General features: G+C 43.9%; 3 protein-coding genes and 4 pseudogenes across 4 annotated transcripts; 3 read left to right on the top strand and 4 right to left on the bottom strand.

The window, feature by feature from the left end:
* The first annotated feature begins 19,465 nt into the window (after window positions 1-19,465).
* On the top strand, window positions 19,466-50,349 carry LOC147988602 (protein neprosin-like; annotated as a pseudogene).
* A 1,436-nt stretch (window positions 50,350-51,785) lies between these two features.
* On the bottom strand, window positions 51,786-52,806 carry LOC125543450 (uncharacterized). The gene is made up of 2 exons (XM_048706811.2): window positions 52,436-52,806; window positions 51,786-52,343 (listed from the first exon to the last, which is right to left on the bottom strand). The coding sequence occupies exons 1-2, from the start codon at window positions 52,696-52,698 to the stop codon at window positions 52,205-52,207; spliced, it is 402 nt and encodes a 133-aa protein (XP_048562768.2). The 5' UTR covers window positions 52,699-52,806; the 3' UTR covers window positions 51,786-52,204.
* Window positions 52,807-55,371: 2,565 nt separating this feature from the next.
* On the bottom strand, window positions 55,372-60,436 carry LOC125541623 (protein DETOXIFICATION 40). 2 transcript variants are annotated; one of them, XM_048705003.2, is made up of 8 exons: window positions 59,853-60,436; window positions 58,211-58,842; window positions 58,054-58,110; window positions 57,597-57,835; window positions 57,401-57,519; window positions 57,224-57,310; window positions 56,746-56,863; window positions 55,372-55,655 (listed from the first exon to the last, which is right to left on the bottom strand). In XM_048705003.2, exons 1-7 carry the CDS (start codon window positions 60,189-60,191, stop codon window positions 56,795-56,797), a joined length of 1,542 nt encoding a protein of 513 aa, XP_048560960.2. In that variant the 5' UTR covers window positions 60,192-60,436; the 3' UTR covers window positions 55,372-55,655; window positions 56,746-56,794. The 2 variants fall into 2 exon arrangements, with proteins under 2 accessions (XP_048560960.2, XP_048561015.2); XM_048705058.2 differs by having other exon boundaries at window positions 55,372-55,652.
* Window positions 60,437-85,822: 25,386 nt separating this feature from the next.
* Window positions 85,823-86,644, bottom strand: LOC147988601 (sodium/hydrogen exchanger 8 pseudogene; annotated as a pseudogene).
* An 11,619-nt stretch (window positions 86,645-98,263) lies between these two features.
* Window positions 98,264-99,213, bottom strand: LOC147988600 (sodium/hydrogen exchanger 8 pseudogene; annotated as a pseudogene).
* Window positions 99,214-110,134: 10,921 nt separating this feature from the next.
* Window positions 110,135-111,588, top strand: LOC147988599 (uncharacterized; annotated as a pseudogene).
* Window positions 111,589-111,743: 155 nt separating this feature from the next.
* On the top strand, window positions 111,744-112,280 carry LOC147988598 (uncharacterized). The gene has a single exon (XM_087535250.1). The coding sequence runs from the start codon at window positions 111,744-111,746 to the stop codon at window positions 112,278-112,280; it is 537 nt and encodes a 178-aa protein (XP_087391376.1).
* The last annotated feature ends 31,899 nt before the right edge of the window (window positions 112,281-144,179 follow it).

Here is a 144,179-nt window from a genome sequence, read left to right as displayed (position 1 = left end):
CCGGTTATAGCAATCTTGCAGATTACCTGCCCGACGAAGTACATTATGAACCCATGGAGATGCAGATACAAAGATACGAGTACGGGAAGCCTCTCGTCAAAGATGAAAGATCTCTATCAACGATGATGCGAAGATTGCATGATTGGTACTTGAAAATCTGCAGAGACTCTGGGGGGAGGAGTACCTTGTATGTGAAAGTTAAAAAGGAGCATGACCTCGTTGGAATTGATCTGTTGCCTGTTCCATTTGAGGAGTTCTATCAGTTTTTCAATCAATTGGCCCTCGATAAAACAACGGTCACCTGCTACTGTCTGTAAGTAGTACTACTTCTGTCATTAAGTTTCTCTATATAGCTTAGCTCTTTCATTGCATGTATTTATAATCATCCTCACTATATTATGCAGATTGAAGATCGCCGAATTGAAGAAAAGACAAGTCGGTGATATTGGGTTCATTAACACACATCTCATAGATGCAACTCAGGTTAAACTTCATGCCGCAGCTACCGAGGCCAGCTTGCTACGATCGTTCGTAATAAATCAAAACAAAGATATAATACTCTTTCCTTACAACTTCAGGTGAGTGTTACTGTCTTGTGCGTATTCGGTTTCCCTTATATATTAGTCAAGGTTATAGTAATGTAATTCATGAGTTATGCATGTGTGTGCAGTTACCACTATATTCTCCTAGAGATTAAGCTTGAGCAGGGAGTAGTAACCGTCTTGGACTCTAAACGAAAAGATCCCAAGGAGTATGCGGACATGACTGAAATCCTCAAGAAGTAAGTTAAATCGATCATTATCCACCATATCAGCAACTTTGTTCATTTCCTGATATCAAGTAATTGTTTTCTTTGTCCGGCAGGGTTTGGAGAAAATTCACCAAAACAGTTCCGGGACTGCCGAAGGAGCTGGAATTTAGACACCCGAAAGTAAGTACTATAGTAGCATGTTCCACGCATCTCCTAGTGATTCAAGCGCTAGTTTCATCAATACCATTTAGCATTCTTGCTTATCAGTTTGATTGACCTCTATTTCTTGTAAAGTGGTTGTGGCAGGAACAAGGGAATGATTTCTGTGGATACTACATCTGCGAGTCCATCCGCCACACGACCTGTGAGCGGGGCGGGTACTCTAACAAACAATATGAAGTACGTAAATAACAACATTCACAATTTTATTTTATTACCATCATTTGTGTTGAGTTTCATTTATATATATATATATATATATATATGTATTGACCCCCTTCTTCAAATTAGATGTTTCGGAAGCGGGATGAACTCCTAGCACCAGCTCGCATGCGAGCAATTCAAGAGGAATTGGCGGCATTCTTTCTTGACCACGTGATCCCTGAAGACGGAGAATTCTATGTGGACCCTGAGTCCATATGATTATATTTGTAAGAGATAATTATTGTATATATGTAGCCGGTAGTGTCAGATAGATATACGAGAACTTGTTGTTCGACCAATCTCTCGGAGAAGGAGAGGTGGTCGATATCACTTCTCTCTGTATATATGCATATATGTTCATGACGATCTTCTCTTTCCTTCGTTTGCTTACTAGCTAGCTAGCGTGTCTAGTCCTCTCTATATACGTATGTATAGTACGTAGCGTCGACCAAGCACGGACATAACAGAGGACACTTCTCTCTATTAATTATAACTAGCTAACACAATATATGAAACACCTAAATTAACCCCCCAAAACCCCCAACCCCCCCTTTCAAAAAAAAAACAAAAACCCCAGCCACAGAAGTGCTGACGCATGGATGCCTATTGGTCCCGGTTGGTGCCACCAACCGGGACCAAAGGGTCTCCTGGCTGGGCTCTGCGCACTGCCCACGTGGAGGGCCTTTAGTCCCGGTTCTGGATTGAACCGGAACTAAAGGGGGGAGGTATTAGTACCGACACTTTAGTCCCGGTTCCGGAACCGGGACTAAAGGCCCTTACGAACCGGGACTATAGGCCCTTTTTCTACCAGTGGTAGTAACACACATATTCATAGTGTTGAAGCCAAAAGATGCAGAGTTGATAATGATAGTGCAACTTATTTGTGGCACTGTCGTTTAGGTCATATTGGTGTAAAGCGCATGAAGAAACTCCATACTGATGGACTTTTGGAACCACTTGATTATGAATCACTTGGTACTTGCGAACCGTGCCTCATGGGCAAGATGACTAAAACACCGTTCTCCGGTACTATGGAGAGAGCAACGGATTTGTTGGAAATCATACATACAGATGTATGTGGCCCGATGAATATTGAGGCTCGTGGCGGATATCATTATTTTCTCACCTTCACAGATGACTTAAGCAGATATGGGTATATCTACTTAATGAAACATAAGTCTGAAACGTTTGAAAAGTTCAAAGAATTTCAGAGTGAAGTTGAAAATCATCGTAACAAGAAAATAAAATTTCTACGATCTGATCGTGGAGGAGAATATTTGAGTTACGAGTTTGGTGTACATTTGAAACAATGCGGAATAGTTTCGCAACTCACGCCACCCGGAACACCACAGCGTAATGGTGTGTCTGAACGTCGTAATCGTACTTTACTAGATATGGTGCGATCTATGATGTCTCTTACTGATTTACCGCTGTCGTTTTGGGGATACGCTCTAGAGACAGCCGCGTTCACGTTAAATAGGGCACCATCAAAATCCATTGAGACGACGCCTTATGAACTGTGGTTTGGCAAGAAACCAAAGTTGTCGTTTCTGAAAGTTTGGGGCTGTGATACTTATGTGAAAAACCTTCAACCTGATAAGCTCGAACCCAAATCGGAGAAATGTGTCTTCATAGGATATCCAAAGGAGACTATTGGATACACCTTCTATCACAGATCCGAAGGCAAGACTTTTGTTGCTAAATTCGGGAACTTTCTGGAGAAGGAGTTTCTCTCGAAAGAAGTGAGTGGGAGGAAAGTAGAACTTGACGAGGTAACTGTACCTGCTCCCTTAGTGGAAAGTAGTACATCACAGAAAACTGTTTCTGTGACACCTACACCAGTTAGTGAGGAAGCTAATGATGATGATCATGAAACTTCAGAACAAGATACTACTGAACCTCGTAGATCAACCAGAGTAAGATCCGTGCCAGAGTGGTACGGTAATCCTGTTCTAGAAGTCATGCTACTAGATCATGATGAACCTACGAACTATGAAGAAGCGATGGTGAGCCCAGATTCCGCAAAGTGGCTTGAAGCCATGAAATCTGAGATGGGATCCATGTATGAGAACAAAGTATGGACTTTGGTTGACTTGCCCGATGATCGGCAAGCAATTGAGAATAAATGGATCTTCAAGAAGAAGACTGAAGCTGACGGTAATATTACTGTCTACAAAGCTTGACTTGTCGCAAAAGGGTTTCGGCAAGTTCAAGGGATTGACTACGATGAGACCTTCTCACCCGTAGCGATGCTTAAGTCTGTCCGAATCATGTTAGCAATTGCCGCATTTTATGATTATGAAATTTGGCAGATGGATGTCAAAACTGCATTCCTGAATGGATTTCTGGAAGAAGAGTTGTATATGATGCAACCAGAAGGTTTTGTTGATCCAAAGGGAGCTAACAAAGTGTGCAAGCTCCAGCGATCCATTTATGGACTGGTGCAAGCCTCTCGGAGTTGGAATAAACGCTTTGATAGTGTGATCAAAGCATTTGGTTTTATACAGACTTTTGGAGAAGCCTGTATTTACAAGAAAGTGAGTGGGAGCTCTATAGCATTTCTGATATTATATGTAGATGACATATTACTAATTGGAAATGATATAGAATTTCTGGATAGCATAAAGGGATACTTGAATAAGAGTTTTTCAATGAAAGACCTCGGTGAAGCTGCTTACATATTAGGTATTAAGATCTATAGAGATAGATCAAGACGCTTAATTGGACTTTCACAAAGCACATACCTTGACAAAGTTTTGAAGAAGTTCAAAATGGATCAAGCAAAGAAAGGGTTCTTGCCTGTGTTACAAGGTATGAAGTTGAGTAAAACTCAATGCCCGACCACTGCAGAAGATAGAGAGAATATGAAAGATGTTCCCTATGCTTCAGCCATAGGCTCTATCATGTATGCAATGCTGTGTACCAGAACTGATGTGTGCCTTGCTATAAGTCTAGCAGGGAGGTACCAAAGTAATCCAGGAGTGGATCACTGGACAGCGGTCAAGAACATCCTGAAATACCTGAAAAGGACTAAGGATATGTTTCTCATATATGGAGGTGACAAAGAGCTCATCGTAAAAGGTTACATTGATGCAAGCTTTGACACTGATCCGGACGATTCTAAATCGCAAACCGGATACGTGTTTACATTAAACGGTGGAGCTGTCAGTTGGTGCAGTTCTAAACAAAGCGTTGTAGCGGGATCTACATGTGAAGCGGAGTACATAGCTGCTTCGGAAGCAGCAAATGAAGGAGTCTGGATGAAGGAGTTCATATCCGATCTAGGTGTCATACCTAGTGCATCGGGTCCAATGAAAATCTTTTGTGACAATACTGGTGCAATTGCCTTGGCAAAGGAATCCAGATTTCACAAGAGAACCAAGCACATCAAGAGACGCTTCAATTCCATCCGGGATCTAGTCCAGGTGGGAGACATAGAGATTTGCAAGATACATACGGATCTGAATGTTGCAGACCCGTTGACTAAGCCTCTTCCACGAGCAAAACATGATCAGCACCAAGGCTCCATGGGTGTTAGAATCATTACTGTGTAATCTAGATTATTGACTCTAGTGCAAGTGGGAGATTGAAGGAAATATGCCCTAGAGGCAATAATAAAGTTATTATTTATTTCCTTATATCATGATAAATGTTTATTATTCATGCTAGAATTGTATTAACCGGAAACATAATACATGTGTGAATACATAGACAAACAAAGTGTCACTAGTATGCCTCTACTTGACTAGCTCGTTAATCAAAGATGGTTATGTTTCCTAACCATGAACAATGAGTTGTTATTTGATTAACGGGATCACATCATTAAGTGAATGATCTGATTGACATGACCCATTCCATTATCTTAGCACCCGATCATTTAGTATGTTGCTATTGCTTTCTTCATGACTTATACATGTTCCTATGACTATGAGATTATGCAACTCCCGTTTGCCGGAGGAACACTTTGTGTGCTACCAAACATCACAATGTAACTGGGTGATTATAAAGGAGCTCTACAGGTGTCTCCAAAGGTAAATGTTGGGTTGGCGTATTTCGAGATTAGGATTTGTCACTCCGATTGTCGGAGAGGTATCTCTGGGCCCTCTCGGTAATGCACATCACTTAAGCCTTGCAAGCATTGCAACTAATGAGTTAGTTGCGGGATGATGTATTACAGAACGAGTAAAGAGACTTGCCGGTAACGAGATTGAACTAGGTATTGGAATACCGACGATCGAATCTCGGGATGGTAACATACCGATGACAAAGGGAACAACGTATGTTGTTATGCGGTCTGACCGATAAAGATCTTCGTAGAATATGTAGGAGCCAATATGAGCATCCAGGTTCCGCTATTGGTTATTGACCGGAGACGTGTCTCAGTCATGTCTACATTGTTCTCGAACCCGTAGGGTCCGCACGCTTAAGGTTACGATGACAGTTTTATTATGAGTTTATGCATTTTGATGTACCGAAGTTTGTTCGGAGTCCCGGATGTGATCATGGACATGACGAGGAGTCTCGAAATGGTCGAGACATAAAGATTGATATATTGGAAGCCTATGTTTGGATATCGGAAGTGTTCCGGGTGAAATCGGGATTTTACCGGAGTACCGGGAGGTTACCGGAACCCCCCGGGAGCTATATGGGCCATAGTGGGCCTTAGTGGAAAAGAGAAGGGGCAGCCCAAAGTGGGCCGCGCGCCCCTCCCCTCCCTTGGTCCGAATAGGACAAGGAGAGGGGGCCGGCCACCCTCTCTCTTTCCCCCCTCCACGAATCCTATTCCAACTAGGATTGGGGGGGGGGGGGAATCCTACTCCCAGAGGGAGTAGGACTCTCCTGGCGCGCCTCTCCTAGGCCGGCCGCACCCCCCCTTTATTCCTTTATATACGGAGGCAGGGGCACCCCAGAAATACACAAGTTGATCCACGTGATCTTATTCTTAGCCGTGTGCGGCGCCCCCTGCCACCATAGTCCTCGATAATATTGTAGCGGTGCTTAGGCGAAGCCCTGCGACAGTAGTACATCAAGATCATCACCACGCCGTCGTGCTGACGGAACTCTTCCCTGACACTTTGCTGGATCGGAGTCCGGGGATCGTCATCGAGCTGAACGTGTGCTAAAACTCGGAGGTGCCGTAGTTTCGGTGCTTGATCGGTTGGGCCGTGAAGACGTACGACTACATCAACCAAACGCTTCCGTTGTCGATCTACAAGGTACGTAGATCACACTCTCCCCTCGTTGCTATGCATCACCATGATCTTGCGTGTGCGTAGGAATTTTTTTGAAATTACTACGTTCCCCAACAATTAACGGCTAGCGTACCGACCGTTGGTATAAGTCGATTATATAACCCCCCGGCCCCTTTGGTTCACATCTAGCCTGCGCCTCCCTCCACCTCGAAAGCTCGCCGCTGGTGGCTCTCCCACTACCCGCCAGCCGACGCTGCCCTCTTCACCTCTCCCACTTTGCCGGCGGCCTTCACCTCCCCTCCGCGCCGGCGGTCTTCGCCGCCATCTCTCGTCGTCGTCGCGCACTGAGGTGAGCTCCATCTCTACAACTTTGATAAATGCATGCATGTATGTGGATTATGATAGTTAAATTGCATATGTGTATGTGTGGAGGCAAAATATTTGGATCCATATAGCTAGATTGAAATTTGATATGGATATATAGATCGATTGCATGAAAATGTTTCTGGCAGTAAAAAGATTGAATATATATTATAAATGTGATGATATGGATGTGAACGAATAGTATGGATGATATATGTTTTTGTTTATATTTTCTTCATGTATGATTGCACATGTTATAATTTGTATAGATATATTATATATAGGTCATGTCAATGTGCGTGATTTGAGCAATAATTTTGATAGCAAATTATTGGATCGATGATCGACATAGTATATAGATTGAAATTTGATATGGATGTGATGGATTATATGCATGGATGGTCGTTTAATATATGTGGATGATGAAATCATTATATGGAAATGATTGTGATTATAACCGAACTAATTAATGATGAAAGGTTTTTTGAGCAAACACTAAGATAGTTTGTATACCTATTAATTAATTTGTTTCTCTTTGTACAGGCCTCCCCACCTTCATATATGTTGCACCGTCACGATCGATGGCGCCCGCCGATCGACACCGGCCGCACACATCGCCGCGACACCGCACCTCCAGCTCCGATGAAACTCCTGATTGCGTCGAGTTTAAGGTGGAACCAAGGGGGAGAGGGGGGGACGAGAGGAGATTGAGAGCATGGATGGGGCCCTTGGAGGACAACAAAGACATGCTAGAACAAATCTCAACAGTAAAGAAAATTGAGGAACTCCGGCGCAAAAGGGCGTGGGAGGACGAGCAAGAGCAGATCTCGCTCGCGTCGCGCCTGGCTCGGATTCGTTGTGCCAAGGAGTAGGAGGCAAGGATGGAGTTCCTCGGTAATGAGAAATTGGCACTGGCGGTCATCTCTCAGACTCTGTCCGAGGAGATGCAACAATTGTGCCCGCAGGACCGATCTCTCTTGGCCGAGGAGATACTACGTTCGGCGACGATGCAGGCGAGATCGGAGAACTAGGAGCAAAGGGAGAGATGGCTGGATTTATATCACGGTCGGGCGCCTTGATCTGTGTGGCTTCATTCTACATTAAAATGTCTTTCTACTTTATTACATAGTATGCTATTAGAATCTTAATTTGAGGGTCCGGCTTGTGGATGCCATTTATATCATGAACTATTTTTTCGTTGTAAGACTATTGTTATATGTAGCGATGCAATGCTTTCTACACATACAATGCTTACTTGTTCACATGTATATACCCTACTATCCAAGACACACCCGACAATCCGGCGAGAAGGTTAAGGATTTCCATAGATTTCTCCACTTATCCTAAAAATTTAAACAAAATGATAGATTGTATTACTAGCTGACATAGGGCAAACAATTTGTTAAATGGAAACAAGTAGCAACAACAGGAGACTAATCCACCAAACATAAACCTTAAATTTCTCCACAATTCAAAATGCCGTCATAAAATATTTCTTCTTTATCGGTGACCATTGATACGTCTCCAACGTATCTATAATTTTTGATTACTCCACTACTAGAATCAGCTACTTTGCCATCTGCCAGCTCTTTGACGTCTGCTAGCAGACGACAAAGAAGCTCTTTGCCATCAGCTACCCAAAAGAATACGGCAAAGAAACGGCAGACGGCAAAACATGCCTTTGCTATCTGCTGGCTCTTTGCCATCAGCTAGCTGACGGCAAAGAATCTTTCCCGTCAGCTGGCTGACGGCAAAGAGAGAGGTGGCCCCTACCCCCCCGCCCGTTTAGAAAAAACTTAACGCCCCACCTCTTTGCCGTCTGCTAGCAGACGGCAAAGAGAGATAAAGGCGGACGACAAAGAGCGGCGGACGACAAAGAGCAGACTAACTAACGGCCCCCACCCCAGGCCCGTTACTCTCTCTTCTCTCCCTCTCTCCTCCCCGACACCCCGCCATCAGATCCCCACCCACCGCCGCCCCCGCCGCCCTCCGCCCCGCCCCGCCACCCGGAGCCGCCCCCGCACCCGCTTGGCCCGTCGCCCCACCACCCCTCCGCCCCCACCCCACCCGCCGACGCCCCGTCGCCCCGCCACCCGCCGCCCGGCGCCGCCCCCGCCACCGCCCCCGCTTGCCCCGTTGCCCCACCACCCTCTCCGCCCCCACCCCACCCGCCGACGCCCCGTCACCCCGCCACTCGCCGCCCGGCGCCGCCCCCGCCATCGCCCCCGCCGCCCGGCACCCCCCGCCACCGCTCCCGCCAACCGTCCCATTGCTCCGGTGAGGGACTACTTCTTTTTTTCCTGTTTTTTCATTTTTTTGCTGTTTAATTGTTAGTGCTAGATTGTGTTAGTGTTAGAGTTAGAAAAGAATTAGAAGAAGTAGAAGTAGTAGAAGAAGAAGAAAAGAAAAGAAGTAGAAAAAAGATGAAAAAAGAAAAAGAAGAAAAGAAGTAGAAGAAGAAGAAAGGAAGAAAAGAAGTAGAAAAAAGATGAAAAAAGAAGAAGAAGAAAAGAAGTAGAAGAAGAAGAAAAGAAGAAACGAAAAGAAGTAAAAAAGTAGAAAAAAGATGAAAGAAGAAGAAGAAGAAAGGAAAGAAGAAGAAGAAGAAGAAGAGAAAGAAAGAAGAAGAAGGATAGAAGGAAACACCCCGACCCCCTGACCCCGACACCACACCCCGACCCCCTGACCCCCCTGGCCCCGACACCCCGACCCCGACATCACACCCCGACCCCGACACCACACCCAGACACCCGACCCCTCGACCCCGACACCACACCCCGACACCCCGACCCCGACACCACACCCCGACACCCGACCCCCTGACCCCGACACCCCGACCCCGACACGACACCCCGACCCCACGACCCCGAAACAGCACCCCAACCCCGACACGGCACCCCGACACCGACACGACACCCCGACCCCCGACACCTCCCAAAAAGGTGTTCTTTGGCCTTCCAGAGGCCGATGGGGTCATATATTTGTGAATTATTAGTTAGGTCATATATTTTTCAATTTTGTTATGAAAAACATCATATATAATTGTGTTGATCGGGTAGATTTAAATGTGCAGTTGTTTCATCACTGCGAGTTTTGGTGTTCGACGACCTCGCCGTGCGTTTGACGAGCTCTGCCCCTTCGTTCGTGGGTGAGCACAAATGACATGTCCTCCTCCCCCATTAATTATTTGCTCTGTTCCGGTTTTCGTGCCGATGAAACTTGATAGCTAGCTATATATGTGTCTTGAATCATCAGTATGCGTAACCAATATGTGTCTCCCGTTCGAAAGCGTCATAGTTATAAATATGCATGCATTTGCATATTTATAACCTTGATTCTTTCGAATTGTCCAACGCTATCCATGGACAGCCCGAGTATGTGTAGATTGGGTTCGTTTTCCCATATGCTTTGCTCCGGATCCGACGCATAAATTTCATCAGTGCCTCCCCTGTTGTTCTCCGGGTACACATCCTCTCTGTTTATTGCAGAGACGTGTATCAGGAGAACAGCGGGGAGGTGCTGCCGAAATTTTGCGTCAGATCCGGAGCATAGCATGGGAAAATGAACCCAATCTACACATACTCAGGTGGGATTAGGACCTATCATTACCTATTAGAGTGTAGGTTGCATGTACGTAATAAAATTGACAAAGTAGATCAACTTATGAATATATACATGGTGAATTATATATATATAATTGTTGTGTGTCCAGTAGCTCTGAAAGTCAAGATGAGTGATCGTGCGTGGATGTATACCGGTCACACTGGTCATAACAAATGGAGCGCTGAATGGTTCACAAAAACCAAGGGGTTTGTGCAAGCCGCATTTGCAAATGGCTAGAGGAAAACCTGGTGCCCCTGTTTCCGGTGCGGCAATTGGGAAAAGAGGACAGAGGCTGAAATGGGCAAACACCTACAGAAGAGTGGTTTTACGCCCGATTATACGGTGTGGACATTTCATGGTGAGTCTGCCCAACGTGACCGAGCTGAGGTGGATCGTCGTCGCACCGACGAGCATGGTACCGGGATGGAAAACATGGTGCAAGACTATGATGATGCTCGGGATTCGGACGAGGAGATGGAGGAATCTGCAAAGGCCTTCAATGAAATGTTGGAGTCTTCAAAATGTCCGCTCCACGAGCACACTGAGCTTTGTCAGTTGGATGCCATCTCACAAGTAATGGCTCTGAAGGCTCAGTTCAACTTGGGCAGAGAATGCTACGACGCAATTATGACAGTATTTGGACGCTTTCTACCCAAAGGCCATGTAATGTCTGCAAACCTGTACCAGTCGGACAAAATCCTCCATGCACTGAAGATACCCTATGAGAAGATACATGCCTGTGAGAAAGGATGTGCCTTATTTAGGCTTGACTATGCGGACTTGAACTATTGTCCCATTTGCAAGTCTTCCAGGTATATTGTGGTAGACAACGGTATGGGTGAGAAGACACAGACCAAAATCCCCGTTAGTGTTCTTCGGTATATGCCAATCGTACCAAGACTTCAACATCTTTTCATGGTTGAAGAGACGGCCAGACAGATGACATGGCACAAAACAGGCAAAAGAACCGAACTAGATGGAGATGGGAATCTGATGATGGTACACACATCAGATGGTGTTGCGTGGAAAAAGTTTGATGAATTACATGCTGAGAAAGCGGCAGATCCGAGGCATCCTCGAGTCGGCATCAACACGGATGGGTTCAGTGTGTTTGGTATGACGGCAACCCAATATGTTGGCCCGTTGGCCCGTATTTGTCTTTCCACTCAATCCCCCCCCCCCCCCCGCGGACAGATTATGCAAAGAAAGAACATTTTCCTGACGTTGATAATTCTAGGGCCCAACTATCCGGGGAAAAATATGAATGTGTACATGCAACCGCTTAAGGACGAATTGCAAGAAGCCTGGGATAATTGGTTCAAGACATACGACGCCTATAGCAAACGGAACTTCATAATGCGTGTCTGGTACATGTACTCGACGCATGACTTGCCGGCGTATGCACTATTCGTTGGCTGGTGTGTGCATGGAAGGTTCCCGTGCCCCACATGCAAGGGAGCTCTTGAGTTTCGTTGGCTTCAGGCCGGTCGCAAGTTTTCTTGCTTCGACATGCATAGACAGTTCCTGGATCCTCGCCATAAGTTCAGGAAAGACAAGAAGAACTTCATCAGAGGTATAGTTGTCAAAAACTCTGCACCACCTACGTTGATAGGCCAACAGACCCTAGATCAGTTAAACGCTCTCGAGCCAGATCCAGTGCGTCTAGGGTACTTCAAGGGGTATAATTCTAAGCACGCCTGGACTCACAAAACATGCTTATGGGACCTGCCTTACTTCAAAGACCTCCTTTGCCCACACAACATCGACGTGATGCACACTAAGAAGAATATCGCCGAGGCACTTTTTGGTACATTGTTCGGCATAGATGGGAAGTCAAAGGATAATACTAAGGCTAGAGTCGATCTGGAGGCGCTATGTGATAGGCCATTACAAAACATGAAAGAATCAAAAGGAAAGCAGAACTGGACGAAGCCAAAGGCATGGTTCAATCTTGGAAGGCCAGCTATGAGGGAAATTATCTTGTGGGTGAAAATGCAGTTGATGTTCCCCGATGGGTATGCAACGATTCTAAAGAGGGGAGCGAGTCTTGATAAATTGAAGATATTTGGTCTCAAGAGTCATGATTGGCACATATGGATTGAGCGGGTAATGCTGGTGATGCTGCGTGGCTTCATCCCTAAGGATGAATTGCTAGTACTGGCAGAACTCAGCTATTTCTTCTGTGTTCTTTGTGCGAAAGAACTATCGCCTGGCGTGCTAGAAGAAATGGAAGAGTTGGCGCCGGAGTTGATCTGCAAGTCAGAGAAGATCTTTCCACCGGGCTTCTTTAATCCAATGCAGCATTTGATTTTGCATCTCCTGACCGAGGCAAGTTTTGGGGGGCCTGTGCAAAATCGTTGGTGCTACCCAACTGAGAGGATGCAGAAGACGCTTCGAGAAAAATGTAAAAATAAACGTAGAATTGAAGCATCAATGGCTGAGGCATTCATCATTGAGGATGCGGCAAACATCGTGACAGCACACTACGAAGCCAAAAATCGTCATTTGCATAATCCGAAGCCTCGATACAATGCTGACGACCCTAAAAAGGGTGGATCCAACCTCAACCTGTACAAAGGGAATCTCGCACCAGCCAGTGTTTCAAATCCAGTATCTTTGGATAACGAAGAATGGCAGACCATTTCATTGTATAGTGTCCGCCGGCCCAACTCCGTCCTTGGAGTTCTTAGTCGGCAAAACTTCCCGGGGATTGTCATGTTGCCTGGTGAGGGTCGGCTTCCAGAGCTTGGATTGAGTTGGGAGCACTACTTGGCTGCCTCGGCCCCGCCGGGTGAGATTATCGATGGTGTCTTGTGCAAGACGAGGGCATACGTGGTGATCAGAAAGTTCTGGGTAATTTCTCCTTTACACAATTAAAAATCTTCAACTAGCTAGTTATTAATTGTACTAATCAATATTGTCTCATTTGATTGCAGACATTCTACAGGTGTGAGGAGGGATACGAGGAGGAAGCGGCAAATGTTATCGATAACGTCTGCAAGCGCCTACTACAGAACTTACGACACGAGGCTCGGGTGCAGGCTGTTTGAGACTACTACACCTCGCGTGGTATCAAGAAGACCAAGTCGGCATGCCGCAAGAAGTTCTTGAGTAAGGAGCAGTACATGAAGGTAACTCTTAAGGCCTTGTACTTACTTCCTTCATTTAGTAATTCATAGCCGTAGCGCTCAAGTTTCTATTTGCTAACTTAGGCCCCTCCAAGATGGTGTGCGGATCGGATGGATTGTTGGGAGGTGTTGGTCAATGAGTGGTGCTCAAATGAATGGCTAGCCCTCCGCAACGGGGCCAAGGACAAACGTGCCCAAATGGAAGGTGTGCCACACCATCAAGGTAGCTCCAACTTATTTCAGTTCGGGCAGAACTGGGTATGTGGTTTGCTTCATGATTCATGCAATTCATTCATCATGCTAGCTTTAGCCCTTTAATTACTAATTAACTTTGTTTCCCTCTTTCAGGCATGCTACAATAAGGCGGATAAGGTGCCAGAGGTGTACGACCTGTATGCCCTGGCCCACACTGGCCCTTACAAGAAAGTCAAGGCATTCTCTGCATCTGACCTCGATGATCCAAAGAACTTCACCAACATCTCCTCCCATGACAAGCTCGTGCAATATAGAGATCAGGGGAAGGCGAGGAAAGGGGAGGACTTTAACCCGAGCCAGGGTCCCATTGATACAGAGCTGCTGATGATATTTGGTGGCGGGAGGTCCCATGGCTCCATAGCCATGGGAGATGGACTTATCCGTTGTCCTAGCACTCTCCCGGAGATCAAGGCACGCCAGTCGAGCTCCGCTCCTGAGATAAGGCCTCGTGAACGGCCAGTCCAACTCGCCTTCAAGGTTAGTTATACGTACTCAGCTATCTTTCTCCATTACATTGTGTGCGCTTCCATCAATGATTACAAATGGTCATGTGAGTGGTGTTGCAGGCTGCTATACAGAGTGAGAGATATAGAACGGAGAAACTTCTGGCGGAGGCGGCGGAGAGGCAGTGGGAGTTGGAGGAGAGGACGACAAAGGTGTTGGAGGAGGAGAGGGTACAGAATGACATGCATGCAATGGCCATGTACGAGCTCCTTGTGGTAAGTTTCTTCTGCAGATTAGCCAAAACATTCATGTAGTGTTTGTCTCTTTACTAACTACTATGAATGTGTTTGTCAAAACCAAATGTGCAGTCTGTGTGTGAGAAGTCCGGTCAGACCGCTCCGCCGATGCCAGTGATTGCTCTTGGGACCACGGTGAGTTTAATTTGAATGGACATTACTTGCTAGTCTTAACATTTGAGTGTCATCATGGTAACGAGACATTGGTAATGATCATTGGTGCTGCATAACTCCAGACAAGCATCGCACGATCCTTCTCCAGCTACCGGCACGAGCCAGCCCGCTCCTACACCTCAATGATCACGGTAAGTTTCTCTAGTGTTTTGCTTAACAAATGCATAAAGACCTAGACTTAGCTTTATTTCCTCCAATATGCTTACCATAATGACCTAGAGTTAGCTTCTTTTCCTCCAAAATGACTTAATAAGCTTACTGACCTCCAAAACCATCCATTTTACCTAAGTTAGCTCTAAAACGATTTGTACTTAGCTTACTTATGTCAAAAATTGGATAATTAGCTTAGTTAGCTCATAAACGATCCATTTTACCTAAGTTAGCTCTAAAATGACCCATTTTACCTTAGTTAGCTTATAAATGATCCAGCTTATCCAAGTTAGCTCTAAAATGACCCATTTTACCCAGATTAGCTCCCTAATGATCCATTTTACCTACCTTAGCTTTAAAATGACCCATTTCACCTAGGTTAGCTCCAAAATGACCCATCTTACCTAGGTTAGCTCCAAAATGACCCATCACACCTAGGTTAGCTCTAAAATGATGCTTTTTACTAAGTTAGCTCATAAACGATCCATTTCAACTAAGTTAGCTCATAAACGATCCATTTCACCTAAGTTAGCTAAAAACAATCCATTTCACCTAAATTAGCTCTTAAATGATCCATTTCACCTAAGTTAGCTCAAAAATGATCCATTTCACCTTAGTTAGCTCAAAAATGATCTATTTCACCTTAGTTAGCTCATAAACGACCCATTTCAACTAAGTTAGCTCATAAATGATCCATTTCACCTAAGTTAGAACGATCCATTTCACCTTAGGTAGCTCAAAAACGATCCATTTCACCTTAGTTAGCTCATAAACGACCCATTTCAACTAAGTTAGCTCATAAATGATCCATTTCACCTAAGTTAGCTAAAAAAAGATCCATTTCAACTTAGTTAGCTCAAAAACGATCCATTTCACCTTAGTTAGCTCATAAACGACCCATTTCAACTAAGTTAGCTCATAAATGATCCATTTCACCTTAGTTAGCTCATAAACGACCCATTTCAACTTAGTTAGCTCATATATGATCCATTTCTCCTAAGTTAGCTCATAAATGACATATACTTCTTGTTCTAGTCTTCTTCTAGTCACCTATATATTTCTAACTTTCTTATTTGCCATTTTGCAGATTTCATTCACTTCATGGAAGCTAGCTTGCTATGATGGAGTGCTTGTTTTTTCTTTGATGAAACTTTGCATTGTATCTAGCTTGCTATGATGGAACTTGCTATCTTGATGAAACTTGCTATCTTGATGAAACTTTGCATTGTAATATGTATATGGATGGAACAATGTGTATGGATGGAACTTGATGGAACTTGCTTATGTATGAATGGATGAAACTTAATTATGTGCTGGATATGTGATATGTTTGCTGTTAAATAGCCCTGTGAAATATATCTATATATGTCATATATATTTGTTGTGAAAATTGTTGGATTAAAAAAAACAGAAAAAGAGCCAATATGCCGGCTCTTTACCGTCTGCCACCGACGGCAACGGGCTCTTTGCCGTCAGCCGCGGACGGCAAAGAAGCCACGTGGCAGCCAACTGTGCTTCCTGGGAGCTGACCCATTTGGTCAGTTTGCCTACAGTGGCAGACGACAAAGAGTAAACAATTTTGCTGTCAGCGGCGGACGGCAAAGGCCTGCCGTGTAGTGACGTCTAGCTGACATCATACGGCGGACGACAAAGGCAGGACAAATTTTGCCGTCAGCGGCGGACGGCAAAGGCCTGTCGTTAGCCACCTAACGGACTAATAGCGCAATTTTTGCCGTCTGCTTTCTTTGCTGTCTGCTGCTGATGGCAAAGGCCCCTTTGCCGTCAGCCACGTAAAGCAGATGGCAAAGTAGCTCTTTGCCAGACCTTACTTTGCTGGAGCCTTTTGCCGTCCGCGGCAGACGACAAAGACCTTTGCCGTCCGCCGTTCATGCCTTTGCCGTCCGCCGTGGCAGACGTCAAAGTAGCTGATTCCTGTAGTGCTCCATGCTATATTATCTACTGTTTTGGACATATTGGGATTTATTATCCACTTTTATATTATTTTTGGGACTAACCTATTAACCGGAGGCCCAACCCAGAATTGTTGTTTTTTTCCTGTTTTAGGGTTTCGAAGAAAAGGAATATCAAACGGAGTCCAAACGGAATGAAACCTTCGGGAATGTGATTTTCTCATCAAATAAGACTCGGGAGACTTGGACCCTATGTCAAGGCACACAACAGGAGGCCACGAGGTAGGGGGCGCGCCCTCCACCCTCGTGGGCCCCCTGTTGCTCCACCGATGTACTTCTTCCTCCTATATATACCTACATACCCCCAAATGATCAGATACGGAGCCAAAACCCTAATTCCACCGCCGCAACTTTTTGTATCCATGAGATCCCATCTTGGGGCCTGTTCCGGAGCTCCACCGGAGGGGCATCGATCATGGAGGGCCTCAGACCTACGGGTCCATAGTTAGTAGCTAGATGGCTTCTTCTCTCTTTTTGGATCTCAATACAATGTTCCCCCCTCTCTTATGGAGAAGTATTCGATGTAATCTTCTTTTTGCGGTGTGTTTGTTGAGACCGACGAATTGTGGGTTTATGATCAAGTCTATCTATGAATAATATTTGAATCTTCTCTGAATTCTTTTATGTATGATTGGTTATCTTTGCAAGTCTCTTCGAATTATAAGTTTAGTTTGGCCTACTAGATTGATCTTTCTTGCAATGGGAGCAGTGCTTAGCTTTGGGTTCAATCTTGTGGTGTCCTTTCCAAGTGCAGTAGGGGCAGCAAGGCACGTATTATATTGTTGCCATCGAGGATAACAAGATGGGGTTTTCTTCATATTGCATGAGTCTATCCCTCTACATCATGTCATCTTGCTTAAGGCGTTACTCTGTTTTTAACTTAATACTCTAGATGCATGCTGGATAGCGGTCGATGAGTGGAGTAATAGTAGTAGATGCAGGCAGGAGTCGGTCTACTTGTCTCGGACGTGATGCCTATATACATGATCATACCTAGATATTATCATAACTATGCTCAATTCTGTCAATTTCTCAACAATAATTTGTCCACCCACCGTAGAATACTTATGCTCTCGAGAGAAGCCACTAGTGAAACCTATGGCCCACGGGTCTATCTTTATCATATTAATCTCCTACTTCTTAGTTATTTCCTTTGCTATTTACTTTGCCTTTATTTTACTTTGCATCTTTATCATAAAAATACCAAAAATATTATCTTATCATATCTATCAGATCTCACTCTCGTAAGTGGCCCTATAGGGATTGACAACCCCTATTTGCGTTGGTTGCGAGGATTTATTTGTTTTGTGCAGGTGCGAGGGACTCGCATGTAGCCTCCTACTGGATTGATACCTTGGTTCTCAAAAACCGAGGGAAATACTTACGCTACTTTGCTGCATTATCCCTTCCTCTTCGGGGAAAACCAATGCAGTGCTCAAGAGGTAGCAAGAAGGATTTCTGGCGCCATTGCCAGGGAGGTCTACGCAAAATTCAACATACCAAGTACCCATCACATACCCTTATCTCCCACATTACAGTATTTTACATTTGCCTCTCGTTTTCCTCTCCCCCACTTCACCCTTGCCGTTTTATTCACCCCCTCTCTCTCTGTCTATCCTCCCTCTCTATTTGCCTCCTTTTGTCCGCTTGCTTTTTGTTTGCTTGTGTGTTAGTTTGCTTGCTTGTCACGATGGCTCAAGATAATACTAAATTGTGTGACTTCACCAATAACAACAACAATGATTTTATTAGCACACCGATTGCCCCTCTTACCGATGCTGAATCTTGTGAAATTAATGTTGCTTTGCTGAATCTTGTGATGAAAGATCTGTTTTCCAGCCTTCCTAGTGAAGATGCCGCTACCCATCTAAATAGCCTCGTTGATTTGTGTGACATGCAAAAGAAGAAAGATGTGGATAATGCTATTGTTAAATTGAAGCTATTTCATTTTTCGCTTAGAGATCGTGCTAAAGCTTGGTTTTCGTCTTTGCCTAAAAATAGTATTGATTCATGGAATAAGTGCAACGATGCTTTTATCTCTAAGTATTTTCCTCCCGCTAAGATCATCTCTCTTAGAAATGATATTATGAACTTTAAGCAACTTGATCATGAACATGTTGCACAAGCTTGGGAGAGAATGAAATTAATGACACGTAATTGCCCTACTCATGGTTTGAATTTATGGATGATTGTTCAGAATTTTTATGCCGGATTGAATTTTGCTTCTAACTCCGCCTATGTTGTCTCAACATAGCCGGTCCCAAGCCCGGGTAAAGGAGGAGGGTTGTGATAGGCTTGGCGAGCCAACGTAAAAACTCAGCCACTCTTATGGAGATGAAACCCAAAAGATTTTCGTTGGGGCATAACCCTCTCAGCGACGCGCCACATCGGAACCTGGGTGTGGTGGAAAGTGGGCAAGGGCCGGGCTGTCACCCCCAAGTGGCGCGTCGTACCTTGATCCGGATACGGTGGCAAGTGAGCGAGGATCGGGTCGTCGCATCCTTAGTGGCGCACTACATCGGCGCCCGGGTGTAGTGGAAAATGAGCAAGGGTCTTCGCATTTGACTCGACGGGTGCGAAGGGTAAGGAAGCTAGCCGAGCCTAGGAGGATTCGCTTAGGTAGCTGGAACGTAGGGTCTCTGACAGGGAAGCTTCGGGAGCTAGTTGATGCAGCGGTGAGGAGAGGTGTTGATATCCTTTGCGTCCAAGAAACCAAATGGAGAGGACAGAAGGCGAAGGAGGTGGAGGATACCGGCTTCAAGCTATGGTACACGGGGACGGCTGCAAACAGAAATGGTGTAGCATCTTGATCAACAAGAGCCTCAAGTATGGAGTGGTAGACGTCAAGAGACGTGGGGACCAGATTATCTTGGTCAAGATGGTAGTTGAGGACTTGGTTCTCAATGTTATCAGCGCGTATGCCCCGGAAGTAGGCCACAATGAGAACACCAAGGGGGAGTTCTGGGAAGGCCTGGAAGACATGGTTAGGAGTGTACCGATTGGTGAGAAGCTCTTCATAGGAGGAGACCTCAATGGCCACGTGGGTACATCTAACACAGGTTTTGAAGGGGCGCATGGGGGCTTTGGCCATGGCATCAGGAATCAAGAAGGAGAAGATGTCTTAAGCTTTGCTCTAGCCTACAACATGATTGTAGCTAACACCCTCTTTAGAAAGAGAGGATCACATCTGGTGACTTTTAGTAGTGGCCAACACTCTAGCCAGATTGATTTCATCCTCTCGAGAAGAGAAGATAGGCGTGCGTGCCTAGACTGTAAGGTGATACCTGGAGAGAGTGTTGTACCCCAGCATAAGCTGGTGGTTGCTGACTTCCGCTTTCGGATTCGTGTCCAGCGGGATAAGCGTGACAAAGTCGCTAGAACGAAGTGGTGGAAGCTCAAGGGGGAGGTAGCTCAGGTGTTCAAGGAGAGGGTCATTAAGGAGGGCCCTTGGGAGGAAGGAGGGGATGCGGACAATGTGTGGATGAAGATGGCGACTTGCATTCGTAAGGTGGCCTCGGAGGAGTTTGGAGTGTCCAGGGGAAGGAGAAGCGAAGATAAGGATACCTGGTGGTGGAATGATGACGTCCAGAAGGCGATTAAAGAGAAGAAAGTTTGCTTCAGATGCCTATACCTGGATAGGAGTGCAGACAACATAGAGAAGTACAAGATGGCGAAGAAGGCCGCAAAGCGAGCTGTTGGTGAAGCAAGGGGTCGGGCATATGAGGACCTCTACCAATGGTTAGGCACAAAGGAAGGTGAAAGGGACATCTATAAGATGGCCAAGATCCGAGAGAGGAAGACGAGGGACATTGGCCAAGTCAAATGCATCAAGGACGGAGCAGGCCAACTCTTGGTGAAGGACGAGGAGATTAAGCATAGATGGCGGGAGTACTTCGACAAGCTGTTCAATGGGGAGAATGAGAGTTCTACCATTGAACTAGACGACTCCTTTGATGAGACCAGCATGTGTTTTGTGCGGTGAATCCAGGAGTCTGAGGTGAAGGAGGCTTTAAAAAGGATGAAAGGAGGCAAGGCGATGGGCCCTGACTGTATCCCCATTGAGGTGTGGAAAGGTCTCGGGGACATAGCAATAGTATGGCTAACCAAGCTTTTCAACCTCATTTTTCGGGCAAACAAGATGCCAGAAGAATGGAGACGGAGTATATTAGTACCAATCTTCAAGAACAAGGGGGATGTTCAGAGTAGTACTAATTACCGTGGAATTAAGCTGATGAGCCATACAATGAAGCTATGGGAGGGAGTCATTGAGCACCGCTTAAGAAGAATGACAAGCGTGACCAAAAATCAGTTTGGTTTCATGCCTGGGAGGTCGACCATGGAAGCCATTTTCTTGGTACGACAACTTATGGAGAGATATAGGGAGCAAAAGAAGGACTTGCATATGGTGTTCATTGACTTGGAGAAGGCCTATGATAAGATACCGCGGAATGTCATGTGGTGGGCCTTGGAGAAACACAAAGTCCCAGCAAAGTACAATACCCTCGTCAAGGACATGTACGATAATGTTGTGACAAGTGTTCGAACAAGTGATGTCGACACCGATGACTTCCCGATTAAGATAGGACTGCATCAGGGGTCAGCTTTGAGCCCTTATCTTTTTGCATTGGTGATGGATGAGGTCACAAGGGATATACAAGGAGATATCCCATGGTGTATGCTCTTTGCGGATGATGTGGTGCTAGTTGATGATAGTCGGACAGGGGTAAATAGGAAGTTAGAGTTATGGAGACAAACCTTGGAATCGAAAGGGTTTAGGCTTAGTAGAACTAAAACCGAGTACATGATGTGCGGTTTTAGTACTACTAGGTGTGAGGAGGAGGAGGTTAGCCTTGATGGCCAGGTGGTACCTCGGAAGGACACCTTTCGGTATTTGGGGTCAATGTTGCAGGAGGATGGGGGTATTGATGAAGATGTGAACCATCGAATCAAAGCCGGATGGATGAAGTGGCGCCAAGCTTCTGGCATTCTCTGTGACAAGAGAGTGCCACAAAAGCTAAAAGGCAAGTTCTACAGGACGGCGGTTCGACCCGCAATGTTGTATGGCGCGGAGTGTTGGCCGACTAAAAGGCGACATGTTCAATAGTTAGGTGTGGTGGAGATGCGTATGTTGAGATGGATGTGTGGCCACACGAGGAAGGATCGAGTCCGGAATGATGATATACGAGATAGAGTTGGGGTAGCACCAATTGAGGAGAAGCTTGTCCAACATCGTCTGAGATGGTTTGGGCATATTCAGCGCAGGCCTCCAGAAGCTCCAGTGCATAGCGGACGGCTAAAGCGTGCGGAGAATGTCAAGAGAGGGCGGGGTAGACCGAATTTGACATGGGAGGAGTCCGTTAAGAGAGACCTGAAGGATTGGAGTATCACCAAAGAGCTAGCTATGGACAGGGGTGCGTGGAAGCTTGCTATCCATGTGCCAGAGCCATGAGTTGGTTGCGAGATCTTATGGGTTTCACCTCTAGCCTACCCCAACTTGTTTGGGACTAAAGGCTTTGTTGTTGTTGTTGTTGATTGAATTTTGCTTCTAGAAATCTTTTAGATTCGGCCGTGGGAGGCACTTGTATGGAAATCACTTTAGGAGAAGCTATGAAACTCCTAGATAATATTATGGTTAATTATTCAATGGCATACCGAAAGATATACTAATAAAAAGGTGCATGCGATAGAAGAACTTAATGTTTTGAGTGGAAAGACGGATGAACTTATGAAATTATTTGCTAATAAGAGTGTTTCTTCTGATCCTAATGATATACCCTTGTCTACTTTGATTGAGAATAATAATGAATCTATGGATGTGAATTTTGCTGGTAGGAACAATTTTGGTAAAAACGCGTATAGAGGAAATATTAATCCTAGGCCTTATCCTATTAATCCCTCTAATAATTATGGTAATTCCTACAAAAATTATTATGGAAATTATAATAAGATGCCCTCTGATTTTGAATCTAATATTAAAGAATTTATTACTTCATAAAAGAATTTTAATGCTATGATTGTAGAAAAATTGCTTAAGATTGATGATTTGGCTAGGAACGTTGATAGAATTGCTCTTGATGTTGATTCTTTGAAACTTAGATCTGTTCCACCTAATCATGATATCAATGAGTCTCTCAAAGCCAATGAGTTTCCACTGATGAGTGCAAAGAAAGAACCGCTAGGATACGTGCTAAGAAAGATGCCTTTATAAGAGCGTGTTCTTCTAGTTCCTATGAAAATAAATATGAAGATCTAAAAGTTATTGATGTGTCCCCTATTAAATCTTTGTTTTGCAATATGAATCTTGATAATGATGGGACTGATTATGATCCACCTTTACCTAGAAGGTGTTCCAAGAATTCTGAATCTTTTCATCTTGATGCTAAATTTGATAAACGTGGGATTGAAGAAATTAAAACTCTAGATGTTGCTAAACCCACTATTATGGATTTCAAGGAATTTAACTATGAAAATTGCTCTTTGATTGATTGTATTTCCTTATTGCAATCCGTGCTAAATTCTCCTCACGCTTATAGTCAAAATAAAGCGTTTACTAAACATATCGTTGATGCCTTGATGCAATCTTATGAAGAAAACCTTGAATTGGAAGTTTCTATCCCTAGAAAACTTTATGATGAGTGGGAACCAACTATTAAAATTAAAATTAAAGATCATGAATGCTATGCTTTATGTGATTTGGGTGCTAGTGTTTCCACGATTCCAAAGACTTTGTGTGATTTGTTAGGTTTCCGTGATTTTGATATTGCTCTCTAAACTTGCACCTTGTGGATTCCACTATTAAGAAACCTATGGGAAGAATTAATGATGTTCTTATTGTTGCAAATAGGAATTATGTGCCCGTAGATTTTATTGTTCTTGACATAGATTTCAATCCTTCATGTCCTATTATTCTTGGTAGACGATTGGTGCAATTATTGATATGAAGGAAGGAAATATTAGATTCCAATTTCCATTAAGGAAAGGCATGGAACACTTTCCTAGAAATAAAATTAAATTACCTTATGAATCTATTATGAGATCCACTTATGGATTGCCTACCAAATATGGCAATACCTAGATCTATTCTTGCTTGTTATGCCTAGCTAGGGGCGTTAAACGATAGCGCTTGTTGGGAGACAACCCAATTATATTTTTATTCCTTGCTTTTTGCTCCTGTTTAGTAATAAATAAATTATCTAGCCTCTGTTTTGGTTGTGTTTTTGTGTTTAATTAGTGTTTGTGCCAAGTAGAACCGTTGGGAAGACTTGGGGAAAGTCTTGTTGAACTTGCTGTAAAAAACAGAAACTTTAGCGCTCACGAGAACTGCTGTCATTTTTATTTGGAAAGTGATATTTAGTTAATTCTTTTTGAAGATGATTAATAGATAAATACCTCACGTCCATCAATTTATTTTAGAATTTTTGGGGTTCCAGATCTTGCGCTAGCTACATATTACTACAGACTGTTCTGTTTTTGACAGATTATGTTTTTCGTGTGTTGTTTGCTTATTTTGATGAATCTATGGCTAGTAAAATAGTTTATAAACCATAGAGAAGTTGGAATACAGTAGGTATAACACCAATATAAATAAATAATTAGTTCATTACAGTACCTTGAAGTGATCTTTTATTCTATTTCACTAACGGAGCTCACGAGATTTTCTACTTTAAGTTTTGTGTTGTGAAGTTTTCAAGTTTTGGGTAAAGATTTGATGGATTATGGAACAAGGAGTGGCAAGAGCGTAATCTTGGGGATGCCCATGGCACCCCCAAGATAATCTAAGGACACCTAAAAGCCAAAGCTTGGGGATGCCCCGGAAGGCATCCCCTCTTTCATCTACTTCTATCGGTAACTTTACTTGGAGCTATATTTTTATTCGCCACATGATATGTGTTTTACTTGGAGCGTCTTGTATGATTTGAGTCTTTGCTTGTTAGTTTACCACAATCATCCTTGCTGTACACACATTTTGAGAGAGCCATACATGATTTGGAATTTGTTAGAATACTCTATGTGCTTCGCTTATATCTTTTGAGTTATATAATTTTGCTCTAGTACTTCACTTATATCTTTTAGAGCACGATGGTGGATTTATTTTATAGAAACTATTGATCTCTCATGCTTCACTTAGATTATTTTTAGAGTCTTAATAGCATGGTAATTTGCTTAAAATCCTAATATGCTTGGTATGCAAGATTAATAATAAACTTTCTTATGAGTGTGTTGAATACTATGATAAGTTTGATACTTGATAATTGTTTTGAGATATAAAGATGGTGATATTAAAGTTGTGCTAGTTGAGTAGTTGTGAATTTGATAAATACTTGTGTTGAAGCTTGTGATTCCCGTAGCATGCACGTATGGTGAACCGTTATGTGATGAAGTCGGAGCATGATTTATTTATTGATTGTCTTCCTTATGAGTGGCGGTCGGGGACGAGCGATGGTCTTTTCCTACCAATCTACCCCCTAGGAGCATGCGCGTAATACTTTTCTTTGATAACTTGTAGATTTTTGCAATAAGTATAGGAGTTCTTTATGTCTAATGTTGAGTCCATGGATTATACGCACTCTCACCCTTCCACCATTGCTAGCCTCTCTAATACCGCGCACCTTTCGCCTGTATCATACACCCACCATATACCTTCCTCAAAACATCCACCATACCTAACTATTATGGCATTTCCATAGCCATTACGAGATATATTGCCATGCAACTTTCCACCATTCCGTCTATGACACACTCCATCATTGTCATATTGCTTAGCATGATCATGTAGTTGACATAGTATTTGTGGCAAAGCCACCGTTCATAATTCTTTCATACTTGTCACTCATGAGTCATTGCATATCCCGGTACACCGCCGGAGGCATTCATATAGAGTCATATTTTGTTCTAAGTATCGAGTTGTAATTGTTGAGTTGTAAGAAAAATAAAAGTGTGATGATCATCATTATTAGAGCATTGTCCCAGTGAGGAAAGGATGATGGAGACTACGATTCCCCCACAAGTCGGGATGAGACTCCGGACGAAAAATAAAAAAAGAGAAAGAAAAGAGGCCATAAAAAAGAGAAAAGGCCCAAATAAAAAAAGGAAAAGAAAAAAATGAGAGAAAAAGAGAGAAGGGACAATGTTACTATCCTTTTACCACACTTGTGCTTCAAAGTAGCACCATGATCTTCATAGTAGAGAGTCTCTCATGTTATCACTTTCATATACTAACGGGAATTTTTCATTATAGAACTTGGCTTGTATATTCCAATGATGGGCTTCCTCAAATTGCCCTAGGTCTTCTTGAGCAAGCAAGTTGGATGCACACCCACTTAGTTTCTTTTCGAGCTTTCATATACTTATAGCTCTAGTGCATCCGTTGCATGGCAATCCCTACTCACTCACATTGATATCTATTGATGGGCATCTCCATGCCCGTTGATACGCCTAGTTGATGTGAGACTATCTTCTCCTTTTTGTCTTCTCCACAACCACCATTCTATTCCACCTATAGTGCTATATCCATGGCTCACGCTCATGTATTGCGTGAAGATTGAAAAAGTTTTGAGAATGTCAAAAGTATGAAACAATTGCTTGGCTTGTCATCGGGGTTGTGCATGATTTAAATATTTTGTGTGGTGAAGATAGAGCATAGCCAGACTATATGATTTTCTAGGGATAACTTTCTTTAGCCATGTTATTTTGAGAAGACATAATTGCTTTGTTAGTATGCTTGAAGTATTATTATTTTTATGTCAATATGAACTTTTGTCTTGAATCTTTCGGATCTGAATATTCATACCACAATTAAGAAGAATTACATTAAAATTATGCCAAGTAGCACTCCGCATCAAAAATTCTGTTTTTATCATTTACCTACTCGAGGACGAGCAGGAATTAAGCTTGGCGATGCTTGATACGTCTTCAACGTATCTATAATTTTTGATTGCTCCGTCCTATATTATCTACTGTTTTGGACATTATTGGGCTTTATTATCCACTTTTATATTATTTTTGGGACTAACCTATTAACCGGAGGCCCAGCCCAGAATTGTTGTTTTTTTGCCTGTTTTAGGGTTTCGAAGAAAAGGAATATCAAACGGAGTCCAAACGGAATGAAACCTTCAGGTGTTGGAAATATGAGCAATTTACCGAATGATTTTATTAACAGAAATACTAGATAAAGCATGACTAATATAGTAGAGATAAAACAAGTCATGCGTTCTGACAGAGAGAAGGAAAATAGCTTCTGCATATATGAACCATAGCTTATCATATCTATAGCAGACAGTAGAACTAGTTGCATATATGAGGTGGAACCTAACATATTTAGGGCAACTACTAGTACGAGAAACTATGGCAGTATATCTAACAGAAAGAAGAACACATACGGGACAGCAGCAGCAGTAGCACTAGTCTTGGGGTCGGTGTCCTCGCCAGCCATGTCGTCGAGGAGGTTGTCGACGTTGGGGAAGTAGTCGTCGGAGTCCGGGGCGTCCGTGACGAAGGAGTCACTCCGTAGTCGCGCAGAGCGCTCCCCAAAAACCTTATCACCCTCCTCCCGTACAGGACTCAAAGAGGTGTGGTTTCGGAGGCCTACTGTCCCGACGTGCAGTGCACGCCGCAAGCCGGGATGAGGAAGACAGCAGCAGCTCATAGATTGGAACCGGTGGCAAGAGGAAGGAGAAGTTATGGTGCATCTCTCTGAGAGGAGCGACCTCCCTTTTATAGGCGCAAGAGAAGGAGGCGAGAGGCTACGCCAGGAGCTGAAGGGAACGCGGGAGATGAAACGAACAGACAGCAGCCGAAGGGTGCAGCGTTCGTATTCAATATCCACTATAGCAAAAACTTTCCAGCTCCCGAGTGACCTCTCGCATACCAGTAGTGCATGGCAAAAATTTAGACATCGGCTCGGCTCATTCCCGCAACCCGCGGCGCGTCGTGACGAGGCGTGGCGTGGTGAGGCGGGCGGCGGAGGAGGAGTGCGCATGGATATCCCTCTTGTTTTCATGCTCGTACAAGTGGGCAAAGAACCTCCCTTATAAGGAGGTCCAACTCCCACTAAACTAGCAATGTGGGACTAAACTTTAGTAGTATCCCTTGCCTTGCACAAATGGGCTAAGTGGGCCTCTAGGATTTATTAGGAATTTTTGAAATAGTTATTGGGCTGCCCAAAATGGACTAAATTCCAGCAATCCCCCACCAGATCCCAGAGGCACACAGAAATTTGCCTTTGGTTCCAAAACACTGTTTTATATACTGGTACTGCAGTGGAGACTGTTAAGTTGAACTTCCACCTAGAACTCTATGCTACACTAGTAAGCAACTTGAACAGTGGACTGGGCCTTGAACTGCAAGTTTTCTGCGAATCTAGCTTCACATAAAGCCTTGACCGATACGTGGCTACAGTGGATCTTCCCCGCGGGTGGAGCTTATGCGTCATACTCCGTGACCTTTCATGAGTTTACTAGAGAGAACCCTACTCTCATAGATTGCGACGTTTGACAATCAGACTCATATAGGTGTGTTCTTCAAAAGATGTTCTGCAGGATAACATCTCTGCTTAAATAAGCCACTTAGAACACATTAAGATATACATCAACCTGCCATGCAGATTAGGAGAGTATTGCATCTTCATGGAGTGGTATTGTGAATAGTAAGGATACTCTCCTCTTAGTTGACCAACAGCTTGTCTTCCACATCTAATTCACGGGATCTCCGATCACAAAGAATAGGTTACCACTGTGAACAACTCATATTGTGGGTCTCATACCCATCTCCCTCGATGCATTATCTATCACATTATGTGATAGACCCTTGGTAAAAGGATCTGCCAAATTTTTAGACGTTTGGATATAATCCAACGCAATAACTCCGGAGTTTTTCATTTTCCTGACAGACTTTAACCTTCTCTGAATGTGTCTTGATGACTTCATGTTATCCTTTGAGCTGCTCACTTTTGTGATCACAGTTTGATTGTCGCAGTTCATAAGGACACCCGGTACAGGTTTCTCAACAACCGGCAAGTCATTCAAGAGCCGGCGAAGCCAATCTACTTCAACCGTAGCTGTATCTAGTGCTGTGAGTTCTGCTTCCATTGTTGACCTCGTTAAGATGGTCTGCTTGCAAGACTTCCAAGAAACAGCGCCACCTCCATGAGTGAATACATAACCGCTCGTGGCCTTTATCTCATCAGCATCTGAGATCCAGTTTGAGTCACTATACCCTTCAAGCACCTTTGGATGCCCGGTGTAGTGAATTCCATAATTTGCAGTGCCTTTCAAATAACGCAAAACTCTTTCTAGAGCTTTCCAATGCACATCTCCTGGTTTTGAAACAAACCGACTCAGTTTGCTAACAGCAAAAGAGATGTCAGGTCTTGTAGCACTGTCTAAGTACATAAGCGAGCCAATAATCTGAGAATACTTCAATTGGTCTCTAGCAATTCTTCGATTCTTTCGAAGCAACACACTAGCATCATATGGTGTTGGAGAGGGCTTGCAGTCACTATAGCCAAAGCGACTCAAGATCTTTTCCACATAGTGAGATTGAAGCAATGTAATCCCACCATCATCGTCTCTCAACAACTTGATGTTCAGAATGACATCAGCCACTCCTAAATCCTTCATCTCAAAACAACGAGATAGGAAATCCTTGACCTCCTTAATAGCATTCAGATTGGTTCCGAAAATCAGTATGTCATCAACATACAAGCACAGGATAACTCCCTCGCCCCCACCATGGCGATAGTACACACATTTGTCAGCTTCGTTCACAACAAAGCCTGCAGCTGTTAAAGTTCTTTCAAACTTCTCATGCCACTGTTTGGGTGCTTGCTTAAGTCTGTACAAAGACTTCAGCAATTTGCACACTTTTCCTTCCTGACCATCTAGTACAAACCCATCTGGTTGTTCCATATAAATTTCCTCGTCCAACTCTCCATTTAGGAAAGCAGTCTTAACATCCATTTGATGAACGAGAAGACCATGCGAGGCAGCTAGTGAAAGTAGAACTCGAATAGTGGTCAGTCGAGCCACAGGTGAGTAAGTATCAAAGAAGTCTTCACCTTCCTTTTGGGTATAACCCTTAGCCACGAGCTGAGCCTTGTACTTCTCAATAGTACCATTAGGCCTAAGCATCTTCTTGAATACCCATTTGCATCCTATAGGTTTGCACCCATAAGGACGATCAGTTATCTCCCAGGTTTCATTCGCCAAGATGGAATCCATCTCGCTACGAACTGCTTCCTTCCAGTAGTCAGCATCTTCAGATGCATAGGCCTCTGAAATAGAACTGGGAGTGTCATCTATGAGATACACAAGAAAATCATCACCAAAGGACTTTGCAATCCTTTGTCTCTTGCTCCTAGTAGGAACTTCATTGTTCTCCTCCACAGGACTTTCAAAGTGTTCTATCGAAATGGCAGGTTTGGTAATTGTAATTGGTTCCTGATTCGATGAACTAGGCATCTCCTGATTAGATGAGGTAGCCATATCCTTCATGGGAAAGATATCTTCAAAGAAAGTCGCATCATTCGACTCCATGATCGTACCGACATGCATGTCAAGTACCTCGGATTTTACAACCAAGAATCTATAGCCAATGCTATGAAAAGCATATCCCAGGAAAACACAATCCACAGTCTTTGGTCCAAGCTTCCGCTTCATTGAAATTGGAGCATTGACTTTCGCCAAACAACCCCATGTTCGCAGATAAGAGAGTTTTGACCTTTTCTTCTCCCATTCCTCGAATGGAGTTATCTCTTTGTTCTTTGTGGGGACTCAGTTCAGGATATGACATGCTGTCAATATCGCCTCCCCCCACCATGCCTTGGAGAGACCCGATGTATCTAACATGGCGTTAACCAAATCAGTTAGAGTACGGTTCTTTCTTTCGGCCACCCCATTTGACTGAGGTGAGTAGGGAGGAGTCCTCTCATGGATTATACCATGTTCCGCACAAAAAGCATCAAACTCATTGGAAAAATACTCTCCACCACGGTCGGACCTAAGCCTCTTGATTTTTCGATCAAGTTGGTTTTCCACTTCAGCTTTATAGATCTTGAAAAAGTTCAAAGCCTCATCCTTAGATTTCAGAAGATACACACGGCAGTATCTAGTGGAGTCATCAATTAACGTCATGAAATATTTCTTTCCACCTTTTGTCAACACACCATTCATTTCACATAGATCTGAATGTATGAGCTCTAGTGGTGCAAGATTTCTTATTTCCGCAGTCGTGTGAGACTTACGAGGTTGCTTAGCTTGCACACACACACTTGGCACTTAGATCCCTTGACGGTGGTGAAACTAGGGATTAAGTTCAACTTCGCTAGTCGCGGCATGCAACCAAACTTAACATGACAAAGACGTGAATGCCACACATTGCATTCACTATTGTTGCAAATATGATTGACAACTTTATTGCAAACGTCTGATAAGGATAAACCAAACAAGCCTCCTGACTCATAGCCTTTACCAACAAAGGTTCCATACTTGGATATTACAAATTTATTCGACTCAAAGACAAGCTTGTAGCCATCTCTACACAGAAGAGATCTGCTAACAAGATTTTTATTGACGGAGGGGACATAATGCATGTTCTTCAGCCGCACGATCTTCCCCGAAGTAAACTTCAGATCGACCATGCCAACACCATGAACAGAAGCACTTGAACCATTGCCCATCAGCACGGTTGAAGTCCCTGCGGTCTGATAAGACGAAAACATGGAAATATCACCGCATACATGCACATTACCACCCGTGTCAATCAACCAGTCAGGAGAATGACATACTGAAAGAATAGTGGGAAATATACCATACCCAGCATCCTTCATGTCAGTGTCTCCAATGACAACATTAGCGGTCTTTCCGCCTTTCCCAGGATGACGCTTGTCATAGTGATTAGGGCAACTAGGAGCCCAATGATCAGGATCCCCACGCACATGACAAGCACCTTTCTTCTTGCCATTCTTCTTCTTGAAGTTCATGTGTTGCACAGCCTTGTGCTTCCCATCAAACTTTGCTTTTCCATCAAACTTGCCCTTGTTCTTGAACTTGTGGGGCTGGAAGTTCTGCTTCTGTACCACATTGGCACTAGATCCTCCCTCAATACCTCGAGCACGTGTGTCCTTTGCTCTCGCCTTTTCTTCCACATCAAGAGTGCCAATGAGATCCGGGACAGAAAACTCCTGCCTCTTATGCTTCAGCAAGGTAGCAAAGTTCCTCCATGAAGGAGGAAGCTTAGTGATGATACCTCCAGCAACAAACTTGTCCGGTAGCATACAACTGAAGTGCTCAAGTTCTCTAGCAAATGACTGTATCTCATGAGCTTGCTCAACCACGGAGCGCTCTTCAGTCATCCTATAATCATAGAATTGCTCCATGATGTACAGCTCAGTGCCAGCATCCGAGACCCCAAACTTGGCCTCGAGTGCATCCCACATATCTTTTCCATTATCAATTGACGCATAAGCATCAACTATGTTCTCACCAAGAACACTCAAGAGAGCAGCCTTAAACAGAGTATCCATTTTCTGAAAAGCTTGTGCCTGTTGAGCATCAAGCTCTCCTTCAGGTTTGCCGAGAGTGGCGTCATAGCAACTCATGGTTTAAAACCATAAGACTGCTCTCACGCGCCACCTCTTATAGTGGATACCCTCAAACATAGGAGGTCTCATGGAAGCAGCAAAACCACTCGGGGTAAATTGCCCATTATAATGTTTTTGGATTGTTGGAAATATGAGCAATTTACCGAATGATTTTATTAACAGAAATACTAGATAAAGCATGACTAATATAGTAGAGATAAAACAAGTCATGCGTTCTGACAGAGAGAAGGAAAATAGCTTCTGCATATATGCGCCCCTCCCAAGCCCAGTCCGAATTGGACAAGGGGTTTGGGGCGCGGCCCCTCTCTCCCTTCCTTACCCTCTTCCCCCCTTTCCCCCTTCTCCTAGTTGGACTAGGAAAGGTGGAAACCTACTCCAACTAGGAGTAGGAATCCTACTCCTCCTTGGCGCCCCCACAAGGGCCGGCCGGCCTCCCCCTTGCTCCTTTATATACGGGGGCAGGGGGCACCCCATAGACACACAAGTTGATCCACGTGATCATATTCTTAGCCGTGTGCGGTGCCCCCTTCCACCATAGTCCTCGATAATATTGTAGCGGTGCTTAGGCGAAGCCCTGCGATAGTACTACATCAAGATCGTCACCACGCCGTCGTGCTGACGGAACTCTTCCCCGACACTTTGCTGGATCGGAGTCCAGGGATCGTCATCGAGCTGAACGTGTGCTAGAACTCGGAGGTGCCGTAGTTTCGGTGCTTGATCGGTCGGGCCGTGGAGACGTACGACTACATCAACCAAATGCTTCGTTGTCGATCTACAAGGGTACGTAGATCACACTCTCCCCTCTCGTTGTTATGCATCACCATGATCTTGCGTGTGCGTAGGAAATTTTTTGAAATTACTACGTTCCCCAATAGTGGCATCCGAGCCTAGGTTTTTATGGTTTGATGTTATATGTACGAGTAGAACACAAGTGAGTTGTGGGCGATATAAGTCATACTGCTTACCAGCATGTCATACTTTGGTTCGGCGGTATTGTTGGATGAAGCGGCCCAGACCAACATTATGCGTACGCTTACGCGAGACTAGTTCTACCGCCGTGCTTTGCACACAGGTGGCTGGCGGGTGTCAGTTTCTCCAACTTTAGTTGAACCGAGTGTGGCTACGCCCGGTCCTTGCGAAGGTTAAAACAGCACCAACTTGACAAACTATCGTTGTGGTTTTGATGCGTAGGTAAGATTGGTTCTTGCTTAAGCCCGTAGTAGCCACGTAAAACTTGCAACAACAAAGTAGAGGACGTCTAACTTGTTTTTGCAGGGCATGTTGTGATGTGATATGGTCAAAACGTGATGAGATATAAGTTGTTGTATGAGATGATCATGTTTTGTTTAAGTTATCGGCAACTGGCAAAAGCCTTATGGTTGTCTCTTTATTGCATAAGATGCAAGCACCAAATAATTGCTTTACTTTATCGCTATGCGATAGCAATAGTTGCAAGAGCAATAGTTGGCGAGACGACCATGTGACGACATATTGATATGGATCAAGATGATGGAGATCATGGTGTCATGCCGGTGATGATGGAAATCATGACGATGCTTTGGAGATGGAGATCAAAGGCACAAGATGATGATGGCCATATCATGTCACATATTTTGATTGCATGTGATGTTTATCTTTTATGCATCTTATCTTGCTTTGATTGACGGTAGCATTATAAGATGGTTCCTCACTAAATTTCAAGATAAAAGTGTTCTCCCTGAGTATGCACCGTTGCCAAAGTTCGTCGTGCCCAGACACCACGTGATGATCGGGTGTGATAAGCTCTACGTCCATCTACAACGGGTGCAAGACAGTTTTGCACACGCAGAATACTCAGGTTAAACTTGACGAGCCTAGCATATGCAGATATGGCCTCGGAACACTCAGACCGAAAGGTCGAGCGTGAATCATATAGTAGATATGATCAACATAGTGATGTTCACCATTGAAAGCTACTCCATTTCACGTGATGATCGGTTATGGTTTAGTTGATTTGGATCACGTGATCACTTAGAGGATTAGAGGGATGTCTATCTAAGTGGGAGTTCTTAAGTAATATGATTAATTGAACTTTAATTTATCATGAACTTAGTCCTGGTAGTATTAGCATATCTATGTTGTAGATCAATAGCTCGCGTTGTTGCTTTCATATGTTTATTTTGATATGTTCCTAGAGAAAAATTGTGTTGAAAGATGTTAGTAGCAATGATGCGGATTGGATCCATGATCTGAGGTTTATCCTCATTGCTGCACAGAAGAATTATGTCCTTGATGCACCGCTAGGTGACAGACCTATTGCAAGAGCAGATGCAGACATTATGAACGTTTGGCTAGCTCAATATGATGACTACTTGATAGTTTAGTGCACCATGCCTAACGGCTTAGAATCGGGACTTCAAAGACGTTTTGAACGTCATGGACCATATGAGATGTTCCAGGAATTGAAGTTAATATTTCAAGCAAATACCCGAGTTGAGAAATATGAAGTCTCCAACAAGTTCTATAGCTAAAAGATGGAGGAGAATAGCTCAAGCAGTGAGCATGTGCTCAGATTATCTGGGTACTACAATCACTTGAATCAAGTGGGAGTTAATCTTCCAGATAAAATAGTGATTGACAGAATTCTCTAGTCACCATCACCAAGTTAGTAGAACTTCGTGATGAACTATAATATGCAAGGGATAACGGAAACAATTCCCAAGCTCTTCGTGATGCTGAAATTGATGAAGGTAGAAATCAAGAAAAACATCAAGTGTTGATGGTTAACAAGACCACTAGTTTCAAGAAAAGGGTAAAGGGAAGAAGGGGAACTTCAAGAAGAACAGCAAACAAGTTGCTGCTCAAGTGAAGAAGCCCAAGTCTGGTCCTAAGCCTGAGACTAAGTGCTTCTACTGCAAAGGGACTGGTCACTGGAAGCAGAACTGCCCAAGTATTTGGCGGATAAGAAGGATGGCAAAGTGAACAAAAGTATATTTGATATACATGTTATTGATGTGTACTTTACTAGTGTTTATAGCAACCCCTCAGTATTTGATACTGGATCAGTTGCTAAGAGTAGTAACTCGAAACAGGAGTTGCAGAATAAACAGAGACTAGTTAAGGGTGAAGTGACGATGTGTGTTAGAAGTAGTTCCAAGATTGATATGATCATCATCGCACACTCCCCTATACTTTCGGGATTAGTGTTGAACCTAAATAAGTGTTATTTGGTTTTTGCGTTAAGCATGAATATGATTTGATCATGTTTATTGCAATACGGTTATTCATTAAAGTCAGAGAATAATTGTTGTTCTGTTTACATGAATAAAACCTTCGATGGTCATACACCCAATGAAACAAGTTCGTTGGATCTCGATCGTAGTGATACACATATTCATAATATTGAAACCAAAAGATGCAAAGTTAATAATGATAGTGCAACTTATTTGTGGCACTGCCGTTTAAGTCATATTGGTGTAAAGCGCATGAAGAAACTCCATGCTGATGGGCTTTTGGAATCACTTGATTATGAATCACTTGATGCTTGCAAACCATGCCTTATGGGCAAGATGACTAAAACGCCGTTCTCCGGAACAATGAAGCAAGCAACAGATTTGTTGGAAATCATACATACTGATGTATGTGGTCCGATGAATATTAAGGCTTGCAGCAGGTATCATTATTTTCTGACCTTCACAGATGATTTGAGCAGATATGAGGATATCTACTTGATGAAACATAAGTCTGAAACATTTGAACAGTTCAAAGAATTTCAGAGTGAAGTGGAAAATCATCGTGACAAGAAAATAAAAGTTTCTACGATATGATCGCAGAGGTAAAATATTTGAGTTACGAGTTTGGCCTTCAATTAAAACAATGTGAAATAGTTTCACTACTCACGCCACCTGGAACACCATAGTGTAATGGTGTGTCCGAACGTCATAACCGTACTTTATTAGATATAGTGCGATCTATGATGTCTCTTACCGATCTACCACTATCGTTTTGGGGTTATGCATTAGAGACAGCTGCATTCACGTTAAATAGGGCACCATCTAAATCCGTTGAGATGACATCGTGTGAACTATGGTTTGGGAAGAAACCTAAGCTGTCGTTTCTTAAAGTTTGGAGTTGCAATGCTTATGTAAAAAAGTTTCATCTCGATAAGCTCAAACTCAAATCGGAGAAATATGTCTTCATAGGATACCCAAAGGAGATAGTTGGGTACACCTTCTATCACAGATCCGAAGGCAAGACATTCGTTGCTAAGAATGGATCCTTTCTAGAGAAGGAGTTTCTCTCGAAAGAAGTGAGTGGGAGGAAAGTAGAAAACTTGATAAGGTAATTGTACCTTCTCCCTTATTGGAAAATAGTTCATCATAGAAATCTGTTCCTGTGACTACTACACCAATTAGTGAGGAAGCTAATGATGATGATCATGTAACTTCAGGTCAAGTTACTACCGAATCTCGTAGGTAAACCAGAGTGAGATCCGCACCAGAGTGGTACGGTAATCCTATTCTGGAGGTCATGTTACTTGACCATGATGAACCTACGAACTATGAGGAAGCGATGATGAGCCCAGATTCCGATAAATGGCTTGAGGCCATGAAATCTGAGATAGGATCCATGTATGAGAACAAAGTGTGGACTTTGGTGGACTTGCCCGAGGATCGGCAAGCCATTGATAATAAATGGATCTTCAAGAGGAATACGGACACGGATAGTAGTGTTACTATCTACAAAGCTAGAATTGTCGCAAAAGGTTTTCGACAAGTTCAAGGTGTTGACTACGATGAGAGTTTCTCACTCGTATCTATGCTTAAGTCTGTCCGAATCATGTTAGCAATTGCCGCATTTTATGAAATCTGGCAAATGGATAAACAAAACCGCATTCCTTAATGGATTTATTAAAGAAGAGTTGTATGTGATGCAACAAGATGGTTTTGTCAATCCTAAAGGTGCTAACAAAATATGCAAGCTCCAGCGATCCATTTATGGACTGGTGCAAGCATCTCGGAGTTGGAATACACGCTTTGATAAGTTGATCAAAGCATATAGTTTTATACAGACTTGCGGTGAAGCCTATATTTACAAGAAAGTGAGTGGGAGCACTACAGCATTTCTGATAAGTATATGTGAATGACATATTGTTGATCAGAAATAATGTAGAATTATTCTGCAAAGCATAAAGGAGTATTTGAAAGGAGTTTTTCAAAGAAAGACCTCGGTGAAGCTACTTACATATTGAGCATCAAAATCTATAGAGATAGATCAAAACGCTTGATAAGTTTTTTCAATGAGTACATACCTTGACAAGATTTTGAAGTAGTTCAAAATGGAACAGTCAAAGAAAGAGTACTTGCCTGTGTTACAAGGTGTGAAATTGAGTAAGACTCAAAACATGACCACGACAGAAGATAGAAAGAGAATGAAAGTCATTCCCTATGCCTTGGCCATAGGTTCTATAAAGTATGCCATGCTGTGTACCAGATCTATTGTATATCCTACACTGATTTTGGCAAGGGAGTACAATAGTGATCTAGGAGTAGATCACTAGACAGCAGTCAAAATTATCCTTAGTGGAATAAGGATATGTTTCTCGATTACGGAGGTGACAAAAGGTTTGTCGTAAAGGGTTACGTCGATGCAAGTTTTGACACTGATCCAGATGACTCTAAGTCTCAATCTGGATACATATTCAAAGTGGGAACAATTAGCTAGAGTAGCTCCATGCAGAGCATTGTTGACATAGAAATTTGCAAAATACATGCGGATCTGAATGTGGCAGACCCGTTGACTAAACTTCTCTCACAAGCAAAACATGATCACTTTTTGGGTCTTAATCACATAGCGATGTGAACTAGATTATTGAATCTAGTAAACCCTTTGGGTGTTAGTCACATGGAGATGTGAACCAATCACATAAAGATGTGAACTATTGATGTTAAATCACATGGCGATGTGATCTAGATTATTGACTCTAGTGCAAGTGGGAGACTGAAGGAAATATTCCCTAGAGGCAATAATAAAGTTATTATTTATTTCCTTATATCATGATAAATGTTTATTATTCATGCTAGAATTGTATTAACCGGAAACATAATACATGTGTGAATACATAGACAAACAGAGTGTCATTAGTATGCCTCTACTTGACTAGCTCGTTAATCAAAGATGGTTATGTTTCCTAACCATGGACAAAGAGTTGTTATTTGATTAACGGGATCAAATCATTAGGTGAATGATCTGATTGACATGACCCATTCCATTAGCTTAGCACCCGATCGTTTAGTATGTTGCTATTGCTTTCTTCATGACTTATACATGTTCCTATGACTATGAGATTATGTAACTCCCGTGTGCCGGAGGAACACTTTGTGTGCTACCAAACGTCACAACGTAACTGGGTGATTATAAAGGTGCTCTACAGGTGTCTCCAAAGGTACATGTTGGGTTGACGTATTTCGAGATTAGGATTTGTCACTCCGATCGTCGGAGAGGTATCTCTGGGCCCTCTCGGTAATGCACATCACTTAAGGCTTGCAAGCATTGCAACTAATGAGTTAGTTGCGGGATGATGTATTACGGAACGAGTAAAGAGACTTGCCGGTAACGAGATTGAACTAGGTATTGGATACCGACGATCGAATCTCGGACAAGTAACATACCGATGACAAAGGGAACAACGTATGTTGTTATGCGGTCTGACCGATAAAGATCTTCGTAGAATATGTAGGAGCCAATATGGGCATCCAGGTCCCGCTATTGGTTATTGACCGGAGACGTGTCTCGGTCATGTCTACATTGTTCTCGAACCCGTAGGGTCCGCACGCTTAAGGTTTGGATGACAGTTATATTATGAGTTTATGAGTTTTGATGTACCGAAGGAGTTCGGAGTCCCGGATGAGATCGGGGACATGACGAGGAATCTCAAAATGGTCGAGACGTAAAGATCGATATATTGGACGACTATATTCGGACATCGGAAAGGTTCTGAGTGGTTCGGGTATTTTCGGAGGTACCGGGGAGTTACGGGAATACGAGGAAGAAGCAATGGGCCTTAATGGGCCTTAGTGGGAAGGACCAGGAGGTGGCGCGCGCCCCTCCCAAGCCCAGTCCGAATTGGACAAGGGGTTTGGGGCGCGGCCCCTCTCTCCCTTCCTTCCCCTCTTCCCCCCTTTCCCCCCTTCTCCTAGTTGGGCTAGGAAAGGTGGAAACCTACTCCAACTAGGAGTAGGAATCCTACTCCTCCTTGGCGCCCCCACAAGGGCCAGCCGGCCTCCCCCTTGATCCTTTATATACGGGGGCAGGGGGCACCCCATAGACACACAAGTTGATCCACGTGATCATATTCTTAGCCGTGTGCGGTGCCCCCTTCCACCATAGTCCTCGATAATATTGTAGCGGTGCTTAGGCGAAGCCCTGCGACAGTAGTACATCAAGATCGTCACCACGTCATCGTGCTGACGGAACTCTTCCCCGACACTTTGCTGGATCGGAGTCCGGGGATCGTCATCGAGTTGAACGTGTGCTAGAACTCGAAGGTGCCGTAGTTTCGGTGCTTGATCGGTCGGGCCGTGGAGACGTACGACTACATCAACCAAACGCTTTCGTTGTCGATCTACAAGGGTACGTAGATCACACTCTCCCCTCTCGTTGTTATGCATCACCATGATCTTGCGTGTGCGTAGGAATTTTTTTGAAATTACTATGTTCCCCAACACGTGGGCCCCCTGTTGCTCGCCCGATGTACTTCTTCCTCTTATATATACCTACGTACCCCCAAACGATCAGATACGGAGCCAAAACACTAATTCCACCGCTGCAACTTTCTGTATCCACGAGATCCCATCTTGGGGCCTATTCCGGAGCTCCGCCGGAGGGGGCATCGATCATGGAGGGCTTCTACATCAACACCATAGCCTCTCCGATGAAGTGTGAGTAGTTTACCTCAGACCTACGGGTCCATAGTTAGTAGCTAGATGGCTTCTTCTCTCTTTTTGGATCTCAATACAATGTTCTCCCCCTCTCTTATGGAGAACTATTCGATGTAATCTTCTTTTTGCGGTGTGTTTGTTGAGATCGATGAATTGTGGATTTATGATCAAGTCTATCTATGAATAATATTTGAATCTTCTCTGAATTCTTTTATGTATGATTGGTTATCTTTGCAAGTCTCTTTGAATTATCAGTTTGGTTTGGCCTACTAGATTGATCTTTCTTGCAATGGGAGAAGTGCTTAGCTTTGGGCTCAATCTTGCGGTGTCCTTTCCCAGTGACAGTAGGGGCAGCAAGGCATGTATTGTATTGTTGCCATCGAGGATAACAAGATGGGGTTTTCTTAATATTGCATGAGTCTATCCCTCTACATCATGTCATCTTGCTTAAGGCGTTACTCTGTTTTTAACTTAATACTCTAGATGCATGCTGGATAGCGGTCGATGAGTGGAGTAATAGTAGTGGATGCAGGCAGGAGTCGGTCTACTTGTCTCGGACGTGATATGCCTATATACATGATCATACCTAAATATTCTCGTAACTATGCTCAATTCTGTCAATTGCTCGACAGTAATTTGTTCACCCACTGTAGAATACTTATGCTCTTGAGAGAAGCCACTGGTGAAACCTATGGTCCCCGAGTCTATCTTTATCATATTAATCTCCTACTTCTTAGTTATTTACTTTGCCTTTATTTTACTTTGCATCTTTATCATAAAAATACCAAAAATATTATATTATCATATCTATCAGATCTCACTCTCGTAAGTGGCCTTATAGGGATTGACAACCCTTATTTGTGTTGGTTGCGAGGATTTATTTGTTTTGTGTAGGTGCGAGGGACTTGCGCGTAGCCTCCTACTGGATTGATACCTTGGTTCTCAAAAACTGAGGGAAATACTTACGCTACTTTGCTGCGTCATCCCTTCCTCTTCGGGGAAAACCAACGCAGTGCTCAAGAGGTAGCAACCATCGTGTTGAGAAACATAGTAGAAAACAAAAAACATTCGCCCTACAATCACACAGAAACAATATGAAGATGCATTAACAATTTGAATTTGATCATATCGACTCCGAGTTGTGGCAGAAGAAGACGAGTTAATGTAGATCATACTTGTACTCCCCCGAACCGTAGATGAATGAACCCACAAACACCCCACAAACAGTCCCTCGAACAGAAGACCGAAAGCACGACCTCTCTACGAGTTGCAAGTGCATGGTCTTCACGATCTGGCACGCTTCGCCGACCAGAGCTAATCGTTGTTGGAGAATTAGAGGGAGGAAATTAGAACCACAATGGACTTCTAATTATGAGGACTAGAGGATCTAGGTCTAGCTCTAATTGATCAACTAGGACCAACTAGAAATAGAATTAAAGAACTAGAGGAGGGTCCAAACTTGTGTGTTCAAAAAGTGCCGAAGCCTCTAGTATATATAGGTTGGAGGGAGAGGAGGGGGTGCCACACAAGGGGGATTCCTCCCCCCCTTGCGCCGGCCTAGGCAAGGGGGAATCCGTCCCCAATTCGTCCTTCCCTTCCTTCTTTCCATGGGAGAGGGCGTGCCACCCCTATTGGCCCTTGTAGCCCAATTCTACTTTCACCACTTGGCCTTTTAAGGCTTGTTGATATTAAATTAAATATAAAAGCTTCCTAACAATTACTAGAGCTTTTTATTAGTAATTTAACATCACCGGAACATTTCCACCTATATATTATTTATTGGAAATATCCGGTATTGCCCAATAAACTCTGAAACCTTCTGGTTCCTCTTAAAACTATTCTGAATATTCATGAAACTATTTCACAAATATATTATCATTATTCCCGTCATACTAACACTCAACATATCATGATTACGTTAAGCTTGTGACCCTGTAGAAAAATTAAACAATCTGTATGGGCATATCAGACTACTTAACTTACTATCATGGACTTGAACTAAATTTTAGAAAAATGAAATCTCACGACTTACATAGAACATTGTCAATCTTCCTGGTTTTTCTTAAAACACCTTGTAGGCATAGAGAAGCAAAATATGTACAAACAAAGAAGTGAAGCTCTAAGAGTAGAGCACCGAAAGAAGGGGAGGAAAAATCAGGAAGAAGGGAAGAGCATGTGTACCTGCATCGTGCTTCCCCCATTGAAAAAAATCAGGAAGAAGGGAAGAGCGTGTGCACCCTGTCGTCATGCACCTACGACGGCGCTAGAGCAGGACAGAGCCGACTGTTTGTACAGCCCGCACTGCTCTTGCCGAGGAAGTCGGTGATGGTGATGCGTACCACCGCGACGGCTCGAGCTCCTCCTGCCAGGTCCGGAGCTCATCCTTGGATCGCCGATGTGAGGCAGAGGGAACACCAGGCTGTGAGGAAGGGGAGAAGAGGAGGTGATGTCTGAGTCGAAGGGAGAGAGATTGGAAGGCTGCAAAAGCGTGAGCAAGAAGATGACGACGCTACTAACATTTTCCCCATTCATCTTCGCCATGCCATTCCCTTCCTCCTCCTTTACCACCACCATTGCGACCAGGTGGAGTGGCACACCTTGCTGCGAAGAGGAGAAAGTTTGGGAGTGGCATGTCTTGCCCTCTCCAGTGGCCGGCGTTGGAGGAGCCAAGATGGGACGGCCGGGATGGTGGCGGCGGTAACCCTAGCGGCTGGGTGGAACGAGGACAGGTAGATGAAACATGAGGCTTCGTATTCTCCAACTTCGGGTCGCTGATTTTCTCGTTTTCTCTCTCGTGTCACTATTTCAAATCCGACGTGGCATAGCCGAGGAAGTGGCCTTTCTTTCCCTGTTGATGTGTAATTTGAATTTTAAGCATGACATTCCGAAATGTTTTCCATGGCAACTGTTCACGCAAGGTTGGCAAACATGGTAATTTTCTGACAAAAAATGAACTGAGACAAAGTTGCCATGTTTAATAACTAAAGTTGCCATCTCGTGTCAACTAAACTTGCCATGAAAAAATGTTGGCAATGACATGCTTAAAATCTGAACGTTCAAAATTTATCGGGGTCCTTTATCTAACAGATCATAGACAACCCATTTATTTATCTATCCGAGTACGGTCCAAGTCCCTCCACTTCCGTTTCCATATAAAAAACTGTACGCTCCAGGGATCCGAGCAACACAAGGATTCAAACCGCGAACAATGGCGGCCTGAATGGCAGCCAAGAGAAGAGCGCGAATAAGGCCACCTGGCAAAATGTGATAGAAAATGGGGAAATTGTACACATGAATAAACCAGATAACAGATAACGATTGGCTGACTGCAAGTGTAGTGCATGCAAAAAAGTCCCATAGCAGCCCAACTAAAATAGTTGAACTTCTATTCTGTGGCAGTAATTACAAAAAAATAAAGAATCCAACTACATGTTTTTACAAAGTAAAACATTGCAAACCTCTTTCATTTACAAAACATTGCAAACCTCTTTCATCCAACATTCCTAATAAATTGGCTTGTGGATCGAACCTCCACCAACGAGGACGTACAACAACACCAACTATCTGAACTTGGGGGGGGGGGGGGGGGGGGAATCAACGTCTGCTTCTCTTGACCCTACACCCATTACATTCTTGCAATTTTATGTTCCGCTCATTATATTTCTAGACTTGCATTCGTAGGATGTTCTAGACAACCAATATTAAAATTAAGCAGCCCTGTCAGTTTTGATTGTCTATTCACCCCCTCTTGAGACTCCAATTGATCCTAAGGGGATCACTACGTGAGGAAATGGTAGCATGTGTCACTCTCAATCGTGACTCGAAATATGTTCTCCTGACTTAAATTTTTGGTTTTCAACTATTTAGTCCATAAGAGAAAACAAAAAAATGTGGTCGTATAAAATATCTATAGTTTTTGGAGTTAAAAAATACAGAGCTTCAAGAACCTTCATGCTTTGTGTGTGTATTCATGCTTGTGTGCTACTCTCTTCTCTGATCCAGATTTGCATGATCTTTCATTGATGCATGTTACACCGTCTATATATATATAAATAGATAAAGTTCTAAATGCTCGACATTAACTTGTTTCTTAAATCCTAGATATGCCTTTTCCTATGTTAATTCCTATGTATATTCATTAATAGTATATGATGGATTATTTATTATTTTTCATAAATCCTGGATTCTCCTTTTCAATGAATTCATTTTTATATATCTTATATCTTATATGATCATCATATCCCACTAGGATATAAATGAACCACATTAATTTTTCTTAAATAACAGATATTCCAACAAGATTTTTTATGGAACGAAATCTTTTATTGCACTTTTTTTATAGCCAAGCTTTAAATGACTCTCGCTAATTTTCCGCACCGAATCCTATAGGCACCACACTGGTTCACACTATTTAAGAGGGTGGGCCTCAATGAAGGGCACATCACTACACCGGTACTTGTGTTTCTGTTTGGCTTCTACATGGATAATTCTCCTCAACCTATTATGCTATTTATTGTGCTACTTCTTGGTAGCATACCTAAAAGAGGTTCTTTTCATGCTATTGAAGAGGTAAGTTTGCAGTTTATTTTCTATTTACATTGCGATGAACATTCACATCATTTTTTACATTCTCTCCTTATTTGTCCCCTGCTCTACAATATAAAGCGAGGAAACTCGACAATTTCATGGCCCTATGAAATTCATCTAGAATTCTTCATTCCAAATGGAAATCTTACCTTTGTCAAAAATTCAAAAATTACTTATGTGAGTATTAAGTTCCCCTTAATTGCATTATTGTTTGTGATATTTTTAGTATGATATACATCATGCAATCTGTGTCCTACTTATGCACAGATGATTTTAATTACATTTTAACAGTTCTCAAGTCATACATGGCCGTCAGGAGGTGGCAATAAGCATTATTATGGTGCAGAGGCCACACTAGATGTTTACGGCTTTGATTTACAAAATGGGCAAGAAAGTGCATCTATGGTTTTGATTCTATAGAGGGGAGATGGACAACCATCTTCACTCAATGGAATTCAAATTGGGTGGCATGTAAGTTATGTGACTTGTACAACTACATGTATATTAGTTTAATACACTTAGTAAGCAAAATACTCAACATCGATAAAATACCAGATTTTTTGCATATGTTGTGCATTACTAACAAAATAATTTTTAGAAGTTCCAATATTAGAATCGGTCGGGTGCATGATTTGTTATAAGATCTTATTTTTAGTTCTTGGCATATTTATTTGTAATTAGTGAGATTCTATGTACAACTTTGTTGTTTAGAGAAGACATACTATACACACACCTTATGTAATAAAACGATTCATTAAGAATGTGTGATTAAATAAGCGTGCTGAATATAATTATATAGTTCCAAATAGTTGATAGTGTGGCTAATCATCATAATTAACCCAGAAGCTAATGCGTGTTAATTAGCTCTTACTGGTAGCAATGAAGTGTGATAGAAATTTCAAAATCACATATATAATCAAGTACGAGCTATGAATAACATTAGTTTTTTGAAAAATTATACTAACAAAATTATGGAAAAAATGTAGGATGCACTTTTCAAACATCATTATCTTTGAAACACATGTAGTGGGTGTCTTAAACTATGTGTAATAAAAAATACACACGCAGTAGGTTTCTTAAACTAGGTGTATCTTTTTCCCTCCAAAAAAAAAACTATGTGTATCTTTCTCGATCTGGACGAGGCAGAGCACAAGCCTCCGGTCAGATTTGCCATCGAGGGCCGCCGGCGCCCGATCCAAAGCAGCCATGGCCGTCCCCGCGTGAGCCCCATCCTCCTGCGTGGCCGGCGCCTGATCCCGCTTCCACCTCGCCCGTGCTTCAGAGGTGGGAGAAGACCACGCGCCTCTTCTTTACCCGCGCTGCGGCTGCGCCGTGCGGGAGCAACGCCGGGCTGCGCATGCCTCCAATGGCCGCGCCCAGTGGCCGTGCAGCGCGTGCGTATCAGAATTCAGAAGGCTGCATGTTCTTGATTTTCCACTGACTCTGGAAGCCTAGTGGCAGCAATCACAGATGCGGCAGCAAATTTCACTTGCTAATCTCCTTGCGTGTTGCGCCGGACAGATCTAGCAATTAGCGATGGATGGATCTATGCGTGTTGTGATTGATTTCTTCTTTGTGAACATGTGCAGTGCAAGTGCAGATGCATCCTTCGAATTTTCTGAACATGTGCAGTGCTTCTCTGCTCCTAGTACTTGTAAAAATCAGTTTAGTTTCAGTTCTACAAGTTTCAATAGTAAAATTCACTTTTGACAATAAAGTTCAGAGAAAACAGTTGGCTCAGTTTTGAATGTTTGGGTGCCTTATTTTAGGGCAGCTGATGGAGACGGCGCTTGCTCGTGCCAAATTTATTTTACTCCACCGTGTTTTCGTGCCCTATTATAGGCTGCTGTTCTGAGATGCTCTTAGCACATTATCATGCATGTTTTGTTTTCCTTTCCAACCTCAACAACGTACGTTTCCTGGAAAGAATTAGGATTATGTATTTTCTTGCATCGAAGATATTGGTTGAAGATGAATGTAGTTCTTTTTTCCTCTTGTACAACGCCATATATAGTTTAAAAATGAGTGCATGGAGCATACCTATGTTAAGGATCATGCACAAAAACTAAACTCTATGTTAAGAGTTATTCAATAACTAGTGAACGAGCTTCTTAAGTTAGCTTGCTCTTGATAGACTACATATTTCTTTAATAATCTTTGCCTGCTATCTGTAGTTAATTTATCGATGTTTAGTGTTGTACTTTATTACGGTTTTTTCTTGTGTTAATTAGTGTTGTAATATCTATGCATACCTCTAGTCACTAAGTATGTTATATATTATCGTTATAATGGATGTATATTTTGTACATATATATTAACACCTACAACAATTATGCGTAGATTCTCCCATCGTAGCACAAGGATTCTCGGACCCATTTCTACACAGCTTGGATTGTAACTTTTTTCTTTCTAACCTCTATAAGCTACATTGTGCATGTTATGTGTTTAAAATATAGACTAAGAGTGATTACATGGAAGTGTTTATGTTTGTTGCATAAACTACAAAGACCATCATATCTCAATCCAGGAACTAGCAATGTTGGATGTACAAGCATGCACATTCTAGATGTACAAGACATCAGACTTACTTTTCTAAAATTATGGTCTACGTAATGTTTAAAAAATGATCCAATAACTTGTCATACAATGTATTCCATTTCCTTGCAAAGTGACATTATTTAGGTATTCCACACCTACGAACACACTCCCCGCGCGTTGCTGCTGCACTTCATGCAGTTTAATAAAAAGCTTTGAACAAACCCTTTGCAAGGAAAAGAAGGGAAAAATAAAAGTGCATTGACTGCAAGTAAAGTTCATTACATTCTTACGAAGAATTAGTATCCAGACCTGTGATGGCTAATTGGTTACTTATTAAAGATCAAGGTGAATATCCATCAATGATAACAATGGCTTTCAGATTTGCGAAATTATAAGGAATTCAGGATTAGGGAATTAAGATAAACCATGGAATGGAACCCTGTGTAACTTGCCAACGTGAACACTACCGCAAATGATATAGGAGTCTAGCTTACAAAATGCGATGAGTTCCCACATGCTTTCAGCAGCGAGTGATGGCTCGATTTGTTTAATAGGATTGAAGGACAGGACTAAACCAAAGAGATGTCGTCTCCTCAGTTTGGTGGACGAAAACAAAAGGGTTATTTTAGTATAATTTTGTAGAAGAACAAACACATGAAATTAGTAAGTGACCATTAGGTGCAGCTCATGAAAAAGCTGAGAGTTGATGAATAGTTTACTACACGCCTACACATGTGCAGTTTTATGGAAGCTCCGCACCTGAATATGAGCAAACAATGACTAATGTAGAGAAAGAGAACAGCTGAAAACTCTGAAATAGAACCTCTCCATGGAGCACGGCCTCAAGATATGCTTAATGACTAATGTGACACACCATAGTGCAAAAAGGAACATATTCAGGTGCGGAGCTTCCATAAAACTGCGGATGTGTTAAGTGATGGACCCTCTCCATGGAGCACGGCCTCAAGATATGCTTCTCCAGATTGCGCGTTTCATGGGGATGTAGATGGTCATGGAAAATCAATTGATGGGGAAATTAATTAGGGAGATTGATAGTGTTGCAGAAATGTCAAAATTAATTGGGGAAACAAATCGGTGCTAGCGCTCTTGGAAGGCAATGAACCGAGGAAGAAGGAGCCAATTCAGGCACGGAGCACGGGCTGCAAATCGGAACCACTTGTAGTCAATCAAACGGCTGACAGTATTTAGGGTGACGTGGACGCATGAGAAGACAGGAAAATCAAGGTGTGTGTGTGGGGGGGGGGGGGGGGGGGGCTCCTATTTAGATATAGTAGATATGCTATAAAACTAATATCTCACGATAGTATTTTCATAGAATTACAAATTAATACTTTTCTGCGATACCAATCTAAATTTCCTTTGATATCTATGTATAGAAGTAGTATATTTGTGTGTCATTGTGTTATTCATATATTATGAAGAAAAAATCTTGTCAACTAGGTATCAAACTCTATACTTGTGGCCCTTTACTCGACCATGATGAACTCCCTCAGAACGCTTTCATTTCATTATGTTTTTCAAAAAAGAATGTGATATTCGAAATGTTTTTGCACATTTTCCTAATTATATCGCAATCTTAGAGTGGTGGAACTTCTGGCAAGGGCTGCATGAACATGATTTGCCCTGGATTTCACAAGACATCATCAAGTATAGCTCCAGGCAATGTCATCAGTCCACTTTCACGCATTGGTGGCCAGAAAAAATATATCACCCTAAGGATATTCAAGGTATGAACCTGCTACTGCAACATCCATGCTAGATTGTTCAAACTGGAATTAAGCAAGTTGACATCGAACAAGATTAAAATCTTGGACATCACAAAGCAATTGTTGTTTTGTGTACGGCGTCACTAAACAAGTTTGGTAACTTTCTATTAGAATTGCACTTAATCTAGTTTGTGGTAGTACATAAAAGCTTTATGTATTATCATGAACTCTTTGTCAATTATATGTGAATCATTGCATTTTAGTGTTTATCATATTTTTTTGGAGCCCAAGCACCGAATTATGCCTAGACACGAACAAGTGATGATCATATATGATATATTACGATAAGTGGATACCGTTGCTCTTTGTGTGTAAAAACTTAAATATGTAGACTTAAGATAGTTTGACCTTATACACTACTCCCTCTGTTACCGAATGGAAGACGTGCTTGTATTTATATGTATGCATGTGTGTGTGTGCATGCGCACCCGAGTGTCCAAGTAGTTAGGATAATATACTGCCTTTCTTTATAGTCGTTTGCACACACAAGTTTGTGCAACCATTTTCTTGCGAATAATACTGTATAAAAATGGCAGACGGTAAATAGAAAATAATAAGCACTTGATTGAGTCAAATCAAGAGGAAATGCGGCTTCAAAACAAGGAAAAAGGTTCCCTTCTTGAAACTATTTTTCATGCAAAATCTAGTGGTACAAGCTCATAACAAATATTTGATTCAATAATTATTCGTGAAAGACAATGGAGAAATTTTACTACACTTTTCAACGGTATTAATATGTCATGTATTCTAGAGCGATGGTGGTATCGTTTACTTATGTGGAATGATATGGTGTGTATTTATTGATAAATGCATGCAAGAAAAATATTCAGGTGATTGGCACATCCATTTTGGAGCTAAGGGTGATCCAAAACCAGTAGGTTACTTCCCTAAATCCTTGATCCCAGGACTCGTAGATAAATCTTTGGAGATAACCTTTGGTGGCTATGTTAATCATAAGAAACCACGACTGAGTCCTCCAATGGGAAGTGGCTATCTTTCAACAAGTGGCAATGCTGCATCCTTTAGTAATCTCAAGCTTATCGATGTAGACGGTGTTAGTCATATTGTCAATATTGATTTGCCATCTACTGACGATGGGAAGGGTTGCTATACACCTTCAAAAATTGATTCCGCGCAATTCTTTTATGGGGGATCCGGTTGTATTGATTAATTATATTATATTTCGCATATGTACTCCAACTACTAATAAGTGATGAAGAAATGAGTCTCCATCTTGTCCTCTCTAAGAATTCAAGTCCTATGTGATTACTTTCTGTTTAATTCATGTTTTAGTATTGCCTTGGAAGATAGGAGTTTTTGAGATTTTTGCACTTTGCGGGTGCGCTAGGTTTGCTCTGTTACAACTTTTATTTGCCTTAATCTGGTTGATGTAGAACATCATAGTCGCCACGGCCATGGTGAATCCACACGCGCATGCACGCACCAACGCGCACGGGGGAGCTTTTGAACTGAACGACCTCCCTGCCCATGCATTTGGTGATTTTGGCCATTCGATTTTGAGTTCCGGTCGTTTCTGGCCGTTCAATGTTGTGCTATTCCACATATTTCCATTAAATAGGCCACCTGTCCTATAGGGCAGCTCCTTGTTGGAAAATTTGAGCACTCTAGTTAATTGGGCCTGCCAGCTGAAGAAAGCCCACTAAGCAGCTAAAGGTAGAGACACAATGAATCGATACAATGTACTTCGTTCGTTGTTTTTAACAACATCACTTATTTTCGAACGAAGGTAATACTAGAGAAGGGAGCGCGGGGATGCGGGTCCTCTCGAGAATCCTAGGTATGCCGTCACCGCGACTGCCTCCATCGATCTCGCCGTTGGTACTCTTGCAGCTGTCGTTTCCACTCATCCCCACACTCCATCTCTCTTGATCCCTCTATTCTTGCGCCCAAGGGTGAATCTTTGTGTGCGACGAGATGGCTGCTGATGTGCAAGGAAGATTCAAAGGGGCAGTGCTGCAATCGAAACCCTAACGGACCCGTCGGCGGCGGTGGATGCTTCTCTGATAAAGAGGTCTCTAAGGGGGTCACGTTGCTTCTCCCTCTACCTCCATTACATTCTTATCTTTCCTCGCCCCAATTCGGGGATGAGGACACCACGCAGCAGCGCTGCGGCCTGTGGCCTGCAATTTCTGCTATGCAGTAGGTTTCACATTGGGTGTGGCTAGATCTTAATCGATACAATTCTCAGTCGTGTGACATAATATATAAAAATAAAAAGGAAATTTCTACATGGGTCTCCATGTAAAACCTCACGAATATACTCCCTCCTTTTTGGTTTATAGGGCTCAATTCAAAAATCTCACCAACCAAGGTAGATGATAAGTGGTGGAATACTTTTTGTAATTTGCAAAAGCACCCAACTAATGCTCTTGTTTTTCTCAAAAATTTATATTTACCAATGTATTAATTGCAATGCATGCATGCATAAAGTACATGCATTGGTCAATTTTCTCTTAATAGTTGCATGTAATGATTTAATACACCTTGAAATCTGAACTTGTGATGAGGAACAACCAAATTGAGCCTTATAAAATGAAAAAACTAAGATTTTGAGGCAAGCCCTATAAACTAGAAAGGAGGGAGTAATACAGTTTGAGTCTTGAGTCGACTCAGATGACTCAGATTTAGCAATCCCGCTCCACATTAGTACATTGTGTCATACACGCACGTACATATACTCCACGGTCCACAGAAAGCATATATCTATACACAGGCACACAGTTATTAACACGAGACCTCACACATCCGGCGCAACGCGGTAAAAGAAACTAAGAAAGAAGAAAAATCACGGTGAAGGATGCAGTTGGGAACCCGGGAATTCTACAGGACCTCGATCTTCTCTATATGGATCAGTTCCTGTAGGATTCCTGCGTCCCACGCAACTGCAAGAAAACAGGGGAGGACGAGAGGAGGAAGACGAAGACGCGACCGATCGACGGGATCGATGCACATATATGCGCAGAAGGAGGCGTGAAGTGGAGAAGGGACGTCGCTTAGGGGAGGCTCTACTTGTCGATCTGCCCGAGCTTGCCGAGTCCGTTGCAGTTGGCGCACACGATCTGCGCCTGGTCCTTCCTCGCCGCGTTCGCCCGCAGCGTCGAGCCGGACTTGCGCACGAACCCGGCGCCGTCGCACTCGGGGCACCTGCACGCACGCATGCGGCAAAAGAGTATCAGCGTGCCACATCAAAGGCCATGCAAGATCTCGATTTGGTCCTTTTTCATTCGGCCACGTACGTGTCCTTGCGGGAGAAGAAGATGGGGAAGGCAGTGCCGACGAGCGCGACGGCCACGGCGCCGGCGATGAGGTACGTGTTTCCCTCCGCCCCCACGTCGCCCACCGCGCGCGCCACCGTCGCCATCCTGCCCCCCGGCGCGGCTCTCCTTATCGACGGCAGCTGGACCTGGACGGCGCTGCACGGCGCCGCGCGCCGCGCCGGCAGGAGCCCGGACGAGGGCGCACTGCTGACGGCGGCGACGGCGGGAGAAGGAGCGGCCATTGTGTTTTTGCCTGGGTTGTCCGCTGGATCTGCTGGTGAAGTGAAGCGAGGCGTACGTAGCGCTAGCGGAGTGATATGGATTGGACTGCGCGCGCGCGGCGTCGATCTGCGGCCGCACAAAGCTGAAAGCTTCTTCCTTCTAGGGAAGATAAGATGGATACGTGCATGCCGGGATAGCCACTCCGCTCCACCGAGCTCAGATAAGGTGGGCCCGGGTTTCTGACCGGCAGTCGGCACGGCGGACAGCGGACTGCTCGGTCACTGGAAGCTCACACAAAGAAAATGCATGCACTGATTCTGGGGGATTTTTTTTAATAATCAGCTGCATGCAGCTGAAGCTGCTCAAACACATACTACTACTACATACACTGCTTTCCAGAGAATTAAAAGTTTTACCAAAAACCTGAATCAGAAAGCTGAATCAGAATCATGCAGCAGCTCATCAGAATCAAGAACCAAACGGAAAGACATCCAAGATACCGAGTTTGAGAAAGCATGCATGCATGGTGGCAGCTTGGACATGTAGTAGACGATCGAGGGGAGAAGAGATGCATTCTTGTCGTTGACAGAACAATTAATCAGGCGATGTTTCCATGAGATATATTTAGAGAGAGGAACGGCAGGATGGTTTATCGGCACGCAGTTGGACTGGTATAGCGGCCGGAACATTTCATCGGGATGATCACATTTCCTTTGCCATCATGTCGTCATCTCCCCACACTCTTCCCCCAACCAGTCATGCATGTGGGCAGATTTCCAAACCGTTGCTTGGCAAACTCTTTCATACCTCGAAACCCTTTTTTTTTGCTGTTGAGAAAATCGAAACCTTTGGTAAAACCCCGTATACCGGGCTATAATGGAATAGGACATGTGGGACATGAGTGTCGTGAATGAAATTCACAAAACCGTAGCCGCGCAACCCACACTCCGCTCATTCTCTCCCTCGCCCTGCCCCATTCGGACACTCCTACAAAATTTCTCTCGCTCGGTCCACTTCTGACGAGATCCACGGAAGAGGTGGGTGTATTTCACCCACGGGTGCCATTTACCCGACGGGGTGGTGGGTGCGGAAACAAATCTACACCAGGGTGCGTGCGGGTTTGGGTGACCAGCCCCTGCATACAACGAAGCCCTGTGCCATTTACACGCGTAGATCACCTCTATTGGATTAGGTTTAACTGGCGCAGCCTTGCTATTCTTTCTAGGCCATTTGGCCGAAGTTTTGCAGCCCTTTTTTCATAAGTCTTTTTTTCCCTTATAGAAGTTTTTTCTGAAGTCATTTGCGATACAATACACATGATATATGACGTTATAAATCTCATATGTGTATCTTTCCGACTATCAAGACAAGTACTTTGATATCATAGATGGGTGATACATCTAAAACCATCTACTTTCTGGATTACTTTGCTCATTATTTGTCATAATCTTGCTCTGACAGAATGAAATTAGTTACTGCGGATGATATTTTAAACAAGAAAACAGTGTTTCATTTATTCCCCTTAGTGGCCAAGGTTTTGGCTACCAAATATTTTTTTTCTACCGTGGTTACCAGAAATACCGCTCAACTTTTTCAAAAGAATTTTGAATTCAAATGCATGTTTTAATCTCGATATAAATTGGTATTGAACTTCTGTTGTTCAGTAACTTGCTATTGAAGCAGTGGTAGTCCTCTACACCCGTGTTGTTGCGGGACCCGAACCAGGACCTATTGAACTACTAATATGGAAGGCCCAAATATACCACTACACCATCACTGGTTATCTGGTCTACGAGTGTTTCCACTATAGTCAACTATGCATTTTCTGTTTAAACTAGAAAAAATAAAAAGAAATTTGGCATGTTTTGCTCAGTACGTGTTTACCACGGGGTAACGAGATACACAGTTACCGGTTAGTAACCCGCCTGGTAACCAAAACCTTGGTGGGGACCTGCAAATCTAGCTACATGGGAAGATGACTCTTGTGTTTGAAGGGGGAAACCGAGGATGGGAGGTAGCAGTGACGTGGGTGGAGGGTGGGAGTTAGGCTGTGGCAAAGGGACTAGAGGGGCAGTGACCAGGGTTCACCTTTGCAATCGTGAGAGCTCATGATGCAAATTTTACACCGACTTCCTTGGAGATGGAATCTTGGCATGTACTCTATCTGTAAACTAATATAAGGGCAACTCCAACGCGCTGAGGAGACGGGCGCAGTTTTTGTCCATTTTCCCTCCGTTTGGGAGTACTACTCCCTACGTCCTATAACACAAGACAATCCATTGAAAGAAGAATGTAACATGCCACTCTATATCTATCATAATACACATTTTCGGGGATGCTGACTTCCTACTGAATCCCATTGCTGACCCTTTGAATGGTCAACCATAAGTTTCTAAGTCTCCCCTAGGTTCACAAAATTCAAAAATTATAGTAATAGGAAAAATACAGAATTAGAGTGGCATGCCCACAAGAATCCTACGAGATTGAACTAATAACAAAGTTTGGTTGACTGCACTACACGAAAAATAAACAATTTTTTGCAAGATATTTACGTGGATAGAAAATATCCTTGAAATGTAGTGCAAAGGAATCTGTATGAAATTTCCTACAGAACCTTATCCGACAAACATAGGGATAAGTATGTACTAAGAATTAAATCTATCGTATTCCTGTTTAACTAAAGAATGCTTTTATTACCACGGCATCTGCATCATAGATGCATATAGAATAACTTATTACAATTTTTATTACAAAGTTGCTATACAATTGGCTTCGCTGGAAAGAGAGAAGACCAAAAACACAAGACAATCCATTGAAAGAAGGATGTAACATGCCAACCAAGATTATTATAAATACTAAGAAGCCTGCAAGGTATCCAAATAGGGTTATAAACTCCATAGTAGTCCACTCAAGTTTCTTGGCGCCAAGCTCCACCGGCTCGGATATTTTGTAGCAACGTCCATGCCGCAACCAACTGCTACACGAATATTAAATGTTCTTTTGTCAAGACAATGCCATTTATGCATAGCCAAATAGACTAAAATCTCACTACTGCCCCAATCAAAATAAGTTGTCTCAGTGATTTATCTACCTCCCACAGTCAAGACCAAAAAATATGTGAAATGATACAAGGTGAGGTGATATTAGAGGCCAAGTATACAATGCATGATACAATACGTGCTAAACCACAATAAAGGAGATGTTGGATAGTTTCATATGCGTAACATAAGCTACATTCTGTGTCCCATTTAAACAAGTAGTTTTTTTAGTAAGAAAAGACACTTTGATTCTTAGATGTAGTTTAAAGCGCCATAATCACTTAGATTTAATCTGACCCATATATCCATTGAAGAAAAGTACATGGAGTATACAAGAACGACCCCAGTAGTATGAAGATCCCACTTAAATGACTCGTGCTCCTAAGTTAGTTGCACCTTCCCAGCCTTGAGGACCATATCATTGTACTCCGCTAAATGCCGCTAAATGACAGCCCAAAAAAGTCTAGTGGGTTTTCCACTCGAAGAACAACAATTACAGTGGCATCCTTCTAAGTAACAATATTAAATAATCCACCTAGCTAAAAGGAGGATGTCCCCAATCCATTTGTCCTATGGAAATCTCAATGATTCTTCATTCCCTACATTACGTACTAAATAGAAAGAATGTGTCCTTAACCCTCATGATACCCTTCCAAAACGTATGTCCATTGGGTATAACTTAACCGATTTAAGTGGTTTTTGACCCCAAATAATTTTTCACAAGAGCGACTACCAAACACCAGCCTTGATTAACAATTTGAAAAACCACTTACTCAATAGTCCACTTATTTTCTACTTCCAATTATTGAATCCCGAGGCTGCCATGGCCCCTAGGAGTACACAAATCTCCCATTGTGCTAAATAATATATTCATTTATGCTGAAGTGCCAAAAGAAGCGAGATGAATAAAAAGATATCCACTTCCAAAACCCTTTCAGGATCAGAAAAGGGGCATCATGAACGCCCACTATAGGATACGTTTTTGGACAACCAACTACTAAGATGTTTCTCAAAATGATATTTGATTACCTTGAAATCCCGCTTACGAAGCTCTGAAATTCATATGAAAATCCTTGTTTCATTGCTCGACAGCTAATAGAGGTTTCTTGTCTTCCCACTTGTGTAATCTTTTCATTGCTTCGGCCACCTGCAATGCAATCAGACCAGAAGATAGCTTTTAAAAGTAGGGAACTATATCTAAAGTGCTAGATTATAATCCAAGGCGGGTGAGAAATAATATGAACATAATTTATATTGCAATGTGGCTATGTGAGCATAGGGTGTAGTGGTAATTTTTTGTTGCTTTTAACTGCCTAATATATAACATATTTATTAGTATTGTGTTTTTGGTTAAAAAGTTATGAATATCATGGTGTTCAACTACTATGTGTCTTTCCGTCAAAACAAAAACTACTGTGTGCCTTGCTGAACCTAATGTTATTGTTCTGTCATTGTATCATGAACTCATGATTTTTTTTTTACTTCCCATAGGTACACATGTACGTACCTCATTGTCCCAGTTTGTCCTGAAGGTAACCCACACTAGGATCACGGTCTGCATCAGAGTACCTCCAATCATACCGCACCATATGCCCTACATTTTTTGTTATCCACTCATCAAAAAATGCATGAATTATCAGGCGGTGTAAAGGTATGAAGAGCCTTGCACGGATGGAGGCCTTACCGTCGCGCCGAGGTCAAAGTAGAAGCCAAGGATGCAACCCAAGGGGACGCCGACGACGTAGTAGCATCCCACGTTGACGTAGGCGACAAACGCTTGCCATCCGCAGCCCACGGCCACCCCTGCATATGACTATCCACGTTAGTGTTATACTACTAAATTAACTAACCGAACGACTAGGGAAATGTTTTCTATTCACCTGACAGTACGGGTTGGATGCCGTTGAGGATGACAGTTAGCGCTAGCAGCGGTGTCAGCTTGGATACCGCCGCTGCCACCTCCTCGCCGTCAGCATAGATGTAGCTGATATAGTCGCGACAGAGCAGGATGACCACCGAGATTATCAGTGACAAGGTGAAGGACACCATCGTCCCTACCACCACCGAGAACGCCGCTGACTTGGGGTTTCCAGCTCCAAGCTCATTGCTGACCCTCACGCTGTAAATGTTATAAACACACACTGAAACATTATATTTCTCCATGTTGTTAATCCTCTTGCCAAATTGGTTGTGTGCATCATGCTATATAGAGGCTGAATATTCGCCCAGTGGGGTTTTATCAGCTCCATATAACTGTTCAATGAAATTTCCTTTAATGGAAAGAATCCTCAGTAACTTTTTCCCTCAAAAGGAAAAAAGAAACCTTAGTAACTTTACCTGGCTGCTGCGTTGAATCCAAAGGAGATCATGATTGCCCACCCTGAAATGGTCATGCTGCGAACACACAAGGACATTAGATTTATAAGCTGAGCTATACATACCCATAATCATAGCTACTAGTAGTTAAAGATTTTCATTAAAATAGAGTGATTACCAGATTGAGAGCGACGCAAGCGACAATTCAGGGTTCTTGAGGAGGCCAGCAATGAGCACGAGAATCTGGAAGTACCAAGCTTCAAGACAGAGCATGACGGCAGAGGCAATGGATAACCGGAAAAACTGGGGCAGGCCAGAGAAGGCCCTCACGGAGAACCCAGTCCACGTGAGCTGGCACCGGCTGCTGGTGACAACATAGATGAACTGCGCGATGACGATGATCCACCAGCTGGCGCTAAGGATGATGGAGGCACCCAAGATCCCCAGACCCAACTTGTAGACGGCGAGGTAGCTGAGGACGACGTGGACAACGAGCGTCACGGCGGAGATGTAGGCGCTTGGCGCCATGATGCTCTGCGCCTGCATGAACTTCTGGATGGGGAAGTTGACCGCATAGGCAAAGATCTGCGGGATGAGGCCGTACACGAAGATGCCCGCGGCGCGGGCGATCTCCGGTGACTCGCCGAGGAGGATGAGGATGGGTTGGGAGAAGGCATAGAGGGCGGCCAGCGGGATGCCGGTCGCCATGAGCAGGACGATGGAGCGTTGCATATAGATGCCCAACATGTCAAACTTGCTCGCGCCGTACGCCTGCCCGCACAGCGTCTCCACCGCGCTCCCCATGCCAAGCTGCATTTGTTGCCCAGTTCGTCAATTCCATGTAACCTATCTATATATTTATTTTTTATCTATTATTTATATGATTAGAACTAGCAGAATGATGTCGTAAAAGAAATCAAAATGATGCCTGGTGTGGCTGCTCTAGTAAAACTAGATGATGCCCCACATGTTGCGGCGAGAACACGTGAAAATTTAAATATGACACTAAATATTGAAAATAAACATTATTATAAGTAATATTTCTTATACATGTTGGCATATATATTGGGGTTGACGTGATGTGTGCATGTTGACAAAATTAGTATAGATAGCGTTTTCCATGCATGCATGCATGCTTGAGAGAAATAAAAGCAGTAAAGTTGATGAGGTGGTGTGTGATGAGGTGACATGTATACATGTTAAGATAAATAGAAATGGTGGGGATCAGCTATTTAAGTATATAGGATCTGAAAGCAGCAAATCATTTCGAGTTGCCGATAAGTCGCTTTAGTTGCAATAACTAATATACACGAGTTGTGCAAAACCAACATAGGGGCAACCAGAAAGAATTGCCAATAAATGGAGTGAATGACAAGAGTGAGTGATGAAAGAATTTCCAATAAAAAGAGTGAGTGATATAATAGAATTTTTTTTATCCAAATATAAAATCCATATAGGTTCACACGCGTACGACTTGCGACAAGTATAGATTCACACGCGTCAAAGGAGAAATGGACAGATGTAACGCAACGTGGACATGCTACAAATATAGAAATCCATATTATTATAGTTAGTAGGTGAACACAATAAAATCTGCACATGGATTGACACGCGTACATGGCTCGCCGAAACCCACAGCCGGATCGCGAGATAAGTTCGGTTTCGTCGGCAGCACGTGGATTCTGCTGGTGGACTTTTTTTTTTGCCCGATCATGAAGTAACACTCGTACTCTACTGACTAATAACAGTACTGAGCACCGACATTAGAGCGGCGATCAACTGTTTGGACGTGGTTAACTGAGAGACGTGGTGGTACTTACCATGAGGCCGTAGGCGAACATCTGGACGCCGGTGTTGCCGAGGGAGGCGCCGGCGAGCTCCAGCGTGCCGAGGTGGCCGGCGAAGATCTGCGTCGACATGGACATGAGGTAGTTGATCATGTACACCAGCACGGCCGGCGCCGCCAGCCGCGCCAGCATCGGCAGCTCCACCGCCGTCGCGGCGCACATCCTCCGCGCCCACGGCCCCGACATGTCACCCAGGATGCTCTCCAGCCGCTGCTCCCCGCAGTCAGCGCCAGCCAGCGGCGGTGCCGACTGCGGCGTCGGCAGCAGCAGCGGGCTCTGCAGCTTGCTATCGTTGCTCTCCGCAGCGTCCATGGATAGCACCGGCTGTGAGCAACTGCGGAGGTGGAGAGAGTCGGCTGTGATCCACTCTCTCTCGCGCGCGCGCTCTTATGAACGCAGCGCGAGCGCGAGGTAGACGAAGACACGGGTATGAGCGAGCGAACGCAGCCACCGGAGAGTGTCGGCCGTAATTCGCGCGTCTTTTCTGTCTTCTCTCCTACTCCACAGCCGCAGCATCACAGATAACAAAAAGGATCGCCACGATCCAGTTTATGCGCGCGCCATCCCACGGGCCTGGAACGTGCCAAGGGCCTGGTGCTACCAGCTAAGCCTTGCGACTAGAAACTGTAACACCTCACCCTCAAGAAAAGATAAAGAAACCATCACACATCACGTTTCTGTCGAGCATGGTCGACAAGTAACGTCATATGGTGCATGTGAACTTACGATCACGTGTAATTAGAGGTACACTAAGGTCAGTAGTAACGTCAATCTTTTTAATCTTACTTTATTTTTTCTAAGAATGATGCAGATTGGTGAAAGAAATAGGTTTAAATATGCTTTTCTAGTTAAAGAGATCAACCATAATCTAGACGAACGTGGTTCTTTTATTACTCACATTGGACGTAGTCAAAATCTAGCTAGTCATTTTAGGGCCAACTTCAAGAGGGCACAAATTCTTTTCTTTTTTTTTTGCGAGGAACTTCAGGAGGGCACGAGTTCAAACTGCCGTATGGCTTGGGTCAGGACCAAGGAAGTATTTGACATTGTACGTCGCGAGTAATAAAATAATTATTCACAAGAAGTTCTGCTCCGGTGTACGCACGCCCAATTTTGTCTCTGAGCTCCAGGTTTGTGACACCTCTGTTTAACAGAAATTCCTTCGTTTCTTTTTCAATTAATTAACCAAACTGTTGTCATCCTTTACCACATTTAATTAATGTATAGGAGTATTATTTTACGTTCTGGCTGGTCACCCTTACAGATCCAACCAGTTGATGCGTGAGTAGCTAGCAGTAATGCAGCACTGTTGCATGGGCGACTGTACGTACGTACGTGGCCTGTGGGCATGGAACGCGAGCAAGTGCATCGTGCATGCATGCGTGTGTACGTGCTTCATGGGCAACTGTGGCCTGTGGCCCCAGCTTTCTGGTTTCTGCCGGGTTATATGTGGATGGTTGTCGGTGCAGGCTGCCTGCACGCCGGATCCATCCATCATGGAAATGGGCAAGGCACGGGAGGCACGTGCGTGCATGCATGGGCGAGGTGAACGGAACAGAGACCGGATCCACGGTCTCGTGCAACCGTGCTCCGTCCGGACCGGATCAGGTCTGTGCCATGAGATAACTATCCAGGTCCATGGGGCCCAAATACCATCAAAGTCCCTGGGGCCAGCTTTCCATCTACAAAGTTAGAAACAATCCAAATGGTTTAAGAAAGCACACCACCTTCTTACTATGTGTGTCCTAATCGAAAAACTTGGGCAATGAAACCCATTTAATTCTTATGCACGACCCACATGGCCACATACATGAGCATTTGTGGCTGGAAAGGAATACCCAGGTCCTCACAGAGTCCGCTCAAGACGGCCTGCATGCATTTGGCGGGTAAACAAACTGCATTGAATTGGATTGCAATTTGCAAATGTAGTTATTATAACAGTGAAGCAATGTTATACCATTATAATGCCTTCATGCATTAAATTTTTTTAATGTAATAAACAGTGGCGGAGCTAGCACAGGATCATTGGGGGGGGGGGGGGGGGGGGGGCAATGGCAAAATATGGCTTTATGAATGGGTAAAAGTCCCTATTTTTCTCAATCTATGTCATCCCCAAAAAAATTTCTTCACAAAAGCTACCAGGCTTGGGGGGGCCACAGCCCCCCCCCCCCCCCCAGCCATACACATAGCTCCGCCAGTGGTAATAAATATGGAAGTTACTGCTGACATCATGATTGCAAACCATAAAAACTGAAGTGAACTCAAATTGATCAGTTCCGTGTTTAGTAATCCTAAGCTGCACTGTTAGGCCCTTCAAGGCACTGCTACACAATAATATATATGAGATAATTTATGAGTAAAATCAAAATTTCCAATTTGGTAAATATCCTAATAGATTGAGGATTCCAATACCAGATTCTTCGAAGCAACCTACCAAACAGTAACTGTAGATACTATGCATATATTTATATTACTAGCACATATGCCCATGCATTGCAACGGGAGAGTTAATTGATGTGCCCACCGAAATAACCATCAACACGGCCGAACAACATCCGAATGGTGCCAACAGAGATTCATATAAGTATTACTACATTAAGAAGCATGCTATACATACAATACTTTTGGTATGGTTTTTTACGATGATTCTGATCTTAAAGAGCCTAATTTTCAAATCTTTCGTACCAAGGTATTATTTTTAAATTGAAACGATGCTTGAAATTAGCACCAAGTCATGAAAAAATCTCAATGAAAGGGTTCTGTTCAACTCGTTTTACGCCACCTATTCATATGCTTGAAGATGAATAAAAAAGTGTCTGGGTCTGAGCGAAACGACCCTAGATCGTTGCATGCAACACGACGCTTACGTAGCGCCTCACACCTTCCTGGTTGCTTTATTCCTTTATTTTTGTTGCAGATTACGATCCCACAGAGAGCCTCCATTCTTTATTAATACATAGCCCAACTCAATTGGTTGCAACTTTCTAAACATTGATTCAGGTCTCGGGCTCGAGACCATAGGAAAAAGTTCTGCAGTACAATTCTTTATCACATAATGACGATGGGCGGCACCTGCAGGAAAATACTCAATTGCACTAGGGGCAGAGGGCCAGGCCCATTGCCTATGTGTGAGACGTGCAAGCGGTGAGTCCAATAAATCAAAGCCGAATGATTGATGATTTTTTTTTCATTTCCTTTTCTTTCTTTACGTACAAAAATACTGCAGTATGAAACGTAAGTTAGATATAGGTATAGAAAAGAAAAGTACTATCTAAGGGTGCATCATAAACATAATTTAAAAGATGATTAACATGCAAGGTAATATCATATTTACAATCCACACATTTTTTGAGCGACTTATATATATAACATGCTAAATTTGGAGTTAGCATTTAAAAGATATGAAAATTTCAAACAATATTTGAATATGAGGCAACAAAGGTATTAAAAAAGTATGCGGGCCATGAGAATATCATGTTTAGAATCTAGACATTTTTTTGAGCAATTTTCATATAGTTCAAAAAAAAGTAGCTGGGCCGAAATTAAACCATGTAGCGCATCTGCTAAGAGCATCTCCAGCCGCGCCCCCAACAAGCCCCCTGGGTCATTTTTTTGCGTCGGCGCTGAAAATAAAGCCCAGTCGCACCCCCATGAGCCTATTTTTCACCGGTTAGGCCTGAAAATGGCGCCGACGAACCCTGTCCGAACCGGGCGCGCTGGGGGGGGGGGGAGGGCAATCGTTTTTGGCGTGAAAGAACGGCGGGCCCACCGAGTCAGCGACCCCCGCGTCTCTTCATCCTCATTGCCTCGGTTTCTCGCGGGGAATCAATGCCAAGGCTGCCGTCGGTCAGCCTTCCAGTAATTCCTCACGGGCGGCGCAATGTGGCGATGAGCCCCCTCCCGCCATGTGTACACACGTTGCCGCCCTCCCCGACCGCTATAAAAGCCGCCCCTCCCTCACTGGAAGCACCCGCCCGCAGCCCTCCTCTCTCGCCGCGGACACCCTATCTTTCCCTCTCTCCCCGTCTAGCCACCCGCGATCAGCACAGCCAGATGGGTGAATGCTTCTGCGGCGACGCGGCGGCGGCCAACGGCTTCGGCCACCGCTCTCTACGCGAGTGCGAGGCTCACCCGGCGCCCCTCGACATGTGCGCGTCGGGGCGGTGGAGGCTCAGCGCCGCGGGGGTCCTAGTTCCCCCTATGCCCGACGTCGACCACCCCAGCTACTTCCACACCGAGATCGAGCGTGTGCGGGCATCCCTGTCGGAGGAGGAGTGGGCTCTCCCGGAGGCAACCACGAGGCATGGGTGGCATACTTCGAACACCGACAGCCGGAGCGGCTCGCCTCCATTAACAACGCGCCGGTGGTTAGGGGGCTCATCAACAGCGAAGGCCGCCGTCTGTGGCGGGGCGCGCCCGGCCACATGCTACACGCCGTCCTTAAGTACCTGGAGGGCAGCAACGATCCACTACTCCAGTACCCGGTGGCATCGGCCCCCCGTCGGAGTGTCGGCCCGTGGCTACCGCGACGAATGCTGGGCGGGTCCTCCTCCTCCCGATCCTCCTCCCACTCCTCCGGGTCGCCGGCGCTCGTCAGTGTCAAGCCCGAGCCCGTGGAAACACCGCTCGGTTGGCGCATCCGCAGCGCTGCCCTCGTCATCAACAACGACGGCCGTGCCTCCTCCTTGGCTCCTCCCTGCCTCGTCAAACCGAAGACGGAGCCGGAGCTCGCTGACATGAAGAGCGAGCACGTTGACGCGCTCGGTGACAAGCTGCCATGAAGTTGGCGGGGGAAGATTGGGCCCGGCTGGAGATGGAGCGCCAGCGCCGCGCCCTGGAGGAGACCACCGCGCGCCGCCATGGCCGCGACGAGGTAGGTGTCATCGTGCTTGAGGGCAACGATGACAACGCGCCACCGCCGGCCAAACCAGTCCGCTAGGGCGACCCTAAGAAGGGGTCCAGCAGGGACGGCCGTGTGAAGAAGGAGAAGGAGGAGGACGACGACGGCGGGGACTACGCCGCGCTCAGAAAGTTCTTCGCCCTATAGGCGCGGCAGCAACCCTTTTAGTAGATTTTATGTTTTCTATATTTAAATCATGTGAACACTAATCTTTGGAGAATTATTGAAGAAGGTTTCCATCGGCATGATCCAAGAAACTTCACTCCTCGAGAAGCCGCGGATAATCAATTCAATGAGAATGCTCTCTTTATCATTCAAGATGCAATTCCACCCGAAGATCTACCTCACCTTCGGCCCTTCGCCTTAGCCAAAGATGCATGGCTTTGTGTTCTCTCTCTCTCTACTGGGGAAGCGCAAGCATTCAGCGCTCCAACTATGAAGTAGTGCAAGATGAAGCCGATGAGTTTGCAATGAAAGAAGATGAAGAACCTCATGAGCTTTATCGGAGAGTAACCAAACTCGTGGTCTCACTCCGAGATCACGGGAGCAAGGACAAGGATGACAATTGGATCAAGCGCAAATTCCTCAAGGCAATGATGCCTTACCACAAGGCCATGTCCTCCGTCATTCGTCAAAGGCCGGACTTCCACACTTTGACCTCAAGTGAAGTGTTGGATGAGTTTGTGGCTATGAACATCTTGGACAAGACCGCCGACAATGCGGTGCTTCGTTCTCAAAGGGCAAAGAAGCCCAACCTTGCATTGAAGGCCAAGGTTTGCGTTGAAGAAGAAGAAGAGGAAGAAGAGGAAAGCAACCCCGAAGATACAAAGTATGCCTATCATGAACACATGACACTTGCTTCAAGGCAATTTTGGAGTAAGAAAAACTCAAGGCCAACCTTCAACAAGAACAACTCAAGTGGCACGAAGAGCAAGCCATGTGTAAGGACTTGCTACAATTGTGGAAATGTGAGTCATTTTGTTGCGGAGTGCCTGTATGAGAAGAGGGAAGACAATGGTGGCAAGCTCATTCGAAAGGACAAAGCCAAGTCTTTCCCCAACAAGAGCAACTTCATCAAGAAAACCCCTCACAAGGCATTGGTGGTTCAAGAGGAGTACCATGAGGATGATGATGATGATGATGATGATGATGATGATGATGGTGAGTCGGTTGCCATGGCCTCCGTTGCCATTGCAAAAACTCCACGACTATCTCTCTTCGACTCACCCAAGGAGAACATCACCGCCAAGTGCCTCATGGCTAAAGCCACCAACAAGGTAACTCCCAACATCAAAACTACCATCATTAATAATCCTACCTTGACGGATTGCATTGATCAATGTGAGGGATCTAATGTGGAGGAAAATGAGTTTGAGTCCTTTATAGGTAAACTCAAGGGTAAATCCAAGAAGCATTTTGTTGCTCTCTTGGAACAACTTGGTGAAGCCAATGACGTGATCGAGTCTCATGAAGATACCATCTCCAAGATGGAGGGTCATAGTCGTGACTATGCCGATGAGATTTTGGATCTTTCCAATGCTCTTGAGGAAGAGCGTGGTCTTCGTTTGGCTCTTGAGGAGTCACACAACGATGATCATGCTAAGTTAAAGAAAGATTTTGATCGGGCTCTCGTGGTTTCTCGTATGCTAAACTCCGAGAAGGCCAAACTTGGGGTTGATCTTGCTAGACTCAAAGAGGAGTTTGATCTGCTTGACAAGGCTCACAAGGTCTTGAAAGGTGCTCATGCTAGCCTCAAAGAGTCTCATGATCAACTCCAAGTAAAGCTAACCAAGGAGAAAGCCACCTTTCCTCGTATGATGTTAATTGATAATGCAAATGCTACTAACCCGTGTTGTGAGCATGTGCATCTTGTTGAGGAGAACACTAAGCTAAAGGTGCAACTTGAGAAAGGTCTTGTGTCTTGCATACAAGCCAAGAAGAGCCTCAACGACCTCTTGACCAACCAAAAGGGAGTTGTGGCCAAGGAAGGGATTGGGTATGTGTCCAAGTCCAAGAACGAGAAGAAGAATGACAAGGCCAAACGACCTCCTCCTCTCAAGCAAACCTTTCTGAGGGAGTGTGAGGGTGCTACTAAGGAGAGGGAGAAAAACTCCATGAAGGGTAGTGATGCCAAGAAGGGAAACGCTCCCCTTCCCAACAAGGCTGGCGACTTTAACCCTTCTCAATTATGTGTTGTGCCGCGCTAGAGATGGGCATGTTTATGCCAAATTTGTTGGTTCTCCTTATGAGTACATTGAATGGTCTACTTGGGCTCCTAAGACCCTTGTTACTAACATCAAAGGACCCATTACAAAATGGGTACCTAAAACCAAGCATTGATCTCTTGTAGGTGTTTGCTTCCGGTGGGGGATCATGGTTGCTCGATAGTGGAGCTACTAATCATATGACCGGAAGCAAGGACTTGGTGGTGGACGTGCAAAAGATTCCATCCATGCCCACCAATGTTGAGTGGGGTGATTCCTCGTCTTCTAAGGTATTGGGACTTGGCAAAGTTGTCATTTCTCATGATCTTACGATCGAGAAGGTCATGCTTGTTGAGACCCTTGCATACAATTTACTTTTCGTTCGTCAACTAGCACTCATGGGCTTTGCCACTTTCTTTGATATTGATTCCGTGGCCCTCTTGTGGAGCAAGACTCTTAAAGTAGCCTTTGTTGGGCATGTCGAGAATGGTCTCTATGTGATTAACTTTTTGAAGCGACCCACTAAGACCGCGACATGCCTAATGGCTAAAGTTGACGTGGGATGGCTTTGGCATCACCGTTTAGCCCACATCAATATGAGATCTTTGCAAAGTCTTCTAAGGGGGACCATGTCCGTGGACTAACAAATGTTAGTTTTGCCAAAGATCGTGCTTGCAGTGCTTGCATCGAAGGGAAGCCACATGAGAAGGCTCACCCCCTCCCACGACTATCATCTACTCGAAGAGGCCTTTGGAGCTCCTTCACTTGGATCTCTTTGGACCTCCATGCTTTGATAGTCTTGGGGGTATAAAGTATTGGTTGGTGATTGTGGATGACTATTCAAGATACACTTGGGTATATTTCTTCAAGAGGAAGAGCGAGACCCAACAAACCGTCATGGACTTTACAAATGAAGCTCAACGACAACACAATGCAAAGATTTTGACAATAAGAAGTGACAACGGCTCCGAGTTCAAGAACTACACCTTGGATGAGTTTTTGAGTGATGAGGGAATCAAGCATCAATATTCCGCACCTTATACCCCTCAACAAAATGGTGTAGCGGAAAGGAAGAACCAGACATTGATGGACGTGGCAAGGACCATGATGGCGGAGTTCAAGTCTCCCTACAACTTTTGGGCTGAAGCCATCAACACCGCATGCCATGCATCTAATCGGCTCTACCTCTGCAAGGGCTTGAACAAGACTCCATATGAGATACTCACCGGTAACAAGCCCAACCTCAAGTACTTCCGAGTGTTCGGGTGTAAGTGCTTCATTCTCAAGAAAGGTGTCCGTTTGTCTAAATTTGAGGCTAGAGCATATGATAGCATATTTGTTGGTTATGCTACAAACTCTCATGCTTACTGAGTTCTCAATAAGTCCACGGGACTTATCAAGGAAACGTGTAACGTGGAGTTTGATGAGAATAACGGCTCCCAAGTGGAGCAAAGTGGTACTTGTGATGTAGGTGATGAAATTCCTCCCCAAGCCATAAGAAGAATGGGTATTGGTCATATCCTACCCATTGAGGAACCCCTTGTGGCCGAAGGAGAAGGACAATGTTCTACTCAAGTGGAACCTTCACCAACCCAAGACCCACATGCTTTCGAAGAACAAAGTGAGGGCCCTCAACCTCAAGAACAAGACCAAGGGCAAGATCAATCCCAAGATGGTGTTGTAACATCAAGTGATGCCCAAGGTCAAGCTCCCTCCTCCGAGCAAGTTCAAGATCAAGTCCCACGAGATCAAGAACAAGCTCAAGACGACGCTCAAGATGATCAAGTGACCACTCCTCGTCTCACCCCCGAGGAGGAATTGGAGCGTCGTGCCGCCAAGGTTGCTTCCAAGCTCTCCACCAAGGATCATCTCATGACAAATGTGCTTGGAAGCTTAAGAAAGAGGGTAAGCACTCGTAGACAATTAGCAAACTATTGTGAACATCACGTGTTTGTCTCTTGTGTTGAACCCCACAAGGTCTATGAGGCGCTCGAAGATCCGGATTGGCTCAATGCCATGCATGAAGAACCTAACAACTTCGAGCGCAACAAAGTGTGGAGATTGGTGCCCAGACCGACGGTGAACCACAATGTCACTGGAACCAAGTGGATATTTAAGAACAAGCAAGATGCTCATGGGATTATCATTCGCAACAAGGCTCGTTTGGTAGCACAAGGCTACTCCCAAGTCGAGGGTATCGACTACAGTGAAACCTTTGCTCCCATTGGTCGTCTTGAATCCATTCGCATGTTGATTGTATATGCTTCTCATCATAACTTTAAGTTACAACAAATGGATGTGAAGAGTGCTTTTCTTAATGGTCCTATTAATGAATTGGTTTATGTCAAGCAACCCCCCGGGTTCGAGGATCCCTACTTTCCCGATCATGTGTATCAACTCGATAAGGCACTCTATGGCCTTAAACAAGCCCCACGTGCGTGGTATGACCACCTTACCGAGTTGTTGCAAGACCGTGGTTTTGAAGTTGGGCTAATCGACCCCACTCTTTTTACTAAGAAGGTCAAAGGGGAGTTATTTGTGTGCCAATTATATGTTGATGATATTATCTTTGATTCCCCTAACAAAGCTTTCAATGAGGAATTTGCCGCTCTCATGACCTCAAAGTTCGAGATGTCTTCCATGGGAGAGTTGAAGTTCTTTCTCGGGTTCGAAGTGAAGCAAAGGAGAGAAGGAACTTTCATCAACCAAGCCAAATACACTCAAGACATGCTTAAGAGATTCAAGCTAAGTGATGTCAAGCCGGCGTCCACTCCCATGCCCACCAAGTGCCAACTTGACATTGATCCCAATGGTAAAGCGGTGGATCAAAAGGTATATCGCTCCATGATTGGCTCCTTGCTTTACCTTTGTGCATCTAGACCGGATATCATGTTGAGTGTGGGAATTTGTGCACGGTTTCAAGTCGCACCTAAGGAAAGTCACTATGTGGCAGTCAAACGAATCTTTCGATATTTGGCTCATATCCCAAACTTTGGCTTATGGTACCCAAGAGGAGCAAATTTCAAGCTTGTAGGTTATTCGGACTCAGATTGGGCGGGAGACAAAGTGGATAGGAAGTTCACTTCCGGAGGGTGCCAGTTTCTTGGTTGCTCTTTGATAAGTTGGTCTTCCAAGAAGCAAAGTTGTGTGTCTCTCTCGTCCACGGAAGCGGAGTATGTGGCTGTCGGTAGTTGTTGTGCACACCTTTTATGGATGAGACAAACTTTAAAGGATTACGGTGTCACTTGTGACAAAGTGCCTCTTTGGTGAGACAATGAAAGTGCCATCAAGATTTCCCTCAACCCGCTGCAACACTTCAAGACAAAGCATATTGAGATTAGGTATCACTTCATCCGGGATCACATTAGACGAGGGGAGATCGAGCTCAACTATGTCAACACTCATGATAACCTTGCAGATATCTTCACGAAGCCTTTGGATGAAGCAAGATTTCGCGAGTTAAGGCATGAGCTAAATATCATTGATTCGAGCAATGTGACTTGAACCCCTTCACACCCCACCTCACTCAACTTGTTGTCTAGTTTAGGTGTAGGCATGGACATAGGGGGAGTGTTGTTCTCTCAATGAACTTTCCCTCCCCTCATAATGCATAAACTAACCAAACTCTTTCACATTAGCCATTTCTTTATGGCACTTGTGCTTCAAAGATGAGTGTTGGTCATGGGCCCAAGGTTAAAATCTTCGCGGCGCCATACCTCTAAACTCAAACATAGGTGGCCTCGGCCACTGCCCTCTCTTAGAGAGGTGTGTGTTTCTCGTTCCCTTTGTTGTTTTCGTGTGTGTGTTTTGTTCCCATTTTCTTTTCGTTCTTTTTCAAGAGTTAAGCCCCCTTTTGCCTAGTCCTTTTTGCGGCTGAGCGGTACTACCGCTGCGATTGCGGTACTACCGCTTATGAGGGTTAAGCGGTACTACTGCCCTCACCAGCGGTACTGCCGCTAAGGGGCGGGCGATGGGGGTTATATCGGGGCGGGGGGTTATTTTCTCCCCATACCCATTCGCCCCCACTCGCTCATCTTCCTTGTCGCTCCAGCGACGCCTCTCCGCGGGAGGGCACCGGTTAGCCGCCGTTTTCCGGCTGCTTCTCTCCATTTCCTCCGATGGAGTCGTTCTCCATCTCGTCCTCCAGCCATGGATGCCGGGTGCTTCCTCCAGTGCGCCTCCTCTGCCTCAACTCCAGAAGAAGCCTGCCAACAGGCCGAAGCCCAAGGGCAAGACTGTGACTGAGATGACTGCCAAGGAGTTCTGGGCAAAGCGTCGCCGTAACCCCTATGAGGAAGCCCAAGAACCCAATTTGGTCAACCGCCCGTTCTGGAACCGCTTTCAGTTTGCCATTTTCTTTGATGTGATCAATGCCAAGAAGAATCTCTATGTTGATGTTCGCTCCATCAACACGGATGCCATGGAAAAGTATCCGGAGTACTTTGATGAAGCTCTTCATATGTGTACCCAGCTGAACATTCTCAGGATCATGCAGTTCAACAAGGATTTCGATACTGATTTGATGGCTCAATTTTATGCCACTATCCATCTTGGGACTGATGCAGAGAGGACTCTGACTTGGATGACCAATGGCAAGCTGCTTTCTGTCAAGTGGAAGGCCTTCATGGAGTTACTTCATGTGGAAGATCAAGGGCTTGAGACTCTAATTGGTTTGTGCCCTCACCGCAATGCAACCTCCACTCACAAGCAAGCTCTGTGGCCCTACTGCACAGTGAAGGTCAACCCTCTGACTCAGAAGGAAACCTATGAGCTGCCTCCCTATCTCGACATCCTTCATCGTGTCTTTCGAGAGACTCTTTTCCCTCGCATCGGGAATCTGGATATGGTCCACTCCTATCTGGTGGACATGCTACTCTTCTGCCATCATGAGAAGGAAGCAACCACTGGCGAGTCCTTAGACATCTCTCTTGTTATGTGGTCTGAGCTTCTTTCTGCCATTTCTGAGCGCAAGTGCCCGATCTATGGTCCGTTCATCATGCTGCTCATTGAGAAGGCTTGGGCACATGTCTATCCCAAGGTTGGGTTGGAAACTGGAGATTTGGTGTCTCACGAGATCAAGCGTCTGAGGAAGAAGGACTATTGGGGCGCCCCTGCTCCCAAAGCTGGGGGTCCATCCACTGCAGCTTCCACGGACACCGAGGGCGAGGCTGAGGCTGATGATGACGATGAGGACTATGAGCCGTCTAGGACAGAGCCCTCTTGGGCAAAGAAGCTCAAGCACAAGATGAGGAAGCTCTTCTGCATGGAGTCACATGGTCAGTACATGACTCATGTCGCGGAGAATAAGGCCAGGGGCGTCACAAGGAGCTCATGCGTCAGTTGGGTGCAACCGTTGTCAGTGGTTCGGAGGATCAGATCACTGAGGAAGAAGAGTGCATCCAGCAGCATTGCCCGTGGACTGATTCAGACGCCGAGCAGTTCCCGACCGATGACGGCAGTGCAGATGATTCCGCAGGGATGTGATGCTCGTGATCCTCAGCTTGATATCACCTGGAGCCGTAGCTTCGCTCTTTGCCCTTTTGGTGTCTTGATGCCAAAGGGGGAGAGAGTTTTAGGGATTTGTGTCGCTGCTGTGTTTTCTGTGCCGTGTTTGTGTTCGCCGTCTGCTTTGATTTGTTTGGTTTTATGCCTTTGAGACCTAAGTTCTAGTCATATGGTGTGAGACATATGCTACCTTATTATCTTATCTATGTCTATCTAGTACTCTGGTATCTTATGAGTTGCATGTTTACCTTGTTTTACATTCCTTGCTCTCATATATCCTTTGCTTAGGTTATTGGACTATAACATATAGGGGGAGTGTTGATCCTAATGTGTGCGTCATGCTTTCCAAAGCCACTCCTTTCTAGGTGCACACATTCAGGGGGAGCCCGTCTATATGTTGTAGTCCTAAGTATCTTTTCTTTCATGTCTCTCCCTTGTGCAAATCCCTAGTTGTCATCAATCCACCAAAAAGGGGGAGATTGTTGAGGCATATCTCTCTCGATGTGGTTTTGGTGATTGATGACAACGTGTTTGCGGACTATCGTGTGCTTTGAGTATTTCAGAGATTCATCCTTGGCACGAGACGATTTCTTCCCCTCGGAGTGTCACTCAAGACGGTGTAGCTCTTTCGTTTCTTTTTCGGTGAACTAGTTGCGTAGAGGGCACCGTACTATCAAGAGGGGGTTCGCTTTGGTATTGCGTGGGTGGAATCAACACGTACACATCCACTTCTCACCCTCCGAGCCCTTCCGCTTCTATGGAGAGATCTTCTCTCTTCTTGTGGGCTTTGTCTGGTACCCAGCGGTAGTACCGCTTAGGGGTCACAAGAGGCAGTACCACTCCGCAGCAGTAGTACAGCCGGTGACTCCCAGCTGTACTACCGTTGGCTTGCCAGGTCCCTACCGCGTCGATTTGAGGGGTCTTTTCTGTGTCGGATTTTGCGGTACCTCGCTGCGGTAGTAGTGCGGCAGTACCGCCCTTCCACCGCTGCAGTACCGCCCGGTTCCCTCTTTCCCCTTACCCTTCTTTCTGCGCGGCAGTACCGCCGAAGGGAGCGGCAGTACCGCTTAACCCAGCGGTAGTACCGCTGTCTCCCGCGGTAGTACCGTCCTCTGCCGGGCTGTTTGGGGGGGGGTAACGGTTGGATTGTTCCCCCCACTATATAAGGAGGTCTTCTTCCCCAAAGTTGACCTACCTCTTCCCCCTCAAGCTCCATTAATGCTCCAAGCTCCATTTTCGTCCGATCTATCTCTCTAGCCAATCAAACTTGTTGATTTGCTCGAGAGTGGTTGAGAGGGCCCCGATCTACACTTCCACCAAGAGATTTTTGATTCCCCCACCTATCCCTAGCAGATCTTGTTACTCTTGGGTGTTTGAGCACCCTAGACGGTTGAGGTCACCACGGAGCCATAGTGATGAAGCTTCGTGGTATTGTTGGGAGCCTCCGATTAAGTTGTGGAGATTGCCCCAACCTTGTTTGTAAAGGTCCGGTTGCCGCCTCCAAGGGCACCAATAGTGGAATCACGGCATCTCGCATTGTGTGAGGGCGTGAGGAGAATATGGTGGCCCTAGTGGCTTCTTGGGGAGCATTGTGCCTCCACACCGCTCTAACGGAGATGTACTTCCCCTCAAAAGGAAGGAACTTCGGTAACACATCCTCGTCTTCACCGGATCCACTCTTGGTTATCTCTTACCTTTACTTGTGCAAGCTCATTAGTGTTACTTCTCTTACTTGCGTGTTTGTTCGTTGTTGTTGCATCATATAGGTTGCTCATCTAGTTGCATATCTAGACAACCTACTTTGATGCAAAGTTTAATTTGATAAAGAAAAGTAAAAAAAAAATGTTAGTTGCCTATTCGCGCCCCCCCCCTCTAGTCAACAATATCGATCCTTTCACCCGCCCCCCCCGTCGGAGTGTCGGCCCGTGGCTGCCGCGGCGAATTTTGGGCGCGTCCTCCTCACACTCCTCCGGGTCGCCGGCGCTCATCAATGTCAAGCCCGAGCCCGTGGAAATGCCGCTCGGCCGGCGCACCCGCAGCACCGCCCTCGTCATCAACGACTACGGCCGTGCCTCCTCCTTGGCTCCTCCCATGCTCGTCAAACCGAAGACGGAGTCGGGGCTCGCCGCCGTGAAGAGCTAGCATGTTGACGTGCTCGGCGACGAGGCCGCCATGAAGTTGGCGGGGGAAGATTGGGCCCGGCTGGAGATGGAGCGCCAGCGCCCCACCTTGGAGGAGATCACTGCGCGCCGCCGTGGCCACGACGAGGGAGGCGTCATCGTGCTCGATGGCAGTGATGAGGACTCGCCGCCAACGGCCAAACCAGTCCGCCAGGGTGACCATGGGAAGGGGTCCAGCAGGGACGGCCATGTCAAGAAGGAGAAGGAGGACGATGACGATGACAGCTACTACGCCACACTCAGCAAGTTCTTCGCCCTGTAGGCACGACAGCAGCCCTTTTAGTAGATTTTATGTTTTCTCTATGTAAAAAAACTGTGGAACACCTAATCTATGTCGTGTTTGCCGAATCTATGCCGTGTTTGCCGAATATATGCCGTGTTTGCCGAATTTTGGCCGAATGTCTTTTTAAAAATGTTTACAAAAAGGGCGTCTGGGAACCCGATCGCCCCAAGCGACGCTTTTTCTAGCCCTCGGGGGTGGCAATGGCTGGAGATGCTCTAACGACATTTGGCGAGGTAGCTCTATTTTACGCCTATTAAAATTCGGGGAGAAAAAGGCAGCAAAAAGAGGGAGAAGCTGGGTTCGAAGCCAGGTCTCCATGATTGGGGAGTGGCACCCTAGCAAGTCAGGTGCTGGTGCCCTTGTGACAACAAGAGGGCATAGCTATACATGACCGAACGCAGCCGGCAGCTACATAGTAAAAAATGAATCATTTTTGCAACTTACAAATGCTATTGGTGGGTAATATTTTGTAACTTTAGGGCAATTTTCATGACGTATCGCCAGAAGTGACAACTCATTTATTATCTCTACTCCTAATGGAGCAGTTGGTAGCCTAGTACGGTTTATTTTCGTCCCACCTCCCACCTTAGCTGGTTTTTTTCGTCCTCCTCCCATCCCATATGGTTTTTTTTGTCTCCCCCTCCCCACATGAAAATAAACAGAGGAAAACTGTAGCGATGCCCCTCGCACAAAAAAACAGAAGAAAACGGACGAACCGAAGTGAGGCCCCTCGCACGAAAAAAATGACGAAGTAGGCTGCCCTCGATCTATTCCTACGACGACGGGAACCACGCCCCAGCCGCCATCGATCCCTTCTGTCGTCAATCCCAGTACGACGACGGGAACCACACCCCAGCCGCCATCGATCCCTTCTGTCGTCGATCCCAGCGAGGCCGCATCCGATCTCATGGAGGCCGCCTCAGATCATGCACATATGTGACAGTGCCAGGTCTCACCGTTGCCGCACAATCCCATTGACGCCTCCGCCGCCGCCGATCCGTGGGAAATTCAAATAGCAAGGCACCGGAACAGACAAAGGCATCGGATGTACCTCTACCCCCTCTTGTTGATCTACATCCCCAAGGACCAGGTTTACCTCTACCCCGTCTTGTTGACCTTCATTCTGGTGTAAACACAACATTGCATATAACTACCGTGTTACATGAAGGAAATATGCCCTAGAGGCAATAATAAAGTTATTATTTATTTCCTTATAATCATGATAAATGTTTATTATTCATGCTAGAATTGTATTAACCGGAAACATAATACATGTGTGAATACATAGACAAACAAAGTGTCACTAGTATGCCTCTACTTGACTAGCTCGTTAATCAAAGATGGTTATGTTTCCTAACCATGAACAATGAGTTGTTATTTGATTAACGAGGTCACATCATTAGTTGAATGATCTGATTGACATGACCCATTCCATTAGCTTAGCACCCGATCGTTTAGTATGTTGCTATTGCTTTCTTCATGACTTATACATGTTCCTATAACTATGAGATTATGCAACTCCCGTTTGCCGGAGGAACACTTTGGGTGCTACCAAACGTCACAACGTAACTGGGTGATTATAAAGGAGCATTACAAGTGTCTCCAAAGGTAGATGTTGGGTTGGCGTATTTCGAGATTAGGTTTTGTCACTCCGATTGTCGGAGAGGTATCTCTGGGCCCTCTCGGTAATGCACATCACTTAAGCCTTGCAAGCATTGCAACTAAATGAGTTAGTTGCGGGATGATGTATTACAGAACGAGTAACAAGACTTGCCGGTAACGAGATTGAACTAGGTATTGGAATACCGACGATCGAATCTCGGGCAAGTAACATACCGATGACAAAGGGAACAACGTATGTTGTTATGTGGTCTGACCGATAAAGATCTTCGTAGAATATGTAGGAGCCAATATGGGCATCCAGGTCTCGCTATTGGTTATTGACCGGAGACGTGTCTCGGTCATGTCTACATTGTTCTCGAACCCGTAGGGTCCGCACGCTTAAGGTTACGATGACAGTTATATTATGAGTTTATGCATTTTGATGTACCGAAGGTTGTTCGGAGTCCCGGATGTGATCACGGGCATGAAGAGGAGTCTCGAAATGGTCGAGACATAAAGATTGATATATTGGAAGCCTATGTTTGGATATCGGAAGTGTTCCGGTTGAAATCGGGATTTTACCGGAGTACCGGGAAGGTTACCGGAACCCCCCGGGAGCTAAATGGGCCATGATGGGCCTTAGTGGAAAAGAGAAGAGGCAGGCCTACATGGGCTGTGCGTCTCCCCCTTCCCCTAGTCCTATTAGGACTAGGAGAGGTGGTCGGCCCCCTCTCTCTCTTTTCCCCCTCCGCGAATCCTATTCCAACTAGGATTGGGGGGGGGGGGAATCCTACTCCCAGAGGGAGTAGGACTCTCCTGGCGCGCCTCCCATGGCCGGCCAGCCTCCCCCCTCTAGTCCTTTATATAGAGGCAGAGACACCCCAGAAACACACAAGTTGATCCACGTGATCTATTCCTTAGCCGTGTGCGGTGCCCCCTGCCACCATGTTCCTCGATAATACTGTAGCGGAGTTTAGGCGAAGCCCTGCTGCTGTGGTGCATCAAGATCGTCACCACGCCGTCGTGCTGACGGAACTCTTCCCCGACACTTTGCTGGATCGGAGTCCGGGGATCATCATCGAGCTGAACGTGTGTTCGAACTCGGAGGTGCCGTAGTTTCGGTGCTTGATCGGTTGGATCGTGAAGACGTACGACTACTTCCTCTACGTTGTGTCAGCGGTTCCGCAGTCGGTCTGCGTTGGGTACGTAAACAACACTCTCCCCTCTCGTTGCTATGCATCACATGATCTTGCGTGTGCATAGGAATTTTTTTGAAATTACTACGAAACCCAACAGTGGTATCAGAGCCTAGGTTATTTATGTTGATGTTATATGCATGAGTAGAACACAAGTGAGTTGTGGGCGATATAAGTCATACTACCTACCAGCATGTCATACTTTGGTTTGGCGGCATTGTTGGACGAGACGACCCAGACCAATATTACGCGTACGCTTACGCGAGACCGGTTCCCGCGACGTGCTTTGCACATAGGTGGCTTGCGGGCGACTGTCTCTCCAACTTTAGTTGAACCAAGTATGGCTACGCCCGGTCCTTGCGAAGGTTAAAACGGAGTCTATTTGACAAACTATCGTTGTGGTTTTGATGCGTAGGTGAGATTGGTTCTTGGTTAAGCCCATAGCAGCCACGTAAAACTTGCAACAACAAAGTAGAGGACGTCTAACTTGTTTTTGCAGGGCATGTTGTGATGTGATATGGTCAAGACATGATGCTGAATTTTATTGTATGAGATGATCATGTTTTGTAACCGAGTTATCGGCAACTGGCAGGAGCCTTATGGTTGTCGTTTTATTGTATGCAATGAAATCGCGATGTAATGCTTTACTTTATTACTAAGCGGTAGTGATAGTCGTGGAAGCATAAGCTTGGCGAGACGACAACGATGCTACGATGGAGATCAAGGTGTCACGCCGGTGACGATGGTGATCACGACGGTGCTTCAGAGATGGAGATCACAAGCACAAGATGATGATGGCCACATCATATCACTTATATTGACTGCATGTGATGTTTATCCTTTTATGCATCTTATCTTGCTTTGATTGACAGTAGCATTATAAGATGATCTCTCACTAAATTATCAAGAAGTGGTCTCCCTGAGTATGCACCGTTGCGAAAGTTCTTCGTGCTGAGACACCACGTGATGATCGGGTGTGATAGGTTCTACGTTCAAATACAACGGGTGCAAAACAGTTGCACACGCGGAATACTCAGGTTATACTTGACGAGCCAAGCATATACAGATATGGCCTCGGAACACGGAGACCGAAAGGTCGAGCGTGAATCACATAGTAGATATGATCAACATAACGATGTTCACCATTGAAAACTACTCCATCTTACGTGATGATCGGTTATGGTTTAGTTGATTTGGATCACGTAATCACTTAGAGGATTAGAGGGATGTCTATCTAAGTGGGAGTTCTTTAACTTGATTAACTGAACTTAAATTTATCATGAAACTTAGTACCTGATTAGTATCTTGCTTGTTTATGTTTGATTGTAGATAGATGGCTCATGCTTTTGTTCCGTTGAATTTTAATGCGTTCCTTGAGAAAGCAAAGTTGAAAGATGATGGTAGCAATTACACGGACTGGGTCCATAACTTGAGGATTATCCTCATTGCTGCACAGAAGAATTACGTCCTGGAAGCACCGCTGGGTGCCAGGCCTGCTGCAGGAGCAACGCCAGATGTTATGAACGCCTGGTAGAGCAAAGCTGATGACTACTCGATAGTTCAGTGTGCCATGCTTTACGGCTTAGAATCGGGACTTCAACGACGTTTTGAACTTCATGGAGCATATGAGATGTTCCAGGAGTTGAAGTTAATATTTCAAGCAAATGCCCGAATTGAGAGATATGAAGTCTCCAATAAGTTCTATAGCTGCAAGATGGAGGAGAACAGTTCTGTCAGTGAGCATATACTCAAAATGTATGGGTATAATAATCACTTGATTCAATTGGGAGTTAATCTTCCAGATGATAGCGTCATTGACATAATTCTTCAATCACTGCCACCAAGCTACAAGAGCTTCGTGATGAACTATAATATGCAAGGGATGAACAAGACTATTCCCGAGCTCTTCGCGATGCTGAAAGCTGCGGAGGTAGAAATCAAGAAGGAGCATCAAGTGTTGATGGTCAACAAGACCACTAGTTTCAAGAAGAAGGGCAAAGGGAAGAAGAAGGGGAACTTCAAAAAGAGCGGCAAGCAAGTTGCTGATCAAGAGAAGAAACCCAAACCTGGACCTAAGCTTTAAACTGAGTGCTTCTATTGCAAGCAGACTGGTCACTGGAAGCGGAACTGCCCCAAGTATTTGGCGGACAAGAAGGATGGCAAGGTGAACAAAGGTATATGTGATATACATGTTATTGATGTGTACCTTACTAATGCTCGCAGTAGCACCTGGGTATTTGATACTGGTTCTGTTGCTAATATTTGCAACTCGAAACAGGGACTACGGATCAAGCGAAGATTGGAAAAGGACGAGGTGACGATGCGCGTGGGAAACGGTTCCAAAGTCGATGTGATCGCAGTCGGCACGCTACCTCTACATTTACCTTCGGGATTAGTATTAGACCTAAATAATTGTTATTTGGTGCCAGCGTTAAGCATGAACATTATATTTGGATCTTGTTTGACGCGAGACGGTTATTCATTTAAATCAGAGAATAATGGTTGTTCTATTTATATGAGTAATATCTTTTATGGTCATGCACCCTTGAAGAGTGGTCTATTCTTGTTGGATCTCGATAGTAGTAACACACATATTCATAATGTTGAAGCCAAAAGATGCAGAGTTGATAATGATAGTGCAACTTATTTGTGGCACTGCCGTTTAGGTCATATCGGTGTAAAGCGCATGAAGAAACTCCATTCTGATGGACTTTTGGAACCACTTGATTATGAATCACTTCGTACTTGCGAACCGTGCCTCATAGGCAAGATGACCAAAATGCCGTTCTCCGGTACTATGGAGAGAGCAACAGATTTGTTGGAAATCATACATACAGATGTATGTGGTCCAATGAATATTGAGGCTCGTGGCGGATATCGTTATTTTCTCACCTTCACAGATGATTTAAGCAGATATGGGTATATCTACTTAATGAAACATAAGTCTGAAACATTTGAAAAGTTCAAAGAATTTCAGAGTGAAGTTGAAAATCATCGTAACAAGAAAATAAAGTTTCTACGATCTGATCGTGGAGGAGAATATTTGAGTTACGAGTTTGGTGTACATTTGAAAAATTGTGGAATAGTTTCGCAACTAACGCTACCCGGAACACCTCAGCGTAATGGTGTGTCCGAACGTCGTAATCGTACTTTACTGGATATGGTGTGATCTATGATGTCTCTTACTGATTTACCGCTATCGTTTTGGGGATACGCTCTAGAGACGGCCGCATTCACGTTAAATAGGGCACCATCAAAATCCGTTGAGACGACGTCTTATGAACTGTGGTTTGGCAAGAAACCAAAGTTGTCGTTTCTAAAAGTTTGGGGCTGCGATGCTTATGTGAAAAAGCTTCAACCTGATAAGCTCGAACCCAAATCGGAGAAATGTGTCTTCATAGGATATCCAAAGGAAACTATTGGATACACCTTCTATCACAGATCCGAAGGCAATACTTTTGTTGCTAAATTCAGAAACTTTCTGGAGAAGGAGTTTCTCTCGAAAGAAGTGAGTGGGAGGAAAGTAGAACTTGACGAGGTAACTGTACCTGCTCCCTTATTGGAAAGTAGTACATCACAGAAAACTGTTTCTGCGACACCTACACCAGTCAGTGAGGAAGATAATGATGATGATCATGAAACTTCAGAACAAGATACTACTGAACCTCGTAGATCAACCAGAGTAAGATCCGCACCAGAGTGGTATGGTAATCCTGTTCTGGAAGTCATGTTATTAGATCATGATGAACCTACGAACTATGAAGAAGCGATGGTGAGCCCAGATTCCGCAAAGTGGCTTGAAGCCATGAAATTTTAGATGGGATCCATGTATGAGAACAAAGTGTGGACTTTGGTTGACTTGCCCGATGATCGGCAAGCAATTGAGAATAAATGGATCTTCAAGAAGAAGACTGACGCTGACGGTAATATTACTGTCTACAAAGCTCGACTTGTCGCAAAAGGTTTTCGGCAAGTTCAAGGGATTGACTACGATGAGACCTTCTCACCCGTAGCGATGCTTAAGTCTGTCCGAATCATGTTAGCAATCGCCGCATTTTATGATTATGAAATTTGGCAGATGGATGTCAAAACTGCATTCCTGAATGGATTTCTGGAAGAAGAGTTGTATATGATGCAACCAGAAGGTTTTGTCAATCCAAAGGGAGCTAACAAAGTGTCCAAGCTCCAGCGATCCATTTATGGACTGGTGCAAGCCTCTCGGAGTTGGAATAAACATTTTTGATAGTGTGATCAAAGCATTTGGTTTTATACAGACTTTTGGAGAAGCCTGTATTTACAAGAAAGTGAGTGGGAGATCTGTAGCATTTCTGATATTATATGTGGATGACATATTGTTAATTGGAAATGATATAGAATTTCTGGATAGCATAAAGGGATACTTGAATAAGAGTTTTTCAATGAAAGACCTCGGTGAAGCTGCTTACATATTAGGCATTAAGATCTATAGAGATAGATCAAGACGCTTGATTGGACTTTCACAAACAACATACCTTGACAAAATTTTGAAAAAGTTCAAAATGGATCAAGCAAAGAAAGGATTCTTGCCTGTGTTACAAGGTGTGAAATTGAGTAAGACTCAATGCCCGACCACTGTAGAAGATAGAGAGAATATGAAAGATGTTCCCTATGCATCAGCAATAGGATCTATCATGTATGCAATGCTGTGTACCAGACCTGATGTGTGCCTTGCTATAAGTCTAGCAGGGAGGTACCAAAGTAATCCAGGAGTGGATCACTGGACAGCGGTCAAGAACATCCTGAAATACCTGAAAAGGACTAAGGATATGCTTCTCGTATATGGAGGTGACAAAGAGCTCATCGTAAAAGGTTACGTTGATGCAAGCTTTGACACTGATCCGGACGATTCTAAATCGCAAACCGGATACGTGTTTACATTAAACGGTGGAGCTGTCAGTTGGTGCAGTTCTAAACAAAGCGTCGTAGCGGGATCTACATGTGAAGCGGAGTACATAGCTGCTTCGGAAGCAGCAAACGAAGGAGTCTGGATGAAGGAGTTCATATCCGATCTAGGTGTCATAGCTAGTGCATCGGGACCAATGAAAATCTTTTGTTACAATACTGGTGCAATTGCCTTGGCAAAGGAATCCAGATTTCACAAGAGAACCAAGCACATCAAGAGACGCTTCAATTCCATCCGGGATCTAGTCCAGGTGGGAGACATAGAGATTTGCAAGATACATACGGATCTGAAAGTTGCAGACCCATTGACTAAGCCTCTTCCACGAGCAAAACATGATCAGCACCAAGGCTCCATGGGTGTTAGAATCATTATGGTGTAATCTAGATTATTGACTCTAGTGCAAGTGGGAGACTGAAGGAAATATGCCCTAGAGGCAATAATAAAGTTATTATTTATTTCCTTATAATCATGATAAATGTTTATTATTCATGCTAGAATTGTATTAACCGGAAACATAATACATGTGTGAATACATAGACAAACAAAGTGTCACTAGTATGCCTCTACTTGACTAGCTCGTTAATCAAAGATGGTTATGTTTCCTAACCATGAACAATGAGTTGTTATTTGATTAATGAGGTCACATCATTAGTTGAATGATCTAATAGACATGACCCATTCCATTAGCTTAGCACCCGATCGTTTAGTATGTTGCTATTGCTTTCTTCATGACTTATACATGTTCCTATAACTATGAGATTATGCAACTCCCGTTTGCCGGAGGAACACTTTGGGTGCTACCAAATGTCACAACGTAATTGGGTGATTATAAAGGAGCATTACAGGTGTCTCCAAAGGTAGATGTTGGGTTGGCGTATTTCGAGATTAGGTTTTGTCACTCCGATTGTCGGAGAGGTATCTCTGGGCCCTCTCGGTAATGCACATCACTTAAGCCTTGCAAGCATTGCAACTAAATGAGTTAGTTGCGGGATGATGTATTACAGAACGAGTAAAGAGACTTGCCGGTAACGAGATCGAACTAGGTATTGGAATACCGACGATCGAATCTCGGGCAAGTAACATACCGATGACAAAGGGAACAACGTATGTTGTTATGCGGTTTGACCGATAAAGATCTTCGTAGAATATGTAGGAGCCAATATGGGCATCCAGGTCCCGCTATTGGTTATTGACCGGAGACGTGTCTCGGTCATGTCTACATTGTTCTCGAACCCGTAGGGTCCGCACGCTTAAGGTTACGATGACAGTTATATTATGAGTTTATGCATTTTGATGTACCGAAGGTTGTTCGGAGTCCCGGATGTGATCACGGGCAGACGAGGAGTCTCGAAATGGTCAAGACATAAAGATTGATATATTGGAAGCCTATGTTTGGATATCGGAAGTGTTCCGGTTGAAATCGGGATTTTACCGGAGTACCGGGAAGGTTACCGGAACCCCCCGGGAGCTAAATGGGCCATGATGGGCCTTAGTGGAAAAGAGAAGAGGCAGCCCTACATGGGCTGTGCGCTCCCACTTCCCCTAGTCCTATTAGGACTAGGAGAGGTGGCCGTCCCCCTCTCTCTCTTTTCCCCCTCCGCGAATCCTATTCCAACTAGGATTGGGGGGGGGGGGGAATCCTACTCCTAGAGGGAGTAGGACTCTCCTGGCGCGCCTCCCATGGCCGGCCAGCCTCCCCCCTCTAGTCCTTTATATACTGAGGCAGAGACACGCTAGAAACACACAAGTTGATCCACGTGATCTATTCCTTAGCAGTGTGCGGTGCCCCCTGCCACCATATTCCTCGATAATACTGTAGCGGAGTTTAGGCGAAGCCCTGCTGCTGTAGTGCATCAAGATCGTCACCACGCCGTTGTGCTGACGGATCTCTTCCCCGACACTTTGCTGGATCGGAGTCCGGGGATTGTCATCGAGCTGAATGTGTGCTCGAACTCGGAGGTGTCGTAGTTTCGGTGCTTGATCGGTTGGATCGTGAAGACGTATGACTACTTCCTCTACGTTGTGTCAGCGCTTCCGCAGTCGGTCTGCGTTGGGTACGTAGACAACACTCTCCCCTCTCGTTGCTATGCATCACATGATCTTGCGTGTGCGTAGGAATTTTTTTGAAATTACTACGAAACCCAACATTACAGGCCGTAATGAGGGTATAAATGTCGACGAATCCATCCCAGAAATTGTTCCCACACCGAGTCACAACATTGACGAGTATTACCCAATTATGGTAGGTATGGGGCTTTTGTACATAACGTGCATTATCAAATAGTTCTTATTTGATCTTCTCATGTTGACCTACATTTGTGATATGTCACTCATCAGAACAAAAGTTAAGTAAGGGAAATTCAAATAGCAAGGCACCGGAACAAAGAAAGGCATCGGATGTACCTCTACCACCTCTTGTTGATCTACATCCCCAAGGAAGTCCAGGTATACCCTCTACCCGTCTTGTTGACCTTCATTCTGGTATAACACAACATTGCATATAACTTTCGCATTACAGGCCATAATGAGGGTATAAATGTCAACGAATCCATCCCAGAAATTGTTCTCGCACCGAGTCACAACATTGACGAGTATTACCCAATGACTCCAGGTATGGGGATTTTGTAAATAACATGCATTATCAAATGGGTTTTATTTGATCATTTCATCAATCATGCCTAACAGATTTGGACAAAAACAACAAACCAAAATAACCTACCATGTCAGTATTGCATATTAGTCCCTCTGGAGGGGTGATACTAGAACAGGACATCACAAATGACGATGACTTTAGACAGGCTTTACATATTTCAACCTTAAAAAGCTAAATGGTTTGAGCCATGCGTCCATCTGCACCATACTACTTTCCACGTATCTTAAAAAATAGGGTCTGTAGCTGGCTCCGACAAGTAACAAAATACTACTTTCTGTTCTGCTTATGGACTATAACGACGGACACCTACGCATTACATCTGTCATGTGCGCCACGTAGTGTCACTAATATTCATTTACTGCCTCTGATCCATGGATTGGATACTAAGTTCTGGAATTGGTAGGAAAGAAGTGGTAAATAACAAACATTCTGGAATTGGTAATAAAGAAGTGGTAAATAACAAGCACATAAAAGCATTCTAAAAGTTTTCCAAGATTTTACCAAGAAAATCTTGGTAAAATCTCCTTGCAATCCTATTAGCACGAAGAAATGCAGGACAGATGTAACATCCTGACTCCAATCTTTGTACTGTGAAGTATGTGATAAAACTTTGTGGTAACATGCTTGCAGAAAGGAACCTGTAGTAACTTGGGAAATGGACATTGGACTGCAAACTGTTCTAATCGCATAATGGCCGGCTAGAAACAAGATACATAGCTTCATCAGCTGATCGCATCAAAATATTGGCTTTTGCTGCATTTATCCGTCCCTCGTCAAGCATTGCCCAGTAACTGGCTTGCACACCTAAAGACAATATTTACAAAAAGGAAAAATAATCTTTGTTAACTGACCGCATTTAGTATGAAAAATATAGAGACAAGATAGAATTATGGACGTATGAAGCCAACTATTTAAGGGCAAAAAAGAAATGCAAACAAAAAGCCTGCCTGCCATTCAAAATACGCACTCGGCCATCCCTTAAATTCATGGTATGTATGTGATCATGATTGTCATCATGTGGATGTGCATGTTCATCTTCCAAGTTACTCAAGCCTGTGATATATTTCTTAACTGTAACCCGGTCAGCAGGACCAAGCTCCTCATCATCTTTGAGATCACCAAAAGCTTCTAATGTCTTGTTTAGCACTTCATGTCTAACATAATTCAACATGCGAAGCTGCAGTAGTAATCAGAATACAACTTTTATGCCGAACCTGAACAGAACATTACTATACTATATATATATTTAAGGGCAATCACATGTGAAACCATAAAGTACTGGTATTTCTGGAAGCAACATGGTATCAGTCACGCAAAACCTACTCCTCGGAGTTGCTGGATGAAGAAGTTTAACTAAAAATTGTAGTAAGCAAGGCTCACAACACCGTTGGGACTTACAAATAGGTTCAACTGAAAGAAAAATTAATCATTTTCATGCCATGGTTATATAAGATGCTAATCCACCAACCCTGAACTCATAGGCACATAAATAAAATATGTGTAACAATCACACCATATAATCTTCCTATTTACTAATTAATCTTAGGGAAATGAAAGAGGAGTTATAGTTCAAAAGATTTCTGATTAGCACACATAAACGCAAATTCTTTAACTCCAAGGTTAAAAAACCCACAGATGAAACCTGTAATTTGTAAATCTAACCTTTGTTACTAACAAGTTGTCCATAGCAAGTGCGTGCAGCCAAAATTGTGTGGTAGAACCATTCAATATTCTGACGTGAGAGGGAAATGGATAATGGAGGGTGTGAGAGAGAGGGAAGTGACCTAAAGAGTACAGACTTAGGGCTAGACTAACAGGGACAATATGATAGAAGGAGGTTTACATGGTAATATAAAAGGAGAGGGAGGAAGAACTGCAAAGAGCTGAACCAAATAAAGATCCATCTTAAACAAAAACATAGAATGGACAATGTCGCAATGGGACGCACCTTCCCTTCTTGTGCTTATGGGTGTTCATACTCATCTGTGAGCCTAAACACTAGCTTTTTTCTGTTCCTCTAGGTCCAAAATCTCCACATAACGATGTCTGCCTAAATGCCCATGGTCATGATGGTTTAGATTTTGCGCCAACGTCTACCCCAAGTGATTCCCAGACAACATCTCTACTCCTGAATGTCGCCAAGCTATCTACCAGAAATCATGATAAAGAATGCAGTAATAACTTGACAGAAGAACAAAGGGAGCGGAGAAACGCGCGAAGGCGAGAAAATTATCGGAAGAAAAAGGAAGAGAATACGATCAAGCTCCAAAGTGAAAAGCAGAATGTTTCTCGACCCCCTCTTGGCGATATCACCAATGTTCATCAGCCTTGCCATGAGATACCAGGTACGGATCTAGAATTTATACTTGGTATAATTGTAGCGTAAATTTGGTAATGGTAGTTATGGGGCAACGTGATAAAGAAAGCAACAATAACTGCACAGGCGATAAAAAGAAGTAGAAGAACATGCGGAGGCGAGCAGCTTATCCGAAGAAAAAAGATGAGACTGTGACCAACCTCCAAGATGAAACTCAGTGTGTTTCCCGACCCCCTCTTGATGATATAACAAGTGTTGATCAACCTTCCCATAGCATATCAGGTACATGTGTTTAATTTTTCATTTCATAAATTAAGTAATCGTTAGATAGAATGACCTCATTCTGCAGCTTTGTGCTTGCTGAACATGGATGATATGGTTATGTTTCAATTTATTGTTCAACCAGCCAACCCAACTAGCTCCAGCTATACATCCTTGTCACATGCTGATGCAACGTTGCCTGCTTCGAGTACTCCCATTGTTGGGTACATTGATGACAATGTACTGGCCGGGTGGCAACGTGAGAAAGAAGAACAAAAGGAGGAGAGAAACGCATGGAGACGAGAATCTTATCGGAAGAAAAAGGAAAAGGGTACGATCAACCTCCAAAAAGATAATCAAGTGCAGCGTGAGCGACGAAAGGAACAACGAAACAACAGGACCCCTGATGAGCAGGGGGAGTCAAGTGCGAAGAGAAAGGCAGACTATGCTAGAAGGAAAAACACCCTTTGTGCTGAATCGATCGCAATGCCACGTCCAGATCAAACTAGCACATTGTCCAACTCTCACGCTTTCAACCCTCACGCACATTGTCTGACTCTCACACTTCCAACCATCACGCAACAATCCGACAGTGAACAGATACATCGTGCTACAACCGTCAAGTCGGCCCCCACATACATTCGCAACACCGAAACCGATGGTAGATATGAAGGAAATATGCCCTAGAGGCAATAATAAAGTTATTATTTATTTCCTTATAATCATGATAAATGTTTATTATTCATGCTAGAATTGTATTAACCGGAAACATAATACATGTGTGAATACATAGACAAACAAAGTGTCACTAGTATGCCTCTACTTGACTAGCTCGTTAATCAAAGATGGTTATGTTTCCTAACCATGAACAATGAGTTGTTATTTGATTAACGAGGTCACATCATTAGTTGAATGATCTGATTGACATGACCCATTCCATTAGGTTAGCACCCGATCGTTTAGTATGTTGCTATTGCTTTCTTCATGACTTATACATGTTCCTATAACTATGAGATTATGCAACTCCCGTTTGCCGGAGGAACACTTTGGGTGCTACCAAACATCACAACGTAACTGGGTGATTATAAAGGAGCATTACAGGTGTCTCCAAAGGTAGATGTTGGTTTGGCGTATTTCGAGATTAGGTTTTGTCACTCCGATTGTCGGAGAGGTATCTCTGGGCCCTCTCGGTTATGCACATCACTTAAGCCTTGCAAGCATTGCAACTAAATGAGTTAGTTGCGGGATGATGTATTACAGAACGAGTAAAGAGACTTGCCGGTAACGAGATTGAACTAGGTATTGGAACCGACGATCGAATCTCGGGCAAGTAACATACCGATGACAAAGGGAACAACGTATGTTGTTATGCGGTCTGACCGATAAAGATCTTCGTAGAATATGTAGGAGCCAATATGGGCATCCAGGTCCCGCTATTGGTTATTGACCGGAGACGTGTCTCGGTCATGTCTGCATTGTTCTCGAACCCGTAGGGTCCGCACGCTTAAGGTTACGATGACAGTTATATTATGAGTTTATGCATTTTGATGTACCGAAGGTTGTTCGGAGTCCCGGATGTGATCACGGGCATGACGAGGAGTCTCGAAATGGTCGATACATAAAGATTGATATATTGGAAGCCTATGTTTGGATATCGGAAGTGTTCCGGGTGAAATCGGGATTTTACCGGAGTACCGGGAAGGTTACCAGAACCCCCGGGAGCTAAATGGGCCATGATGGGCCTTAGTGGAAAAGAGAAGAGGCAGCCCTACATGGGCTGTGCGCCTCCCCCTTCCCCTAGTCCTATTAGGACTAGGAGAGGTGGCCGGCCCCCTCTCTCTCTTTTCCCCCTCCGCGAATCCTATTCCAACTAGGATTGGGGGGGGGGGGGGAATCCTACTCCCAGAGGGAGTAGGACTCTCCTGGCGCGCCTCCTTTGGCCGGCCAGCCTCCCTCCCTCTAGTCCTTTATATACTGAGGCAGAGGCACCCCAGAAACACACAAGTTGATCCATGTGATCTATTCCTTAGCCGTGTGCAGTGCCCCCTGCCACCATATTCCTCGATAATACTGTAGCGGAGTTTAGGCGAAGCCCTGCTGCTGTAGTGCATCAAGATCGTCACCACGCCGTCGTGCTGACGGAACTCTTCCCCGACACTTTGCTGGATCGGAGTCCGGGGATCGTCATCGAGCTGAACGTGTGCTCGAACTCGGAGGTGCCGTAGTTTCGGTGCTTGATCGGTTGGATCGTGAAGACGTACAACTACTTCCTCTACGTTGTGTCAGCGGTTCCGCAGTCGGTCTGCGTTGGGTACGTAGACAACACTCTCCCCTCTCGTTGCTATGCATCACATGATCTTGCGTGTGCGTAGGAAATTTTTTGAAATTACTACGAAACCAAACAGTGGTATCAGAGCCTAGGTTATTTATGTTGATGTTATATGCACGAGTAGAACACAAGTGAGTTGTGGGCGATATAAGTCATACTGCCTACCAGCATGTCATTCTTTGGTTTGGCGGCATTGTTGGACGAGACGACCCGGACCAACATTACGCGTACGCTTACGCGAGACCGGTTCCCCCGACGTGCTTTGCACGTAGGTGGCTTGCGGGCGACTGTCTCTCCAACTTTAGTTGAACCAAGTATGGCTACGCCCGGTCCTTGCGAAGGTTAAACGGAGTCTATTTGACAAACTATCGTTGTGGTTTTGATGCGTAGGTGAGATTGGTTCTTGCTTAAGCCCGTAGCAGCCACGTAAAACTTGCAACAACAAAGTAGAGGACGTCTAACTTGTTTTTGCAGGGTATGTTGTGATGTGATATGGTCAAGACATGATGCTGAATTTTATTGTATGAGATGATCATGTTTTGTAACCGAGTTATCGGCAACTGGCAGGAGCCTTATGGTTGTCGTTTTATTGTATGCAATGAAATCGTGATTTAATGCTTTACTTTATTACTAAGCGGTAGTGATAGTCGTGGAAGCATAAGCTTGGCGAGACGACAACGATGCTACGATGGTGATCACGACGGTGCTTCGGAGATGGAGATCACAAGCACAAGATGATGATGGCCATATCATATCACTTATATTGATTGCATGTGATGTTTATCCTTTTATGCATCTTATCTTGCTTTGATTGACGGTAGCATTATAAGATGATCTCTCACTAAATTATCAAGAAGTGTTCTCCCTGAGTATGCACCGTTGCGAAAGTTCTTCGTGCTGAGACACCACGTGATGATCGGGTGTGATAGGTTCTACGTTCAAATACAACGGGTGCAAAACAGTTGCACATGCGGAATACTCAGGTTATACTTGACGAGCCAAGCATATACAGATATGGCCTCGGAACACGAAGACCGAAAGGTCGAGCGTGAATAATATAGTAGATATGATCAACATAACGATGTTCAGCATTGAAAACTACTCCATCTCACGTGATGATCGGTTATGGTTTAGTTGATTTGGATCACGTAATCACTTAGAGGATTAGAGGGATGTCTATCTAAGTGGGAGTTCTTTAACTTGATTAACTGAACTTAAATTTACCATGAAACTTAGTACCTGATTAGTATCTTGCTTGTTTATGTTTGATTGTAGATTGATGGCTCGTGCTGTTGTTCCGTTGAATTTTAATGCGTTCCTTGAGAAAGCAAAGTTGAAAGATGATGGTAGCAATTACACGGACTGGGTCCGTAACTTGAGGATTATCCTCATTGCTGCACAGAAGAATTACGTCCTGGAAGCACCGCTGGGTGCCAGGCCTGCTGCAGGAGCAACACCAGATGTTATGAACGTCTGGCAGAGCAAAGCTGATGACTACTCGGTAGTTCAGTGTGCCATGCTTTACGGCTTAGAATCGGGACTTCAACGACGTTTTGAACGTCATGGAGCATATGAGATGTTCCAGGAGTTGAAGTTAATATTTCAAGCAAATGCCTGAATTGAGAGATATGAAGTCTCCAATAAGTTCTATAGCTGCAAGATGGAGAACAGTTCTGTCAGTGAGCATATACTCAAAATGTCTGGGTATAATAATCACTTGATTCAATTGGGAGTTAATCTTCCAGATGATAGCGTCATTGACATAATTCTTCAATCACTGCCACCAAGCTATAAGAGCTTCGTGATGAACTATAATATGCAAGGGATGAACAAGACTATTCCCGAGCTCTTCGCGATGCTGAAAGCTGCGGAGGTAGAAATCAAGAAGGAGCATCAAGTGTTGATGGTCAACAAGACCACTAGTTTCAAGAAGAAGGGCAAAGGGAAGAAGAAGGGGAACTTCAAAAAGAGCGGCAAGCAAGTTGCTACTCAAGAGAAGAAACCCAAACCTGGACCTAAGACTGAAACTGAGTGCTTCTATTGCAAGCAGACTGGTCACTGGAAGCGGAACTGCCCCAAGTATTTGGCGGACAAGAAGGATGGCAAGGTGAACAAAGGTATATGTGATATACATGTTATTGATGTGTACCTTACTAATGCTCGTAGTAGCACCTGGGTATTTGATACTGGTTCTGTTGCTAATATTTGCAACTCGAAACAGGGACTACGGATCAAGCGAAGATTGGTTAAGGACGAGGTGACGATGCGCGTGGGAAATGGTTCCAAAGGTGATGTGATCGCAGTCGGCACGCTACCTCTACATCTACATTCGGGATTAGTATTAGACCTAAATAATTGTTATTTGGTGCCAGCGTTAAGCATGAACATTATATCTGGATCTTGTTTGATGCGAGACGATTATTCATTTAAATCAGAGAATAATGGTTGTTCTATTTATATGAGTAATATCTTTTATGGTCATGCACCCTTGAAGAGTGGTCTATTCTTGTTGGATCTCGATAGTAGTAACACACATATTCATAATGTTGAAGCCAAAAGATGCAGAGTTGATAATGATAGTGCAACTTATTTGTGGCACTGCCGTTTAGGTCATATCGGTGTAAAGCGCATGAAGAAACTCCATTCTGATGGACTTTTGGAACCACTTGATTATGAATCACTTGGTACTTGCGAACCGTGCCTCATAGGCAAGATGACCCAAACGCCGTTCTCCGGTACTATGGAGAGAGCAACAGATTTGTTGGAAATCATACATACAGATGTATGTGGTCCGATGAATATTGAGGCTCGTGGCGGATATCGTTATTTTCTCACCTTCACAGATGATTTAAGCAGATATGGGTATATCTACTTAATGAAACATAAGTCTGAAACATTTGAAAAGTTCAAAGAATTTCAGAGTGAAGTTGAAAATCGTCGTAACAAGAAAATAAAGTTTCTACGATCTGATCATGGAGGAGAATATTTGAGTTACGAGTTTGGTGTACATTTGAAAAATTGTGGAATAGTTTCGCAACTAACGCCACCCGGAACACCTCAGCGTAATGGTGTGTCCGAACGTCGTAATCGTACTTTACTGGATATGGTGCGATCTATGATGTCTCTTACTAATTTACCGCTATCGTTTTGGGGATACGCTCTAGAGACGGCCGCATTCACGTTAAATAGGGCACCATCAAAATCCTTTGAGACGACGCCTTATGAACTGTGGTTTGGCAAGAAACCAAAGTTGTTGTTACTAAAAGTTTGGGGCTGCGATGCTTATGTGAAAAAGCTTCAACCTGATAAGCTCGAACCCAAATCGGAGAAATGTGTCTTCATAGGATATCCAAAGGAAACTATTGGATACACCTTCTATCACAGATCCGAAGGCAAGACTTTTGTTGCTAAATTCGGAAACTTTCTGGAGAAGGAGTTTCTCTCGAAAGAAGTGAGTGGGAGGAAAGTAGAACTTGACGAGGTAACTGTACCTGCTCCCTTATTGGAAAGTAGTACATCACAGAAAACTGTTTCTGCGACACCTACACCAGTTAGTGAGGAAGATAATGATGATGATCATGAAACTTCAGAACAAGATACTACTGAACCTCGTAGATCAACTAGAGTAAGATCCGCACCAGAGTGGTACGGTAATCCTGTTCTGGAAGTCATGTTATTAGATCATGATGAACCTACGAACTATGAAGAAGCGATGGTGAGCCCAGATTCCGCAAAGTGGCTTGAAGCCATGAAATCTGAGATGGGATCCATGTATGAGAACAAAGTGTGGACTTTGATTGACTTGCCCGATGACCGGCAAGCAATTGAGAATAAATGGATCTTCAAGAAGAAGACTGACGCTGACGGTAATATTACTGTCTACAAAGCTCGACTTTTCGCAAAAGGTTTTCGGCAAGTTCAAGGGATTGACTACGATGAGACCTTCTCACCCGTAGCGATGCTTAAGTCTGTCCGAATCATGTTAGCAATTGCCGCATTTTATGATTATGAAATTTGGCAGATGGATGTCAAAACTGCATTCTTGAATGGATTTCTGGAAGAAGAGTTGTATATGATGCAACCAGAAGGTTTTGTCAATCCAAAGGGAGCTAACAAAGTGTGCAAGCTCCAGCGATCCATTTATGGACTGGTGCAAGCCTCTCGGAGTTGGAAAAAACGTTTTGATAGTGTGATCAAAGCATTTGGTTTTATACAGACTTTTGGAGAAGCCTGTATTTACAAGAAAGTGAGTGGGAGATCTGTAGCATTTCTGATATTATATGTGGATGACATATTGTTAATTGGAAATGATATAGAATTTCTGGATAGCATAAAGGGATACTTGAATAAGAGTTTTTCAATGAAAGACCTCGGTGAAGCTGCTTACATATTAGGCATTAAGATCTATAGAGATAGATCAAGACGCTTGATTGGACTTTCACAAACAACATACCTTGACAAAATTTTGAGAAAGTTCAAAATGGATCAAGCAAAGAAAGGATTCTTGCCTGTGTTACAAGGTGTGAAATTGAGTAAGACTCAATGCCCGACCACTGTAGAAGATAGAGAGAATATGAAAGATGTTCCCTATGCATCAGCAATAGGATCTATCATGTATGCAATGCTGTGTACCAGACCTGATGTGTGCCTTGCTATAAGTCTAACAGGGAGGTACCAAAGTAATCCAGGAGTGGATCACTGGACAGCGGTCAAGAACATCCTGAAATACCTGAAAAGGACTAAGGATATGCTTCTCGTATATGGAGGTGACAAAGAGCTCGTCGTAAAAGGTTACGTTGATGCAAGCTTTGACACTAATCCGGACGATTCTAAATCGCAAACCGGATACGTGTTTACATTAAACGGTGGAGCTGTCAGAGTGCAGTTCTAAACAAAGCGTCGTAGCGGGATCTACATGTGAAGTGGAGTACATAGCTGCTTCGGAAGCAGCAAACGAAGGAGTCTGGATGAAGGAGTTCATATCCGATCTAGGTGTCATACCTAGTGCATCGGGACCAATGAAAATCTTTTGTGACAATACTGGTGCAATTGCCTTGGCAAAGGAATCCAGATTTCACAAGAGAACCAAGTACATCAAGAGACGCTTCAATTCCATCCGGGATCTAGTCCAGGTGGGAGACATAGAGATTTGCAAGATACATACGGATCTGAATGTTGCAGACCCATTGACTAAGCCTCTTCCACGAGCAAAACATGATCAGCACCAAGGCTCCATGGGTGTTAGAATCATTATGGTGTAATCTAGATTATTGACTCTAGTGCAAGTGGGAGACTGAAGGAAATATGCCCTAGAGGCAATAATAAAGTTATTATTTATTTCCTTATAATCATGATAAATGTTTATTATTCATGCTAGAATTGTATTAACCGGAAACATAATACATGTGTGAATACATAGACAAACAAAGTGTCACTAGTATGCCTCTACTTGACTAGCTCGTTAATCAAAGATGGTTATGTTTCCTAACCATGAACAATGAGTTGTTATTTGATTAATGAGGTCAACTCATTAGTTGAATGATCTAATAGACATGACCCATTCCATTAGCTTAGCACCCGATCGTTTAGTATGTTGCTATTGCTTTCTTCATGACTTATACATGTTCCTATAACTATGAGATTATGCAACTCCCGTTTGCCGGAGGAACACTTTGGGTGCTACCAAACGTCACAACGTAACTGGGTGATTATAAAGGAGCATTACAGGTGTCTCCAAAGGTAGATGTTGGGTTGGCGTATTTCGAGATTAGGTTTTGTCACTCCGATTGTCGGAGAGGTATCTCTGGGCCCTCTCGGTAATGCACATCACTTAAGCCTTGCAAGCATTGCAACTAAATGAGTTAGTTGCGGGATGATGTATTACAGAACGATTAAAGAGACTTGCCGGTAACGAGATTGAACTAGGTATTGGAATACCGACGATCGAATCTCGGGCAAGTAACATACCGATGACAAAGGGAACAACGTATGTTGTTATGCGGTCTAACCGATAAAGATCTTCGTAGAATATGTAGGAGCCAATATGGGCATCCAGGTTCCGCTATTGGTTATTGACCGGAGACGTGTCTCTGTCATGTCTACATTGTTCTCGAACCCGTAGGGTCCGCACGCTTAAGGTTATGATGACAGTTATATTATGAGTTTATGCATTTTGGTGTACCGAAGGTTGTTCGGAGTCCCGGATGTGATCACGGGCATGACGAGGAGTCTCGAAATGGTCGATACATAAAGGTTGATATATTGGAAGCCTATGTTTGGATATCGGAAGTGTTCCGGGTGAAATCGGGATTTTACCGGAGTACCGGGAAGGTTACCGGAACCCCCGGGGAGCTAAATGGGCCATGATGGGCCTTAGTGGAAAAGAGAAGAGGCAGCCCTACATGGGCTGTGCGCTCCCACTTCCCCTAGTCCTATTAGGACTAGGAGAGGTGGCCGGCCCCCTCTCTCTGTTTTCCCGCTCCGCAAATCCTATTCCAACTAGGATTGGGGGGGGGGAATCCTACTCCCACAGGGAGTAGGACTCTCCTGGCGCGCCTCCCATGGCCGGCCAGCCTCCCCCCTCTAGTCCTTTATATACTGAGGCAGAGACACCCCAGAAACACACAAGTTGATCCACGTGATCTATTCCTTAGCCGTGTGCGGTGCCCCCTGCCACCATATTCCTCGATAATACTGTAGCGGAGTTTAGGCGAAGCCCTGCTGCTGTAGTGCATCAAGATCGTCACCACGCCGTCGTGCTGACGGAACTCTTCCCCGACACTTTGCTGGATCGGAGTCCGGGGATTGTCATCGGGCTGAACGTGTGCTCGAACTCGGAGGCGCCGTAGTTTCAGTGCTTGATCGGTTGGATCGTGAAGACGTACGACTACTTCCTCTACGTTGTGTCAGCGCTTCCGCAGTCGGTCTGCGTTGGGTACGTAGACAACACTCTCCCCTCTCGTTGCTATGCATCACATGATATTGCGTGTGCGTAGGGAATTTTTTGAAATTACTACGAAACCCAACATTACAGGCCATAATGAGGGTATAAATGTCGACGAATCCATCCCAGAAATCGTTCCCGCACCGAGTCACAACATTGACGAGTATTACCCAATTATGGCAGGTATGGGGCTTTTGTACATAACGTGCATTATCAAATAGTTCTTATTTGATCTTCTCATGTTGACCTACATTTGTGATATGTCACTCATCAGAACAAAAGTTAAGTAAGGGAAATTCAAATAGCAAGGCACCGGAACAAAGAAAGGCATCAGATGTACCTCTACCACCTCTTGTTGATCTACATCCCCAAGGAAGTCCAGGTATACCCTCTACCCATCTTGTTGACCTTCATTCTGGTATAAACACAACATTGCATATAACTTTCGCATTACAGGCCATAATGAGGGTATAAATGTCAACGAATCCATCCCAGAAATTGTTCTCGCACCGAGTCACAACATTGACGAGTATTAACCAATGACTCCAGGTATGGGGATTTTGTAAATAACATGCATTATCAAATGGGTTTTATTTGATCATTTCATCAATCATGCCTAACAGATTTGGACAAAAACAACAAACCAAAATAACCTACCATGTCAGTATTGCATATTAGTCCCTCTGGAGGGGTGATACTAGAACAGGACATCACAAATGACGATGACTTTAGACAGGCTTTACATAGTTCAACCTTAAAAAGCTAAATGGTTTGAGCCATGCGTCCATCTGCACCATACTACTTTCCACGTATCTTAAAAAATAGGGTCTGTAGCTGGCTCCGACAAGTAACAAAATACTACTTTCTGTTCTGCTTATGGACTATAACGACGGACACCTACGCATTACATCTGTCATGTGCGCCACGTAGTGTCACTAATATTCATTTACTGCCTCTGATCCATGGATTGGATACTAAGTTCTGGAATTGGTAGGAAAGAAGTGGTAAATAACAAGCATTCTGGAATTGGTAATAAAGAAGTGGTAACTAACAAGCACATAAAAGCATTCTAAAAGTTTTCCAAGATTTTACCAAGAAAATCTTGGTAAAATCTCCTTGCAATCCTATTAGCACGAAGAAATGCAGGACAGATGTAACATCCTGACTCCAATCTTTGTACTGTGAAGTATGTGATAAAACTTTGTGGTAACATGCTTGCAGAAAGGAACCTGTAGTAACTTGGGAAATGGACATTGGACTGCAAACTGTTCCAATCGCATAATGGCCGGCTAGAAACAAGATACATAGCTTCATCAGCTGATCGCATCAAAATATTGGCTTTTGCTGCATTTATCCGTCCCTCGTCAAGCATTGCCCAGTAACTGGCTTGCACACCTGAAGACAATATTTACAAAAAGGAAAAATAATCTTTGTTAACTGACCGCATTTAGTATGAAAAATATAGAGACAAGATAGAATTATGGACGTATCAAGCCAACTATTTAAGGGCAAAAAAGAAATGCAAACAAAAAGCCCGCCTGCCATTCAAAATACGCACTCGGCCATCCCTTAAATTCATGGTATGTATGTGATCATGATTGTCATCATGTGGATGTGCATGTTCATCTTCCAAGTTACTCAAGCCTGTGATATATTTCTTAACTGTAACCCGGTCAGCAGGACCAAGCTCCTCATCATCTTTGAGATCACCAAAAGCTTCTAATGTCTTGTTTAGAACTTCATGTCTAACATAATTCAACATGCGAAGCTACAGTAGTAATCAGAATACAACTTTTATGCCGAACCTGAACAGAACATTACTATACTATATATATATATTTAAGGGCAATCACATGTGAAACCATAAAGTACTGGTATTTCTGGAAGCAACGTGGTATCAGTCACGCAAAACCTACTCCTCGGAGTTGCTGGATGAAGAAGTTTAACTAAAAATTGTAGTAAGCAAGGCTCACAACACCGTTGGGACTTAAAAATAGGTTCAACTGAAGGAAAAATTAATCATTTTCATGCCATGGTTATATAAGATGCTAATCCACCAACCCTGAACTCATAGGCACATAAATAAAATATGTGTAACAATCACACCATATAATCTTCCTATTTACTAATTAATCTTAGGGAAATGAAAGTGGAGTTATAGTCCAAAAGATTTCTAATTAGCACACATAAACGCAAATTCTTTAACTCCAAGGTTAAAAAACCCACAGATGAAACCTGTAATTTGTAAATCTAACCTTTGTTACTAACAAGTTGTCCATAGCAAGTGCGTGCAGCCAAAATTGTGTGGTAGAACCATTCAATATTCTGACGTGAGAGGGAAATGGATAATGGAGGGTGTGAGAGAGAGGGAAGTGACCTAAAGAGTACAGACTTAGGGCTAGACTAACAGGGACAATATGATAGAAGGAGGTTTACATGGTAATATAAAAGGAGAGGGAGGAAGAACTGCAAAGAGCTGAACCAAATAAAGATCCATCTAAAACAAAAACATAGAATGGACAATGTCGCAATGGGACGCACCTTCCCTTCTTGTGCTTATGGGTGTTCATACTCATCTGTGAGCCTAACCACTAGCTTTTGTTCTGTTCCTCTAGGTCCAAAATCTCCACATAACGATGTCTGCCTAAATGCCCATGGTCATGATGGTTTAGATTTTGCGCCAGCGTCTACCCCAAGTGATTCCCAGACAACATCTCTACTCCTGAATGTCGCCAAGCTATCTACCAGAAAGCATGATAAAGAATGCAGTAATAACTTGACAGAAGAACAAAGGGAGCGGAGAAACGCGCGAAGGCGAGAAAATTATCGGAAGAAAAAGGAAGGGAATACGATCAAGCTCCAAAGTGAAAAGCAGAATATTTCTCGACCCCCTCTTGGCGATATCACCAATGTTCATCAGCCTTCCCATGAGATACCAGGTACGGATCTAGAATTTATACTTGGTATAATTGTAGCGTAAATTTGGTAATGGTAGTTATGGGGCAACGTGATAAAGCAAGCAACAATAACTGCACAGGCGATAAAAAGAAGCAGAACAACACGCGGAGGCGAGCAGCTTATCCGAAGAAAAAGATGAGACTGTGACCAACCTCCAAGATGAAACTCAGTGTGTTTCCCGACCCCCTCTTGATGATATAACAAGTGTTGATCAACCTTCCCATAGCATATCAGGTACATGTGTTTAATTTTTCATTTCATAAATTAAGTAATCGTTAGATAGAATGACCTCATTCTGCAGCTTCGTGCTTGCTGAACATGGATGATATGGTTATGTTTCAATTTATTGTTCAACCAGCCAACCCAACTAGCTCCAGCTATACATCCTTGTCACATGCTGATGCAACGTTGCCTGCTTCGAGTACTCCCATTGTTGGGTACATTGATGACAATGTACTGGCTGGGTGGCAACGTGAGAAAGAAGAACAAAAGGAGCAGAGAAACGCATGGAGACGAGAATCTTATCGGAAGAAAAAGGAAGAGGGTACGATCAACCTCCAAAAAGATAATCAAGTGCAGCGTGAGCGACGAAAGGAACAACGAAACAACAGGACCCCTGATGAGCAGGGGGAGTCAAGTGCGAAGAGAAAGGCAGACTATGCTAGAAGGAAAAACACCCTTTGTGCTGAATCGATCGCAATGCCACGTCCAGATCAAACTAGCACATTGTCCAACTCTCACGCTTTCAACCCTCACGCACATTGTCCGACTCTCACACTTCCAACCATCACGCAACAATCCGACAGTGAACAGATACATCGTGCTACAACCGTCAAGTCGGCCCCCACATACATTCGCAACACCGAAACCGATGGTAGATATGAAGGAAATATGCCCTAGAGGCAATAATAAAGTTATTATTTATTTCCTTATAATCATGATAAATGTTTATTATTCATGCTAGAATTGTATTAACCGGAAACATAATACATGTGTGAATACATAGACAAACAAAGTGTCACTAGTACGACGACGGGAACCACACCCCAGCCGCCATCGATCCCTTCTGTCGTCGATCCCAGCGAGGCCGCATCCGATCTCATGGAGGCCGCCTCAGATCATGCACATATGTGACAGTGCCAGGTCTCACCGTTGCCGCACAATCCCATTGACGCCTCCGCCGCCGCCGATCCGTGGGAAATTCAAATAGCAAGGCACCGGAACAGACAAAGGCATCGGATGTACCTCTACCCCCTCTTGTTGATCTACATCCCCAAGGACCAGGTTTACCTCTACCCCGTCTTGTTGACCTTCATTCTGGTGTAAACACAACATTGCATATAACTACCGTGTTACATGAAGGAAATATGCCCTAGAGGCAATAATAAAGTTATTATTTATTTCCTTATAATCATGATAAATGTTTATTATTCATGCTAGAATTGTATTAACCGGAAACATAATACATGTGTGAATACATAGACAAACAAAGTGTCACTAGTATGCCTCTACTTGACTAGCTCGTTAATCAAAGATGGTTATGTTTCCTAACCATGAACAATGAGTTGTTATTTGATTAACGAGGTCACATCATTAGTTGAATGATCTGATTGACATGACCCATTCCATTAGGTTAGCACCCGATCGTTTAGTATGTTGCTATTGCTTTCTTCATGACTTATACATGTTCCTATAACTATGAGATTATGCAACTCCCGTTTGCCGGAGGAACACTTTGGGTGCTACCAAACGTCGCAACGTAACTGGGTGATTATAAAGGATCATTACAGGTGTCTCCAAAGGTAGATGTTGGGTTGGCTTATTTCGAGATTAGGTTTTGTCACTCCGATTGTCGGAGAGGTATCTCTGGGCCCTCTCGGTAATGCACATCACTTAAGCCTTGCAAGCATTGCAACTAAATGAATTAGTTGTGGGATGATCTATTACAGAACGAGTAAAGAGACTTGCCAGTAACGAGATTGAACTAGGTATTGGAACCGACGATCGAATCTCGAGCAAGTAACATACCGATGACAAAGGGAACAACGTATGTTGTTATGCGGTCTGACCGATAAAGATCTTCGTAGAATATGTTGGAGCCAATATGGGCATCCAGTTCCCGCTATTGGTTATTGACCGGAGACGTGTCTCGGTCATGTCTACATTGTTCTCGAACCCGTAGGGTCCGCACGCTTAAGGTTACGATGACAGTTATATTATGAGTTTATGCATTTTGATGTACCGAAGGTTGTTCGGAGTCCCGGATGTGATCACGGGCATGACGAGGAGTCTCGAAATGGTCGAGACATAAAGATTGATATATTGGAAGCCTATGTTTGGATATCGGAAGTGTTCCGGGTGAAATCGGGATTTTACCGGAGTACCGGGAAGGTTACCGGAACCCCCCGGGAGCTAAATGGGCCATGATGGGCCTTAGTGGAAAAGAGAAGAGGCAGCCCTACATGGGCTGTGCGCCTCCCCCTTCCCCTAGTCCTATTAGGACTAGGAGAGGTAGCCGGCCCCCTCTCTCTTTTCCCCCTCCGCGAATCCTATTCCAACTAGGATTGGGGGGGGGGGGGGAATCCTACTACCAGAGGGAGTAGGACTCCCCTGGCGCGCCTCCTATGGCCGGCCAGCCTCCCCCCTCTAGTCCTTTATATACTGAGGCAGAGGCACCCCAAAAACACACAAGTTGATCCACGTGATCTATTCCTTAGCCGTGTGTGGTGCCCCCTGCCACCATATTCCTCGATAATACTGTAGCGGAGTTTAGGCGATGCCCTGCTGCTGTAGTGCATCAAGATCGTCAGCACGCCGTCGTGCTGACGGAACTCTTCCCCGACACTTTGCTGGATCGGTGTCCGGGGATCGTCATCGAGCTGAACGTGTGCCCGAACTCGGAGGTGCCGTAGTTTCGGTGCTTGATCGGTTGGATCGTGAAGACGTACGACTACTTCCTCTACGTTGTGTCAGCAGTTCCGCAGTCGGTCTGCGTTGGGTACGTAGACAACACTCTCCCCTCTCGTTGCTATGCATCACATGATCTTGCGTGTGCGTAGGAAATTTTTTGAAATTACTACGAAACCCAACAGTGGTATCAGAGCCTAGGTTATTTATGTTGATGTTATATGCACGAGTAGAACACAAGTGAGTTGTGGGAGATATAAGTCATACTGCCTACCAGCATGTCATACTTTGGTTTGGCGGCATTGTTGGAGGAGACGACCCGGACCAACATTACGCGTACGCTTACGCGAGACCGGTTCCCCCGACGTGCTTTGCACGTAGGTGGCTTGCGGACGACTGTCTCTCCAACTTTAGTTGAACCAAGTATGGCTACGCCCGGTCCTTGCGAAGTTTAAACGGAGTCTATTTGACAAACTATCGTTGTGGTTTTGATGCGTAGGTGAGATTGGTTCTTGCTTAAGCCCGTAGCAGCCACGTAAAACTTGCAACAACAAAGTAGAGGACGTCTAACTTGTTTTTGCAGGGCATGTTGTGATGTTATATGGTCAAGACATGATGCTGAATTTTATTGTATGAGATGATCATGTTTTGTAACCGAGTTATCGGCAACTGGCAGGAGCCTTATGGTTGTCGTTTTATTGTATGCAATGAAATCGCGATGTAATGCTTTACTTTATTACTAAGCGGTAGTGATGGTCATGGAAGCATAAGCTTGGCGAGACGACAACGATGCTACGATGGTGATCACGACGGTGCTTCGGAGATGGAGATCACAAGCACAAGATGATGATGGCCATATCATATCACTTATATTGATTGCATGTGATTTTTATCCTTTTATGCATCTTATCTTGCTTTGATTGATGGTAGCATTATAAGATGATCTCTCACTAAATTATCAAGAAGTGTTCTCCCTGAGTATGCACCATTGCGAAAGTTCTTCGTGCTGAGACACCACGTGATGATCGGGTGTGATAGGTTCTACGTTCAAATACAACGGGTGCAAAACAGTTGCACACGCGGAATACTCAGGTTATACTTGACGAGCCAAGCATATACAGATATGGCCTCGGAACACGGAGACCGAAAGGTCGAGCGTGAATCATATAGTAGATATGATCAACATAACGATGTTCACCATTGAAAACTACTCCATCTCACGTGATGATCGGTTATGGTTTAGTTGATTTGTATCACGTAATCACTTAGAGGATTAGAGGGATGTCTATCTAAGTGGGAGTTCTTTAACTTGATTAACTGAACTTAAATTTATCATGAAACTTAGTACCTGATTAGTATCTTGCTTGTTTATGTTTGATTGTAGATTGATGGCTCGTGCTGTTGTTCTGTTGAATTTTAATGCGTTCCTTGAGAAAGCGAAGTTGAAAGATGATGGTAGCAATTACACGGACTGGGTCCGTAACTTGAGGATTATCCTCATTGCTGCACAGAAGAATTACGTCCTGGAAGCACCGCTGGGTGCCAGGCCTGCTGCAGGAGCAACGCCAGATGTTATGAACGTCTGGCAGAGCAAAGCTGATGACTACTCGATAGTTCAGTGTGCCATGCTTTACGGCTTAGAATCGGGACTTCAACGACGTTTTGAACGTCATGGAGCATATGAGATGTTCCAGGAGTTGAAGTTAATATTTCAAGCAAATGCCCGAATTGAGAGATATGAAGTCTCCAATAAGTTCTATAGCTGCAAGATGGAGAACAGTTCTGTCAGTGAGCATATACTCAAAATGTCTGGGTATAATAATCACTTGATTCAATTGGGAGTTAATCTTCCAGATGATAGCGTCATTGACAGAATTCTTCAATCACTGCCACCAAGCTATAAGAGCTTCGTGATGAACTATAATATGCAAGGGATGAACAGGACTATTCCCGAGCTCTTCGTGATGCTGAAAGCTGCGGAGGTAGAAATCAAGAAGGAGCATCAAGTGTTGATGGTCAACAAGACCACTAGTTTCAAGAAGAAGGGCAAAGGGAAGAAGAAGGGTAACTTCAAAAAGAGCGGCAAAGCAAGTTGCTGCTCAAGAGAAGAAACCCAAACCTGGACCTAAGCCTGAAACTGAGTGCTTCTATTGCAAGCAGACTGGTCACTGGAAGCGGAACTGCCCCAAGTATTTGGCGGACAAGAAGGATGGCAAGGTGAACAAAGGTATATGTGATATACATGTTATTGATGTGTACCTTACTAATGCTCGCAGTAGCACCTGGGTATTTGATACTGGTTCTGTTGCTAATATTTGCAACTCGAAACAGGGACTACGGATCAAGCGAAGATTGGTTAAGGACGAGGTGACGATGCGCGTGGGAAACGGTTCCAAAGTTGATGTGATCGCAGTCGGCACGCTACCTCTACATCTACATTCGGGATTAGTATTAGACCTAAATAATTGTTATTTGGTGCCAGCGTTAAGCATGGACATTATATCTGGATCTTGTTTGATGCGAGACGGTTATTCATTTAAATCAGAGAATAATGGTTGTTCTATTTATATGAGTAATATCTTTTATGGTCATGCACCCTTGAAGAGTGGTCTATTCTTGTTGGATCTCGATAGTAGTAACACACATATTCATAATGTTGAAGCCAAAAGATGCAGAGTTGATAATGATAGTGCAACTTATTTGTGGCACTGCCGTTTAGGTCATATCGGTGTAAAGCGCATGAAGAAACTCCATTCTGATGGACTTTTGGAACCACTTGATTATGAATCACTTGGTACTTGCGAACCGTGCCTCATAGGCAAGATGACCAAAACGCCGTTCTCCGGTACTATGGAGAGAGCAACAGATTTGTTGGAAATCATACATACAGATGGATGTGGTCCGATGAATATTGAGGCTCGTGGCGGATATCGTTATTTTCTCACCTTCACAGATGATTTAAGCAGATATGGGTATATCTACTTAATGAAACATAAGTCTGAAACATTTGAAAAGTTCAAAGAATTTCAGAGCGAAGTTGAAAATCATCGTAACAAGAAAATAAAGTTTCTACGATCTGATCGTGGAGGAGAATATTTGAGTTATGAGTTTGGTGTACATTTGAAAAATTGTGGAATAGTTTCGCAACTAACGCCACCCGGAACACCTCAGCATAATGGTGTGTCCGAACGTCGTAATCGTACTTTACTGGATATGGTGCGATCTATGATGTCTCTTACTGATTTACCGCTATCGTTTTGGGGATACGCTCTAGAGACGGCCGCATTCACGTTAAATAGGGCACCATCAAAATCCGTTGAGACGACGCCTTATGAACTGTGGTTTGGCAAGAAACCAAAGTTGTTGTTTCTAAAAGTTTGGGGCTGCGATGCTTATGTGAAAAAGCTTCAACCTGATAAGCTCGAACCCAAATCGGAGAAATGTGTCTTCATAGGATATCCAAAGGAAACTATTGGATACACCTTCTATCACAGATCCGAAGGCAAGACTTTTGTTGCTAAATTCGGAAACTTTCTGGAGAAGGAGTTTCTCTCGAAAGAAGTGAGTGGGAGGAAAGTAGAACTTGACGAGGTAACTGTACCTGCTCCCTTATTGGAAAGTAGTACATCACAGAAAACTGTTTCTGCGACACCTACACCAGTCAGTGAGGAAGATAATGATGATGATCATGAAACTTCAGAACAAGATACTACTGAACCTCGTAGATCAACCAGAGTAAGATCCGCACCAGAGTGGTACGGTAATCCTGTTCTGGAAGTCATGTTATTAGATCATGATGAACCTATGAACTATGAAGAAGCGATGGTGAGCCCAGATTCCGCAAAGTGGCTTGAAGCCATGAAATCTGAGATGGGATCCATGTATGAGAACAAAGTGTGGACTTTGGTTGACTTGCCCGATGATCGGCAAGCAATTGAGAATAAATGGATCTTCAAGAAGAAGACTGACGCTGGCGGTAATATTACTGTCTACAAAGCTCGACTTGTCGCAAAAGGTTTTTGGCAAGTTCAAGGGATTGACTACGTTGAGACCTTCTCACCCGTAGCGATGCTTAAGTCTGTCCGAATCATGTTAGCAATTGCCGCATTTTATGATTATGAAATTTGGCAGATGGATGTCAAAACTGCATTCTTGAATGGATTTCTGGAAGAAGAGTTGTATATGATGCAACCAGATGGTTTTGTCAATCCAAAGGGAGCTAACAAAGTGTGCAAGCTCCAGCGATCCATTTATGGACTGGTGCAAGCCTCTCGGAGTTGGAAAAAACGTTTTGATAGTGTGATCAAAGCATTTGGTTTTATACAGACTTTTGGAGAAGCCTGTATTTACAAGAAAGTGAGTGGGAGATCTGTAGCATTTCTGATATTATATGTGGATGACATATTGTTAATTGGAAATGATATAGAATTTCTGGATAGCATAAAGGGATACTTGAATAAGAGTTTTTCAATGAAAGACCTCGGTGAAGCTGCTTACATATTAGGCATTAAGATCTATAGAGATAGATCAAGACGCTTGATTGGACTTTCAAAAACAACATACCTTGAATTTTTTTTGAAAAAGTTCAAAATGGATCAAGCAAAGAAAGGATTCTTGCCTGTGTTACAAGGTGTGAAATTGAGTAAGACTCAATGCCCGACCACTGCAGAAGATAGAGAGAATATGAAAGATGTTCCCTATGCATCAGCAATAGGATCTATCATGTATGCAATGCTGTGCACCAGACCTGATGTGTGCCTTGCTATAAGTCTAGCAGGGAGGTACCAAAGTAATCCAGGAGTGGATCACTGGACAGTGGTCAAGAACATCCTGAAATACCTGAAAAGGACTAAGGATATGCTTCTCGTATATGGAGGTGACAAAGAGCTCGTCGTAAAAGGTTACGTTGATGAAGTCCAGGTGGGAGACATAGAGATTTGCAAGATACATACGGATCTGAATGTTGCAGACCCATTGACTAAGCCTCTTCCACGAGCAAAACATGATCAGCACCAAGGCTCCATGGGTGTTAGAATCATTACGGTGTAATCTAGATTATTGACTCTAGTGCAAGTGGGAGACTGAAGGAAATATGCCCTAGAGGCAATAATAAAGTTATTATTTATTTCCTTATAATCATGACAAATGTTTATTATTCATGCTAGAATTGTATTAACCGGAAACATAATACATGTGTGAATACATAGACAAACAAAGTGTCACTAGTATGCCTCTACTTGACTAGCTCGTTAATCAAAGATGGTTACGTTTCCTAACCATGAACAATGAGTTGTTATTTGATTAACGAGGTCACATCAGTAGTTGAATGATCTAATTGACATGACCCATTCCATTAGCTTAGCACCCGATCATTTAGTATGTTGCTATTGCTTTCTTCATGACTTATACATGTTCCTATAACTATGAGATTATGCAACTCCCGTTTGCCGGAGGAACACTTTGGGTGCTACCAAACGTCACAACGTAACTGGGTGATTATAAAGGAGCATTACAGGTGTCTCCAAAGGTAGATGTTGGGTTGGCGTATTTCGAGATTAGGTTTTGTCACTCCGATTGTCGGAGAGGTATCTCTGGGCCCTCTCGGTAATGCACATCACTTAAGCCTTGCAAGCATTGCAACTAAATGAGTTAGTTGCAGGATGATGTATTACAGAACGAGTAAAGAGACTTTCCGGTAACGAGATTGAACTAGGTATTGGAATACCGACGATCGAATCTCAGGCAAGTAACATACCGATGACAAAGGGAACAACGTATGTTGTTATGCGGTCTGACCGATAAAGATCTTCGTAGAATATGTAGGAGCCAATATGGGCATCCAGGTCCCGCTATTGGTTATTGACCGGAGACGTGTCTCGGTCATGTCTGCATTGTTCTCGAACCCGTAGGGTCCGCACGCTTAAGGTTACGATGACAGTTATATTATGAGTTTATGCATTTTGATGTACCGAAGGTTGTTCGGAGTCCCGGATGTGATCACGGGCATGACGAGGAGTCTCGAAATGGTCGAGACATAAAGATTGATATATTGGAAGCCTATGTTTGGATATCGGAAGTGTTCCGGGTGAAATCGGGATTTTACCGGAGTACCGGGAAGGTTACCGGAACCCCCCGGGAGCTAAATGGGCCATGATGGGCCTTAGTGGAAAAGAGAAGAGGCAGCCCTACATGGGCTGTGCGCCTCCCCCTTCCCCTAGTCCTATTAGGACTAGGAGAGGTGGCCGGCCCCTCTCTCTCTTTTCCCCCTCCGCGAATCCTATTCCAACTAGGATTGGGGGGGGGGATCCTACTCCCAGAGGGAGTAGGACTCTCCTGGCGCGCCTCCTATGGCCGGCCAGCCTCCCCCATCTAGTCCTTTATATACTGAGGCAGAGGCACCCCAAAAACACACAAGTTGACCCACGTGATCTATTCCTTAGCCGTGTGCGGTGCCCCCTGCCACCATATTCCTCAATAATACTGTAGCGGAGTTTAGGCGAAGCCCTGCTACTGTAGTGCATCAAGATCGTCACCACGCCGTCGTGCTGACGGAACTCTTCCCCGACACTTTGCTGGATCGGAGTCCGGGGATCGTCATCGAGCTGAACGTGTGCTCGAACTCGGAGGTGCCGTAGTTTCGGTGCTTGATCGGTTGGATCATGAAGACGTACGACTACTTCCTCTACGTTGTGTCAGCGCTTCCGCAGTCGGTCTGCGTTGGGTACGTAGACAACACTCTCCCCTCTCGTTGCTATGCATCACATGATCTAGCGTGTGCGTAGGAATTTTTTTGAAATTACTACGAAACCCAACAAGATATCCCATCAACGATCATCTTTCATCTTGTAATCATTCATCGGTTATTTGTAATGATTCGATAATATTGTAGGTGCATACCTAAGCAGAACCCTAGGTGATGGTGATGTAGATGGCAACCTCATAAAAATCAATGAGCACCTACCAAGTGCCGACCAGCAAACCAGTGATACGGTAACAAAAGCGGATTATGGCGCTGGCAAGCAGTCATGAGTCCAGAGCTCAGCGTAGGACGAGAGAGCGAGCTTTCAAGGGAAGTATGGCGGCGAATAAGCATCAGGAGAAAATTGGCAAGCGAAAATCATGTTCGCAGGTGCCACGTGGTGAGAGGAAGGCTCTGTTAGATCGTCGTAATGCAAGCTTTGCAGGTAGGGTGAATACCCCAGCCATCAAGTCCATCTCCACATCGGAGATTAGCTCAACGGGACAACCTACCATAGTTGAAGCACACGGTTCCTCAACATCATCTAGCACACCGGAGTACATGATCAGAAGTGAAGGTAACACCCCCATCCTTACTCTCCTTGAGTCCCTTGAGACTGAACCCTCATTTGTGTTGTTTGGCACCTGGGCAGACGACATGGACGCTTACCTCAATGGTCTCATGAATGATAATGCCAATCCTGACAACCTCTTTGACGATGAATATTACCTGTTTGCTGGTGAAGGTATGTACACCCGCTTGAGCGCGATCCACATATTGGGGGTATCTCACTAATTAGAAAAATTGTTTGCAGGCTCAGATGTTGATGACATGGAGCACAACGAATTGGAAGACTCAAGGCACAATAACTATGTCGACCATGATCCATTTGACTATGTGTACTCAAACCTCCCACCAACACACACATCCTAAAGCACGCCGCGAACTGCGACCACTGCAAGGCTAAGAAGTTTGTGTCCGAGGCCCCGGGATTCTGCTGTCGCAGTGGGCAGATCGAGCTGAAGCAACCGGAGCCCATCCCGGAGCTCATGAGGCTTTGGTCTAGCACTGATGTGGACTCTAGACATTTTCGGGAGAACATACGGTTCTTCAACGGCCACTTCTCCTTCACAACCCTCGGCGTCAGCCTCGATGAAAGCTACACAAAGATGAAGTCTGGGGTGTACACGTTTCGGGCGCACGGCACCATCTACCACAACGTTCATTCTTTCGGGCCAACATCCCGTCCAGAGCATCTACAGTTGTACTTCTACGACGACGACCCAGGCCTAACCCATCGCAAGGCTGCCACCAAACAATTAGACCAAGATGTTGTCAGAAAGTTAGTGGACATACTCAGGGAAAACCCGTACTCCCAGCAGTTTAGGAGTTTGGGTGCGCACAGGGACAACCTCGATGATTACAGGATAGACCTCAACACTAACCAGAGACTAGACCAAAGGAAGTATAATAGACCTCTGTCATCTGAGGTCGCTGCAATTTGGGTGGAGGGCACTGACCTAGCGAAGAGTTTCGATCGTAGGATTACACTTTGCGGGAATGACAACCAGAGGCACAATATACATGTGACGGCTGGCTCGTATGACCCGCTCTCTTACCCACTCTTCTACCCAAGGGGGGAGCTCGGTTGGCACCCGAAACTACCTAAACGTGATGTCCCTTGGCCGGTTGTGCAACAACCAAGAGGTGGACGTGATGATGATGATGATGAAGCAGGTAAGCCTTATGCGTATTATGTCATTTTGATGAATTGTATAGTTCTCATATGAATCCTAACTTCCGCGTTACTCATCCATGTGCTGAGGGGAATAGCAGGTTATGTGTCTCGGTGAGAGACTACTACTGTTACATGCTACAGACGCGACCTGGGATATTCAATCCCATACTCTGTGGAGCACGATTGCTCCAGCAATGGGGGGTGGACATGTACATCAAGATTGAGAGCTGTAGGTTGAAATGGTACAGGAAGAACCAGACAAAGATCCGCGCCGACCTGTATAAAGGATTTGTTGATGCAATTACATATGGAGAGACCCGGGCAAGCGCTGTTGGAGTAAGGATATTGCTCCCTGGAACGTACCCAGGTGGCGACCGCGACATGAAGCGGAGGCATATGGATGCCATGGCAATAGTCCATACCTACGGGAAGCCTGACATCTTCTTGACCATGACCTACAACCCTAACTGGGAAGAGATAACGAATGAGTTGTCTCCTGGTCAGACAATGCAAGACCGACCTGATCTTGTGGCTCGTGTGTTCCATGGCAAGCTAGAGGATATGAAAGAGATGTTGTTCAAGAAGAATATCCTGGGTGTTGTTGTCGCACATGTATACATAGTCGAGTTCCAGAAGAGGGGCCTCCCCCACGCACACTTTTTGTTGATCATGGATTCTGCCTATAAGCTTGTCGTTCTGGAGCAGTACGACCGACTTATTTCTGCCGAACTCCCAGACAAGTAGAAGTATCCTGAACTCCACGCCTTGGTGGTGAAACATATGATGCATGGACCATGCAGTGCTCTCAACCCCAAAAATGTGTGCATGCAACAGAACGAGTGCAAGTGCAGATACCCGTGGCCGTTCAATGAAAACACGACATAGGGCAAGGACTCATACCCAGTTTATCGTCGTCGAGATGATGGTCGGCAGGCTAAGGTCCGGGGTAAAATGTTGGACAACAGATAGGTTGTGCCATATAACCCTTACCTTCTACGTATGTTCAATTGCCACATCAATGTTGAGGTTTGCTCCAGCATAAAGGCCGTCAAATACCTTTACAAGTACATATACAAGGGCCATGATAGGGCTTCTTTCAGCATGGACCAACCGACGCCGATGGTAACATTGATGAGATCAAAAGATACGTAGACGCAAGGTGGGTTACTCCTCCAGAGGCGATGTGGAGGATATTTGGCTTCCCCTTGTGTGCCAATGGCCCGCCTGTCCTACAGTTGCCTCTTCATCTCCCGAATATGCACAGGGTGGCATTCAATGAGCAAGCTCACTTGACCGACGTAGTCACCTCTGAGAATGCTTCCAAATCCATGTTGACAGAGTATTTCAAAGCTAACCAAAACCACCCGTGGGCTAGGAATATATTGTACAAGGATTTTCCTGGAAGGTTCACATGGCAGAAGGGTAAGAAGTATTGGAAAGAGCGGGTGGAGCGTTATCAGATAGGTTGAATTGTGTCTGCCAATCCTGCCGAGGGGGAGCGATACTATCTGCGTGTGCTGCTAAACCATGTTGCTGGCAAGAAATCCTATGAGGACATGCTCACCGTGGACGGTAGGCTATGCGGGAGCTTTAGAGAGGCTGCAGAAAGGTTGGGACTCATCGAGGCAGATAACACGCTCGACGACTGTCTTACTGAGGCAGAGCAGTGGGCAATGCCATGTTCTCTCAGGAGGCTCTTCGCAACAATTTTGGTGCACTGTGAGCCAGGCGACGTGCGTGGTTTATGGGATAGGCACTTCGAGCCTATGTCTGATGACTATCGGCGATCACACACATGCCCGATTGAGGTGGAACAGATGGTGTTGCTTGACATTAGGGGTATGTTGCAGTCCATGGACAAAGACATAGCTGATTTTGCTCTTCCATGCATTGACGATGCGTTCGACCCAAACGAGGGCGAGGCCAGAGAAGTGATCGAGGAATCCAACATCGATTTTGACATCAACGACACTAAATTGGCATCATCGCTAAACTTGGAGCAGAGGGTTGCATACGACGAGATACTAGCTGCTGTTGAACGCGTTGATGGGGGTGTGTTCTTTGTTGATGGCCCGGGAGGTACAGGGAAGACCTTCCTATACAGGGCGCTGCTCGCCAAGGTTCAAAGCGAGGGAAACATCGCTATCGCTACAGCGACGTTAGGTGTCGCCGCTTCTATCATGCCTGGAGGCGGGACTGCCTACTCGAGGTTCAAGATCCCATTGAGCTGCGACGATTGCGCCTCATGCACCTTCACGAAGCAGAGTGGTACCGCCAAGCTACTGAGGATGGCCTCATTGATACTATGGGACGAGGCCACCATGACTAAGCGACATGCGGTCGAGGCACTCGACAACAGCATGCGCGACATCATGGGAAGACGGGACCGACCCTTTGGAGGAAAAACTGTTGTGTTTGGCGGGGACTTCAGGCAGGTGCTTCCAGTCATCAGGAGGGGGTCCCGGGGTCAAATAATCGATGCAACCCTCCAAAGTTCACATCTCTGGAAGGGTATGCGCCAGCTAAGGCTCGTCACAAACATGAGGGCTCATAATGACACCTGGTTTGCGGATTACTTGCTAAGGGTAGGCAATGGTACCGAGGAAGTTGACGATCAAGGAAACATACGACTCCCTAAAGATATTTGTGTGTCGTCTACAGGCGAGGGTGACGACCTGGAGAAGTTGATTGACCATGTGTTTCCGAGACTAGATGACAACATGTCTGATCCGAATTACATGATTTCACGCGCAATCCTCTCCACCACGAACGACAACGTCGACAAGATAAACATACGCATGGTAGAGTGTTTTCGGGGGGAAGAAGTAATCTACCATAGCTTTGACAGTGCAGAAGACGACCCATATGGCTACTATGCTCCTGAGTTCCTAAATGGATTGACTCCCAACGGTCTGCCTCCGCATGCACTCAAACTGAAGCTCAACTGCCCTGTCATACTTCTGAGGAACATGGATCCGGCTAATGGTCTGTGTAATGGGACGAGGCTTGTGGTGCGAGGTTTCGAGAGGAACGCCATCGACGCAGAAATCGTGATCGGACAACACACAGGTAGGAGGGTATTCCTTCCTCGAATACCCCTATGCCCGTTTGACAACGACATGTTTCCATTCAAGTTTAAGAGGAAGCAATTTCCTGTAAGGCTTAGCTTTGCTATGATGATTAACAAGGCTCAAGGACAGACGATTCCGATTGTTGGCGTGTACCTACCTAATCCGGTGTTTTCTCATGGTCAACTCTATGTCGCATTGTCTCGAGCCACCGCGAAGAGAAATATAAAGATCCTCATTGAGAAGGAGAAGGACAAGGAGAATGGCAAGAAGCAAAGCAGTAAATCAAATAAGCGAAAACGACCTACCTTGTCCTTACAAACCTCGATGAAGAACATCGTCTATAAGGAAGTCCTTACAGGCTGAAGTCCGCTCTTAAATATGACAGAGGATTTACTCTTATGCAACAGATAAGTTGGTGCTCTTCGGTGTTCTTGTACAGATATCTTATCTTTCGATGTTAGCAATTAAACCTTATTATGTTTATACAACAAGTCAAATATTAATAATATTGCCTCGGATTTGTGACTTTGCAAGTTGCGAATTTTTGTTGTATGTGACATTATTTTCCCTTTTGCTGGATTGCTTATATATATTATTCTTTTGTTGTTTTGTAATCAATCATCTACTACATCTAAACTCGGCTTTGTTTTCCCGCACAAATTTTGCACACTGCCTGGGTCACTCCGTTGTTGTAAAACTAGACTCCACTTGAGTGTTCTACATTAGATAAGTTTTTATGATGCAGCCCCAAAGCATGCAATTCTGAACATGCAGAAAACAAAAAAATATAAGCATGTAAACAATAATATTACACCAAAAATATCACAACTATATAAACTTTCATCTCTGTTACTAATTAGGAAGAAGGTCATTTCTACTGAAACTACAATGACAATGTCACTAGACTAGAAAACAACTGAATCTTTAATCCCAGTGCAGTAGTGAAACACTTAACCTTTAGGCATGTTTGCATGCTTTCAGTACTGTCACAATTCAGGCCATATTCGTTTGACATAATTTTCCTGGTTTGGTGCTGAAAATTGGCAGTGTATTGTGAAATAACAGTACTCACAGATTATTCTACTGTTATTTATCTAGAGATGGGAGTAGGCTGAATTAGAGCGGGATTGGGCATATGGATACACACAGAAATCGAGCTGAATTGCTTTTTAAACATGTAAATGCTACTCCTTGCTGTACTATTTAAAAATACTCCTTGATGTGCATTCAGACTCAGAATTCAGAGTGGCTAGAATTTAGTTGCAAATCAATCAGATACGGCGCACCAGCGAAGTGCTTCCACAAGTACACCTAGTAGTTCAGAACTGCAACTACTCCTACTGCAAACAAAATTCAATAAATTTCAGTGCATCTACTGCAAACAAAATTCAGTGCATCAACTCCATGTACTCCTAGAGTACTCTTTCTTTGAAATTCAGTGCATCTACTGGAAACAAAATTCAGTAAATTTCTAGAAACTACTCATACTACACAAAAAATTGAGTGAATTAAGCATGCAGAGATACCTGCCACAACTTGATTCACATGTTTGGATTCAGTTGCATTGATGGATTCAGAGTACTACTGCCGGCACTCCCTGTTTCTTGGCTTGTTGAAGAAAGAAAGCAACCAACCAACAAATTCAGAGGAGGGGCTCGCAAGCAAGCAAGCAGGCCTAGAGAGCAAAGGAGGGGCTTACCATCAGCAATGCGGGAGCCGGGCGAGGTAGCGCTTGCTGAGACGGTCGATGGAGATGCCGAGGTCACCGGGCGCGGGGGGCGTTTCGGTTTCTTGGCCTGCTGAAGCAGCCGGAGGCGGGCCACGACGGCGCGTGCTTCGAGCTGGACGAGCGTGAGGTCGTGTGGCCGGCCGGCGGCAGCGATGGGGACGTGGACGGATGGTCAGCCACCCCGGTGGCTGAGGCGGCGGTGCCCCCGCGGTGCGTCGCTCAGCGCACGTCGTGCCGTAGAGCTTCGAGCTGTCGTCGCTCCTTGCGGAGGGCAGCGGCGTCGGGGAGCTGTTGTCACCCTGGTCGTGCCTGTGAGGCCAGGTCACGACACCGCGACACATCAGGGGCGACAACGACGGGGCCAACGGAGAGGCAACAACGGCCCGAGAGGGAGAGGCGCCGGTGATGCGGGTGAGGGAGAGGTGCCGGCGAGGTGTGCGAGGGAGAGGCGACGGCTGCGGTGGGAGATGAGGCCGCCGACTATGCGGCTATGGGGGCGAGAGCGGAGGGAGTGTGGGTGACTCCGCCGTAATCCGGATTGTCACTACAAGAAATATGTCAACTTATGACCACCACTATTGGTCACTGAATGGTCACAAATTTCCATTTATGACCTTTTTGTGACCAAAAACATAAGGTCAAAAGCTGGGCGTCGTAAACTAACTATAGCGACCTTTAACAAAAGGTCGTTGATCCTATGACCTTCTGTTTTGGTCACTAGCAACCTCCCCAGGCCACGTAGGCATCCAGCGTGGCAATCTGACGTGGCACAAGATTCAGCCCGGTCCAATTCAATTTTCTACATGGGCCTAGCCCAACCATTCGGCCTTTTCAATATATATTTATTTCTGTTAATTTTCACTAGCTACATGGGCCTGGCCCATTTTATTTTCTAGGACGTTGCCTTCTATAATTCATTTCTTTTTTGGGCCTCAGCCCTTTTACAATCCAATCTATTTTGGGCCTCCACAACATACATTTAGAAGCTTGACATCTCAACATGTACAAATGTATCCAAACCATTTTATTTCTTTCAACACAAAAGGATTCATTACACAGCCACGATAATAGATAGTACATACATTCGACAGAGACTGAATTAACATAGAAATGAAGCAACAAAGGGCATTCTGAGAAAAGGAACTACATGGGACTACAACAACATGGGACTAGAGCTGCCATTTCTATTTCTACCAGCATTTGTAGACGCTTGCAAGAGAGGGAGAGAGATCATCCATCATCAATCAGTGACAGTAGCGACGTTCGAGAGACCCCCTCCCCCTGCTGCTTCGCGTGCCTGCTACTGCTTGTTGTGCCGCATCACTAGTCGCCCTGCACACAAGATTTTAGCTTTACATAAGGTTTACAAGAACAGGACCCTGATACATGAGATTGACATTCACAAGTTATTTTCATTTTTATTAAGAACTGTGTCACACCATTTACATTACTAGTTATGTATTGACATACTTATCTAAAAGAACATATACAGAAACATATGAATTTTATTTCTGAATACCAATACAGAAGTACTAAAAAAACAAGACTAAAAATCAGTAGAAGGTAACAAGAGCTCATTACACAAGTTTTGCTAGAAATTAGGGGACCATGGTTCCTATACTGACCACATTTGGGCATATCCTACCCTACCAGTGGCCAAATAATGCAACTTTGTGACTGTCAAGTAGGCAATACAGTAAACAGCAACTTGTTTATAGCAAGGCAATATAGTAGCATGTCTCTAGCACATCATCTTGTTTAAAGAATGCATTCAGGCAAGAAATGGTCAGGTGGTCTAATTTTCTCACACTTGGCAATTTCACAGTTAACACCATCATGTACAACACCAAGCTGCTCCAGGCTGGCCAGTTGACTGATACTATTGGATAAGCAAAGCAAACTACTACCAAAACAAGAGTCAGACATGGCAAGCAAAGTACCAACATTTTACTCATAGCATGCAAAGTATCAATATTCTGTTCTTATCAGCTTATTCTTATGCCTAAAGCAAGGAAATCTAAATTTACTCATAGCATTATTCTTGCTCATAGCATTTTACTCATACAAGTCTAAAAAATACTACAACAGTACCTAACTAATGCTGCAAATTATATTGCCGATGCATACTTTGTGATGAGAAAAATGGTTAGATCATCATCCAACGACATTCAACATGTACGCCATAAAAAAGAAACTGGCAGTTCTCCCTCGATTGCTTAGTCAAGCTAGATTAGAGTTATAAATGAATGTTCAGACTGCCCCTTATATTTTATAGCTAGGATCACACATTGCAGTTGTAACCACAATGGGAACCTCTCTTATCATTTGAACAACCTGAGACACAAGTTACAGAACAAGCTACTACCTAATGCTGATGATGTGATACTACTACCTGATGCTGTATGGGAACCTCTCTTATCATTTGAACAAGTTACAGAACAAGCTACCGCACACATGTATTCACCGTCCTACTACCTGATGATGTGCTACTACTTCGAGGAAGAGGGGGAGGGAGATGGAGATCGAAATGCTACCTGCCGTTATAGGTCTATCATGGTCGTGCTTGGGACGGTCGGAGATGGACTCCCCCATGTTGTGTACCGTCTGGGTGGGCAGCACCCACCTCGCCCGTCTCCTGAGCGCCCCGCCGATGATGCCCCTGAGCATGTTCATGCGGCCACTGCACCACCCGCGCCCTGAAAACCAGCAAGACACCAAAAACGTCAGATCTGAGTCGTCCCTGCTATGCACAAACATAGTGGTTTGCATCAATAATTCTTATAAACACATGAAACTAATCCTAGTTGTAAACTGAATAAACATATGCAAAGTTCAGACCGAATAAGACAACACCATATACTGGCTGTGCGGGTATATATAATAAATCAACATTGTATCTTGCAAGTCAAGAGTTATCACAGAGAACAAGATACCATAAGATGAATGAAACTTTATTTTTAATCGCAGGCATCTGCAGTTGAAGCAAGTTGTTACCCAATATGGTTTTAATCGCAGAAGATATAATTAATAAAAATCGCATCTGCATCTACAGTTTACCTCGATAGAATTTGTTTTAATCGCAGAACATATAATTGATAAAAATTAGTTTACTGCTACTGTCATTGGAAAATTGTTGTGGATTTGTTTTGATACAGAAGATAGAACTGGTAAAATCTGTTTGCTGCAACTCTGTCGTGGATTTTCTTTAATCGCAGAACATAGAATTGGTAAATAATATCCTACTAGCATGTAGCGACTAAGATTTAAGCAAGTATGACAATTCATATGTTACCATTCCACAAAAACAGCAAAGAGATATTCTAGAGGTGAAGTAAATGGGGCGCATTTTGAGCCTGAATACAAGCACGCGCCCTGGCCTACCAAAATGTGGTCTAGTTAAGTCACCATCTCAACTAGACATATATCAAGCATGCTGATGGGGTTCTCATATCTCATTCGGCGGATAGTAACACAGGACGCAGAGAAAATGGTGAGTAACCAAAGCAGATTATGGACAATTTTGAAAATCGCAAGTGGCGACCAGTAAGCCCAAAGTAATCAATTCCGACTGAAGCAGCATGATGATCTATCTTTACAGGATCTACTTCAGGTCTTTGCATATAAAACTTCCAAGCCTTACGAAGCAGACAACTTCGGCAATGCATCCAAGCTGTTTGGTAGCAAACCGCTTATGCCCAAACCGTCGGTTCCACTCAAAAGACTAAAGTAAAATGAACCATCACCGGTGGTGGATTTAGGCTGAAACTAAACCATATATAAAAACCCTATCAACAATTACGTGGAAAAGAAAGCAAAGCAAAGCATCTCAAAGATATGAATGTTTGTCTGTTATAAGGCCCTAAATCTAAATGGTACCATCGACGACACGTCAGGCTTCACATTATCATTATTGCCCAAGCCTGGTAGTATCTGAGGGGGCCTTGGTTCCTCTTTCCTGCCGTCGGTAGAGCACTTCACAAGGAAAAGGCTGCTGATAAGCGACAGTGCAACACATACCTCCGTGTTGGGTGGAAAACACAGCACTAGTAGATCAAGGGAACATCAGCAGCTACCTGGTATCCAGTGTTGCTGGTTGCCATTTGTACCGGATGCAGCAATTGCACCAAGGATAGTTAAGGTAATAGCACTACTGTTGCCAGGACTAGAAGAGGACATCCATGGCGCGCGAATGTGGAGAAGGAGCAACTGTGGAGGCCGTCGGCGTCGTCCTAGTCGCTGGCAAACCGCGGGCGCACCTGGAGCTCGCGCATGAGGGCGCCGCAGGCCATCTCCATCTGTAGGAGTTGGTCGCTGGGGGGACGGCCGCCGCACATCCCGTCCACGGCGACGGCGCCGCGGCCTGCGAGGGGACAGAATTGGGGGGAATTAATAGGGCCATCCGCGGCTTTGGGTGATACGAGAAACAAGCTCACTCACCAGTGTGCGGCGACTCGGAGAGGCGGAGGAGCGGTCGACGGGGGCAGGCGGCGCGATTGGAGTGGGGATGGGGATGGGTGCGGCGGAGGAGGGGGAGGCTTGATTTGGGCATTGCGTTGTGGCTGGGTGGGGTGGGGAATCGCCGCGGCCCGATCTCCGCCCGCTCCGACGAGATCGAGGGGAGGATCGGTGGAGCTGGCGGGGAGGAAGGGGACGGGATCGAGAGGAGCTAGGGTTTGCGCGGGTGAGGAAGGTAGGGGAACGGGGAGCGGGGGAAAGAAAGGAGGCGGGGGGTGGATGGAAATTGACCCAGAGGACATAGCTAGGGTTTCGGGGTTGGTGTGGATGGGTCGAGGACAGCCGTTGGATCCCCGAGCATCCGACGGTGTTGGATGCACGATCCGCGTGATATGTCCATGGACCAATCAGAATGCAGTACGATGTTATGACCATCCTAATTGGTCGTAGTTGACTTAAAATAATATGTTAAAATCATTTAAGCTACTTTGTGACCTGAGAAATTCTAAAAAAGGAAAACCTTCTCATTGTGTCACCAAAATGTGAACAAGTTTTCAAAAAAAATAACAATATGGAATAAGATAAATATCTTTAAAAAGGTGTCGTCGGAAATGAGTTTTTTGCAAAAAAAAAAAAACAGTTTCTCTTTTTCGAGTGCCCAAAATGAGTTTTTTTGTGAAGGACCTACAATATATTTATTGCAAAATTGGATGAAATCAATTTTATAAACTATTAGGACATATTTAATGCACAAATGACCAAATAGTTGGGTGTCAAAAGATCTTATCCACCTCTGGTAAAAAAGATAAATTCCCGTTGATCCAGCTGGAAGCGGATCAAATTTGAACTACAGCCGCCTTATAGTTTGCTCTTTATTTTTTCCAAAAATCATTTGTAGGTACATAAGTATCTATTTAATTAGAGAAACATCAAAATATTTCCATGATTCAACAACTAGCTAGGAACGGTCAAGTCCGCCGTTTTGACCGCATTTTGAAACGGGCATAAAAAATTAAAAAAAATCAAAAAATTGGAAAACCTTCACATTGTGTCATTATATGTGACCAAGTTTCAAGGAAAAATAATAAAGTTATAATACGGCAGTTATTTTAAAAAAGTGTTCTCAGAAACGAGCTATCATGCGTGAAGATTCATGGCTTTCAAGCCAAATGATCAATCTTATGGCCACATCCATGGAATAGTTTGTTCAAATGATCTCATATTGTGCACAAGGGTGCATATTGGAATGGCAAACAATTTTGCCCAAGGAAGTTTTCATTTTCGTTGGACGAAAAAACCATTTTCCATTTTTCGAGTGCCCGAAAGGAGGTTTTTTTGTGAAGGAACTACCAAATAATTGTTGCAAAATTGGACCAAATCATTTTTATAAAATACTAGGCCATATTTAATGCACAATTGACAAAATGGTTGGGTGTAAAAAGTTTTGATCCACCTCTCGTGAAAAAGACAAATTTCCGCCGATTCAGTTGGAAGCGGGTCAAATTTGAACTATAGCTACCTTGTAGTTTGCTCTTTATTTTTTTTCAAAAATCATTTCTAGGTACATAAGTATCTATTTAATCATAGAAACACCAAAAAAATTCCAAGATTCAACCACTAGCTAGGAACGGTCATTCCCGCCGTTTTGACCGCATTTTGAAACGGGCATAAAAAATTCAAAAAAAATCAAAAATTGGAAAACCTTCGCATTGTGTCATTATATGTGGCCAAGTTCCTAGGAAAAATAATAAACTTGTAATACGGCAATTATTTTAAAAAAAAGTGTTCTCAGAAACGAGCTATCACGTGTGGAGATCAATGGCTTTCAAGCCAAATGATCAATCTTATGGCCACATCCATGGCATAGTTTGTTCAAATGATCTAATATTGTTCACAAGGGTGCATATTGGAATGGAAAACAATGTTGCCCAAGGAGGTTTTCATTTTCGTTGGACGAAAAAACCATTTTCCATTTTTCGAGTGCCCGAAAGGAGGTTTTTTTGTGAAGGAACTACCAAATAATTGTTGCAAAATTGGACCAAATCATTTTTATAAAATACTAGGCCATATTTAATGCACAATTGACAAAATGGTTGGGTGTAAAAAGTTTTGATCCACCTCATGAAAAAGACAAATTTCCGCCAATTCAGTTGGAAGCGGGTCAAATTTGAACTGCAGCTGCCTCATAGTTTGCCATTTATTTTTTCCAAAAATCATTTCTAGTTACATAAGGACCTATTTAATCATAAATACATGGTTTGTTGGCAATACGTCGAGGTTTGGGCGGTGGCCGAGGGCCCCAACTCTAGAGCGCGTAAACTCGCATGCCCATCGCGTGGTCACCGCATGACCGTAATGTTGCCATGTGTTCTGGGCGGCCTAGGCATGTCTACTGGGTTGGGCACTCCCCAGGTTGGTGCTAGAAAGAAAATTACAACATAAGATTCTCACGAGGAGACCGATCGATGGTCAAACATGAATTAGCAGCCAAGTGTTTGATTAGCGGTACGGGAAATGCACATGGCCAATGGGTGTGAGTTTTGGATGAGGATGATCATCTACTAAGGAGAATGTCTTCACAAATTTTTAGCTCAAAAGGAGGATCCTATGTGGTACTTGCTTTGCAAAGTACCACGCTGGACAAAAATATGAATGTTGAAGCTGGGCTCAAAATAATGAATGGAGTGAGCTGAAATTTTGTGGAGGATGGTTATTTGGGCATAGGAAAGCATTGTAGAAAATTGATACCATTTGGACATGCCAAAGTAGTACTTCCTTCACAATGCTCTTCTATGGACAGAAACATGGGAAAACTAGTGAGAGAGATTGGATGAATGAAATGAGCTCAAAATTTGTGTAGGTACATTACTTAGGTATGGTCATGTGCTGGTAAGTTTTCAGATCATTTGGGTAAGCCTAGCTAGTACTTACTTCACAAAGCTTCTCTCGAGGTAGAAACTTTGGAAATTTTCCGAGAAAGATTTACTAGGAAAATTGAGCTGAATATTAGCAAAATGATTTGGGTATGGAAGAGTTCCCAAAAAGTTTGAGGGTAATAGGAGGGGTATATATAACACTTGCTTTGCAACGTGCCAATTTGGCCATAAAATATAAATTGAACCTGGGATCACATAGATGATTTGACTGAGCTGCAATTTGGAGGAGGGTGATAATTTGGGCATATGAAGGAACTGTATAAATTTCATGTCATTTAGAGATATAAAAAAGGTACTTCCTTCACAATGCTTCTAGGTGGACAAAAACTTTGGAAATTTGCCGCGGAAGATTTGCTAGGCAAATGGAGCTGAATTTTGTCATGCGGTAATGATTTGGATAGGAAAGAGTGCCCAAAAATTCCGAGGGCAATCAAGAATATAAAAATAGCACTTCCTTCATAAAGTGTTGTTGTGAACAGAATAGGAAAATGAATATTGTGGAATTAGTTTTGAACTAGGCAAGGAAGGATTTTTGCATATTTGATGAAGATATGCCCCAAAGAATTTATGAGATTTTTTTGGGAATTTTGGGATTGATAGAAATATAGGTTGCTTCACAACCTAGGGCAAAAACTGCCACATGGACATGACACATAGGCAAAACTGATGAGATGACGCCTAGTCATCACAACCCACCACAATCTACAAGGCTATGACCATCTATATTGGTCATTAACAACTAGAAATAAGGCAGCGGACTAGCACTATTTGCTTTGTGACCATTTCATGTAAGGAAATTACGACCTTTCTGACCAAAATGGTCGCAATGGTTTAGGGTTTGGAGCCCCCTGAACAGCTTTTGACCAATTGGTCTAAAATGGTCATAAATTTATGACCAATTCTTCGAGGGTCATTGACAGAATGTCATAAGTTGACATATTTCTTATAATGTGTGTGCGTGAGTGGAAAGGGAGTGGAGAGAGTGAGGAGAAGGAGTTGGTGGGTGCTGGTTGGCCCATGATGCGAGTGGGCTTGGGCTTCTTGGGGCCTTGGATCAGCAACCTTTGTTGTAAGAAAACAAATGCCTACAAAAATGATGTACGAAAAAAGATACTATATATTAAAGTAAAAAGGATATAGATATATTAATTAAACATGGATCATCCAAATAAATCTTTTTTATACTTATTCCATATATTCAAAATATCACACAAAAACACAATTTTGAGTGAAGAAACAAAGTATACTTGGTTTATGTTGGAGAAGGGTGACGCTAAAAAGGGCCGAAAATTCACCGAGTTTTTCACAACATAATGATGTGGAGGCGGTGATATCTCATAAAAAACCAAAAAAGTATGCCAATTTAAATGTTATCGCACAAGGTATTCTTTTCAATGGTATTATCGATCTTTCTTTCATCATATTGCCTTTTGTATTCAGCCAATTTGTCTCATTTTAATACAAATTTGGCTCATTTTTGTATCATGATGATAGACTATGTTTGTATCCCTAGAGATATTACAGTCATCGAATCAATCATGTCTGCCCCAAGAAAACCAAGTTCGTGGACATTGAAGATGCCTTGTTATCAAACGATGATTTGGAATGCTTTATGAAGGATGGTATGTTCTTACAGGATGGTGTAAGACCAATTGCATAAACTTTGTAATTAATAATATAAACAATATATAATATCGTAAAACATATATATTATGGTCATTGTGGAACTACAGCTGGCTCATGATCATCTATGAGATAGGGCGGGTGAAAAGGTACATATTATTAGCACGTTTGTTTCTGCCAGATGAAAGAAGACGGAGAAAGAGACATAGAAGCATCAAAATTTGTTAAGTGCATCAAGTATATCTCAGTAATTTTTAATAGATTTTTAGTTGGATCATCCCTTATATGTATACATTGTTAATGTGCTATTTTTGTTATCACTTTACATTACAAAGTTAACTGGACTTAAATTATTATGTAACTGGGACCGTGTTATAGTGTCTCTATCTTTGACGATTTCAGAAGCCCGTGGCAACGCACGGGCATTCTACTAGTTAGGTATTGATTATTTGGTGGGATGGATAATCACGGCAACCAATAACTGATTTGGCAATTTAACAAGTGAAAATGCACATTCAGTGAAAATCTGAAAACTATTGTTCTGGGCCATGAGTTATGTAACGTACAGTGAAAGATTGCAAGCGGGATTGCCTACAGATCGAGTTAAGAGCGTTTTGCAGATAACCCCTCTCTCCCTAATTGTAGGCAAATTATTTGGGAGGTCCTGCATTGTTCTCATCGACCTGTTTGTTTCTATTCGCAGGGAGCTGTCGTCGCCGCCGATGAAAGCTCCTACCGCCAGTGCCGCATGGGGCTGCACCTTCGCCACCGGTACTCGATGGCGAATGCCATATCTTAACGTCACGGGAAGATTCCCTTGAGGGCCGAGGAGGAGGGCGAGCCGTCGCCGACTTTTGAGTGAACAACGCCGCTGAATCGATGCGACGCAGTTCTGCCCTGCTTGCTCGTGGATTACGTACAAGTTCAGACGGGAAAATCCAGAGTTTTGTAGTTCGAATCCCTCTCGAGCATATGTTCTTTTGGTTACTCCCACATCAGATAAAAAACCCGGAGCAGGCGCACCTTGGCCCATGCGAGTGACAGAAGGATAAAAAGACAGAAATAGTGTGCGGCCCACCTGGGGATGGACCAGAAAATCCGAGGCAAACCAACTGTATTGCGGGTTGATTAGTTAAAAAGTGAAGGGCTTTGCTGTAAAATCGTAAGATGAGCAACGAATACCTATTCCCTTTATTAGTAGATATAAATGTGTGTGTGTGTCTATATATATATATATATATATATATATATATATATATATATATATATATATATATGTTGTACGTTCTTGATAATCATCCCCATGGATTTGTTTTGGCCTGAAATGGAGCACCATAGCACGAGACATGGAGGTGCTAAAAACATTTTTTTAAACCTAGGGAAAATCAAAAAGCAAAAAGAAAAACTTCTAAGAACAGAAAACGCGCACACACAAAAAAAACCAAAATCTAGAGTGAGTGCCCAGCATGCGACATGTGGCGGCGGCTAGACGCACCACCCGGCGCACTCTCGGATCACAAAACTACGGGGCTCCTACAATACGAGTGCCCTCTTTAGGTCGAGCTGAATCATGGAGAGGCTTTCTCCCAATTTTTCATTTTTTTTGAGGGAAGAGGCTTTCTACCTAAGTCACAGGGTGACGGTTCGAACCATCATGCTCAACACGTATTATAACCCACTAGTCGTCAACCCGTGCATTCGCACGGGCTAGCCTACAAAAGTGAGTGTTAATTTGAATTTTATGTCCTTATCAATTTAAGTTCATCATGTGGCCTGCTTGGACTGTTAGTTCTTATAGTTGCTCTTTTTCACTATACTTTGCATGTTATATTTTCCTCCGTCTAAAAATATATATGTATAGATGATGTGAAAATATATTATGTGAGGAATCAACATATTGATGTGGTATTGTAGATGTTAATAAGTTATTTGGATGAACACAGTCAAAGATTAGAAAGTTCGAGTGAAGACAATATTAACATGCAAAATAAACTCAAATGAGTGATTAATTTTTAGAAATTTGAAAGAATGAATTAGGATCTGTATAGTATAACAGCTGACACGCTTAACAATTTGTTAAGTAATGTTTCATCTTAAGATCTTCATGTAATAGCTTGTTATTTCAAAGAAATGCTTTATAATAATCATTATTTTACATGTTTTTTATAAACTATGCTAACAATGGCACACAAAGGTAATTTGTTGGTAATATTAAAAATTATGCAAATAAATGGGAATTCAAAAATTGAATATAAATATGACATACTTGTTAAATATGCAATAGTATGCAATTTAGCTTTCTTGAATTTTTTTCAATTACAGAAAACTGTTTTTCTTCTCTAGCACTATGCACGTTGTTGTGCACATCACTTCTCTCTGGTTTGTATGTACAAAAATATTTATATATGCAAAAGAATAAGAAACGTGACTATAATTTTAAGGAAGTCATAACATCTCTTTTCAATACCACTATTCCAGGGATATCGATATCGCTCATTAACATAAAAATTAAAATGACATATTAGTAGATAAATCTACGTAGTAGATTTTTCTATCGTTTACAATTAATATACCAAACCATGTGATAAAAACTTCACCAATTTTTTGTCTAATCTTCTCTGGACACCTGGTTCAGAAGTTAATGTCTGGAATCTTATTTATTCCATGACTTGAATGTGTTCTATTGACGTATCACACATAAGTAGCTCATAAGACGTTGTCTTATAATTGAAGCTTTGTTAATAACTTGCCAAAGTTTGTCCAGATTTTCACCAGTCGAAGAACAATGATGGTCACCTAAAACTTTGGTCCGACGAAACGATTTGGTATGCTTCCACATTTGACCATAATTGTAGTAGTTGGAGAACCATGATGCTTACCTGAAACCACTCCTGCCCGAACACGTAGCAACCGCCACAACGCAAGAGAAGCGGAGATCCGGTGAGTCAACCTGATAAATTTTGAAGGCATGAGATATTGAGATGAGACAATAGATGGGGGATTCATTGTTACTACATAGAAGAAAGCTCTTTAATTTAATGGAAATATTGTGATAATGTAAGATGTAAATTGTACTATATTTTTTTCAATTATAGCTAAAGTATAATGGACCCCTCGTAGATCAACACATACATCGGTTCATTCATATATATACCTCATAAGAATTTTGGTAGGTTTAAACTTTCGACATGAGAAGAAGAATATAACTTGAGATAGATCAAACACCAGCTAATCGGGCGGTTTGATGGAGAACATATCATATGCAAGTACTACTTTTCATATTTGGATTTTTCATCTATTTTTATTGTATATCATGCATATACGCTGTAAGAAACCTATCTCCCGCATGACCTTATTCAGTATCACCATCGCAACACGGATTTTACATGGATTGCAGTTGTGGTGGAATAGATAAATGTCACAATGGAAATATATAAATCAGTAAAAATATATGATTGCACCATTTAATACGAACCTGTGGGTGTGGGACATCCTAGCTTTCTGATTGCGTTTCACAATTGTACAAATGCATGCATCCCATTGTCTGTGATTGAAGCTGCTTTTTGGCTGCCACACATCATGTCCTGCAAGCGATGGAATGACTCCTGCCCGAGCACATAGCAACCGCCACAACACAACAGAAATAGGTCCGGTCACTCACCCACATAATGCTTTAAGGCTTGAGATGAGACAATAGATAGGGGATTCATAACTACTACAGAGAACAAAGCTTTTTAATTTAGAGGAAAGACTGTGATAATTTAACCTGTAAATTGTATTGTATTTTTCAAATATTAGTGTACCCTCCATAGGTTAACTGAGACATACTTCGGTTCATGCATATATATGCATGCCTGTAGTTGTGCTTATATTGTGCAGTCGAAATTGCTATGCACATTATGAATATGATTTGTGTATAACAAATGATTGCATACCTGAACATGCATGTATGAAGCTCCTGAATTTACTGGTCTACTGAACTTGACGGTGAAGGAAATATGCCCTAGAGGTAATAATAAAGTTATTATTTATTTCCTTATAATCATGATAAATGTTTATTATTCATGCTAGAATTGTATTAACCGGAAACATAATACATGTGTGAATACATAGACAAACAAAGTGTCACTAGTATGCCTCTAATTGACTAACTCGTTAATCAAAGATGGTTATGTTTCCTGACCATGAACAATGAGTTGTTATTTGATTAATGAGGTCACATCATTAGTTGAATGATCTGATTGACATGACCCATTCCATTAGCTTAGCACCCGATCGTTTAGTATGTTGCTATTGCTTTCTTCATGACTTATACATGTTCCTATGACTATGAGATTATGCAACTCCCGTTTACCGGAGGAACACTTTGGGTGCTACCAAACGTCACAACGTAACTGGATGATTATAAAGGAGCATTACAGGTGTCTCCGAAGATAGATGTTGGGTTGGCGTATTTCGAGATTAGGATTTGTCACTCCGATTGTCGGAGAGGTATCTCTGGGCCCTCTCGGTAATACACATCACATAAGCCTTGCAAGCATTACAACTAATATGTTAGTTGTGAGATGATGTATTACGGAACGAGTAAAGAGACTTGCCGGTAACGAGATTGAACTAGGTATTGGATACCGACGATCGAATCTCGGACAAGTAACATACCGATGACAAAGGGAACAACGTATATTGTTATGCGGTCTGACCGATAAAGATCTTCGTAGAATATGTAGGAGCAAATATGGGCATCCAGGTCCCGCTATTGGTTATTGACCGGAGACGTGTCTCGGTCATGTCTACATTATTCTCGAACCCGTAGGGTTCGCACGCTTAAGGTTACGATGACAGTTACATTATGAGTTTATGCATTTTGATGTACCGAAGGTTGTTCGGAGTCCCGGATGTGATCACGGACATGACGAGGAGTCTCGAAATGGTCGAGACGTAAAGATTGATATATTGGAAGCCTATGTTTGGACATCGGAAGTGTTCCGGGTGAAATCGGGATTTTACCGGGTTACCGGGAGGTTACCGGAACCCCCCGGGAGCCATATGGGCCTTCATGGGCCTTAGTGGAAAGGAGAAAGGGGCAGCCCAAGGTGGCTGCGCCACTTCCCCCTCCCCTAGTCCTATTAGGACTAGGAGAAGGTGGCCGGCCCCCCTCTCTCTCTTTCCCCCCCTTGGGGAATCCTAGTTGGAATAGGATTGGGGGGGAGTCCTATTCCCGGAAGGAGTAGGACTCCTCCTGCGCCCTCTCCCTGGCCGGCGCCCCCTCCCCCCTTGGCTCCTTTATATACTGAGGTAGAGGCACCCTAGAACACACAAGTTGATCCACGTGATCTATTCCTTAGCCGTGTGTGGTGCCCCCTGCCACCATATACCTCGATAATACTGTAGCGGAGTTTAGGCGAAGCCCTGCTGCTGTAGTTCATCAAGATCGTCACCACGCCGTCATGCTGACGAAACTCTTCCCCGACACTTTGCTGGATCGTAGTCCGGGGATCGTCATCGAGCTGAACGTGTGCTCGAACTCGGAGGTGCCGTAGTTTCGGTGCTTGATCGGTTGGATCGTGAAGACATGCGACTACTTCCTCTACGTCGTGTCATCGCTTCCGCAGTCGGTCTGCATTGGGTACGTGGACAACACTCTCCCCCTCGTTGCTATGCATCACATGATCTTGCGTGTGCGTAGAATTTTTTTGAAATTACTACGAAACCCAACAGTGGAATCAGAGCCTAGGTTATTTATGTTGATGTTATATGCACGAGTAGAACACAAGTGAGTTGTGGACGATACAAGTCATACTGCCTACCAGCATGTCATACTTTGGTTCGGCGGTATTGTTGGACGAGACGACCCGGACCAACCTTACGCGTATGCTTACGCGAGACCGGTTCCCTCGACGTGCTTTGCACAGAGATGGCTTGCGGGCGACTGTCTCTCCAACTTTAGTTGAACCAAGTATGGCTACGCCCCGTCCTTGCGAAGGTTAAAACGGAGTCTATTTGACAAACTATCGTTGTGGTTTTGATGCGTAGGTGAGATTGGTTCTTACTTAAGCCCGTAGCAGGCACGTAAAACTTGCAACAACAAAGTAGAGGACGTCTAACTTGTTTTTGCAGGGCATGTTGTGATGTGATATGGTCAAGGCATGATGCTGAATTTTATTGTATGAGATGATCATGTTTTGTAACCGAGTTATCGGCAACTGGCAGGAGCCATCTGGTTGTCGCTTTATTGTATGCAATGCAATCGCGATATAATGCTTTACTTTATTACTAAACGGTAGTGATAGTCGTGGAAGCATAAGATTGGCGAGACGACAACGATGCTATGATGGAGATCAAGGTGTCGCGCCGGTGACGATGGTGATCATGACGGTGCTTCGGAGATGGAGATCACAAGCACAAGATGATGATGGCCATATCATATCACTTATATTGATTGCATGTGATGTTTATCTTTTTATGCATCTTATCCTGCTTTGATTGACGGTAGCATTATAAGATGATCTCTCACTAAATTATCAAGAAGTGTTCTCCCTGAGTATGCACCGTTGCCAAAGTTCGTCGTGCCCAGACACCACGTGATGATCGGGTGTGATAAGCTCTACATCCATCTACAACGGGTGCAAGCCAGTTTTGCACACGCGGAATACTCAGGTTAAACTTGACGAGCCTAGCATATGCAGATATGGCCTCGGAACACGGAGACCGAAAGGTCGAGCGTGAATCATATAGTAGATATGATCAACATAAACGATGTTCACCATTGAAAGCTACTCCATCTCACGTGATGATCGGTTATGGTTTAGTTGATTTGGATCACGTAATCACTTAGAAGATTAGAGGGATGTCTATCTAAGTGGGAGTTCTTAAGTAATATGATTAATTGAACTTAAATTTATCATGAACTTAGTACCTGATAGTATCTTGCTTGTTTATGTTGATTGTAGATAGATGGCTCGTGCTGTTGTTCCGTTGAATTTTAATGCGTTCCTTGAGAAAGCAAAGTTGAAAGATGATGGTAGCAATTACACGGACTGGGTCCGTAACTTGAGGATTATCCTCATTGCTGCACAGAAGAATTAGGTCCTAGAAGCACCGCTGGGTGCCAGGCCTGCTGCTGGAGCAACACCAGATGTTATGAACGTCTGGCAGAGCAAAGCTGATGACTACTCGATAGTTCAGTGTGCCATGCTTTACGGCTTAGAATCGGGACTTCAACGACGTTTTGAACGTCATGGAGCATATGAGATGTTCCAGGAGTTGATGTTAATATTTCAAGCAAATGCCCAAATTGAGAGATATGAAGTCTCCAATAAGTTCTATAGCTGCAAGATGGAGGAGAATAATTCTGTTAGTGAGCATATACTCAAAATGTCTGGGTATAATAATCACTTGATTCAATTGGGAGTTAATCTGCCGGATGATTGCGTCATTGACAGAATTCTCCAATCACTGCCACCAAGCTACAAGAGCTTCGTGATGAACTATAATATGCAAGGGATGAACAAGACCATTCCCGAGCTCTTCGCAATGCTGAAAGCTGCGGAGGTAGAAATCAAAAAGGAGCATCAAGTGTTGATGGTTAACAAAACCACTAGTTTCAAGAAAAAGGGCAAAGGGAAGAAGAAGGGGAACTTCAAGAAGAACGGCAACCAAGTTGCTGCTCAGGAGAAGAAACCCAAGTCTGGACCTAAGCCTGAAACTGAGTGCTTCTACTGCAAGCAGACTGGTCACTGGAAGCGGAACTGCCCCAAGTATTTGGCGGATAAGAAGGATGGCAAGGTGAACAAAGGTATATGTGATATACATGTTATTGATGTGTACCTTACTAGGGCTCGCAGTAGCACCTGGGTATTTGATATTGGTTCTGTTGCTAATATTTACTAGGACTACGGAATAAGCGGGCACTGGCAAAGGACGAGGTGACGATGCGCGTGGGAAACGGTTCCAAAGTCGATGTGATCGCGGTCGGCACGCTACCTCTACATCTACCTTCGGGATTAATATTAGACCTAAATAATTGTTATTTGGTGCCAGCGTTGAGCATGAACATTATATCTGGATCTTGTTTAATGCGAGACGGTTATTCATTTAAATCAGAGAATAATGGTTGTTCTATTTATATGAGTAATATCTTTTATGGTCATGCACCTTTGAAGAGTGGTCTATTCTTATTGAATCTCGATAGTAGTAATACACATATTCATAATGTTGAAGCCAAAAGATGCAGAGTTGATAATGAAAGTGCAACTTATTTGTGGCACTGTCGTTTAGGTCATATTGGTATAAAGCGCATGAAGAAACTCCATACTGATGGACTTTTGGAATCACTTGATTATGAATCACTTGGTACTTGCGAACCGTGCCTCATGGGCAAGATGACTAAAACACCGTTCTTCGGCACTATGGAGAGAGCAACAGATTTGTTGGAAATCATACATACCGATGTATGTGGTCCGATGAATATTGAGGCTCGTGGCGGATATCGTTATTTTCTCACCTTCACAGATGATTTAAGCAGATATGGGTATATCTACTTAATGAAATATAAATCTGAAACATTTGAAAAGTTCAAAGAATTTCAGAGTGAAGTTGAAAATCATCGTAACAAGAAAATAAAGTTTCTACGATCTGATCGTGGAGGAGAATATTTGAGTTACGAGTTTGGTGTACATTTGAAAAATTGTGGAATAGTTTCGCAACTCACGCCACCTGGAACACCACAGCGTAATGGTGTGTCCGAACGTCGTAATCGTACTTTACTGGATATGGTACGATCTATGATGTCTCTTACTGATTTACCGCTATCGTTTTGGGGTTATGCTCTAGAGACGGCCGCATTCACGTTAAATAGGGCACCATCAAAATCCGTTGAGACGACGCCTTATGAACTGTGGTTTGGCAAGAAACCAAAGTTGTCGTTTCTTAAAGTTTGGGGCTGCGATGCTTATGTGAAAAAACTTCAACCTGATAAGCTCGAACCCAAATCGGAGAAATGTGTCTTCATAGGATACCCAAAGGAAACTGTTGGGTACACCTTCTATCACAGATCCGAAGGCAAGACATTCGTTGCTAAGAATGGATCCTTTCTAGAGAAGGAGTTTCTCTCGAAAGAAGTGAGTGGGAGGAAAGTAGAACTTGATGAGGTAACTGTACCTGCTCCCTTACTGGAAAGTAGTTCATCATAGAAAACTGTTTCAGTGACACCTACACCAGTTAGTGAGGAAGCCAATGATGATGATCATGAAACTTCAGATCAAGATACTACTGAACCTCGTAGATCAACCAGAGTAAGATCCGCACCAGAGTGGTACGGTAATCCTGTTCTGGAAGTCATGATACTAGATCATGATGAAGCTACGAACTATGAAGAAGCGATGGTGAGCCCAGATTCCGCAAAATGGCTTGAAGCCATGAAATCTGAGATGGGATCCATGTATGAGAACAAAGTATGGACTTTGGTTGACTTGCCCGATGATCGGCAAGCAATTGAGAATAAATGGATCTTCAAGAAGAAGACTGACGCTGATGGTAATGTTACTGTCTACAAAGCTCGACTTGTCGCAAAAGGTTTTCGGCAAGTTCAAGGGATTGACTACGATGAGACCTTCTCACCCGTAGCGATGCTTAAGTCCGTCCGAATCATGTTAGCGGTTGCCGCATTTTATGATTATGAAATTTGGCAGATGGATGTCAAAACTGCATTCCTGAATGGATTTCTGGAAGAAGAGTTGTATATGATGCAACCGGAAGGTTTTGTCGATCCAAAGGAAGCTAACAAAGTGTGCAAGCTCCAGCGATCCATTTATGGACTGGTGCAAGCCTCTCGGAGTTGGAATAAACGTTTTGATAGTGTGATCAAAGCATTTGGTTTGATACAGACTTTCGGAGAAGCCTGTATTACAAGAAAGTGAGTGGGAGCTCTGTAGCATTTCTGATATTATATGTGGATGACATATTGCTGATTGGAAATGATATAGAATTTCTGGATGGCATAAAGGGATACTTGAATAAAAGTTTTTCAATGAAAGACCTCGGTGAAGCTGCTTACATATTAGGCATTAAGATCTATAGATATAGATCAAGACGCTTAATTGGACTTTCACAAAGCACATACCTTGACGAGATTTTGAAGAAATTCAAAATGGATCAAGCAAAGAAAGGATTCTTGCCTGTGTTACAAGGTGTGAAGTTGAGTAAGACTCAATGCCCGACCACTGCAGAAGATAGAGAGAATATGAAAGATGTTCCCTATGCATCAGCCATAGGCTCTATCATGTATGCAATGCTGTGTACCAGACCTGATGTGTGCCTTGCTATAAGTTTAGCAGGGAGGTACCAAAGTAATCCAGGAGTGGATCACTGGACAGCGGTCAAGAACATCCTGAAATACTTGAAAAGGACTAAGGATATGTTTCTCGTATATGGAGGTGACAAAGAGCTCACCGTAAAAGGTTACGTTGATGCAAGCTTTGACACTGATCCGGATGATTCTAAATCGCAAACCGGATACGTGTTTACATTAAACGGTGGTGCTGTCAGTTGGTGCAGTTCTAAACAAAGCGTCGTAGCAGGATCAACATGTGAAGCGGAGTACATAGCTGCTTCGGAAGCAGCGAACGAAGGAGTCTGGATGAAGGAGTTCATATCCGATCTAGGTGTCATACCTAATGCATCGGGTCCAATGAAAATCTTTTGTGACAATACTGGTGCAATTGCCTTGGCAAAGGAATCCAGATTTCACAGAAGGACCAAACACATCAAGAGACGCTTCAACTCCATCCGGGATCTAGTCCAGGTGGGAGACATAGAGATTTGCAAGATACATACGGATCTGAATGTTGCAGACCCATTGACTAAGCCTCTTCCACGAGCAAAACATGATCAGCACCAGAGCTCCATGGGTGTTAGATTCATTACAGTGTAATCTAGATTATTGACTCTAGTGCAAGTGGGAGACTGAAGGAAATATGCCCTAGAGGCAATAATAAAGTTATTATTTATTTCCTTATAATCATGATAAATGTTTATTATTCATGCTAGAATTGTATTAACCGGAAACATAATACATGTGTGAATACATAGACAAACAAAGTGTCACTAGTATGCCTCTAATTGACTAGCTCGTTAATCAAAGATGGTTATGTTTCCTTACCATGAACAATGAGTTATTATTTGATTAACGAGGTCACATCATTAGTTGAATGATCTGATTGACATGACCCATTCCATTAGCTTAGCACCCGATCGTTTAGTATGTTGCTATTGCTTTTTTCATGACTTATACATGTTCCTATGACTATGAGATTATGCAACTCCCGTTTACCGGAGGAACACTTTGGGTGCTACCAAACGTCACAACGTAACTGGGTGATTATAAAGGAGCATTACAGGTGTCTCCAAAGGTAGATGTTGGGTTGGCGTATTTCGAGATTAGGATTTGTCACTCCGATTGTCAGAGAGGTATCTCTGGGCCCTCTCGGTAATACACATCACATAAGCCTTGCAAGCATTACAACTAATATGTTAGTTGTGAGATGATGTATTACGGAACGAGTAAAGAGACTTGCCGGTAACGAGATTGAACTAGGTATTGGATACCGACGATCGAATCTCGGACAAGTAACATACCGATGACAAAGGGAACAACGTATATTGTTATGCGGTCTGACCGATAAAGATCTTCGTAGAATATGTAAGAGCCAATATGGGCATCCAGGTCCCGCTATTGGTTATTGACCGGAGACGTGTCTCGGTCATGTCTACATTATTCTCGAACCCGTAGGGTCCGCACGCTTAAGGTTACGATGACAGTTACATTATGAGTTTATGCATTTTGATGTACCGAAGGTTGTTCAGAGTCCCGGATGTGATCACGGACATGACGAGGAGTCTCGAAATGGTCGAGACATAAAGATTGATATATTGGAAGCCTATGTTTGGACATCGGAAGTGTTTCGGGTGAAATCGGGATTTTACCGGGTTACCGGGAGGTTACCGGAACCCCCCGGGAGCCATATGGGCCTTCATGGGCCTTAGTGGAAAGGAGAAAGGGGCAGCTCAAGGTGGCTGCGCCACTTCCCCCTCCCCTAGTCCTATTAGGACTAGGAGAAGGTGGCCGGCCCCCCTCTCTCTCTTTCCCCCCCTTGGGGAATCCTAGTTGGAATAGGATTGGGGGGGGGGGGGGGAGTCCTACTCCCGGAAGGAGTAGGACTCCTCCTGCGCCCTCTCCCTGGCCGGCGCCCCCCTCCCCCCTTGGCTCCTTTATATACTGAGGTAGAGGCACCCTAGAACACACAAGTTGATCCACGTGATCTACTCCTTAGCCGTGTGCGGTGCCCCTGCCACCATATACCTCGATAATACTATAGCGGAGTTTAGGCGAAGCCCTGCTGCTGTAGTTCATCAAGATCGTAACCACGCCGTCGTGCTGACGAAACTCTTCCCCGACACTTTGCTGGATCGGAGTCCGGGGATCGTCATCGAGCTGAACGTGTGCTCGAACTCGGAGGTGCCGTAGTTTCGGTGCTTGATCGGTTGGATCGTGAAGACGTACGACTACTTCCTCTACGTCGTGTCATTGCTTCCGCAGTCGGTCTGCGTTGGGTACGTGGACAACACTCTCCCCCTCGTTGCTATGCATCACATGATCTTGCGTGTGCGTAGAATTTTTTTGAAATTACTACGAAACCCAACAGACGGGTCCGAACATGACGGACGCATGCATGTCTTGCGAAACAACACGTCCGGCAGCACTCCCTTGAACAATCCCAGTTTGTCTCCATGCCCCTGGTGTCGAGACCGCAAGGCATCCGATGCTATTGGGTTCTCAGGCTATAATTAAATTGTATTTTATGATGTATATACTATTCTGTAAAAAAGGGAATAAATAGAAACACATTAATTAGAGCTCAGGAAAAATAGAATAACAAACCTGAGAAGCGAAACATCTCGTACCATCTTGAGCAGTCTCAGTTTTCAAAGCAGTTTTTCTCCTCTAATGAGACAGTAGCAAAGGCTGCACGTGAAGTTGTTTTTTTGTATTTTTCCTCGGACTTCATCATAGGCTGATACTGTCGGTTTCTTATGAGCAGAACGTAGAACCAAAGCATGCATGTTGGTCTGCTAACCTGAAAATTGAACACCATAACATGCTTTGCTTCCCAACAATGACAGAGATTCTCTCATGGTCTTATTCTGCCATGCAGCAACATAGCAAATATAGTGTCAACATCCGCACTTACATAGGCATTCATCTAAGTCACAATGGTCTGTGTTGGGCACTATGAAGTGGGTTGAACTCATCTATGTATGTTTGATTGACAATTGCCATCGGTATGCAATTATGTGCTATGCTTCCAGACCCAATTTGAACTGCCATGCATGCTTAATGGAGAAATTAATTGAGGCAACAAATTCCCTTGTCTTGCAGATATAGCAGATCAAGCACACTTGATTCAATTACCTTTTTTCTGTAGGTGGAACGGGTTGCAGGTTTGCAGGCACATACACATATAGTCCAGCAAGTACTCAGAGAACTTCCACGGGTGAGGACTCACCGGCCAGAAGATCAAACGTCCAGACATATGCATGATTTGCCTCTGATCCTTAGCAGTACACCTCGTAAGGCAATGACTTGCCTCCATCTTCTGTACCCACAACTTTTCCGACTCGCTTATCACCATGTCTGCACACCAAGGGTTCTTACCCCACAATCTAAGAATTTTTTTGCAGTATGTACCTCTCCACGCCTGCACTGGCACTGCTGCACATGAACTCAAACAGCCACGTACTGCTTGATGAACACAATGGCACAACTGAACCATGTATAGCAATAGCTAGCCACAAAGGTTGTTCAGATATTAGAGGAGAATAGAGCTGCACGGAGGTGAGGCAGCCTGAGGATTCCTAGGGGAGGCTAGATGATCGACGTCGAAGAATTTCAGACCATAGCCACAGAGGTCACGGGAGTAGGCTGTGGTGTGGCGGCGAGAGGGAGGGTCTGATGGGGACATGGAGAAGAGGTGGCGTGGAGATTTCTAGGTTATGGTGTAGCGGCCGAAGAAGGGATCGATGGGGAGGCAGAGAGGCGGAAGCGTGATGATTTACAACAGGAGATCTGTTTTGTTTAGCTGATCGTGAGGAAGGAAGGAGTCCCGAGAGATTGGGAGAGAGGCAGCGCATGTTGAGATCTTCCAATCTGTTACTTCATCTGATGGCTCATAATTTATATAGATTCTTTTTAGCATGGGAATTTCTCGGATTGATCTACACCGTAATAATTTGGGCCCACCAGATTAACGGCTCCTAATTTCTAATTAACGTGGGAATTTGTTGGGAGTCTGTAATTAGTATACATACATATATATATATATATATATATATATATATATATATATATATATATATATATATATATATATATATATATATAAGTAAGGTTTAGGTATAGGTATAGATTCGCAAAAAAAAACATGTTTTATAACCGTGTATGATGACCCAATCTGCACTGGTAGAAACAAGAGTGCATATTTGCGGCGAGGACGCTGCGTCTTCTACAACTCAGGGTGGACACGGTCCGGTTCTTGACCGAGCCGCCGTTTTGACCGACCGCCGGCGGACCGGACCGGACCGGACCGACCAGCTGGGTGGTCCTGATTTCAGGGCTCGGACCGACCGCGCTCCAGCTCGGGCTGGACCGAGAGGACCGGCCGTGGTCACCATCGATGTGGGCACAACGCGCACGAGGGGTTGCTAGGCAGCGTAGGAGGAGGTGTAGGGCGCTCGATGGTCCAGACCGGCGGTGGTGTACACATGGAAGCGACAGGACGCGGCGGGCGCCATTGTTAGCCATGAAACTGCGCGTGTTTCCTCCTTAGCAGTTTTTCTGTCGCATGCAAGTATTGTAGTGCGTGCATGAGCCCACGATTTTTTGTGTGCGGGCCTTGCCGTGATTAACGGATCAAATCTGACGTGAACTTAGACGTGGGATGGCGCCGTGATTATAGGATCGAGCCTGTTTCTGTCGTTCTTTTTCTTTTTAGTAGTGATGATATATTCCTAAGAATGGTTTTTACGTAAACTTATGTACTAATTGAATTGGATTGCTTCTGTTACCTAAAATCGTGGGGCAGTTATTACAAACCAAACAAAGATATCACGTATAGATTTGGTAAGAAAGTCACGTAGGAATAGAATGTTCCTTCTGTTTTCTGTTCGACTTGATAAAAGGAAACGGAAGCATGGGATGGGCGCATGATTTTTGGATTCTCTCGTTAGTCGCTAGTAAAAGGAAACGGCAGCGAAGGGCTAGTCAAGAATGGCGCCGCGATTATCGGATCGAACGCCGGCACTCTTGTTCTTTCTACTCTCTGTCTGACTGAATACAAGGAAAAAAGGTAGCGCGTGATCTGGGTCTTCTTCTACCTCTTGCCCCTGTCCCTGTGTCAATTGCATGAGTGAGTACTTGATTCCCATGAACAGCGCCAGGTGGGACACGTCCAGGGCGTCGCCGGTGGCCGCGGTGAAGAAGAACAGCCCGCACCTTCGGTCCGCTCGGTCGGACCGGGCAAAGACCTGACCGGACCCAAAAAATTTCAGGCCGAAATTTAGTAACCGGACCGAACAAATTCTTCAGCGGGCCAGGACCGGACGGTCCGGTCCAGAACGGGCCACGAGCAGGCCGAAAAGCCCGCTCGCTCGGTCCAGCCTGATCTACAACCAAGGCTTCAGCTTCAGCGGTTGAAAATGAGGTCTATTTTTTATCCCAAAGTTTCTGGTTTAAGACAGGTTAATCTTACGGCAGTTAATATACTGTTTTCTGTTTTATAATGGATTCAACCAAATTGATGCCACTGTTTCCCTCTTTTAACTAGTTTATTTGTTTATTTGCGTTGCCATGGTGGTATGAAAGTGTACACACATCTACCGGTTTCTCAAAATCTCGTCGTTAACCTATGGTAAGCCTGGATCAAACGTCTCTCTTGATTTCCAGTAATTTATTAGTACTGCTATTCTAGCTAACTTTGCATATTTAGTCAGTCATACTTGTATCAGAAAGGACATGCTAATAAACATGGACACCAAGGCTGCGTTTGGCATTGCGATGGATTCTCGTAATCACGTTTATCCCACCCGCTTTTCCCTATTTGAGAGTTTGTTTGACCTGCTTTCGCCTATTTCCATGTCTAATTTTCCACAGCAGATTATACAATAAGCAGAACAGTTCAGCAACCGAAAACTGAGGCTAAGAATTATTACCTCTGGCCATAAGGCCTTATTGTAATTTGTTCTGGTGTATGGAGTAGCTGGTGTATTTATGAGAAGGCTAGGTATTGCATTTAACCCTTTCAATGAATCCCATTACTTTTAAAAGAAATTGTCTCCAAGAGCAAATCCCAGTCACCCTAGCTATCACGTCCCCTTTACCCAACGAAGGAAAGAAAGTGAGAAAAACGAAATTTGCCCCTCACTCTCTCAGGTCACCCCACTTCTCACGCACTCTCCCTCTTCCGTTTCCAATTTTGGGGCGCTGGATTGGTTTTTAGGATTAGCAAGGGGTAGCAAAGGGATTTTATCACTTTCCTTAATCTGTTGGATGTTTTCCAAAACGCCAATTACGGAACTGGAAGTATGTCTACATAATAAGCCTGGATCAGTTTGGGAGGGTACACATAATAAGCATGAGGGGATTGCCAAATTGGCATAATTTAGGGTTTTCGCCTTTTAAGAAGAATTTTTTTTCGAAAAAAGGACTCCCCGGCCTCTGCATCAGAATGATGCATACGGCCACATTTATAAATAAAATAGGTTCAACAAGGTCTTAAAGTCGTGAAACAAAATAAAGGCTAGCTCACAGAGAGCCTCAACGCCAAAAATAAAAAGGCCATAAAGTCACCCAACCGGCTGGCATAATAAAGATAGGAAAACTAATCGGCTATCCTATTACATGACCGCCATCCAAACCGGTTGAAGATATCCCGCGCTACCATCTCCCACCCGATAGATCCAGTAACCAAACGCTCCCTGGCCTCCGTCAGAGTGAGTAAGGACCACATACGGATCAGCGCCGTAGCACGGAATAAAATCTGCAAAAAAATGAATAGTTGTTGTTCTGTTAAAAGCCAAATCATTTCTGCAATTCCAAATTGCCCATAACAACGCACAAACTCCTACACGAATGTGTCTAGCTATATCGGACTCTATCCCATCAAGCCACGTTCCAAATAACGAACCGACCGAACTCGAAGGAGTAATGTTAAAGGCAATTTGCACGGTGCGCCACAAAATTCTCGCCAACGGGCACTCAAAGAAGAGATGCTTAATGGTCTCTTCCCGATCACAGAAACTACACCTAGTAGATCCTGTCCAATTGCGCTTAACCAAGTTGTCCTTTGTTAAAATGACTTGTTTATGTACAAACCACATAAGCACTTTAATTTTCAAAGGAAATTTTACTTTCCAAAACATGTCTGGAACTAGGAATGACACTGGAGTTAATAACATCGATGTACATCGACTTAACCGTAAATTGTCCAGACCTAGTAAGTTTCCAACACAACTGATCGGGCTGATGAGCTAGCTCAACCTCCATTTGTCTACTTACCAGATGAAGCCATGCTTCCCATCTATTACCAACAAGCACCCTCCGAAACTGGATATTAAGGGGAATGGACTGCATAATCGTTGCAACTAGCGCATCACGCCTCTGAACAATATGATACAGGGTAGGGTACTGGAGCGCCAATGGTGTATCACCAAGCCAAGTATCCTCCCAGAAACAGGTATCGTTGCCATCACCGATGATAAACTTTGTTCTATTAAAGAAGGTTGCCTTAACTCTCATAAGCCCCTTCCAAAACAGCGAATTAGTTGGTCTCACTGTCACATGTGACAAAGTCTTGGAATGCAGATACTTGTTACGGAGAATCTGCGCCCAAGTAGCGCCAGTCTCAACTGATAGCTTATACAGCCACTTACTAAGCAGGCATTTGTTCTTGACCTCAAGGTTCTCAATACCCAGACCCCCTTGGTCCTTTGGTCTACAAATAATATCCCACTTGGCGAGTCGATACTTTCTCTTTAGTTCATCACTCTGCCAAAAAAATCTTGATCGGTAGAAGTCCAACCTTTTCCTAACCCCAACTGGAACTTCAAAGAAAGATAGTAGGAACATGGGCATACTCGTGAGCACCGAATTAATAAGAATCAACCGGCCTCCATAAGACATAAGTTTGCCCTTCCGGCAACTAAGTTTCTTCTCGAACCGATCTTCGATGCATTTCCACTCTCTGTTTGTTAGCTTACGATGGTGAATGGGTATACCTAGGTAAGTAAAAGGTAAAGCCTCCAATTCACGTCCAAACAATTGCTATAAGCCTCTTGTTCCTCCTTGGCTCTACCAAATCAAAACAACTCGCTTTTATGAAAGTTAATCTTCAATCCGGTCAATTGTTCAAATAAGCATAACACCAGCTTCATATTTCTCGCTTTTGCTAAGTCATGATCCATAAAGATGATTGTATCATCAGCGTACTGTAGAATGGACACACCCCCATCAACTAGGTTAGGCATCAAGCCACCTACCTGACCGGCCTCCTTTGCCCTTCCTATGAGAATTGCCAACATGTCAACCACAATGTTGAACAAAATAGGGGACATTGGATCACCTTGCCTCAGGCCTTTGTCTATCTGGAAATAATGACCTATATCGTCATTCACTTTAATTCCAACACTCCCTTTTTGCATAAAGGATTCTACCTGGCATCGCTAAGCTTCATCAAAACCCTTCATGCGTAAGGCCTGTTGAAGGAAGGGCCATTTGACT

Source organism: Triticum urartu, chromosome 1A, assembly GCF_056163025.1.
Source record: "Triticum urartu cultivar PI428250 chromosome 1A, HENAU_Tu73, whole genome shotgun sequence".
NCBI classification, from domain to species: Eukaryota; Viridiplantae; Streptophyta; class Magnoliopsida; order Poales; family Poaceae; genus Triticum; species Triticum urartu.
The sequence above is the reverse complement of the archived record's forward strand: the minus strand, read 5'-3'. Positions and strand labels throughout refer to the sequence as shown.

Excerpts from the sequence above, each read along its gene's own strand:
- LOC125541623 (XM_048705003.2), bottom strand. The coding sequence starts at position 60,191 with ATGGACGCTGCGGAGAGCAACGATAGCAAGCTGCAGAGCCCGCTGCTG. Across the intron at positions 57,520-57,596 it reads CATCCAACCCGTACTGTCAG|GGGTGGCCGTGGGCTGCGGA; the intron begins GTGAATAGAAAA and ends AGTCATATGCAG. Across the intron at positions 57,311-57,400 it reads ACTTTGACCTCGGCGCGACG|GGCATATGGTGCGGTATGAT; the intron begins GTAAGGCCTCCA and ends CAAAAAATGTAG.
- LOC147988598 (XM_087535250.1), top strand. The coding sequence starts at position 111,744 with ATGTACATCAAGATTGAGAGCTGTAGGTTGAAATGGTACAGGAAGAAC.
- LOC125543450 (XM_048706811.2), bottom strand. The coding sequence starts at position 52,698 with ATGGCCGCTCCTTCTCCCGCCGTCGCCGCCGTCAGCAGTGCGCCCTCG. Across the intron at positions 52,344-52,435 it reads TTCTTCTCCCGCAAGGACAC|GTGCCCCGAGTGCGACGGCG; the intron begins GTACGTGGCCGA and ends GCGTGCGTGCAG.